The sequence below is a fragment of the Mandrillus leucophaeus genome, unplaced genomic scaffold (genome assembly GCF_000951045.1).
Source record: "Mandrillus leucophaeus isolate KB7577 unplaced genomic scaffold, Mleu.le_1.0 Scaffold143, whole genome shotgun sequence".
Taxonomy (NCBI): domain Eukaryota; kingdom Metazoa; phylum Chordata; class Mammalia; order Primates; family Cercopithecidae; genus Mandrillus; species Mandrillus leucophaeus.
In genome coordinates, this window is record NW_012101399.1 from 3,934,552 (window position 1) to 4,038,735 (window position 104,184).

The window sequence follows — 104,184 nt, forward strand, 5'->3', positions numbered from 1 at the left end:
TTTTTTTTTTAAATCTTTTTCTGAGGTTGTGTATTTTAGGTTAATTCATCCCAGTCCACTCCCACTTCAGTATGGTTATACTATTCATTCAAAATATAGTTTGTTTTTATTTGTTTCAATTTCAGGGTTTTCACCCATCCTGGTCAATTTTATCATTTTTATTTTTATTTTTTTAGTTTGTTGACAAAAAGTCACTCTATAAAATATTTGAAGAGATTTATTCTGAGCCAAATATGAGTGACCAGTGGCCTGTGACACATCCCTCAGATTCTGAGAACGTGTGCCCAAGATGGTCAGCTCACAGCTTGGTTTTACACATTTTAGGGAGACATGAGACATTAATCAAATACATTTAAGGTATACATTAGTTAGGTCGAGAAAGGTGGGACAACTGGAAGCAGAGAGAGGTGCAGTGTTCCAGGTTATAGGTAGATTTTAAAATTTTCTGATTGGCAATTGGTTGAAAGAGTTATTATCAATAGAAAGGAATGTCTGGGTTATCAAAAGTAATTGTGGAGACCAAAGTTTTATTGTGGAGATGAAGCCTCCAGGTAGCAGGTTTCAGAGAGAATAGATTATAAGTGCTTCTTATCAGACTTAAGGTCTGTATTGATATTAAATACTGGTTGGTTTTTCCTGAATTCCAAAATGGAGGAGGGCATAATGAGGCATGTCCAACCCCTGCTTCCTGGCATAGCCTGAACCAATTTTTCAGGTTAACTTTGGAGTGCCCTGGCTGAGAAGAGGGTTTCATTCAGATGGTTGGCAGGGTAGGGGGTGTTAGAATTTTATTTTTGGTTTACAAGGTTTGTTTACCTTTTTATTCTCAGAAAAGATCATAGTGGGTTTTTTAAATGAGATTTTGTTTTTAATTTTTTAAAAAACCTTTTTAATTTTTAATTTTTTAGATTTGGGGGTACATGTACAGGATTGTCACATGGATATATTGTGTAATGCTGGGGTTTGGGCTCTACTGAACCCATCCCCTAAATAGTGACCATAGTACCCAATCAGTAGATTTTTCAACCCTTGCTCCTCTCCCTCCCAACCACCTTTTGAAGTCCTCAGTTGTCTGTTGTTTCCATCTTTATGTCTGTGTTATTATCATTATTTATGAGTATCTACAACATTAATACAGCTTAAAAGTTAAAACTCTATACGAAGATATTTTCAGAGAAGTGTCACTTTCCCTCCTCCCTCTATTAATTCCTATCCAACCCTTGTAGACAATCAGTTTAAGGAGTTTCTGGTATATCTTTCCTGTGTCTTTTTTTTGCAAAAGTAATTAGCGGTGCATATTTATATAGATGGTGTCTAAAGCCATGAAATTGAGTGAGTTTAGATGGAGAAGAGAAGAGGACCAGTGGCTAAGCCTGGGTCAGTCTTATATTAAGAGTTCAGGGAGAAGGAAGGAGCCAGCAGAGGAGAAACACAAGGAGCGACAGTGAAGAAGGAGATGTCCTGGAGGCCCTGGGGAGAAGTGTAATGAGGAGGAGGGAATAACCAGCAGTGCCAAGTGCTGTTGACAGGTCAAATAAGATGACTGAGAATTAATTGGGCATTTCAGTTAGCAACATGGAAGCACCAGTGACCTTGTCAGGGCAGCCTTTTGGGAATGAAATCCTGATTGAAGTGAGAATGGAAGGAGAGGAACTAGAGACTGCAGGCACAGGCAGCTTTTTAAAGGAATTTTATTGCAACAAGAAGCAAAGAAATGGGTGGTAGCTGGAGGGAAAAGTGGAGTCCACAGAAGGTTGTTTTTTCTTTTTTAAATGTATGCTGAGAGAAATGATCTCGTAGAGAGGGAAGAAGTGCTGCTGGGATGTCCTTGAGTAGGCAAACGTGGATAGGATCCCATGCCCAAGTCGGGACTTGCCTTTATGGAGCCTGCAAATTTCCTCTGGAAGAAATTTCCTCCCCACAGGCAGGAAGCGGAGCATGTGCCTGCAGGTGCTGACAGGTAGGGGGCTTTGCAGATAGGAGCTGGTAGACATTCACTTCTGATTTCTTCCATTTTCAGTGAAGTAGGAAGGATCAACAGCTGAGAAGAGGATGGGGAGGAGTTGTTGAGTATTGAGGAAGAAGTTGTGAAATCCTTTATTGCAGAGGGTAGAAGAATGAATGAATAGTAATATGTGGTATGAATGACTGCAGCTTTCATGTCCCTCTCTGAGTTCACAGTCATGGATTTGAAGTGAGACCAGTCAGTGTGCATTTCTGCAGCACACTGGTGATGCAAATGCAGGAGTAGAATGGTGGAGAGTTGAATTTTGTAAGTGAGCATGACAAAGCAAGAGGGGTGCAAAGAAGTCAAGGGTATGTGCCAGGGAATGGTGTGTAATAATTGATCATAGGGTTTAGCTGGCTAAAAAGAGATTGAGGATATTAAGAGGGTAAGGAGCAGGAGAAGAGAAGGAAGTTCAGATCCTTGGTGGGGTTGGGGCACTAGATGGGTACACTGGAAAGATAGGAGATGGTGGTCACACAGTGAGATGCATGAAACAAGATGTATGGAGGGGCTGCAGTCTGGTACTGACAAGGTCTGGGGTATGGCCATGGAGTGATGAGCTGAGGTAGGGAGGACAAGAGCATAAGAGGAAAGGAATCCCAGGAACTGAGAGGCCAGGATATTGGAAGGATTGGTGTGTATATTGTATACACTGAAATACTTAAGAAGAATGACAGGAAATAGTATTGGAGAGAGAGCAACAGTGAGCCAGGAGCCAGGAGCCAAAGTCAAAGAGAAATGTGGGGGTTGGTAGATAGATAGTGGGTGATATTGCCTGATGACTGAGATTCAGAGCTGGTGCTCTTACTCCCCTTTCAGGTTGCCCTACTCTTAGAAAAAGAAGAAGAATAGAGAGAAGAATGGACAAAGGCAGCAGCAAAATTGTCATTTAATGACCACTGGGTTGTCACCATCGGCTTGTAGCCAGTGCTTGGTTGTATGATGTGAATAGGACCTGAGGTTGGGATCTTGTCCTTCAGTAGGCATGGTGAGAGAAGCATGAATTACAGATGCTCAGCTGATCCAGAGAAAGGAAGTGCTTTTTCTTAATCACAGTAGAAAATGGTGTAGATATAAACCCTATTTTCAAACCATGCCTACTCACATATTTTGCCACCGATCACAGGCATACTTCAGAGATAATGTGACTGTGGGTTTGGTTCCAGAACACTGCAATAAAACAAATACCCCATAAAGCAAGTCACACAAATTTTTTGGTTTCCTAGTACCTATAAAAGTTATGTTTACACTATACTGTTAGTCTGTTAAGGGTGCAATAGCATTATATCTTTAAAAAAAACCCTACATACCTTAATTTAAGAAACAGTTTATTGCTGAAACATGCTGACACAAAGACATGAAGTGAGCACATGCTGTTGAAAAAATGGTGCCAGTAGACTTGCCCGACAGAGTTGCCACAAACCTTTCATTTGTAAGAAATGCACTGTCTGCAAAGCACAGTGTAGTAAAACAATAAAATGGGTATGCCTGTACATTCTTCTCATCCTTTTTAATGTCTCTTGGCCACAATAACTTGCTAGAAGAGGGACTTAAATCAGCCACAGCTTGTGGGGAGAAGCATTCACTTTCAATAATGTCTGTGGTTCAGTGTGTGTTTGGACTAAATACAAATCTGTTGATTCTACCTCTGGAATCAGAACATAGAACGCTACCCTTAGCGCTTGAGTATTCTTTACTCAGCTGACTTTGAGTTCTCTTTACTCCATTGCTCATGTTTTTAAGAAGCTTATAAGAAGTTTTGGCCCGACGCAGTGGCTCACGCCTGTAATCCCAGCACTTTGGGAGGCTGAAGCAGGCAAATAGCTTGAGCCTAGGAGTTCGAGACCAGCCTGGGCAACATGGCGAAAACCCATCTCTATAAAAAATACAGAAATTAGCTGGGCAGGTAGCATGTGCCTCTGGTCCCAGCTACTTGGGAGGCTGAGGTGGGAGGGTCACCTGAGCCCTAGAGGTACAGGTTGCAGCGAGCAGAGATCCTGCCATTGCACTCCATTCTGGGCAACAGAGAGAGACCCTATCTCCAAAACAACAACAAAGAGAAGTTATTCTGTTTATGGATTTGTTTGTTCTTGTTTTACAGGTGAAAATTACCAGTTCCGGCCTGTTCAGAATTGTATATATCACAGAAAGACATAATTGCCAATATCCAGAAACCATTTTATCTTTTATCAAATGTGTGATTCATAACTTTTGGATACCAAAAGAATCTAATGAAATAACCATAATCATCAATCCATATGGAGAGACTGTGTGCTTTTCTGTGGAGCCTGTCAGGAAGATATTTAACTATATGATACATGTGAATCGAAACAGTAAGTCCAATTTTATTATACTTGACTTTCCGGATTCAGTTTTTCTAGAGTAACTTTTCAATAAATTGACTTTTTTTCTTTTACCAACATTACATTGATAAAAAATCTTTTTGTTATGTGTTTGTGTGTCTTTTTTACTCCAGTCATGGATTTCAAACTCTTCCTTGTGTTTGTGGCAGGAGTTTTTCTTTCCTTTTATGCAGAGACCCTGAGTCAGTAAGTATTCCTTTTTATATTTTTAACTTTGTGAATGAAAAGAGGTTTAGATCATTTTTGACCACATGCTAAGTATTTTCACATTATTGTGCATTTGTAGTGCATACTTTAGGTTTTGCAAATAGGTCTGAAGATGGTGTTGAAAAGGCCTTTGAAAACAGTAACAGTTATTTGTATAGCGTGATATGTATATGTTACAAAGTGCTTTCACATATTTTATGTATTAACATATTTTATTAGATCCTGATAATAACTATGCAAGCTCTGTACTGTTGTTCTCATTTTATAGATGAGAAAAGCAACATCCTTCATCATACTATTAGTTCTTATCAGGGCTGGAGATTTGTTCCCTGGTTTTCTGGTCCACACACCTTGCTCTATTACATTAGAGCCGCCTCCTAGATTTATGGCCCTGATACAGAAGGCTGAATATAGCAAATATCTGACTCTTAGAGAAACGTATTATCATTTTCCTTTTTGTTAATGACATATTCTCATCTGAGAAACATATTATTCTGATGTTTTGTTTCTTGGAATTCTCTCATGAGAAAGAAATCTTTTTTCAATATTTTATTCATAGCTTGTGGATTCTAGGTTAGTACCCAATACTCGTCAGCTGTTCTTAACATTGTTCATTTTGAAGCTTTTCCTTATAGTGTTACCAAGTGTGTTTAATGTCATCCATGAACTTTATAAGCCAGATGATGCATACATAGCATGCAGAACAAAGCCTGGACTCCGAGGAGCTGGGTTGTAATCCCTAATCCTCCGGTGAGCAGATACTGACTTAGGGAAGGTTTTTTAACTTCTTGGTGCCTTAATTTTCTCCTTTCTAAAACCTGGACAAGTGCCTGCTAAATACATGATAGGTATTTAGTAATTATTGTCTGATCAGATCCTGAATATGAAAAATAACTCAGACATTCTGGTTTGCGTTAGTGGCAAGCAACTTACCATGAATTTCAAGTACCCATTTTGTTTTTTAAGAGTATAGGATATAAGGAGAGCTGCCATCTGAGTTTTTTGTTCTTAGTATTATTTATGACCGACGTTGCCAGGTTAAACATGCTTTTCATACTCAAAGTGCTGTTTGGCATTTAAATGGCTTATATCTGCTTATCTTGACAGAAGCCCTACTTTCTATTACTCTTCGGGAACTGTGCTAGGTGTTCTAATGACATTAGTCTTTGTCTTGCTGTTGGTGAAACGATTCATTCCGAAGGTAGGCACACTATGTGTAAATGAGTAAAAAATGGAAATCATGATCTTACAGACATGAAAAATTAATCAAAATTAATTCACATTATGATAGGTTCTAATTTAAACTATGTTCCTTCATTATATAAACTGGCTCTAAAATGTATCTTTTTCTGATGTTCCTGATTTTATTGATTACTATATGTAGTATTAAGTTTTGGTGCTACTTTTTTTGAGACCATTTTGCTTTCTAGGTAATGTGTTTTTCTTGAGTAATAGGAAGCTATTTCTATATTGAGTGAAAATTTCTATTATCTTTATAGAGCTGGGAATCTCATGATGCTGAACCATTGGGGCCTTGAATAACAGCACTGCTACATCTGGGAATTTCTTTATTATTATTAGTTCCCCAATCCACCATCTTCCTTTATTTTTATTTGTTTATTTTTTTTTTAGACAGTCTTGCTCTGTTGCCCAGGCTGGAGTTTAGTGGCATGATCTTGGCTCACTGTAGCCTCTGCCTCCCACCTCAGCCTGCCAAGTAGCTGGGACTACAGGCACACACCACCATGCCCAGCTAATTTTTGTATTTTTTGTAGAGACAGGGTTTCACCATGTTGCCCAGGCTGGTATTGAACTGCTGAGCTCTGGCGATCTGCCTGCCTTGGCCTCCCAAAGTGCTGCAATTACAGACGTGAGCCACCGTGCCCAGCCAGACCTTCAATAAAATAACACACTGAACTTAGTTGGGGATAAATAAATAATTCAGGATGGTGGTGTTGCACTTACACTGATTAAAGTTTACAACACCAGCATTATTTTGAGATAAATTTATTCTTTATAACAGTGCTTCTCCAACTTCAGTGTACATGCAAGCCACGTGGGAATCTTGTTGAAATGCAGGTTCTGATTCAGCAGTCTGCGGTGGGGCCTAGGACTCTGTCAACCCAGCAAGCTCCATGTGATGCTGGTGTTGCTGACTTGTGGACCACACCTTAAGACCCTAGGGAGTTTCTTAAATTGACTTCAATTCAGTTTGATGTAGGAGTTTCTAATACAAAAGGTTTATTTGTTTGCTTTTATTTTTATGAGAGTGAATGAACAAAAAAATGTGTCATTTATTTTCTTCCACACACAGTATAGCACCTTTTGGGCTCTAATGGTTGGTTGTTGGTTTGCTTCAGTTTATGTTGTGTGCCAGTTGATGGAAGATCTGAAGTGGCTGTGGTATGAAAACAGGATATATATATTAGGTAGGTAAATAGAAAAGCAATACGCTCTGTGATTGGTAAAACTGAGATGTACAACTAGAGGCCTTCTTTTGATAGATGTTTCTCTCCAACATCTAAATTTTCATTTTGAACTAAGGAAAGGTGCTACTAAAAATAATATTTTGTTTATTTTATTCCCATTGTTGGTGATTTCAGTTCATTTAGATCTCATTTTAGATGATTTCCCTATGACATGTTTCTTAGTTTTCTATAGTAATGATCAAAAGAGGAAAAAAAAGTGTTTGTCCCTTTTGAATGCACATGCTTCTGAATTGTGGTTAAGCTCTAACCACATCTAACTTGTAATGTAAAAGCTTCTCTGAAAAGCGACTGTTTATTTCTTTCTCTCAAGTATTCAGTAGGAAAGGTGAGAAATCCTAAATATAAATGACTAATGAAAACTTGACTTTTCAGAAATACAGAGGCTAAGAAACCATTTATTTTCCTTGTTTTTCGTTACAAAATAAATGTTTTTTATTGTTTATTTTAACGAGAAAATAATGGACAATGAGAGAATGAATTTTCTCCGTACCTTTAGCACCAAATTTCTCACATAAGTTCACTTCCCTCAAAAGAAAAGCAATTAAGTTTTTTGTTTTACTTGAAAACTGTGTATTTTTTAGCTCATTCTTCTTTTTGTGCTTCTTTTAAATTACAGATATCATGGTATGCTCCCCTGAATACTGCACTATTCATCTCTAAAAAACAAGAGCCTTTTCCTATATAATCTGTTAATTATTATCTGAAAAATAATTACATAAAATCATCTATTACCCAGGCCATGATAAAATTTCCCATTCTTGATGGCTTATATAAACTAGGATATGGTCCAGAACCACATTTAGTATCTGTTTTGTCCTGTAAATTGCTTTTAATCCATAGCAGTTTTTTTTTTCATCATAGTGATATGCTAAAGAGACCAAGCTTGTCCTATAGAATGTCTACCTTTTATATTTATCTGATGACCCCTTTATGGTAGAATTTAACATGTTCTTCTCTTCTGCGTATTTTCTGTAAACTGGAAATTAGACCTCAAGGCTTGGTTAGATATAAATTAAACACTTAAGATAGAATACCTAAGAGGTGATGGGCACTTCACCTTGGATCATACCCAGAGACACAGCATAGCTTATAGTCTCACCATCATAATGATGAGACTGAACATTTGGATTCAGAGGATGACTCCCTCCACTGTAAAATTACCTTTTCCTTTTATGACTAGAAGGTAAAATAAAAAATAGGGTTTGTAGCCAATGGTCACATACAACTATGACTTCTTCCTGGCCAAAGTAACCATGATAACATTTTAATCCAGCGAAGGTGCTGGACTAAAATACAGACATACTTATATATCATCATCATAATGAGTGTACATCCCAAATTATTGCGAAAGTCAGCCTAGTATCTCATATGGAAGGAATAACACCCTATGTACATTTTTCAACCTTACTTTGTGGGGAAAAAAAAAACAAAAATTAAGGTTCTCTAATAGTTTTTACCTTTAAGTCAAGGCTCTGCCAGCTTTTTCACATAATGTCTCAAATTCAAATTTGTATTATTTTACCTCTTCCACTTTTCCAGGCTATGTCTTGATAGTTGGATTTTTCAGCTTTGTTGTTTGTTACAAGCATGGGCCCCTTGCAGATGACAGGAGCAGAAGTCTTCTGATGTGGACACTACGACTCCTCTCCCTGGTTCTGGTCTATGCTGGTGTGGCCGTGCCTCAGTTTGCCTATGCAGCCATAATCCTCCTCATGTCCTCCTGGAGTCTGCACTACCCACTGAGAGCCTTCAGTTATATGAGGTGGTATGTATTATTTTTCCCCCCAGCAAATTTGACATTTTGAGCTCTGGTTTTATTATTTGGGAGAGTTTTTGCACACATCATGTTAATCTCAAAATTACATTTGATCTGGAGATTTCATTCTGAGCAAGATTGGGGGTGGAGGGGGAAGAGAGCTCCAAGCGTCTGATCCTATCTTCATGGCTAGTCTTCATTAATCGTTCAGAGCTGTATCACCAATTACCAGGTAATTAGAGCTCACTCAGAATTCACTAGAGTCAGTGACAGAAGTACTTGGACTCTGGGTTACCTAAAATATCTTCTTTTATTCAACATTTTCTTTAATTAGAGCCAAAGACTACTTTAGTGGTATCAGCTGTCCTTATGAGATACGAATTAGGAAACAGAAATGAATCATAAATGATTGAAAGGTATTATTTGCATTTAGAACTTTCTTTTTTCTTAGGTTTTAAGTTAAGGCTTATGGCCTTTGAAGTATAAAAAGAAAAATGAAGTAACCTCTATTGTCACAGCTTTGTTATGTTTCTCCTCAGTCATTGAGTCTGAGCAGCTGTTTTCACATCAGGTGCACAGATGGGGATGGTTCTTGCCCTTGAGGTATACTTGCTAGACATCAGCATACATTTCTATCTCTTTTAAGTATTAAAATAGAGACTTGCCCAGGGACCAAGGGTATATAGAGAAAGCCAGGAGAGCTTTCCTGGAGGAGATATTACTATGCTGAATCTTAAAGAATGAATTAAAATAACCAGATGAATAAACACGGAGGGCTTTCCTGATAGAAAGCCCAGTTTGGTACCATCAGGAGGCACGCAGTGTTGTCAGTGCAGCAAACAAGGTGGGCATGGGCCAGATGCATGGCAGCCACGCTAAGCAATCTAGTCCAGTCCTGTACACAGTGGGGTTTAACCGTGAGACATTTTAGTTAGTCCTCTGACTGTTGCCTGTATAGCAGTTATCAAACCAGTTGCTTAGGACCCAGGCAGATACTATGGTGAGTGATGCTGAGCAGGGGTAAGGCAGCAGTAACCAGGAGGAGTGTGGGAAATTCTGCAAAGCAACCTCATTGAAAACGGGGCAGTTAACACTCAGCTTGAGCTGATTGCTCTCGTGTGGGAATATGAGTCCTGTATTGCCAGATCTGCTGGTTTTCTAGAAAAATTGGAAGTGGGAATTACGATTAGAATGTGAAATCTTAGCATTTTAAAATGTTGGCATTTAAAAATAAAAATAATTAAAAATAAAAATACATTGGACAAACAAAAATGACAGCAGAGACCATAAATACTCATTGGCCCGTGGGATGTGGCCCATCTGTCTTCTGGCACAGCAGGTGGATACAAAGGGGAGGTCCCTATGGCAGGAGAACAGTTATCAGACATCACAGTGGTCCAGGCGAGAGATGATGAGGGCCTAGGGTAGGACCATGAGACCAAGGCTAGAAGAGGGAGGGAATAAATGTTCAAGAGGTAAAATTAGCTGTGAGGAAGGACACTATGGTGACTGGTAGTTTATGGAACTGGTGACTGTGTGTGCGTGTGGCAATATCACAGGGTTAAAATTGCACCAGTGACAGGACAGGGAGCCCACACAGAAGATGTTGGTGGGGCTGAAAGGCAGCAGGGCAGGGTTGGAGGGTTGATGCTGACTGGGTCTCTCTTTGCCCTATCTGCCCGAGGCAGACAGTGAATGGGAACACCAGTCTTCTGTCAGTAAGGCTGGCCCCCCAACATCTTCCAGGTCCCTGGCCCTTTGCCAGGCTTGTGACCTGAGGAACTCAGGATAAAGTTCCTTCTTCCTTCTCTTTAACCCTCCAACTCCCTGCCAAGAGCAAAGTGTGTTCTGCACAATGGTTCTTTTGTGCACTAGCTGTGTTCTATAATAATCAAAATGTACTATAACTTCCTCAACTTAAAATTTTGCTAGTGAGTAGTTATATAAAGAACTAGGGAATGAAACAGGAACTTACAGGTTAAATAACACAACAGAGAAGTAATACCTTGATTTTGTATACTACTTTCTCATTGCAAAGAGCTGTTTACTTTTAATAGTATATGGTAACTACTCTTTTGATTATCCTTATTGAACACCTACTATAGGCCACTTACAGTGCTAAGCACCCTACACAAAATATCTCATTTAACCTGTACAGTGACCTATGAAGTAAATGAAGTAGATATTATTGCTTTTATTTTTATTTTTTTCGTATGACCAAAGTGAGGCTCTGAACTGTTAAGGAATTCCCCAAGTTCATATAGTGAATAAACCTCAAAGCCAGGACTGTGTCCAGGTCTTCTGGCTCAGCATCCAGGGATTTTCCTCCAGGGAAACCATGCACAGGTATTCAGAAAAGGAGAAGGAAATTATGTCACTGGTTCCTTGATCTAGCTCATCAACTGTGAGATCTTTAAAAGATAACAGATTTATTCAGTCCCAACCCTCAAGAAAAAAAATATATATAGAGAGAAATATATATTATATAAATATAATATTCAGATAATTCTGATGTTCATTTATATTTGGAAATCTCAGGTTAAATTTAAAATCACCCCAAAATATTTTTTAAAACTCACTATAAATAAAACAAATGTTTTAGGCCGGGCACGGTGGCTCACGCCTGTAATCCCAGCACTTTGGGAGGCCAAGGTGGGTGGATCATGAGGTCAAGAGTTTGAGACCAGCCTAACCAACATGGTGAAACCCCGTCTCTACTAAAAAATACAAAAATTAGCCGGGTGTGGTGGCATGCATCTGTAATCCCAGCTACTCAGGAGGGTGAGGCAGGAGAATTGCTCGAATCCCAGAGGCAGAGGTCGCAGTGAGCCAAGATTGCGCCATGGCACTCCAGCCTGAGTGACAGAGTGAGACTCTGTCTCAAAAAAATAAAATAAAATAAATAAATAAAAGTTTTTAAAACCTTATTATTGTTACTATTTTTATGAGATTCTTAGATTCCTAAATTTTTAGGTCCCTACATTTTATGAGATTTAGGATTTTCTTGGTTGGAAAAAGAAAGTTCTACTCATGATCTGCTTGTCATGTAATAAAGGAAGAATTACTATAAATTTTGTACAATATTTGCTCTTTCTCTCTAGGATTAGTCAGAATCACCACCACTAGGTGGAAGTGATATCCCACAAATCCTCCCAGGTTCTTGGTGTGGAGAGTAAATGGTCAATGTTCTAGAGGATCTGCATAAAAGGACATCTCAAAAGCTTGCTTCTGTTAGTGCCTAATAAAATAAACAGGCCAAGCATTAAAAAACAAACAAACAAAAAAAAAAAACAGGCTTTTAATTGCCTGTGTGATTAGAAATCACCGAGGAAGAAAAATACAATTAACATCTGTATCAGAAATTAATTCTCAAATGCCTTAGGACATTATTTATGATAGTTCAGGAAATGGGGAAATGTACTATTAGGCCCAAACTGCATGTTCTCTATACCTCAGTAATGATAACAGCAATAAAAAAAATATAGATATGATATGGAGGAAGTTAAGAAGTATTATTACTGTTACAATCTAAGAAATGTATTTTTGTAAATCTTAAGGATTGAATTAGGCAGTAATCCTGCAACCACATGCCACGTTTTAGGAAAATAAAGCAGTGGTTTACATCGAAAGAGCTGGTGGTGAAGTATCTTACAGAAGATGAGTATAGGGAGCAAGCTGATGCTGAAACGAACAGCGCTCTGGAGGAGCTGCGCCGGGCCTGCCGAAAACCCGACTTCCCCTCGTGGCTGGTGGTCTCCAGACTCCACACTCCTAGAAAGTAAGTCCTACTCTGCTGCTCAGACCATAGTTTAGTTGAGAATGATTTTAAAAATAATATGATGGTTTGGTACAGGCACTTCAGGGTGAAAATAGACTACTTCCTTGGATAACAGATGATGTGGAAGTTGTCAGAGGTCCCTTTTCTCAGTGCTGTGACTTTGCACAGTAGAACTGCTGATGTCAGAATAAATATTTATCTGATGTTTTATAGGGAAGGCTAAAAACATAACTTCCTTATGTTTATAGGGAAGGGAAGGTGGAATAGGATGAGTGACCTGCTTCTCATCCTATTGGTGGAGAACATCTTTTTTTTGTTTTGTTTTGTTTTTTTCTTTAGACAGAGTCTCGCTCTTTCGCCCAGGCTGGAGTGCAATGGTGCTATCTCAGCTCACTGCAACCTCTGCCTCCCGGGTTCATGCCATTCTCCTGCCTCAGCCTTCTGAGTAGCTGGGATTACAAGGCGCACGCCACCATGCCCGGCTAATTTTTGTATTTTCAGTAGAGATGGGGTTTCACCATGTTGGTCAGGCTGGTCTCTTAACTCCTGACCTTGTGATCCATCTGCCTTGGCCTCCCAGAGTGCTGAGATTACAGGCGTGAGCCACCACGCCCAGCTGGAAAATCATTTTTAAAGTTCACTAAGAAAGACGTCTGTCCCAACATTTTTCCTTATTGCTTTCTCTTCCTCATGACTTTATCCAAATAACAGTGCCCTCAAATTAAAGATGGAAGGGGGAAAGCATTTGACACAAAATAATGAATAATAATAAATTCAAACTAATAAAAAATTGAGACAAGAAGGAATCAGAAAACAGGAGTGGGTACATTTGGCTCACGTAATGCTTATACATCTGCCCTGCTTCTCTGCCCTTTCCATGAATAGCTGTCTTTAGAGGGATCACATAAGCCATTCCCATTTTACACCCACTGGGTAAATACCACCCTCTATTGATGCAAAGTCAAATTTAATTAAAGGGGATAAATAGCAAGGGAACATGTTATCTTTCAAATAAACCTTCCTGAGATAACATTAACTTTATTTAAAACAAAAAACTTATTAGATTTGCAGACTTTGTTCTTGGAGGAAGCCACTTGTCACCTGAAGAAATCAGTCTGCATGAAGAGCAGTATGGCCTTGGGGGTGCCTTCTTGGAAGAGCAGCTCTTTAACCCAAGTACTGCCTGACATGCGACCTTCAAGTTGACTTCATTCTGGACAAGGAAGTGGGCAAAGGGTAGGGATTCTATTAAAGTTAGGCAGAACTGTTCTAGTGAACAGTGGCAAAAACATTTGCTGTGGAGAAAAACAAGTCATTCTGGAAAGGAAAACTAACCCATTTTGAAGATAACTTAACATTCTTGGTGAGTTCTGCTATTTACTGTACTGTAGGTGGATACCAAGATTCTGTGACAGCCACTACCACCTTCCTTGAATGAAGGCTTTCATTAGGAACAGGGGAATGGCGTTCTTCAAGGGGCTAATAAGCGTGAACAGGTGCTTTGTCAACACCAGGGCCCTAAATCCGCTCTTAATCCCCTGAACCTGTGTCAGAAGACTCTGCAATACTCTTCCTATATTTCATCAGTATAAGTCCTAAAAGAGACCTGAGACATGCTGGACCAGTGTTTTCCAAAGTACAGCTCACAGGATACTACCGAGTGTTGGTCAGTAAAGGTATTCTGAGGTCAGCTAAGATTGATATAAACTAATGTACCTCTCAGAGTCATTCATAATGCTCATGTGCACTGTGAATCTCCCAAAGAGGAGAAAGTGTGTGCTGCAGTTTCTTGCTTAATTTGACCACAGAACTCTTTTTCATGAGATTAATATTCCTTGGAACACATGTTTGGAAAGTGCTAATGGCGGTGGAATTGAGCTCTGGAGAGGTTAAACAACTTGTGCAAGACCACACTGAGATGCAGCACTGGTAGAAATCCAGCCCTGGTGTATCCTTTGACTCAGGTAGATAAGATCTTCAGGTGCAAGCTTAGAAGCCATCTTCCAAAGCCATGGGCCTCACAATGTGGTGGCTTTACTTTTTATTTTTCAATAATGGCCAACTTGCTATTTAACTGTGATAAAGGGAAATGTTTCTTAAGACATTTTAAAGTTTTTTATACATAAGATTTTTATATACATACATAAGGATTAGATACTATGATTACTTTGTTTTTTTTTTTGTATTTTGAAATTGAAGGCATTTAACTTCTTACGACATTTTGAATTGACTGATCCATTTAAAAAATTGTTTAACTATATGTGTTTATAACAGTTTCTTACAAAACAATTTTTTTCTTGAGTCATGATATTAAACTCCAGAGTGCAATGAGGGGCTGTGAGCTTTGACCCTGAGGAAAGAAGGCCAAAACATAGATCTGAGAAAAGATTTGAACATGGCAAGACAATCTCAGGGTTAAGGTGTTGCTTAGTTGATTCTGAGAATCAAAATCAGGCTTTTTTTCCTGTGATGGGACCATAAAAATCTTTTTATCAGGACAAGGGTTATGGGGGAAGGATAGACAGAATTTTGGCACTGCTGCTTTCCTGAGCCAAATTTAATAGTTTTTCTAAGTCATGAAAAAAGAGCATGACTATCCATCTGGAACTTTCTAGATTGATTTTCAAATGATAGTTCCTCTTTGAAGTATTTACAGGTCTGTTTTTGCCAGACATCTTTTCATACTAGGAACTTTGTTTTTTTGTAATATCCACTAAAGTTAATCTGCCTTTATATAGACTTGGATTTTTAAAGAACCAAAGGATGTATTTCCCATTCAGATTTATGGTAACTATTTTATGAGTAAATAGAAGTTTGAACATTTTTCTTATGGTTTAATCTGTTTTTTTATAATTATATTTATTGGTGATATAAATATATCAGATGTATCAGTGCCTGTGCTCACCAAGTTCGTCTCCTAAGAGGCAGTTTGTGTGGTACAACATATACGTATGAGTAAATAACACATAAACAATCTGCTGGGGCTGCCAGGTATGTCCCAGCCAGGACAGCCACTGGGCCAGGGGGAAGAGGTACTGCCGAGGGAAGGAAGCAGCTCTTCATGGGCAGCTAGCCAGGTGTAACCATCACAATAAGAACAGCCAAAGAGAGAAGAACAACAGCAGTCCTCCAAGATATTGTTTTCCATGTTTATTTTTAGAAGAAATCATAGGTTTGTCAGTTTCTGCTTTGTGACTACTGTGAGAAGCTAAACAATTAAAAGCATTACTTGTGATATTTTTAGTGTATTTATGTTGTTTTCATTTGATTTGGGGGTATATTATAGTACTGATCACAATTCTAATCCCCATCAAGCAATGTACAGATAACTCTTGTAAGAAGTGTGTCCCTCCTTTCTTTCCTCCCTTCTCTTCTCTTTCTCCCTCACCTCCTCTCTCCTCTCCTCCTCCCTTTTTAAAGTCCTTTGAACAGTTTAAACGACCACTAAATAAAATGGCTCTGCCCTTCACAGGTGGTTGGAAGTTGACTTTGTGCTTCACACACCATAGGTGTATAATTATGGAGCCTAACAGATCCCTTTGTTATGTTATTGCTTATGTTTCATGCCTACAAAGCTTACTGTTGTTAGCAAGTTGGACTGTTTGACACCAGATGTGTGGGTGAGATACAGTGTAGGTGGCTATGCTTAAACAATTGTATCATTCAAGTGTTACTTTTAAAAAGTTTTAAAACACATTTTACATATCACAAAAAAATGCTTTGTGAATTAGTTGTATGGTTTGCCAGTAATACTTAGGGCTGAATTACAGGGGAATGTCCATCTGACATGAAGGACAATATTTCAATTTATGACTTTTTAAAAAAGATCTGGAAATTTCAGATATTTCGATTTTAAGAGGGTTTGGAATAGATGATGGATTACATAAAAATATCTAAATATGTGGAGGAATTACGATCCTGAAGTGATGCCAACTAAACAAATGCTCTCTTACATTATTCTGTTTGTGACTGTTCCCCAGAGTTAGAGATGTACAATTTTATAAATTAAATTTTCTTGTCCAACTGAAAGCAAGACAGACAACATAATGGCCGTGGAAGTTTGAAGACACCTGCGGGAAGACAGAGAGGTACTTTCAGGTGACAACAGGAGCAAGCTGCCTTCTGAGAGAGCCTGCTGGGTGGCATGACATTGAAGAGTGAACTATTTGGGTGTAACTGTTAGCCTTATTGACTCAGAACCCTGCTTTTTGTTATTACACCATAAGACTTGTCTCCTGTTAGCCAATTCATATAGTTGGTACAGGTAGTGATTCAGAACCAAAAATATAACTAGCATAAGGATAAAAACACTTGAATTGATATGACCAGCAGATTCTCTCTCAGAAGACAGTTACAAGGGGTCAAATTATAATAAGGAGGCTACTTGGTAAACTGAAACAAAACAAAGGGAGCTTGTTATATAATTCACATGGTTAATGTCATGAGGCCGAAGAGTTTAATGCAGATGCCACCCCCTACCCCAATGGGGCTAGCCTTGTTAATGGGATGAGATACCAGGTCTGTTGACAAAGACCACCCCTTCCTTTATGCAGGTCCTGCCAACTTTTTCCTCTCTGTGACTGCTGTTTTTCTAATCATTATTGACCAACATTCCACCCCCTCTGATAGGCATAGTTTTACTCAGATACGTTAAAATCTTTAGTCTTTCTCTGGCCTAGGAGTTGGATTATCTTTTAAAAGTAACTGTATTTTTTTGTTATGATCCCTGAACGTGAAATCTTAATAAGTCACCAGAGATTTGAAATGAATACTATATTTATCTACAATAAATCTTGGAAGATGCAGTTAGTGGGCAGCTTCTCTTTATTATTTAAATAATTTGAGGGATAAGTTTTTTTTTAGATTTGGTCCTTTTTCCAAAAAAGACCGATTGAAAAGAAAAGGAGAAGAATACCAACATTGATTAGAGATCCATCAGGCACTACGTGAGGTGCCTTCGATACCTCTTAATTTGCACCTCATGGTCACTCTGTGACATGTTTTGGTATTTTCATTTTACAGATGAGGAAAGACCCAGAGAAGATAGGAGAAAGTTGCTGAAGGACACATATAGCTCAAGTGGTAGAATCAGAATTCGAGCCCCCATATGTCTGCTTCCAGGGCTCATATTCTACTTCCTTTATTACCATGTTTTTAAGAAAGTTAAGGAAATGACCCCATGGATAATGCATTCAAGAGGTGACTACATCTGCTGATGTTATACACATACCAGTCATTTGTGCCCCGCAGCAATGGACACTGTAGTCTGTGGCTCTTGTCAGTGCTTCTCAGATTATCTGGGGTGATGGACCAGTTTCCCTCTAGTTCATCACAAGTAATACTTTTGTAAGATATGCTAAATTATTAGAAAAATGAAATAATCTTTAAAAGAAAAGACATACAGAATATAAGCACGATGATCATGTCATGACAATGTCAACTTGCCATACATATTTTGAAACGTCTAATTTCTATGTTGTCACATACCAGCAGTAGTTTGACAGCACCAGTCCTTGAGCACACTTTGAGTAGCACTGGTCTACATGTTACTTTTCTAAGATGCCACTGATCTTTTCAAGAAACAAAAAAAATCCTGACCTTTTTCAAATATAAGTGTACAATTTAGAAGAATGGCATTCTGCGCTGACAATTGGAGAGAGTATGGTATATAATTTGTTAAATGATTATAAAATTGTTTACTTTTGTTGACACCTCTAAGAAGAAAAAGAAAAATGAAAATTATGGAATTTATAACCTCTCTCAGCAGACTTTTGCACTTTATGGAATTGTCATCGTCATCATTTTTTTCCATCTTCCTCCACTTATGTTTTGTCTAATTTTATCTCTTAACTAACTCATATCCCCAACCACTTAATGTTTACAATGCATGTTGGAATTGAATGCCTTACTGTACAGCTTACTAGACATAGGTAAATATGTATAGTATGGCACTGTACATTGGGAGAATGGAATATGATTACAGATATAAATGGCAATAAAAGAATAGAACTAGACCCTGGTTGGGGAAATGAGACAGCACTCCTCCTGCCCCGAGTGCTTTACTACACAACAATGGCAGTATTTATGGAGCACACACTGTGTCTCAGATAACTCATTTTAAACATCAACCTGTAACATACCTACTATAATCACTTCCGTTCTACAGAGGTGGGTCCTGAGGCCCAGCGATGTTATATGTGTGTGTAAGTTCTCACTGGCAGAGCTGGAACTCAGATGCAAACAGTGTGACTCCAGAGTGCACACTCCTAACCCCAACGTTGTAAGGTCCTTGGGTTGCCATCTGAAAACTGGGACTTTCCTGGAGCCACAGTGGGGGACAAGTGGTCCTATATTAGCTGCCTGAAACAGATGGCAGCTGGTTGAGAGTTAGGTACCCAGCTGGACTGGCACTTAGCTGGACTGGCTCACTTTCCCCCCATGTTAGACATCAGCAAGTTTCCAGTTACTGCCTTATAAAAAGCCACAGTTTGTCCTGGCATAATGTAAACTACTTTCTGAGATCTGACAAACCACTCCCCCTTTCACCTAGGCACCAGCCTCTCTCCCAGCTGCTCCATGGCTTGGAATCCTTAAGCCAGATATTCTCAAGGCTTTGCTAAACAAGCCCAGGAGTGGTTTGGGGCTTCAAAAGTAGCCTTTGTCTTGTCTCCATGCTCCAAAGGGCTGAAGAACTTCCAAATGGAAAATCACCTCTTTCTTCCGTATAGTCACTGTCAAAGCATACCCTCATTTTCACAGAATTAACATAATCTTAAGCTCTAACCTCTCACACTGAAGCTGAGGAAACAGGCCCAGAGATCTCCCAAAGGTGATCTCTTCCTTTATACCCATGCTGTCCAATATGGTAGTCTTGAGCCACGTGTGGCTATTTAAAATTAGAAACCTAATTCCCCAGGAAATTAGCCACGTCAGTTGTTTAATAGCCACGTATGGCTTATGGTTACCATACTGGACAGTGTAAATCGAGAACTTCCCATCTTCCCAGTAAGTCCTACTGGACAGTGCTATTCTACGATGCCATCGCCTTGGTTACAGAGCTGTGGGTGTGTCTGCTTTCCCTTCCTGATTCCCATGGCCCTGGCCAGAGTCCCTACCAACCTTTGGGCTTCCTGTGCAGAGTTATCAGTCCAGCCAACTCACTGGCAGAGTGTAAAGGGTCTGGTGTACCTACATTTCACAAAGCATCAGGAATTTGAAGGATTTCTAGAAATCTAGGAATATCTAGAAATCCTAAATGGAAATACAACCACACATATACACATATCAGGCATGTATGGTAATGGTTCAGGCTGGGCTGCTTTATGGCTTCCTCTGCCACAACAGATCCAGGGAATGGCCTCCCTGCCTCCTGGGGTGGGGCAAGGTGCTTAGCGGACTAGGGCTTTGACATTAGGAAGATTTGAGTTTGAATCTTGGCTTTGTGACCTTGATCTCATAACTTAAACTGTTAGCTTCAGAATTCTCTTGTTTAAAATGGGGATAGTGATAGGAACACCTCCAGTTTTTGTTAAGGGCAAAATGATAATCTCAGCACACTACAAGCACCCAATATCCACGGATGTGGTTCCCTTTTCCTAGATTCCCTGCGTAACTCCAAATCGTGGAGAGCAATATTGCCTAAGTAATGGTCTCAGTACCTCAGCAGTACTGGATGGAATTGCCAATTAGAGGGAAGCTATTAGCCAACTATCCACTTCATGTGACCCATGGCAAGATTAATAAGCCAGTAAAGCAGCGTTGCTCTTCCTGTGAATTCCTTAACGCTTTTCATGAGGTTTACTGCCTGCTGGACAATGTATGTATTATAATCTATTCCTAAGACTTGAGGACTAGTTTAATAATTAGCAATTAACTGCTTTGGATCCACACAAGCTCAGAACTTGGGTAATTTACTGTTTCTACAACCACAGGAGAAAGAGTAGGAAGTAAGTCATTAAGACAGTGATTACCAGCCTGGGCTCTGTGACACCCCTGCGTGTGCTGAGGGATCTCAAGAGGGGTTACAAAATCTCAAATCAAAATTTAATTTGAATTCACTTTAATATTTTTTAAGGTAGCATATGGCACTTTGGGGACAGGAAGAAAAAGTCACAAAGTCCACAAACCCATGAAGGTGTCAGCTCACAAGGCTGGGAATGACTGCATTATAGATTCTGCTGTCACAGTAAATGTTCCATAACAAAGGCATGTTGAATTTGGTCTCATTGATTACAGAGTAAAGGACTTCTGTTTGGTCACATCTTTATCATTTAAGAAACATTTAAAAATGGTATATATTTATATTTCAACATGTCAGCTGTGCATTTCCAAAACAGCAGGCTTTTCAAAGGAATAAATCAGAACTGTAAACACAAGATACAGTATAAGTTTTTGACTTCCTACAGTCAGTTTCACAAATCCACATACTGTACATTCATAGGTGAGGTTCAGCCTGTCACCCATTTCTTTATTTCTATAATTACACAAGCATAATAAATACATCTGATTTTAAAGGTCACTTAAAATGAGTCATAATTTACAGTACAGTACGTTTCAGTTCAAGTGCAAAAAATAACTATTTGCTGAATTCTATTTCAGTTATTTTATTTTTAAGCTGTGTGGTGAAGCTAGACATCCAAGTGTAGAATTTCTTATCCCAAATGCAGTACTGGGCAGAACTATGGTGTCATGGAGAAGCCCTCACTTTACAATTGATCCTGTCTAATCAGGGTAAGGTGAGTTGCTCATTTCTAACTTGTTCTTTTCTTTCCTCTCTCGCCTGTGCTCATCCACAGCTATTATAAATTATATAATTCACCTTTAGTCAGCTAAAGCTGTGTTCCCTTTTCCACACTCCCCCCAGATTTCCTGTTAACCTCTGCTTTGATTTTGAGCGGCAAGCTTTACATGTGATCCACGCAGCCATTGTTCTGGCTGCAGCTGTAACGTTTGCAGTTGCATACGTTACATTGTCCAGTGTCCGACTGTGTCTTCATGAGAAGGAATATACTGAGATTTTCTTTCTTTAGTCATTGGAAAGTACAGTTGCTACTTATTGCCATCCTTCCCATTCATGGTTTCCTATTTACCACCTTTTCCTCACCAAAAACAAAACAAAACTGACCCAATATGTAATGTCTAAAAATTGTATCCCTTCCCCAGGCACTTAAATCTTATACTGTGATTTGTAAATAGTACTGCTTATTTAATGGAACTCTTAGGAATTCAGTGATTTTTGTGTGTGTTTCATTCCCTCAGCTAATTAGAGCCTGAATCACTATAAGATAGTAAATAGCAAGACAGGCTATTTACATTATCAATATATGTAGTAAACTCTTGTCTATCAAGCCACAGGATACTGAGTTGGTTGGTTGATTTGAAATAATCCCCCGTTTCTGTTTTTTTTCTCAAAGCCCATTTAAAACAAAAGGCATTTTTAAGCTCAGCTTAGCTTGCAGTAGTCAATAATAGCTTCTGTTGCTCAAAGAATTATTTCCATTATATACCATACACATATAAAAATATATTTGCTAAAGATATGTAAAGTTTCTGATGAAACTTTTAACTTCATTTTTTAACTTTAACTTTTAACTTTATTTTTAACAAAAGCACATGTGCTACTAACTTTTATCTGGTTACTTTTTAAATATATCTTGTAATTTTTTAAATGGTTCTCTTCAAGAAAAAAGAAAGTATAGATGAATTCTATCTCTTCCCAGTTTGTATTAAGAACTAAATAATAAGAATAAATAATCAGAAGAGGGAAATTATATCCACATTCACCTCAAAACACTTTCACTCCCTCCACTTACTTAGTGTAACTGCTGGTTTCAACTCTTACTGCACTGGCAGAGAAATTCTATCATCCTTAACCTAACCAAGCAAAGAACTGAAAGTCCTCATTGAACTCCATTTCCCTTTTGTAATTCCAAGGGGATTACGAAAGTTTACCTTTTCCCGCCAATATGTACTGTAGCTCCTGTGTGTGTGTTTCCATGTTAATGAGTTTAGATATTTAGAAGCATATGCAGTGCTGTGCTCCTCCAGGGAAGGCGTATCCTGGCTGGGGGGCCTCGCCCTGTGTCCTGGCTGAGGAGCCTGATTCCATGCAGGGTGTGAGATGAGCAGGATGCCCTCAGTGTCCTCCTGCGGCCAGCTGAGCCTGCTGCTCTTCACTCTGCTCTGTGCGCAGGTCCACACTGGGGTGAGCAGGGCTGGTCTGTGTCTGAGATGCTGCTGCGTCAGGGAATGGCAGGTTTCTACATGGGTCAGAGTGAGTCTCACATGGGACAGGCTGGGCTCTACCAGCAGGAGAATTTTCCCTGTTCTCATTGGTCCCCTGGAGGTAGAAAACAGGAGATGCCCCATGATCAGTGACAGCAAATAAATCCAACTTTTTATATATGCTTTTAAGTAAGATAGGAAACATGGGGAGATCATCCGGAAGTGCCCATTTCAGGGACCAAGTAATAGAGGAATAAGGATAGAATGTCTTACCTTTCATCTCCTTTCCTATGTGCAACTGCCAGAGCCGCATGAAAAACACAAACACTATAAGCAGACGTGTCTTGTGGAAAAAGGAACATTACTACCAAAATGTCTGTTAGTACTTGGTAAACAGTTTACATCAGCAAATATTTGCTGAGCCCCCCGACCATGTGGCAAGTCGCTGGGCAAGCACTATGGAATAACTGAAACTCAGGCCGTTTGCTAAGACCACAGAATCCAAGAGCCAGAAGACACTTTGTCTAACAGGAAGGACGTAAGGGGTTCTCATCCTCATCCTTGGAGGCAGAGGTGGGAGAGAATGTCCTGTAATTAAGAGTCCTGATGTATATTTGGTATTTCAAAATGTGCACCAAAAGTTAGATACTAAGACAGAACATCCACATAAAAAAGTGAATGTAAACAAGCACTTGTGTAACCAACTGTAAATAACCATGAGTAGCAATTTCCATAAATGCCATATTGGTTGTACAAATAAGAAAAAAATTTAAATAGATTCTCCCCCAAATTAGTACCTATCACTTTTTAGCTGAGCACCCAACAGAAATGTTCATTTCTGTGATTCTACAATATAAGAAAAAGAAACTTAGTATAATGACTTCTAGGAATAACTACAGCATACCTGCCAGTTTTTATTAATCCTAACATACCAGAAAATTTTTATTTATTTATTTATTTATTATTTTGAGAAGGAGTCTTGCTCTGTCGCCTAGGCTGAAGTGCAGTGGCGTGATCTTGGCTCACTGGAACCTCCGCCTCCCGGGTTCAAGCAATTCTCTGCCTCAGCCTTCCGGAGTAGCTGCGATTACAGGCACCCGCCACCATGCCCAGCTAATTCTTGTATTTTTAGTAGAGACAGGGTTTCACCATCTTGGCCAGGCTGGTCTCGATCTCCTGACCTTGTGATCCACCCACCTTGGCCTCCCAAAGTGCTGGGATTACAGGTGTGAGCCACCACGTCCAGCCCAGAAAAAAAATTGATTAATCCTAACATACCAGAAAAAAAAGCCATATTAAAAATTTAATGTGGCTTCTGTGAAAATGAGGATGAGTACACAAAGTAATGAAAATATTGCTACTCAAGCAGCAGATATTAAAATCATCCTTTCTCCTGTTTCATCTTCTTGCTTTAAGGTATTAAAATCCTGTATATGCTTCTCCCACCACAGTGTCTGGTTCTTGACTGAGCAGAGGAATGATATGAGTTTATTATCTTGATAAATTAACAAATAGGATCACGCGTGGACTGGCAATGCATATGGCTATCAGTAACGAACCAGATTTGGTTAACATTTCACAAAGATTTTATGTTAGCTTACAAAGTTAAGATTAATTAGTTCAACAAATTTTCTGAAAGGGTAATTACTCAAACTACCCTTATTTTTAAATCTTTCCCCTTTATTTTTTTGTGTGTCCTCTGAAGCTACTCTGAAGCTACTTGACATGACTTACCAAGTAAAAGGGAGTGATTATTATAAAATGGAGGAACTGGGTCTATTTCTTTGGCTAAATGATTTATAGAAGTTACACTCATTTTCCAAAGTCGGGATACACCTGTACAGTTATCCACACTTCTATCAACATGATTTAACTACTCAGGAAAGATCACTCCTCTGAGGACAAGAAAAATCACACTTTTAGACTTATTTTTCAGGTGAGGCCACCTGCACAACCATAATTCCACTGAGTTAGGTGTTCTATCATACCCATACAGTGGCTCAATTAATTCAATAAATATTTGTGGTCCTATAATAATAATATATAATGCCCCCCACTAGAATTTTGGAATTACAGAGATTAATAAATATGGTTCCTGAAGGGATGAACCATGTATTCTCCTTTCAACTGGCAACCGTCAATACTGAAATGTAAAACAAATTACAATGAAAGAATGGATTTATTTATTTTATTTCTTTCAAGAAGTGAAAGAATCATATCCTCTGAAGTTTTCCTGAACTCCATAAGGCAGAATATTCTCTCTATGGGACCTTGTATACACCCTCTTTAACTCAGTGTTTAGAGTACTGAAATTGTTTGCATGTTTATTTCCCCCACCAGACTTTCAATAAATCTTATTGAATGAAAAGTGAGTAATTAAAACAACTGAGCCCAGTTAAGGTATCTTGAGTGACAGGTAATACTGCTAGCCCAGCAAAGGAACTGTACCTGTAAAGGCTGTATCTCAGAAGCACGGTTGTCTCTTGTGAGTTGCATCATCTCTTTAATTTGGTAGAGTGCATAGACAAAGGTCACCCAGGGAGAAGAGCTGACTCCCCAGGCTGGTTTATTCACATCTTCCTGTTCTTCCTGGTGCTTAGTTTTCTTGGGTGGAAGTCTGGGCTCAATGCGTGGCATGACATCTTCTGTCTGTTGCTGTACCAAGTCGATGGTTGCTATAGGAACAGGACTAGAGGGAACAGGAATTCTTTCTGCCAACATTGTCTTGTCTGGAGAGAAAATAATGTTTAAACTATTTTTCAGCATTTTGTACATGTTTGAACAAAGGTAAAAATAAATAAACCAAGAATCCCATATGCCCATTCCAGAGTGCTTGGTAATATTAATAAATTGCTGGTTACCAATGACTTCATTACTTGGTGCAAGTACTGAATCAATGAACGTGATGTTTATCTTTGGGTCTCTTTATAGGGCTTAATAGACATTAACATATATACTTAAGAAATCTATTTTTCATTTAACTTAGAACATCAGTGGGGCATAGGTTATAATGAGTGTTGCCTTAGGCCCATTTACAGGATTATGATTAAAAGACAGGCATCAAAACAGGAAAAGCCACATGATAGTTATTTTTTTTTTTAATTTTATTCCCATAGGTTTTCTTGGGAACAGGTAGTAGTTGGTTACATAAGTTCTCTAATGGTGATTTGTGAGAGTTTGGTGCAGCCATCACCCGAGCAGTATACAATGAACCCAATTAGTAGTCTTGTATCCCTCACCCCCTTCCCACTCTTTCCCCTGTGTCCTCAAAGTCCATCATATCATTCTCATGCCTTTGCATCCTCACAGCTTAGCTCCCACTTATAAGTGAGAATATACGATGTTTGGTTTTCTATTCCTGAGTTACTCGACTTATAATATGGTCTCCAATCCCATCCAGGTTGCTGTGAATGCCATTAGTTCATTCCTTTTTATGGCTGAGTAGTATTCCATTGTGTATGTATGTATGTGTGTGTGTGTGTGTATATATATATGTTCGTGTATATATATGTATGTATGTGTGTGTGTATACACACACACACACTACAGTTTCTTTACCCATTCATTGATTGCTGGGCATTTGGGTTGGTTCTCCATTTTTGCAATTGTGAATTGTGCTGCTATAAACATGCATGTGCAAGTATCTTTTTCATATAATGACTTCTTTTCCTCTGGGTAAATACCCAGTAGTGGGATTGCTGGATCAAATGGTAGTTCTACTTTTAGTTCTTAAGGAATCACCATACTGTTTTCCATAGTGTTTGTACAGTTTACATTCCTGCCAGCAGTGTAGAAGTGTTTCCTTTTCACCACATCCACACCGACATCGATTATTTTTTGATCATTTGATAATGGCCATTCTTGTGGGAGTAAGGTGGTATCACATTGTGGTTTTGATTTGCATTTCTCTAATCACTACTGATGTTGACCATCTTTTCTTGTTTGTTGGCCATTTGTGTATCTTCGCTTGAGAATTGTTTATGCATGCCCTTAGTCCACTTTTTGATTTTTTTTTTTTCTTGCTAATTTGTTTGAGTTCCTTGTAGATGCTGGATATTAGTCCTTTGTTGGATGCATAGACTGAAGATTTGCTCCCACTCTGTGGGTTGTCTATTTACTCTGCTGACTGCTCCTTTTGCTGTGCAAAAGCTCTTTAGTTTAATTAAGTCCTATCTATTTATCTTTGTTTTTGTTGCATTTGCTTTTGGGTTCTTGGTCATGAAATCTCTGCCTAAGCCAATGTCTAGAAGGGTTTTTCTGATGTTATCTTCTAGAATTTTTAGTTTCAGGTCTTACATTTAAGTCCTTGATCTATCTTGAGTTGATTTTTTTATAAGGTGCGAGATGAGAATCCAGTTTCATTCTCCTACATGTTGCTTGCCAATTATCCCAGCACCATTTGTTGAATAGTGTGTCCTTTCCCCACTTTATGTTTTTGTTTGCTTTGTCAAATATCAATTGGCTGTAAGTATTTGGCTTTATTTCTGGGTTCTCTATTCTGTTTCATTGGTCCATGGGCCTATTTTTATACCAGTACCATGCTGTTTTGGTGACTATGGCCTTATAGTATAGTTTGAAATCAGGTAGTGTCTCCCAATTTGTTCTTTTTGTTTAGTCTCACTTTGGCTATGCAGGCTATTTTTTGGCTCCATATGAATTTTAGGATTTTTTTTTCTAGTTCTGGGAAGAATGATGGTATTTTGATGGGAATTGCATTGAATTTGTAGATTGCTTTTGGCAGTATGGTTATTTTCACAATATTGATTCTACCCATCCATAAACATGGGATGTATTTCCATTTGTTTATGTCATGTATGATTTCTTTCAGCAGTGTTTTGTAGTTTTCCTTGTAGAGGTCTTTCACCTCCTTGGTTAGGTATATTCCTAAATATTTTTTGCAGCTATTATAAAAGGAGTTGGGTTCTTGATTTGATTCTTATCTTGGTCACTGTTGGTATATAGCAGAGCTACTGATTTGTGTACATTAATTTTGTATCCTGAAATATTGCTGAATTCATTTATCAGTTCTAAGGCCTTTTAGGAAGACTTCAGGGTTTTCTAGGTATACAGTCTTATCATCAGCAAACAGCGACAGTTTGACTCCTCTTTACTGATTTGGATGCCCTTTATTTCCTTCTCTTGTCTGATTGCTCTGGCTAGGACTATGTACTATGTTGAAGAGAAGTGGTGGGAGTGGGCATCCTTGTCTTGTTCCAATTTTCAGAGGGAATGCTTCCAACTTTTCCCTGTTCAGTATTATGTTGGCTGTGGGTTTATCACAAATGGCTTTTATTTCATTGTGGTATGTTTCTTGTATGTTGATTTTGCTGAGGGTTTTAATCATAAAGGGATGCTGGATTTCATCAAATGCTTTTTCTGCATCTACTGAGATGATCATGTGATTTTTGTTTTTAATTCTGTTTATGTGGTGAAAGACATTTACTGACTTGCATATGTTAAACCATTCCTGCATCCCTGGTATGAAACCCACTTGATCATGGTGGATTATCTTTTTGACATGCTGATGGATTCGATTAACTAGTATTTTGTTAAGGATTTTTGCATCGATGTTCATCAGGGATATTGGTCTGTAGTTTTCTTTTTTTGTTATGTCCTTTTCTGGTTTTGGTATTAGGGTGATACTGGCTTCATGGAAGGTTTTAGGGAGGATTCCCTCTTTCTCTATCTTGTGGAATAGTGTCAATAGAATTGGTACCAATTCTTCTTTGAATGCCTGATAGAATTCAGCTGTGAATCCATCTGGTCCTGGACTTTTTGTTGGCAATTTTTTTATTACTGTTTTAGTCTCACTACTTAGTTGTCTGTTCAGGGTTTCTAATTCTTCCTGATTTAAGCTAGGAGGGTTGTATCTTTCAAGGAACTTATCTCCTCTGTGTTTTCCAGTTTATGCATGTAAAGGTGTTAATAGTAGCCTTGAAGGATCTTTTGTATTTTTGTGGTATCAGTTGTAATATTTCCTGTTTTGTTTCTAATTGAGCTTATTTGGATTTTCTCTTTTCTTTTCTTGGTTAATCTTAATGATATATCAATTCTATCTTTTCAACCAGCTTTTTCTTTCATTTATTTTTTGTATTTTTTTCTTGCAATTTCGTTTAGTTCTTGTCTCATCTTGGTTATTTCCTTTCTTCTGCTGGGTTTGGTTTGTTCTTGTTTCTCTAGTTCCTTGAAGTGTGACCTTAGATCATCTACTTGTGTTCTTTCATACTTTTTGATGTAGGCATTTAAGGCTATGACCTTTCCCCTTATCATTGTCTTTGCTATATCCCAGAGGTTTTGATAGGTTGTGTCACTATTATTGTTCAGTTCAAAAAATTTTATTTTTTATTTTTATTTTATTTTATTTTATTTTTCAGATGGAGTCTTGCTCTGTTGCCCAGGCTGGAGTGCAGTGGTGTGATCTCGGCTCACTGCAAGCTCTGCCTCCCAGGTTCATGCCATTCTCCTGCCTCAGCCTCCCGAGTAGCTGGGATTACAGGCACCCGCCACCACACCCGACTAATTTTTTGTATTTTTAGTAGAGACAGTTTCACTGTGTTAGCCAGGATGATCTCAATCTCCTGACCTCGTGATCCACCTGACTTGGCCTCCCAAAGTACTGGGATTATAGGCGTGAGCCACCGCGCCCAGCCAGTTCAAAGAATTTTAAATTTCCATCTTGATTTTGTTGTTGACCCAATGATCATTCAGGAGGTTATTTAATTTCCATGTATTTGCATGGCTTTGAAGGTTCCTTTTGGAGTTGTTTCTAGTTTTATTCCACTGTGGTCTGAGATAATACTTTATATAATTTCGATTTTCTTAAATTTATCGAGACTTGTTTTGTGGCCTATCATACATCTTGGAGAAAGTTCCATGCACTGATGAATAGAATGTATATTCTGCAGTTGTTGATTAGAATGTTCTGTAAATATCTGTTAAGTTCATTTGTTCTAGGATATAGTTTAAATCCATTGTTTCTTTGTTGACTTTGTCTTGATGACCTGTCTAGTGCTGTCAGTGGAGTACTGACATCTCCCACTATTATTGTGTTGCTGTATATCTCATTACTTAGATCTAGTAGTAATTGTTTTATAAATTTGGGAGCTCCAGTGTTAGGTGTATATATATTGAGGATTGTGAAATTTTCCTGTTGGGCAAGGCCTTTTATCATTATATAATGTCACCCTTTGTCTTTTTTTAACTGCTGTTGCTTTAATGTTTGCTTTGTCTAATATAAGAATAGCTACTCCTGCTTGCTTTTGGTGTCCATTTGCATGGAATGTCTTTTTCCACCCCTTTACCTTAAATTTATGAGTCCTTATGTGTTAGGCGAGTCTCTTGAAGGCAGCAGATACTTGGTTGGTGAATTCGTATCCATTCTGCAATTCTGTATCTTTTAAGTGGAGCATTTAAGCCATTTACATTCAACGTTAGTATTGAAATGTGAGGTACTGTTCCAATCATTGTGTTATTAGTTGACTGTATACCTTTTTTTTTTTTAATTGTATTTTGTTTTATAGGTCCTGTGAGATTTATGCTTTAAAGAGGTTCTGTTTGGATGTGTTTCCAGGATTTGTTTCAAGATTTAGAGCTCCTTTTAGCTCTTGTAGTGCTGGCTTGGTGGTGGCAAATGCTTGTAGTTCTGGTTTGGTAGTTCTTAGAGTGCTGGCTTGATAGTGGCAAATTATCTCAGCATTTGTTTGTCTGAAAAAGACTGTATCTTTCCTTTATTTATGAAGCTTAGTTTTACTGGATACAAAATTTTTGACTGGTAATTGTTTTGTTTAAAGAGGCTGAACATAGGGCCCCAATCCCTTCTAGCTTACCGGGTTTCTGCTGAGAAATCTGCTGTTAATCCAATAGGTTTTCCTTTATAGGTTATTTGTGCTTTTGCCTCACAGCTCTTAAGATTCTTTCCTTCCTCTTGACTTTAGATAAACTAATGACAATGTGCCTAGGTGATGATCTCTTTGTGCTGAATTTCCAAGGTGTTCTTTGGGATTCTTGTATTTGGATGTCTAGGTTTCTAGCAAGTTTTCCTTGATTATTCCCCCAAATGGGTTTTCCAAACTTTCAGATTTCTCTTCTTCTTCAGTAACTCCAATTATTCTTAGGTTTGTTTATTTAACATAATCCTAAACTTCTTTGAGGCTTTGTTCATTTTTTAAAATTTTTCTTTGTCTTTGTTGGATTGAGTTAATTCAAAAACCTTGTCTTTGAGCTCTGAAGTTCTTTATTCTGCTTCTTCAATTCTATTGCTGAGACTTTCCAGAACATTTTGCATTTCTCTAAGTGTGTCCTTTATTTCCTGAAGTTGTAATTGTTTTTTTATTTATGCTATCTCACTGAAGATTTCTCCCCTCATTTCTTGTATCATTTTTTTCAATTTCCTTAAATTGGACTTCACCTTTCTCTGATGCCTCCTTGATTAGCTTAATAATGGATCTTCTGAATTCTTTTTCAGGGAAATCAGGGATTTCTTCTTGGTTTGGATCTATTGCTGGTGAGCTAGTGTGATTTTGGTGAGTCAGGTTAAAGAACCTTGTTTTGTCATTATTACCAGAATTGTTTTTCTGGTTCCTTCCTGTAGGCTATGGCAGAGGGAAGAGCTGGCACTGAAGGCTGCTGTTCAGATTCTTTTATCCCACAGGGTGTTCCTTTGATGTAGTACTCTCCCCATTTTCTGAGGGATGTAGCTTCCTGATAGTCAAGCTGTAGTGATTGTCATTTCTCTTCTGGATCTAGCCACCCAACAGGGCTACCAGGCTCCGGGCTGGTACTGGGGCTGTCTGCATAGAGTCCTGTGATGTGAACCATCTTCATTCAGGTCCCTCAACTGGATACTAACCCAGTATTTGGCCTGTCTCCCAGGTCCTGCAGGAACAATCTGCTTCCTCCAGAGGGTCTGTGTATTCTCTCAGCTTTCCTGGTATATTCCTGCAGTAGTTCTGGAGCAAAAGCATGATGCAAGTCCCCACATGTTACTCTGTCCATCTGAGTGGGAGCTGCAACCTAGTCCTGCCTCCTATCCGCCATTTTCCTGATAACACTCTCTCCAGAACACAATTGTTTTAAAAACTAACCCAGTACCATATTCTCACTAATCAAAGATGAGTTAAAATTTGATTATTTTTATGTTTCTTACATTGAATGTTTAATGATTTTAATTTTTTTGTGATTAATAGCGAAGATATTCAAGTCCATAAATTTTTCTCAAAATACAACTTTAACTACATCTTATAACTTTGGGAGAGCCATGATAGCTATTTTTATTGGTCTTTTACAGGAGGCATGGACTGAGGCTGTGTAACAGAGAGAATCCACTTAGGATTATAAAAGAACAAAAGAAAGAAAAAAAAGTATTGGTCTTTCTAAGTAACTCATTGAGATTAAAATCTGTCTCTGAAGCTTCTGTAACAAGCAAGTTTTTCTCTTCACAGAAGCATTTCAGGGCCTGAGGCTAATGCTCCCAAAGGATAGGACACCGAAAGAAGATGAGCCCTGTTCTGGGGCGAAAAAGCTGAGCAAGAATATTTTCATCCTCCTGGTTGACCTTTTTCATAAAAAGTTCAGTCAGCTCATTCTCATCTACACATTAATATTTGATATAACCTCCTTTTTGTAGAACAATCTTAATAAAGGCCATCCCTGGTTCAGAGAAACATTCAGATTTCAGGTCTTGACTTTTTTTTTTTTTTTTTTTTAAACAAATGAAGGTAAGGCATAGAGAATATTACCATTCACTCCCTATCCCTAGTAGCAAAATGACTGTATAGCCTTATATGTATTTGACTTACATTTGAAATACCTTTAGAATACCAGAGAAACTGAAAACTAATACTTCCCTAGGACCTTGTACTATAAAAGAAAACAAACAAAAAACAAGAAAACCCCAAGCTACTTAAAACAATACTTTTTCTATGTAGTAGGTGGATCTCTTTAACAAAGGTCCACATGAATTCATCGATACGCCACTCAGAAAATTGAGCCAAGTAGGCCTGTTGTACATTCTGTACCACTTCTAGGCTTCTCTGGGGGCATGTGTTGATTTCCCATGGCCTGAACTGTTAGGAATATTAAGAAAGAATGGAAATAATTACCGTCTTCCTCATCTGGCACTGCCAGCCACTGGATCAGGGCAAAGAGCAGTAGGATCACCAAGCAGGCCATGCCGATTCCTCGGAAGGTTGCAGCAGCCCCTATAAAAACAAACAGCACTCTCTATAGAGTAATTCCAAGAAATGCAGATAGCGCTCATCTAAAACCATCAATTTTCTAAAGATCAAAGCAAAGGAAGCACAGCTTGGGACAAACCAGAGAAAAGGGTTTGGCTATTAGCTCCACATAATGGAAAAACACAGGGCTGGGTACATGTCAAGAGACCCAGGGCTGATACTGGATCTGCCATCGATCGATTATAAAACTGCATTTGTATAGGATTATTTCTCAGTGCCTTTCACCATGACTCATACAATTCAATGGTGCTCTCCTCTTCATATGAAAAGACCATTTACCCAATCATTAACTAACAGTGCTATTAATCTGTAGTTGGAACAGCAGTGCTCAAATAATGCTATAAATGCACACATTTCCTGGGGCCCACCTTATATATTAATAGATGACTGAGCAGTTAAGATTCCTGGAGCAGAATAATCTCATTCTTATTTCAGCTCCTATGTTTCTAATAAGAAAGATATGACAAGACAGACAGATTTTATTATCATAAATGTGTAGCATTACCAAAGCCAGCAGATTGTTAGATTCTTCTGGTTCACAATCCCCTAAGGGAGTAACAATGATGACTTTTATTTCCTTTAGGATTATTATCAGCAGGTTTAAGGTACCTTATTTTAGACTAAAAGCACTCATGCTAATTCATTTGTTTGGCTCCTTTGAGGGATCTCTGTAGCATCTCATTAAGCTGATTGTCAGAGGAGTGTGCACAGTTACAGGCTGGCTCAAATCAGCTTAACAACGTAAGCATGCTGCTTTACAATTATGACTACCATGAAATCTAGAAAGAGATTATGAATACTGGAATTTAGCTTTGGGCAATCTTCAGTAATAATTGGATTGTTTATTGAGGTATTGCTGGAAAAAAATTATGTTTTAATTATAGAAAGGAAAAAAACGGGAGAAAGCCATTCTTACCAAAATAATTGACTAACACGCCTCCAATCATGGCACCACAGCCTCTTCCCAAACCCAGGTGAAGGCCCTGCAGGATGCCCTGAGCAGATGTCCTCAGCTCAGGGGGAACAGCTGCACTGAGGTAAGAAATGCATGCTGCCCAGATGGCTGCGTGTGTCACTCCTGGAGAGGAAGAAGAGCAGGAGGGATTGGTTGGTTAGCATTTCTTAGGCTACTCTGTTTTGAAATGTGAATTATTTAACTAGGCACCTATTTTTAAGATTTGTCGTGGTAAAATATACATTAAAAATTTACCATTTTTACATTTTTAAATGTACGGTTCAGTGGCACTGAGTACACTCACAAGTACAGCTGTCACTATCATCCATCTCCAGAACTTTTTCACTACCACAAACAAAAATTCTGTGCCCGTTAAACCATAACTTACACTCGCCCCCTGTCCCGTCCCCTGACAACCACCATTCTACTTTCTGTCTCATGAATGTGACTCCCATTCATTTTGTTCATCTTTTCATCTATGGATAGACATTTGGATTGTTTCCTTCTGCTACTGTGAATAATGCTGCTATCAACCTGGTATGCAAGTATCTGAGTCCTTGATTTAAATTCTTTTGAGTGGTTGGGTGCAGTGGCTCACACCTTTAATCCCAGCACTTTGGGAGGCTGAGGTGGGCGGATCATGAGGTCAGGAGATCGAGACCATCCTGGCCAACATGGTGAAACCCCGTCTCTACCTGTAGTCCCAGCTAGTCAGGAGGCTGAGGCAGTGGAATTGCTTGAACCCAGGAGGCAGAGGTTGCAGTGAGTCAAGATCACGCCACTGCCCTCCAGCCTGGCAACAGAGCAAGATTCTGTTTCAAAAAAAATTCTTTTGAGTATGTAACTAGAAATGCAATTGTTGGGTGATATGGTCACTATATGTTTAACACTTTGAGGAACTACCTTTTTTCCACAGTAGCTGTACCATTTTTAATTCCCACCTGAAATGTATGAGAGATCCAATTTCTCCACCTCCTTGCCAGAACACACACACACATATATATACACATATATATACACATATATATTTTTTTTAAATAGCAATCATAATGAATGTGAAGCAATTTCTCATGTTGTCAATTTGCTTTCCCCTAATAGCTAGTGATTTCAAGCACCTTTTAGGTGTTTATTGGCTATCTATATCTTCTTTGAAGAAATGTTTATTCAAGTCCTTTGTCTACTTTTTAGTTGGGTTGGTTTTTGTTATTGAGTTGTAGGAGCTCTTCATATATTCTGGGCATTCATCCCATCTAGGGCACCTACTTTGACATTCGGATTATTTCTACTTTTCTCCATTATAATTAGCATCATGATTAACATTGCTTTTTATATACCTTGGATTATTTACATTGGCTATAATTCCAAACAAGTGGGGTTAATGATTCAAAGGATATAACAATTTTTATATTTTGTTTTGTTTTGTTTGAGACGGAGTATTGCTCTGTCACCAGGCTGGAGTGCAGTGGTGCAATCTCAGCTCACTGCAACCTCTGCTTCCTGGGTTCAAGTGATCCTCCTGCCTCAGCCTCCCGAGTAGCTGGGACTACAAGCGCCCACCATCATACCCAGCTAATTTTTGTATTTTCAGTAGACACAGGGTTTCACCACGTTGGCCAGTTTGGTCTCGATCTCTTGACCTCATGATCTGCCTGCCTCAGCCTCTCAAAGTGCTGGGATTAGTGAGCCACTGCACCCAGCCATGCTTTTTAGTATATAGTTCAATAAAAAAAAAAATGAGTGCAGAAACAATTTACCAGGTCCCATTCCCAGTTTTATATCTTCACCATTTACTGGAATGACAGGAAGATGGAGATAACAGGTGGAAAAATGGTCATTATTATGCAGTAACTGCATTGTCTGAATTAAAATCTTCATTAAGACACTGCTTTAAATGTAAAAACCAGATATTGTCACAACAGGTTTTATAGCTAGATGGGATTAAGAAATCATCTGGTTCCATCTAGATTATTCCCTGAGAAATCGTCTCATTTGGAGATAATATCATAAGAGACTCTTAACTCATATTTTGGAAAATTAAACTAAAAGATCAAAATTCTTTTACAATTTGATCTGACAGTAGTCTGCCTCTGACCAGAATGGAATAACAGGGACTAAATTTATTCTCCTTCCTCAAGTAACTAAAAAACTGGACAAAATATATGAGGCAGTGGTTCCCAAGGGACATCAGCAACAAGGACAGTGATCCCTGAGAGATGGGAAGCAAATGAAAAGCTTTAGTTTACTGACTGATGAGAGTCTGAAATCTGCGGGGCAAAAAAGAGAACTGCCAAGTTGAATACTATAGCCAAGAGTCTAGGGAGCCAAGGTGGCTAGAGTTCCAGGGCAGGATGCCAGAGAGGAGACAGCATCATAGGGAGAAAACTCCAGAGATCTACAGAGGGCTCCCCTAATGTATTCAGCAGAGTACTGATCAGCAAAACATGTGCAGACGCTAGCCAGAGTGAGGGAAAGAACTACCCAAAACCATTTCAGAGAACAATACCCAGAACCCACACAGGGCGGGGAACACTTCTTCCCACCAGCCAAACTGGAACAACTCACGATTCCTAGGACTGGTAGAGTAGTATGAACAAAGTCTTTTGTTAGTATTATGAAATAATTAGCCCTAGACTAAACACTGCTCTTGTCTCATCTACGTAATCTTAAAAGCAAGACCCAAAAGGATCACACTATTTCCAAGTAACTTAGCTGTGTTCCACAACAAAGCTCGAGAACATTTATAGGAAGACAGAAATAGCCAACACCCAACCAGGTACCATTCACAATGTCCGGCATACAATAAAAAAATTATCAGGGATGATACTACTTAAGTCGGTCCATAATGGAATAAACACTGTTTTTAATGGGCACATTAGATTGTATGCCTCACAGTTGACTGAGAAACATTAAAATAACTTTCTTAGGTTTTATATATGTTTCAGTCATCATTTTAACCAGGTTTTTTTTTTTTTAACTACTAAGATGGACTAGATGATTAGCAGTAGCATACACAATTAATTTCCTAAAAAGTCAAATAATGTGTTTGCTTTATCTGGCAAAACAATTGCAATACCCTAGATAATGCCAGCTTTCTCAAAATTGAATAATGCCTGGATAGTCTTAATTATGAGTATTTACACCATAGTATACAATGGGAATAATTTTAAGTATTGTCATTTCTATTATTAAAGATGATTCTAAGTCCATTTCTTTTCAGATATGCAGATTTTTTTTCATTAACCACACTAGAGGAAAAACTCAAAAATATTCCAAGAAATAAAATTAGTTTATTCAAAATTAATTAGATTCAATAGCAAAATCCAACATAGATTTGGAAATCATTTCTTAAAGATGAATTACTGAAGACCTGAAACCACATCAAATGGTAGTAGGTTAACTTCAATGCTGATGCCAAACCTATTGTTATGTGTATGTCTAAGCAATCAATTGCAGGATTTACAAGCAACCAAAACGTTAAAATATATTTAGTATAATTCTAGATTAAAAAAAAAAAAAACAATTCTAGCAGTTATTCTTTTAAGTGTGAAGGCTTGGGCACACACAAACTCTTCCAACAATAGGGTTTGTCTCTTTTTTCCCCTCTCTCAGAAATTCTAATCATTTTCTAAAACTTTGAGTGTTCTAAGATAATTAAATCATTTTCCAGTGGGATGACTTAAGTCAGGATGCTTTTAGACTATTCTTAGAATTTACTGACTAGTATTAAGTGGTAGTTGTAAAAGATTTTCTACAGTTAGACTTCGTTTCTATATTGCTTTTGAGACTGATTAGATAATTGGGAATTACATTCTTTAAATTAACTCAGGGCATTAACTGAAGGAAAAAATAGTAAAGCACAAAAACAAAATTTCTGATACTAAAAGCAGAAGAATGAAAGCCACTCTGCTTGTATGCTCTGACATTTTCCAGGGAGGATATAGGATTAAAACTGATTTCCCTAAAATAACTTACTTTAAGATATCGTGTAAGTGGAAGAACCAATTAAATTCATTTCATTTCTTAGATAGGAAACCAGCAAAACTTAGCAATCCATAAGAAGGGACTGAATTAGAACATCATCTGTGTATACAAAAGAGTTGTGGAGTTGCAGTTCTTGTTCATAAACTGGAACATGCAACTTTCTACTAATCTTAATAATCTGAAACTCTTGCCAATGTTTTTACTACAGTTGTATTCTGATTCTCTAGTTTTAAAATAACAAAAAAAAAAAGCAACCTAGAAACTTGAAAACCCTCCACAATTTCCCATATTTGTAAGACAAGATTTAGGAAGTCTTAGGAATTGTGCTACCAAAGACAACATTCCTGTAAAGTAGAGCGGATGAAAGATATTATAAACTAGGAAAATAAAAATGCTTCTACTTTCTTAGTTATTAGAGAACTGTGAAAAAGCAGTAAATGATTATTCTTTAGGTGATGAAATAAGCACATTTACTCAGTGGCATGGGTAAATGTGTTTACACTAGAGTAACAAATTTTTAAACCTTTTTAAGTATGAGATAACTGAGGTGGTAGATCAAACAGTCAAAATAAAAGCTATTTTGACTGACAACAGTAACAAGGGCACAGGAGCTGACTCTCCTTGCAATATGTGTTAACCCTTCCATGGCTACTTGTCATAAAACCAGTGAGCCTTCAGTGGCAATCCAATACCAACTCACATAACAGGTGCTTAAATATATTGATTGAGAATGAATGACTCTCAGAGACCAAGTAGTCCACACAAACTTAGTTTCTCAGTCCTTTCTTACCTTTACTGGGATCCCCCAGGATTGACTTTGAGGCACAATGAAAATCAAGAGATATATCCACACTACCTACTTACTGCCAAGACTTTTCTTTGGGATACATTACATTTGAATAACCTAGAATCATTAAAAATAATTAGGAGTAACATTCATTGTTTTCATTAATTTTTTTTTTTTTTTTTTTGAGACGGAGTTTCACTCTTGTTGCCCAGGCTGGAGTGCAATGGCATGATCTCGGCTCACTGCATCCTCTGCCTCCCGTGTTCAAGCGATTCTCCTGCCTCAGCCTCCCGAGTAGCTGGGACTACAGGTGTGTGCCGCCATGCCCAGCTAATTTTTGTACCCTTAGTAGAGACAGGGTTTCACCATGTTGGCCAGGATGGTCTTGATCTCTTGACCTCGTGAACTGCCTGCCTCAGCCTCCCAAAGTGCTGGGATTACAGGTGTGAGCCACTGTGCCCGGCTCTGTTTTCGTTAATATTATCACATCAGCTTACTCTACAAGGAATTGTGCTGTTTTACACAGATATTGAATCTATTCCTCCAATGGGTACAGTACTATTTTTTCTTCATTTTCCATAAAGGAAACCAAGACACAGAGATATTAGATGCCTTGTCCAGAGTCACACAGACAACAGAGTTGTTGAATAGGATTTGAACCCAAGGTGTCTAAGTTCAGAGCCTGGGTGTTTAAATATTATACTATATGTTCTCAGAACAATTATTAGAAGTATTCTATAGTAAATGTAACTGAATACTTTGAGAGATTTTGTTGTTAATATCAAACATGGCCCACAAGCTACCAGTTTAAAAGATGATATTCTTAATAACTCTTCATCACCCTTTCTGAAGAGCTGACATGTCATTTATTGTTTTTTAAATGTCCCAAATAACTCTTTACCTTATAACACTCAACACTGGTATCTGATTCTACAACACGCGTTTCAAAATTGTTCAGTCTTGGCCCACAAGAATGCTCTACTGAAATAAATGGCATGTATGAGCAAGAAAAAAGTCCTTTCTTCTTAAGGAGACAGCTGCTCTTTGTAAAATGTTGCTTGGCTTGGGGAAATCACATTATAGTGGCTGGGAGGAGTGAGAATTGACACAGTACTAGGGAACTAGGATTTTTTTTTTTTTCTTGCTTCTGCCACTGACTTAAGCTTACTGAACAAAACATAACTATCCCTTTAGCACTGGCACACAGAATCAGTTGCGACAAACCTTTTCCACGAATAGACCAAAGTATGCATTGCAATTGGTTCTGGGATTTAAAAAAAAGCTTCTGAAAGATCAACTTGGTGAAAATCAGTAAGAGACTATTCTTCCTCAGGAAAGGCCTCCATTGGGCAGGCAATAAAAGAAAAAGTCTATATTGGAAATCTTAGTGGTTTCACACATTAAATGTTTTTCTTTTCTTGCTCACACAAAATTCAATGAACAGGAGACAGGAGTAGTAGCAGCTCTGCTCCATAGTCACTCAGGGATCCAGGTTGCAGAGAATCTGCCATCTGCAATGCCTGCTTACCCTAGGTATCAGTATCCAGCCGACAGAGGAGGGAGTGATACACTTCTAAACCTGACCCATACAATTTCCCATGTGCTATCCTTCCCTCCTATCATTTCTGCTTTTATTCTGCTGGCCAGAATTAACCACATGGTCATACCTAACTGCAAGGGAGGCTGGGAAATAGAGTCTAGCTGCATGTCCACAAAGAAAAGGAAACAGAGATGGTGAATAGCAAGCCAGTCTCTCTGTCAGAGTTAGGGCTACTATCAGCAATGGACCTTCCACAAATGGCAGAGGATCCTACAAAGAGCAATGGACTTAGCAAATGGCAGAGGATCCTACAAAGAGCAATGGACTTAGCAGCAGCAGCAGCAGCAGCAGCATGGATCTTCTGTGTGCTGCACGAAAGAGACTTTATATAAGACATGCAACAATTTGTGTTAAAAGCCAACATTCCCACACCTATCGATGTACAGGACTGTAAGAATTCCCTTTATGCATTCAACAGTATTTACTGAGCATCTATATTATGTGCCAGATACCCTGCTAGGCTTTGAATATTTGACAATATGCAAAATAATGTCCCTAGCCACCAAGGAGCTTATAGTCTGGCAAGTGAAAGGGGGCAGGATTTATCTAAAGGGGAAGCAGACTAAGCTCCTTGAGAACAGACATATCCAGCACCCAGCAGAGGGCTGACATGTAACAGCAGCTGAACAAAAGGACACTGAACTGAAACAGGGTAGGCAGTGGTCTGCATGCTGGGATATGACAAAGAAAGCATTTATGGATAAAAGGTACCCTGGGTAAGGTTGGAGAAAACTTCCAAATCCCATATATAAGTAAAAGTGGACAGAGGAAACAAGATAGATCTCTTCTATAAGCTCTAGCTTGCAAACTTAAAAAAATACATGAGTTACTTAAAAAAAAAAAAGTCTATAACTGATGCAATAATGTTCTGGGGGCCCTTGTGAATTTTACGTGCTCGCATTATGCCTTTGGCATACCTTTAAGCAGGTTTTAGGAGGCTACCACCCAAAACTGAGGGAGTTTAATGTTAAGACTTGGCAACATTATACTACACGCCCAGTGTTTTCCCACCTGAAGCCACACATGAGAATTGCTTTTCTATCAGCCAATAAAAATTTCACTTACCTGCCCCAAAAATAACTTTATTGTGCACTGACTAGTCATGTTTCCCTTACGCTTTGGTCATTAGGCTTCAGCTTAATTCATGGTTAGGATTTAATGCATAATTGCAGTTTAACTCCTTATGATAGAATCTTCTAAATGATATTTTCTCTGATCCTGATCTATATTTATAATTTATTTTACTTTTTTGTTATTGAGTGCTTTCTAACATTTATCAGAAGCTAACTGTGGGTCAGGTACTGTGCTAAATACTTTGCATGGATTAGTGTATTTAATACTCATGTCAACCTCTCCTATAACTCAAGAGTCTGCAGCTCAGAGAGATTAAGCATTTTGCCCAAAGACACAGAGCCTATAGGTAGGGGAGCTAGAATTCAAATCCAGATAGTCTAATTCAAGCCTTAGCACTTTATGGTTTCCAGATTATTGCATATTTTGATAATCTGCCTCAGCTAACCTATAGAGTGAGATGAGGGTATAAGTACTAATTAAAATACATGGATGTTTTTACAGATGTGTTATGTATGGCAAGATGTCATCCTAGGAAAAGCTATCATACTGAAGGTTCAGCTTTAAATTTAATTTTCAAATTTTCTTCAGATATTTATAAGTTTTTGAGACAGAATTTCTTATATCATTCAAAAGATTTAAAAATTATAAACTACTAACTGTAGTACATGACACAGGGGGCTGAAAAATGAATTAAACAACAAGCATTAATAGTGTGTCTTCCTACATGTACATCTCTTTGGAGAACTGAAAAAGTATAAGCATGGTCCTTATGTTTAAGGGTTTAAACTAAGTTAGAAAATAAAACTGGTATTTCTTCCCCATGCTCTTCCAGAGCATAAAAGGAGGAAAATGTGCTTTGTTTGTTGTTGTTTTGAGACAGGGTCTCACTGTGTTGCCCAGGGTGGAATGCAGTGCTGCAATCACAGGTCACTGCAGCTTCAACCTTTTGGGCTCAGGCAATCCTTCCACCTGAGCCTCCCCAGTAGCCGGAACCACAGGTGCACACCACCATGCCCAGCTGATTTTTAAATATTTTGTAGAGACAGGGTTTCAGCCCATGCTGAAAGCATGGTTCTTATTTGGCTGAATAAGCATGCTAAATAAGACAAACAGAAAAACGCTTTATAAATGTCAGCTCAAGTCCCCCTGATGACATTAAAAAACCATCTTTCATCAAAATCTTAACCCGGCTCCCACTGATAGAGCATCCTACAGAGAGAGAGCTGACCCAGACCTCGTTTTCACTCCTCAGTGCTGGAGTCATTAATTCAAGTAACTCAAAAGGACCTCTTCAGTTATAGCAGCCCCTAGGAGAGCTTTACTCTCCTCAAATACATTTTAATAGCAAGGGTAATTCTGATTCTTGCTCAGAACTAACACTAACACTCATCTCTGAGTTTTGCAAGGATTTGCAACCAATACCCATACAGGAAGGAGAATAACAAGTTTGGGCTTTATTTTAATCAAATATTTATATTCTTGATCAAAATCATGAATGTTTAATTGTTCTTTGTACAAAATAAAAGGAGAAAATTCCTATGGGTTTTTAAAATGAGATCTTGAGAAATAAATATAAACTATTCACCACCATCATCATCCAGCAATGCTTTTAAGCACTTAGACTCACTGTCTCTTTTTTAAATACACTGCAGATTTCTTATAGGGAGGAAATATGGTTTCTGCTTCTTTATATGGTATTACCAGTTGCCTACTGAATAACATGTTTGCTGCAAATGGTAGCTGAATTGCTAAAAAGATATGGCTGCAAGAGAATGTTTACTGAACATGAGAAAGATCATGGGAAAGAAATAACCTCACAATTCCAAACAGCATCCTGCTGGATACTGTCCTTACCTTGATCCCCAAATAAAGGCCTGAATAGCCTCCTTCCTATAGGCCTGGGGAAGAGGAAATTTGTTTCTTCACAAACCCATCTGCTAATTATTACCAACATGGCCTGAGAGGACAATCAAGAAACTCCAAGACTGAAGATAACAAGGAATCCTCCACCAGCAGTTACATGCAACCCCAAAGAGGAAGGGCTGGGTAGTGGGGGCTATAGAATGAGGCACATCTTTTGTCTTCTCCCTTTCAGCTACCCACTAGATAGTACTAATTCTCATGGTGTTTTGGGGATAAAGCAAGGGTGGTAGGATAAAGAGACAGACTTTGCTTATTATTATTATTATTATTTTTTTTTTTTAAGGAAGACCCTCTTGTATGGTTCCGGCTGGGAACCAAAAAACAGAAGTGCTGATTTTTCAGAGTCAAGATGCCCAATGATGACAGACAACATCCCATTCCCCAGCCTTACCCTTCCCCAGACTAGGTCTTTGGCAATTAACTGGTAACATTTCTAGTCAAGGAATTAAGGGCTATAGATTGTGACAGTGGGCTTGTCCTATAATGAAATCATTCAGTGTTTTGTTGTAATCATGTCCTGCCTTACTGCATCCTAAATAGAGTCTCCTTTAAGCACAGGGACTTGAAAGCCATTTGGACAAGCCTTGTAAAGGCAGACGAATCCAAACTAGCAAAACAAACCTCTTCAGTCAGAAATGTATTCCTGTGATGCAGGATTTATTCCACATGAATAATCCACTGTTTTCCATGGGGTGGGCATGGGTCAAACAAAGGCAAGTGATTTTGATTTTGTTGTACAGTCAAAATACTCAGCACTCACTTCTGCCAGGGAATGAAACCATCTCCTCCAGCATTAGAAACAAAGAGCTCTGTGGAAACTGGTCACAGAGGCCTCTGTTGGACTAGAAGGCTGTATTTACAGATCCTCTTCACTGGCTTCAGATCAGTAACTAGGTTTCTACTGGCATAGGGGAGAATAAAATGAAACACAGAAGTATGTATCGTAGCCTGCCCTAGGAAGCAGAATTCTTGTTTAGATTCAGAGCATGGCCAGCTCCCTAAATCCTGGGATAATACCCCTGAGGTGCATACAAGTATTATAAAACATGTCCTGCGTTGGCAGCTTGAGATGATAAATGCTTCAAGCCCTAGCCCTGGAACACCACTTATGCTCCCTGAAGAGGCCATTCTGTCCTCTTCTGTGTCTTCGCACACAGTTCTTCCCCCATGCTGGAATGCCTACTCCCTTTAGGCCACCTGGTGGATTCCTATTTGCTCTTCAGAGTCTGGCTTATGTGATTCTTCATCCTCCCACTCCCTGCTTCACAAAGTTAATTATTGTCCTTAGGGTAAGCTCCTTATCTGTTACCTAGCACATTTTTCTATGATTCCATCTAACATGCTGTATAGTTATGTGTTTACGCATCTGGCTTCCAGAACAGATGGTGAGACCTTGGGGCCTGAGTTAATATATGTATATATTTTATTACATTCTCAGCACCCAGCATACTGCCTGGCTCTTAGTCACCATTTAATTTATCTTTAATAGATTAACAGGAAAAATGCATTTTTAAATTCACACAGCATTTGTTTTTTCCTCTTATAAAATTATTCTGTTGTTCTTTAACCATTTCATGGCTGTTCTCTGTTCCTGAGTCACTTACGGAAGCTGTCCTTTTCCACCTAATTCATTTTAAACTAAAAGGATAAAAAAGTTATATGTATGTATAATTACAATATATAGTCGTTTCTGTTCTGTAGGTATACAAATCTTTATTTATAGAGTCTGCATACTGTAGCATACCAATAAACAAAGCGATTAAGCCAGGTCAGGATAGAACAGGAACCAGAGGTGGGAAATCCTAAGAACTGTGTTGCATATATTACCTTGTTATTGAATCATTCTTACCTGCAGTGTCTGTTTAATGCATTGTTATTCTTAAATGACACAAAGCTGAGATGTGTGCCTCCCCTCAAGACCCATCCAGAGTTCTAATTATTAGAAAAAATAATTTCTTATTATAAGACCAAGTTTCCATTTTCTATATATTTGTAAACAAAATCTCCTTTCACTAGCTACACCATTGCATCAAATCTGAGAAAAGCATCTTCAAGTATATATATATATATATATATATACACACTTGAGTTTTATAATTATAATGTGACTATAAATTATATCTCCTTTCAATTAGGATAATAAGTTCTTTTTTCATTGCTATGATGGAATTTGATGAATGAGCTGGCATTTTGTACATTCTGTTTAGATGTATAATTATTAATCTTTCACCTTAAAAGATTGAAATTCTCAATCTTTCATCATGACAAGAAATTAATTACATTGATTGTACCGTATTTGTCTCCTTAGGGTAAGGGAAAATGATAATGGCAATCTATAAAGCTAATGAAATTGTATATAATCACAGACTGTTTAGTGCAATTAATGATTTAGTAGCCTGGGCTGTCACTCAACTCCAGCGATCTTGTCCTGAACCTTTATTTTAATCATGATGCCAATCAGGACTTTTCAGGATGTAGTCATTACTATATGAGCTAACATGGCAATGAGTTTTGAATAGTAATCCATTTCTTTGGCACTCTTCAGCTACATGACGAGAGCCTTCCAGAAATTTTTCAGTTGTGTCTTGATGGGAAACAGTACACTGAAGCAGAGAGAAGCATTCAGGGCAGGGCATTTGAGCAGAGATTTTTTTAAGTTCATGGAAAAACAACAATGTGGCTATAAAGCTTTAGTTATAAGTCACCAGATGTGATAAAAATAACTGAAGAGATAAAATAATTATGACAACAATCTTTTTTCAGTAAGTATAGTTAACCTACAAAACTAAAAACACCAACAACTTTAAAAGATAAATATTTTTATATTTTAAAACCACCCTTGGATGTCCATGTCTAACAGTTGTGCACAGGAGTTTATTCTAGAGTTCCTCTTCCGTTGTTTAATCACAAGGGTGTGGGTCAAGTCCAGCTTTGTTTGGCTCAACATAGAGCAGCACTCAGGTAACCGAGAAACCATCCCTCCTGATGTCATCTCTTCCTTAACAACCACTTCAAAATCACATGAAACAGTAGGCCTGCCCTTCCTTTATAGAATCAGATGCTGAAGGCCACTGGGCTTTTAGCCACAGCTCAGGGAAGGTAGAGAAATAATTTCAATCCCAGCTGTTAACTTACCTTGAAGAACTTCCATGGGGAGAACAGTCCAGGCATTCTCCAGGTAGGAAATATAAATATAGCGAGCCGTATTGCAGGCCAGACCAATGTACAGAACCCTAAAAAGAAAAAAAAAAAAAGCAAAGGAAAATAAACTGAGGCCCTAATACAAAATCTAATATGAATACAAAACGAGCAAATATTACCTACCTTTTCCTTCCCCAAACCACCCATCATCCAGCAGACTCCAAACTCAGGAGTGGGAAAACTGAAGGACAATTACATTTAAGCATGAATTTAGGAAGAAGACTGCTTCTAACATATCTGCCCTCAGCCTTTTCAAAATGTTTGTTAATATAAAAGCGAACATCACCCTTCCTGAAACTTAATTCGTAGCAGAGATGATGCTTTTTTAAGATAGTCCGGGCACACTGCCATCTGTAATGACATTACTGGCTTCCTTCCAGGTGGCTGTAGAAGAAATATGCCTGGGATTGTAGCCACTTCACTACAATGGGGGAAGGAAGGATAAAAATGAGAATATGTAAACATGAATGTGGCCTTGCTCACAGTACCCAAGACACCAAGCAGTTTCACAGGGAGACTCTCAAGGTCATTGAAAACGATCACTCATTCACTACTATCAACTATTTGGAAATCAAATAGTTTCTCCTATCAGTTCAATGGATACATGTTCATCTTTTAAAAAATCCGTGGTATCGTATGTTTACAAAACTAATAAATATACACCAACCTCTTGCATTCTCCCACCCCCACCATTACCACTACCAAAAGTATAAGTAGAAATAAAATAAGCAAAGGTCGAAAGTGCTGCACCCAAGCACAAGGTTTCAATCTCTCATTCTGAACTGGATGGGCTGGTTTGGAAGGAAAGAGTGGCTACTTCTCTGCACAAAAACACACCCTAATGGTAGGGATTTATCTTTCTTCCTTGTTTTCTATTTTCTGTTAATTTTCCTAACCTTAATGCTCTGTTCTCTGAATCCAATTTGATGAAAAGTAAAAGGTAAAAGAAATAAGCCAACATGACAATCAGTGGTATTTTCCTAATCTTGCTTTTTATGTTAAAATCATCCCTGACTGAGTGTGTTGGCTCATGCCTGTAATCTGAGCACCCAGGGAGGCTGAGGCAGGAGGATCACTTGAGTCCAAGAGTTCAAGACCAGCCTGGGCAACATAGTGAGACCCTGTCTCTACCAAGAAAAAAAAAATAGCCAGGCTTGGTGGCGCACACCTATAGTCCCAGCTACTTGGGAGGCTGAGGTAGGATCGCTTGAGCCTGGGAGGTCTAGGCTGCCCTGAGCCATAATCCCACCACTGCACTCCAGCCTGGGAAACAGAGCAAGACCCTGTCTCCAAAAAAAAAAAAAAATCATTCCTATGAACACTGTTCCCTTTTTCCCAACACTGAATCAACAAAGGGAAATGCTCTCAGACACCCCGCTATCACTAATCTCACATATGAAAAAGAAAGATGAAAAAAATACAAAAAAGAAAAGGTTGAGGGGCAAGGATGAAATAGGCAATAGATATTAGAGAGATTTAGCAGATTCTCAGTGAAGTATTACAAAAAATCTGGGTCATCTTGTTCTATGGACAGTATGTTCTTTGTACTTGTGTGTTTTGAGGAGAAAAGTACGTTTCAATCTGCTTTAATGAAAATTTTATTGAACAAACTTGCTATAGATTCATCAATTTCCCTCTGCTAGGGGGAAAAAAAGCCACAGGAAATTAAAATGCAAAATGTACTACATGAACACACAAGTTACACAAACCTGTGCCTCCTTTTACAAATTCTAAGCCAGCCCTGTGGATGGCCTCTCTTTAGCCTAACTCAGGGGTCAGCAAACATTTTTCTATAAAGGACGACACATTAAAACAGTTTAGGCTTCACAAGCTACATGGTCTCTGTTACAACTCCTCAGCTCTGCTGCTATAGCATGAAAGCAGCCACAGGCAATATGTAACTGAATGAGCATGGCCATGTTCCAATGAGAGCTGAATTATGAACAGTGAAATGCAGATTTCATAAAATAATTTTCACGTGTCACAAAATCTTATTCTTCTTGTGATTTTTTTCGACCATTTAAAAATGTAGAAACTGTTATTCTTAGTTCACAGGCCACATAAAAACAGGCAGCAGGCCAGATTTGGTCAGTGGGCCACAGCTTGCCATTGACTTGGCCTCACTCCTTAATTCTTTTTCTTTTTTTGAGACAGAGTCTCGCTCTGTTGCCGAGGCTAGGGTGCAGTGGCATGATCTCAGCTCACCGCAACCTCTGCCTCCCAGGTTCAAGCAGTTCTCCGGCTTCAGCCTCCTGATAGCTGGGATTACAGGCATGTGCCACCACGCCCGGCTAATTTTTGTATTTTTAGTAGAGACGGGGTTTCGCTATGTTGGCCAGGTTGGTCTCAAACTCCTGACCTCAGGTGGTCCGCCCACCTCGGCCTCCCAAAATGCTGGAATTACAGGCATGAGCCAGCTCCTTAATTCTTAACCTTGCCTAGACATCAGATTTACTCTAGTAACTGTTTACAATTACCGATGCCAAGGCCCACACCTATCTCAATAAAGATCTCCACAGTTGAAACCCAGGCATTTTGAAAGTTGTCCAGGTTGTTTTCTTACTGAACCAGGGTGGAGAACCAGTGGTCTAACTCATTCCAAGCTGTCCCCAGTAACACTGTCATATAATCCCATCATAAAACAATTTTGGTAATCCACTTTCCTAGTGTTCACAAATTGCCTATCCTGAAGCTATCTTTTGAGCCCACCTCTGAATCAGGGTTGCCATGACAACTGTAATTCAATCCAGGCCATAGTCCAAAACTCCTGGCTTAAAATAACCCAGTGTCAATTGATCCAGTTTAGGAGGTAGATTGTGCTTTGCCTTCAAACCTCTCCCCAGATGGAATTCAGTTACTAGAGTGACTGCTTCACAACTTCTGGGACCCTTAGGTCTCAGATTGCCACCAACAAGCTGAGTGGCTATGAACTTCCTATAGCCTTCACTTCTTTCCCACATTTCTACTTTCACAATTGATGGTCCTTTAGGAGCAAACAGGTACCCTAAAAAATAAAACACAAAATAAGAAGTATCCAGGTCAAGGTTACTTCATCTTTCTGAGCCTCAGTTTCCTCATATATCAGGTGGGGATAAAAACATGTATTCTGTAGGTTTGTTGTGAAAACGACACAATGATTCGCCCAAAATAAGCACTCAAAAACTGATTCATCATCATCATCTTAAAGTATCCAAGTAAATACTCTTTGGTTTCTGACAAAACTTTTATCCTAGTATTCCAAAAGACAGGAGCATTCACATTCCTTACTCACCAACCATTTTGGGGAAGCCAGTGGCTTCAAGAAATCAGCAAGGGTAAAACTGTGAGCAGAAAGAAAGACAGCATTTGGATCTATGAAAAGGCAAAGAAGTACACATATATTTACTGAATAGTTACTGAAAAGTACTTCGGTATCAGAATGGGGTATATAAACTGCCATAGTACGCACTGTTATGACTGAACCATGTGTTCCCCCAGTTCATGTGTTGAAGTCCTAAGTTCTAACCCTCAGTATCTCAAAATGTGACTGTATTTGGAAACAGGGCCTTAGAAGAGGTAATGATGTCATATGGATAGGTCCTAATCCAATATAACTGTTGTTTTTACAAGAAGAGATTAGGACACAAACAGGCACAAGGGAAGAAGTAAAAACTCCTAAGCCAAAGAGAGAGGCCCTCGGAAGTAACCAACCCTGCTGACAATTTTGGACTTTTTGCCTTCAGAACTGTGAAGAAATAAACTTCCAGTTTTGTTTTGTTTTGTTTTGCTTTGCTTTGCTTTGCAATGGCATGATCTTGGCTCACTACAACCTCCACCTCCCGGATTCAAGTGATTCTCTTGCCTCAGCCTCCCAAGCAGCTAGGATTACAGGTGCATGCTACCACGTCCGGCCAATTTTTGTATTTTTAGTAGACATAGGCTTTCACTATGTTGGCCAGGCTGGTCTTGAACTCCAGACCTAAAGTGATCCACCTGCCTCGGCCTCCCAAAGTACTGGGACTACAGGCGTGAGCCACCACGTCCGGCCATAAACTTCTGTTTTTTAAGCCACCCAGACTGTGGTACTTTGTTATGGTAACCCAAGCAAATGAACACATTCACTCTCATAAAGTTAGGGATTTGCTAATATAAAGGAATTTAAAGTGTATTTTACTGGATCATTTTCTAGACAATCAAATTCCTTTTTATGCTGACTATGAGCACGTGTTCAGGGTCCTAGAATTTTCCTGGGCACTGATGTCTGGAAATACAAGACACTGAAAAAAAAAAAGTCTCTCAACGAGATACAGATACCTACTGAACACCTATAATGATAAAACTCAAAAACAACATGACTGTCCTATTTCAGAATAGGAAGTCAGTAGTAATAAAAGTAGACAAGAAACAAAGGCAATTTTAGAACAGGTGGTTGGTAAAGTGAAATTATCTATAAAGAGGAACACAACTGATAAGAAGCAAATGATGCAGCAGAAAACACTACACTGTGGAAAATCCAAATCACCTGCCAGTCATTTTTATCGTGTATTCGAGCAAAATACAAGAGTAGGAGAGAAAAATGCTTACAGATTCTAATTTCTTATATAAGCACAATTCACAGTATTAGCAGTTTAAGCTGATTTGTGGTTATAATAAAACTGGTAGTTTTTTCAAGAATGTTAAGATATAGATACAATGAATGATGAGTCATTCTGTAATTCCTAACAGTGTAGTTAGTTGTGAGACCCTACTTTTCTAAATTTAACCAACTATAATATGGCTAAATCCACCCTCCCCCACTCCCACCAAGAGGCACTAAAAACCACAATGAACATAAATTTTGCTCAATAAACATTTATTAAGATGCCACTATGTACCATATACTGTGAGGGGAATAAAAATGAAGAGGAAATCTACCTTGTCTTCAAGGGACTTACAGCCTAGTGGAGGAGACAAACACATAAACAAGTAAGTTAAATATAATACACTAAGAGATATCCAAAGAGTGCAATGGGACACAGGAGAGACCCTTAGCTGACTCTGGGTTTGAGGCCACCTGAGTTAGAAGTGGTTGGCCAAAGAGGGCAGAAAGAGCATCACAGGCAGAGGAAACAAAGCGAACAAGGGTTCACCACAGAATATCAAGCATCTGTGGCCAGACAGGGTGACTGACAGACACAAGAAGGATCGTAGTCTAAGGATTTTTGAAGAAAGAACTTTTCCAGTCCAGATACAGTCTGGATATTATTCCAGAAACAACACAGGGTGTGAGCAGCAAAGAAAGACCTAAGTGGAGTTATCTTTCAATGCCCAGATCTGAGAGGCAAAAGAGCAGCACCACCAGAGAACCTATACTCATCTAATGACTGATGGCGACAAGCATTTTGCAAAACCTCTGGCAGAGAAACAAAACTTCCCAAAATAATTATAATAATACACTGGATACAAATGAAAGCCCCCAGATGAAGATTGTTTTTTATCACTTGGAAGTTGGATATTTGCAGTTAGACTTACACTTGTCTACAATTTGTGTTGCAAGCCCTCACACAAAGATGCACGCACACCAACCAATGCATACAAGGTTGCTCGAGGCCAGGGTGGGAGATGAAGACAGACCAGCAACAAACCAAGGTTCAAAAAGCAATATTTCAAACAGGTCACAGACCACTTGGGCAATTTCCTCAGCTATACCTGGCTGGAGTTTTTACTAGATTTCCTAATGAAAAGAGCTGGTTGTTGACACCAGATCCCTGGAGCACAGTCTATATATATGAACTGCCTCATATATGAACTGGATTAAGTTTTCTGTATGGTAGACAGTATATGGTGCACCTTTAGGTTGGGCTCCATCATTCTCAGATTTTTAATTTTTATTTATTTATTTATTTGAGACAGGGTCCTGCTCTGTTGCCCAGGCTGGAGCATAGTAGCATCATCACAGCTCAATGCAGCCTTGACCACCAGAGCCTAAGTGATCCCACCTCAGCCCCCCAAGTAGCTGGGACTACAAGTGTGCACCATCACGCCAAGCTAACTTGATTTTTAGTAGACATAAAGTCTCATTATGTTGCCCAGGCTGGTCATGAACTCCTGGGCTCAAGCAATCCTCCTATCTCAGTCACCCAAAGTTGCTGGGATTACAGGCATAAGCCATTCATCTGGTCCCAGATTATCCTTTTATGGCCTATATAAACTTGTCCCTAAAAAAATTTTTTTTTTTAGAATTGTTATAGATGTCTTCCTAGAGTAGGCTGAGTGGGCAGACATCAGCTGCTGATTAGGAGTGGAGAGTCCTGTGCTCAGCACAAGCACTTGATGTGCCCTCCTCCCCAGGAATGAAGCTTATTTCTACATAATCACTGATTCACACTGTTGACCTAAGTAAGATGATGTTCTCTATTGTCAGTTTAAGAGAGTAAGAAAATATATATCCAAACTCTTTAGAAAATAATTAAAATATAAGGTTTAGGCCTTGAAAGAATTAAATCTTAGTCTAGAAAATTTGTTTTCTCATAACTGTCCCCCTCCTCTCAGCTATCTTCCATGATATAATGTTACTATGGATATCCTGCCAGGATTTCTCTGTCCCTGACTAGCAGAATAGGGCTTTGCTGTAACTGTCTGGAGTCTTGTCATCCTCTCTCCCCATTTTTTTGTCCTCTCCATGGCATCTCCTGCATCCTGTGTCCCACTCCAGGACTGGCTGGTTTGAAAGAATCATAGCTGGCATTCCTTGGGATTCCCATCCCAAGAAGGTGGCCTGAGTTACATCATGGTACACTCCTCTAATGCTAGAATGGTGGCAAGAGTGGCCAGAGAGGAGAGGAGACATGGCCACAGAATCAATGACCTGAGCAACAGGCAGGAGCTGCCACAGCTCAAGTTCAGACCAAGCGCTTGCCTAGAAGTAGCAGGGCTGACAGCATCTCTCACCCTTTTTCCAAGATCCGACTTGGGGCACTGGTACCTCTGATTTTGAGAGTCCCACTGTTGAAAGGGATCATCCCTTCCAAGAAGCCTCCCAAGATGTCTCCAGGTATAATTAGTCCTCCTATCCCCCCGCCGTTCCTCTGCTACACTCTTTGTTTCCATTAGAAGACTCATCACAGTCTGTTGCACACTGAAGACTGAGTCCCTGGGAGGCAACGGCTATGTCTTCTTCCTCTTTGTACTCAAAAAGAGCCTGCCTTGCTCAGGTACTCCATGAATCTGTAACATCATTTAATATAATCTTATATAAACTGATAAAATATGAGGGCAAAAGGAAGCATTATTCTTATGAAAACAGTATTTCTCAACAAGCTACTATCATTTTGGATGGTGCAGTTCTTTATTGTGTGGGATCCACCATTCACTGTGGGATGTTTAAAATCCCTGACCCTTGGGTGCTAAATGCCAGTGTCTGAAACACTAAAATAGCTCCTACGCACATTTTTAAATGGCCCCTGTTGAGAACCATGAGGTAAATCTCTTAAAACAATGGTTATTCTGTTCCCATTTCTCCATAAAATGTCTGCATGTGTATTCAATATGGAATCAATTAATATCCATATTCACATTATATTAATACAAAAACAAACCAAGAAGGAGACAGACAGCAAATCATGAACAACGATAACTTGGAAATCTGTGGTGACAGGTCCCTTCATTGCCTAAGGAGTATATTTCTGTAGATTTTGAGTTTGTATTAGTGAGTTATGTACTTTTTAATAATCACATAATAATGAAGATTTAAACGGTGGGGAAAAAACTACTGTCAAATTAGGCATGGGAAAGGCAACCTTTAAATTTTTAAATTAAAAGACTTCTGCTCTCAGATTGTTTTGAAAGTATCTTAAGGTTCATGGTCCACACTAAAAAAAAAAAAAAAATTAAAACTGGTAGAAATCACAGATTGTAGATGCTATAATTTAAATGTCTGTATCCCCTCCAAAATTCATAGGTTGAAACTTATTCACCAATGTGATGATAGTATGAAGGAGGTGATTGAGTCATGAGAGTGGAGCCCTCATGAGTGGGTAAAAGAGGTGTGAGGGAGCTGTTTCCCCCTTTTGCCCTTCTGCCTTCTGCCATGAGAGAACACAGCTTTCAAGGCGCTATCTTGAGGCAGAGAACGAGGCCTTTACCAGTCACCGAACCTGCCAACACTTTGATCTTGCACTTCCCAGCCTCCAGAACTGTTTGTCACTTAAAGCAAGGTAAAAGACATTGCAGAATAGTAAGTATAGTATTGTAATATTTATGTCAGAAAAAGGAAGTGACACATACAGCTACATACTTACACATGAACAGAGTATCTCTAAAAGGATACAACACTAGAACCTCACATAACGGATGGTCTCTAAGGAGAGGAATTGGGGGACTGCCCAAGGGGTGGGGGAGAGATTTTACTAAATACTGAATGTTTTTCCAAGTGCATGTCTACTTTCTCAAAGAATGAACAGACATCAAGTCACTGTGTTTCATGCAGTATAAACAGACACATTAAATGATGTGTGATGTTTGACCCCCGGTTCTCAACCTGAATGGATCACTGTCTGGGTTTCTACTTTGGCTTCAAAACCATACAACATTCTAGCTTAGTTCGTATTTAAATCATTCCTTTCTTTTGAAACTCTTGGGAGATTGAGTGTGAGTAAACCATATAGTTGTCTAAACAGTTAAGAAAGGCACAGGAAATAGTGTTGCCATAATCATTTTCTTTCTGGACAAAGAAAATGGTGTTCTGTGTCAGACTTAACAAGAGTGTTTGTTTGCTTCAAGAGCTGCATGGATCATCAGAAAGTCTATGTAACACAGTAGGAACGTCTGCATCAAAATTGCTGACATAAAGAAGATTCTATTATAAAATATCTTTCCTTGTCACCTTGTCTGGCACAACACTGCCTAGCTCTCAGGCCTTCCACTCACAGGGATGACAAATGGACTCACTGGGCCACCATCCCCACCTGTCTCTGTGTCTTGACATTCTTCAGCTCTCACCCAGCTCCATCTCATGCCTGGTCCATCCCCTTTAATACATGATTGCAGCATCATGTGCCTCTCCTCACAACACTTATCTTGATTGTAACAGTGCACCTACAACCTGACCGCATTCTCCATGCAGGGTGAGGACTTTCATATTATGCTGGCTCAGTTTTATCCCCAGTGCTTGACACATACCAGGCACTTGGTAAACAGTCCCAAACTGGAGAGAAAATATGAATACTTCAAATAGAATATCAATTAACAAATACTTATTGAACATACTCTGTGCTAAGCACTAGGGATATACACTATGCAGATATACGTGTGTGCATACGTGAGTGTGTGTACGTTTAAGATATCTGATTATGGTATAGGAATAAGTGATGGGTATGTGAAAGAATGAATGGACTTAGAAAAGAGGCCTATAAATATATTTAAAAATAGATGTCTATATTCTGCAACATTTTTGACTAACATTAATAGGCTATGGTTGAAAATACATATTTTCATTTATGTGGACAAGCAATAAATAGCTCAATGGGTAGCTGATTACAATTTGTTTATTTGGAGCATCCTGAAGCACTGTGCAATGGAACTTCAGCACATGTGCTGAGCAGATAACGGGGTTCTGTTCACCACAAGCCTATCTCACCAGAAGAGTAAGAGCTAGGATACAAGCCACAAAGCTCAGAGTCAGTGGTAGTCCCACAGCATAGCTGAAGGGATCACCAAGAAGATCCTGGGAGCCACCAAGCTTTTATCAGCCAGCAGGTATGGCTGGCCACTGACCCAACCTTGTAGAACAGAGCATAAGAATCACACTGTATGTCAGAGAGTGAATTAGAAATAATATTTAGCTGTTTATGTTTTCTGCAGCTACTAATACTTCCTTCTATTGTTTCTGATAGAAAAAGAAAAGGTAAAAGTAGTTTGGGTCTGAGTCTCTACTAGCCGGAAATCATTTTGTTGTGTTCAGATTCTTCCTCTCTAAAATAAGCTAAGAGTGTAACTGTGGTCACCATCAGCAGGATCACTGTGCTGGTCACTGGGCTGTGACCACGTTTACATCTCTCCATTGTTATTTTAGTTTATCTGTTTTGTTTCTTAAGTTGTGTGTATCTCCAGGTAGAAAAGTAGAGATGTTTAAAGCAAAATAGAACCTTGATTAATGGAACCCAACGACTTGGAAGACACAATATGCTGTTTTGTTGTTACATTTTCTATTTAGTCAAATGACTGAATGTACACACACACACACCCCCGCCCACAATTTTGTTTAAAAATTTCCTAGGATATGGCTTAGGTATACATATGACACAAACACTATAATTTCCTGAGAAGAATCACTGACATTTTGCATAGCAGTTAATTTTTAAAAGGCCTCAAGAATTTTACTTGACCCTAAGTTAAATTTGAGGAAGCTGAACAAGTTCATCAAAACTCAGGTTGAAGGAATGTCATGACCAAATAAAAAGCAGATACTAATCCTGCTGTTCCTGACTGTGGCCAGACATGGCAGGAATGGGTACAGTTAAGGGCATCACATCCTAAGAGATCACTGACGAAAACAAAAGAGAAAGGAGCCAGAATAGGGAGGGAGGAAAAAGGAGAGTCTTGGATAGGATGTTCTGGGAGAAACCCCTAGGGAGCTGGAGAAGCAAAACCGCAGGTGAGACTCAAGGATGGGAAGGGCTTTTCTACTGAAGAGGGAGTGGACCCACTCTCTATGTCAGACTTGGGAGCAGTCAGTACAATAGGTGTTGTTGTTTTACCTTCTGCTAAGCAGAAGTAGCCAGTACAATAGATGTTGTTGTTTTACCTTCTGCTAAGCAGAAACTAGGGGAGATGAGTAAGCATGCCCAAAAGGAGACGGAGCTAATAGAGGGAGAGATGCATTCTGATCGCATCATATGAGACCCAATTAAAGCTACACCAGCAGTCATTGGCTGGACTTCTCAATTGGACAATACAGTCCCCATTTTACTTAAGTTACTCCGGGTAAGGTTTTTTGCCACTTCCACTGAAAGAGTCTCAAGTGACCTCCACTGCCTTTGGAGATAGCAAGTTCTGTATCTCTAGAAGTGGCCAAGCAAAGGCTAATAACCATCTGTCGAGCACGTGGGGGAAGGGAATCTAAAACTAGGGTGAAGCTAGGCCTACAGGACTGTATTAGCTTGCTAAGGCTGCTGTAACAAATACCACAGACTGGGTGGCTTCAACAACAGAAATTCATTTTCTCACAGTTCTGGGAGCCAAAAGTCCAAAATCAAGGTGTTGGCAGTGTTGGTTTCTCCAGGACCCCTCTCGTTGGCTTGCAGACAAGTCATCCTCTCCCTGTGTCATTTCCTATTTTCGCTTGTGCCTATTTGTGGCCCCAATCTCCTCTTCTCACAAGGACACTGCTCATAACGGATGAGGGCTGACCCTAATGACTGATTTTAATTTCACACCTCCTTAAAGACCCTAACTTTAAATATGGTTGCACTCTGAGGTAGTGTGGGTTATGAATCTTCAGGGGCCACAATTCAGCCCATTAAAATGCCCTTCGAGGTCACTTACAACTCCAACATCAAGCAAACTTGAGTAAAGAATGCCAGTATTTTTTTACAGAGCCACTTCCTCCCTAGATCAGCAATAGAGTGTGTGACACCACTGGCAGCTTCCCTGGGCCTGGAGAGTCAGAGTGAGGCTGTCTCCCTAGAGGAGGACTCTTCGCATTTTGTACAGCCTACTCTGACCATATTTACTCATTTACTTTATTTCATGAATCACTATTTGCTTTTCCAGTGGTTGAGGTCAAATGAAAAGCTTTCACAAACAGTGCTAATTAATCTGGTTTTAAATTGGGCAGCATGGTGGGGCATATGCTGCACGCTGGCCGAGGTGGTGGCATCCAGGGCACATGCATAGTTGAGGTGGACTTTCTCAGGAGTGGTCATAACTGCTTTGGTTATACTATGGAGTTTTGAAAAGATTAAACAGCATGTAAAAAAAAAAAAACAACTGCAAAACACTGTGCAAATATGCAAGCTACCATTAAATTAAATGCAAATATTTCAGCGAGAACAGCCACATCTTTTACCAATTTTGCCTGAGCCAGTACATGCGGAAGTGTCTGAGATTTGCGGTCCCAATTTCCACTCAGGTCAGTTGGCTTTAAGGAAATAAAATTCTCTATGTAGATCCCAGCAACTGCTATCATAAATCACATTCCCTATCACTGGCTAGATGGTCTATTTGAATGGCTTCGTGCACATTTTTGACTTGTCAGCAAAAACCACTCAAAGTCTGAGTCCTGGGGATAGGAGGCCAACAGGAAGAAGTGGGGTCTGCTAGGTAGTTTTTTCACATATTAAAACCAGCCAAAGAAAGTTAGATCATTAGAGTCAGAACTGAAAGGAGCCATAGCATCCAGTTCGCTCTTTTCACAGAGACAAGGAAGGAGAGGACCAGAGGGGGTGGACTGGGACCACAAAGTCAGTTGGCCAGTGGAAGGTCAAGGTCCCCATCCCCCTGCCAGACCATGCTCTTTCAGTAGGTAATAGCAATGTGCTATTTTCCATACTCCAAGCTCCCTACGTGAAATCAAACCTAGACAAAGGATTAAGGAAATTCCTCTAGATTGGACCATAAGAAACAGACTGGCACTGTTAGTGTAGATAGACTTCTGAATTCAGCTGTGCGCTTGGATTAAGGAAGCTGGATGAATGTTTATGTTGGCATCAGAAGACAGTTGACATTTTAAACTTTGACAAGTCATTGGGAAGACTGGGGTAAGATGAAAGTAGAAAAGCAAATGCCACTCAACAGCTGTCCAATATCCTGGATCACAGGAGAAAAGCTTACCCAGAAGCAAAATTCTGTGTTATGAGAAGAAATGCGCTGAAAGATCATTTCCACTGAGGTAGCCACAGAAACTGCAAGTATCGATGCTGAGGCAGGACGAGGGGTGCACCAGGGTTTCCACCTCTTACCTGCAGCTGGACATGAGCTGCATCAAGCAGGCAGACTTTGAAACTAAATAACCAGAAGTGGATGCTTGCCTTGAGGGGGTGGGGCACCATACACAGGATGACAAAAGGAGAGGGGTGTGAACAGGACAGAGAGAATGGCAGGGACAGGGCTGTCCAGAGTCTCTTCTTGGGCTTAGGCCGTGCTATCAGCCCTGCAGGTTCCTAGAGCAGCCAGGGAGTTCCCAGAGCGGGGCTCATCCCACCAGTGAGTTGAAAGGATCCCCGATCTTTTCCATTCCTCAATTCCTGATGGGGCTCCACAGATCCCCCTATGAAAAGTCTGAGCCAGGCCAGAGGCATCACTGGCTTTAGGGTCATCTCCCTCTCTGTCGTTCCTGAACGTTCACTAGCACTCAGACTGAAGTCAAAGTAGTTCCCACTCATAATGCTAAACACCTTCTCTGTCTGAAGTGAAATTTAAGTCATGGATTTTTCAAGTAAGGAAAAAAGTAGAGTAGGCTGGGCACGGTGGCTCACGCCTATTATCCTAGCACTTCGGGAGGCTAAGGCGGGTAGATCACCTGAGGTCAGGAGTTCGAGACTAGCCTGATCAACACGGTGAAACCCCATCTCTACTAAAAATATAAAAATTAGCTGGGCATGGTGGTGCATGCCTGTAATCCCAGCTACAAGGGAGGCTGACACAGGAGAACTGCTTGAACCCAGGAGGCGGAGGTTGCAGTGAGCCAAGATTGTGCCACTGCACTCCAGCCTGGGTGACAGAGTGAGACTCAGTCTCAAAAAAAAAAAAAAAATGCAGAGTAAATACAATTACAATAAACCCCTTCCTACCTCAAACCTGTCAACTTGAACTTTTATGGCTAGAAATTTTGCTCTATTCCGTTTTTAAATGAGGAACTGTAACTGATACAGTTTTTTCCAACCACTCCTGTCCTTTGTGACATTAAGGAAGAAAGGGCATCAGTTCCAGCAATCTCTGAGACCTCTGCACGATGCCCCGCACCGTGCCCACCCTCCATACTAACAATTCTATAATGTTCTCCAATTTTTAAAGCATTTTTTCCACCTTGTATCTCATGTATTTCATGTATCTCTGTATCTCATGTATCTTCTGAAATAGGAAGGATAAGGGTTGTTATTAATCCTCTTTTACAGCTGATGAAACCAAGGCCCTGAAAGGTTCACCAAGTTGCCAGGGTCGTGCAGATCAACAAACTGCAGAAGCAAGACTCAACCAGGTCTTCTGCTGTCAAATCCTATGCCCTTCCCATGGCCAGCAGAGCCTCCCTCAGCCGGATCAGAAACCTTTCAGGGAAATTTAGAAGGTGCTTTCTTTCATACACACAAAGAGTAGTGATCATTTAACCTTAAAATCTTGTTTCACGAAGATGTTGTAATATTATACCTGTGTTTGAAATATATTAGATTTCTAATAAAATTTAATTAGTAGAGCTATGAATAACTTAATAGTAATAATAGTACTGAAAGTCATAGTAATTAATAGTAATTTAATAAATAGTAATAAAATAGCAATGATACAAGTCTCTATTTTGATGATACCAATATTAGTGTCTAATATATACAAAAGAGCATGGGGTTATAAACTAGACAACCTGGGCTTAAGTCTCCAACTCCACCACTCAGAAGGGACTTCGGGCAAACAGCAAATCTGTTCCTTTCCAGGCTTGCATGGTGGATCTGCTTAACCAACACACATGCTACCAGGAACGCATATACATACAGAAAAATACAAGTTTGCCATTGCTGGACTCACTCCTACCATCATCCCACTATGTTAGGCCATAGGTCCCTATTCTAGCATCTTCTGACTCTTAGAATCTTTGGGGATCCCATCCCTCTATACCTGCCTCAGGCTCTCCTTGCTCTATTTAGACACATGTATTAATTTGCTCAGGCTGCCATGACAATATGCCATAAACTGGTGGGTTAAGCAATAGACATTTATTTCTTATAGTTCTGGAGCTGGGAGTCTGAGAATAGGATACCAGTATGTCTTGGTTCTGGTGAGGGGTCTCTTCCTGGCTTGTAGATGACCACCTTCTCACAGTGTCCTCATATGGTAGAGGGAGGGAGGCAGAGGGGAAGAGGGAAGGGTAAAGGAGAAAAAGAGTCGTACACAAGCAAACTCTCTAGTATGTATTCTTATAAGGGCACTAACCCCATTATGAGGGCCCTACTCTCATGACCTGTAAACTTAATTACCTCCCAAAGACCCCATCTCTAAACAGCATCACATTGGGGGTCAGGACTTGAATATACAAAGGAGGTGCGGGACACCATTCATTCCACAGAAACATGCTTCTCATCTCTATCTTTAATATCTGCACTCTCTAACACAATTGGAAACCTCCCCAGGGACTCCATGAACCGTGGCTACAGGCTCTCAGGTACTCTATCCCAGGACCACAAGGAGTTAATTTGATCTTTCCATCAATGGAGGGTATCAGGCTCTCATTAAGCCATTGTAAAATGGATGTAATAAAACAACTGTTTTCTAAGATTATTGTAACAATAAAAATGTTAGTTAAAACTATATATTGAGAGGTCTACAATAATTTTACTGGTGATCTGGAAATTAAAACAAGGACTGATTTAGTCTAATTAGGAAATTGAACATAAACATTTTCCCTATAAAAGATACAAGAATCTTCTTTGTGAAATATATTCCAGGTACCGTAGCATTTCTGAGGTAAGGCAATATAAAACAATGCCACTCTCTGACATGTATGATATAATTTATTTGTTTGCTGGTCAAGTCTTGGTTTGTTTTCTTTCTCAGTTTACATTGCACTTACCAGATAAGCCCAAGGCACAGACAGTGACACCTAAGTTATTAGGCTATTTGGGGCAACATATTCCCTTCCATTCTGTGCTTCTCCAGTCCCAAGGAAATGCCCAAAGGGAAAATGGAGGGTCTAGGATAAAAGCCCTTGAGTTTTCAGTGAGTAACATTAAAAGAAGATCAATGATATCTTCATCCAACACTTCAGGTTCTGACGTTGGGATGTAATTTTCATGCCCACGTTAGAAGCACTGAATTTGTCTTTTCCCAACAGTCCTGCTATATGGCACTGCTTCTAGAAGTAACACTGATAATGACATGTTCCTTCTTTGAAGAAGAGTTCCCAAAATGGATTGACCAGGTGAAAATACGAAAGGGAAATAGAGAGGAGGAAGAAGGTAGTTACAGAAAACATCAAATCATGGGATGGAGCTGTTCTCTACATGCCAATGTTTCCTGAAAGACATCTCCAGCTTCATCCTTTCTCTAAGATCTGGGCTTACCAATGCAACTTTCCAATGAACATCTTCCCCATCTCATAGGAATTCCACAAGTTCAAACTCCAGGATCCTCTTCCCCTACCGAGAGACCACACCTCCCTTCCCGGGTTCTTCTCCTTGGTAAATGGCACCAGTACTCATCTGGTACCTAATCCATAATATAACTCCTCTCCCTCATTCCAGCTACGCAAGGTCCTGCTCAGAAGAACTCTTGCTTTTATCCATTTTATCTCCACTCCCAATGCCATAGGCACCTAACCTAACATTTCTGTAGCATCTGACATTTTCTCTTCTGTTTTACTGTCTTCCACCTCCAACAGAATATGAGCTCCATGAGAGAGGGATATGTCTGTCGTATTCAACACTGCATCCCTAGAACAGTCACTAATCATTTAATAAGCTCTTCTTTAAAGAAATATTGAATGAACACAATATTTAATTGTAAATTAATTCTTCCTAAATGATACATGGTCATCATTAGAAACATTAGTTTTTGACACTTATATTCAGTACAAGTTAGTTTAATCACATTACTCTCATCCTAACACTGCTAAGAGCTAACCCTGAAGGAATAAGAGTTTCACTGGGGGTAAAAGGAATAATTTGGGGAAGTGGGGGCACTTTAAAGGGATGGAGATCTCACCAGGAAGAGACACAGGAGGGTGGTTGAAACCATTAAAAAAATGGTACCAGACATTGGTCATTCAAAGCAGAAATAAGGAAGACTAAGAGGTGAGACTGGGTTGCATAAAGGAACAAAATAGTTGCTAATCTAACCCTGTGCCTATGAAGCTATAAGGTAGCAGCTAAGAACATGACTTTGGGATTTAAATCCTATGTTCATTATTCACTGGCTGTGTCATCATGGGAAACTTAATCCCTCTACAATTCTCATCTCTAAAACGGACATAACAATGCCTAACTCACAAGACTGTTAAAAAGATTAAATAAAGGCTTACAGGAAGAGCATTTAGCACCATGCTTTTGTAAGTATTTTATATGTAATAAGCAATTAAATGGTAGTATAACTATTATTTTTTATAATATTATCCCATAACTATAATTTTTAAGATTAGAGTTTTCTGTTGTTGCTGTTGTTGTTGCTGTTGTTGTTTTTGAGATGGAGTCTTATCTATCGCCCAGGCTGGAGTGCAGTGGTGTGATCTCAGCTCACTGCAACCTCTGCTTCCCAGTTTCAAGCAACTGGAGATTTTTTAACTTATTTTTGTTTTTTACTTACCTTCTAGATTATTTAGCTATTGTGATATTTTGAAGTTGCTAATAAAAAAACAAAAAACTTTCATCTGGATTGGTAGAAATCACTAAATCAACAAAGAGAGTACACGAATCATCAGCTGATGACTCAAGAAAACAGCACAGCTCATAATTTGTCTAAAACTCAGAGAATGAAGAAAAATGGACCTTTGTAAAGTAGGGTGAGATAAATAATAAGAAATCCCCTGCCCAAGCAGTTGTCTTCAAAAAACATAAAAGCAGAAATCAGTTATATCACCTCCTGCTAAAACTCAGCTTCCCTTAGAAAAACATACCAATTCTTAGTGTGATGCTCAAGCCTCCCAGGATCCTTGCCCAGCACACTGGCGCCCTTTTATTACCCTCTCCCTGACCATTCACATATGTGGTTTCCTCTGCCCCCAAGATCTTCACTGGGGGCTTCCATTCAGGACTCTGCTCAAATGCCACCTCCTCAGGGAAAGTCTCCCAGCCTAACCGAGCTGAAACAATTGCTTCTCCTCAGTCACTCTGGGACCCTTCACTCTGTTTTACACCCATCATTATCAGAAGTGAAATCATCTACTTACTGTTCATTGTCTACCGCAGCAGAATGTTAGTCCCACGAGGACTGACCTTTGTCTTTATTATAGATTCCATATATCCCCCGATTCTAGCACAGTGCCTGTCACCCAGTGTGTGCTTAATAAATACTTGTTGGAGGAGTGAATTAGTAACAATACTACCTACTGTTCATAGTTGAGGACCTACTATGTGCTTGCTAGCATTATCTCATTTAATCTTAGTGACAATGCTATGAAGTTAGGTATAATTATTATCCCGTTTTACAAATGTGGAACCTGAGGCTTAACAAAGCTAAAATTACTGACTTATCCAAGGTTAGACATGGACTAAGTGTGGAATTTGAATCTAGGTCAAACGCACACATGTACATATACACACACATACACTTTTTATAGGCAAATTGGCAAAAAGAAGGAAAAAAGAAAACAGGATAACTACTACACTACTCAACGATCCTACCAGGGCTTAGGACGATGACTGCAGTCAAGCCTAGACCAACTTGCTCTCTTCTCATTCTCCTTAATGGAATGAAATGCCTAGTCAATGGTTATAACCAAGGACCATTTGCCAACACTGCATCACTGAATCACTGAGAATTCCTCACTGTACTCAGCAACCACAATGGACAGGAGATGGTCCAAAGGTATAGTACACCTGGACAAATGTAACTGAAAGTTTATTCTTCTTTTCGATAATGTCAGAGCTTCAATCTATATGTTAACTTTTTAAAGGAAAGAAAAAATCAGTGGCTGGGCACAATGGCTCATTGCCTATAAACCCAGCACTTTGGGAGACTGAGGCAGATCACTTGAGTTTAGGAGTTTAAGACCAGCCTGGCCAACACAGCAAAACCTTGTCTCTACAAAAAATATAAAACTTAGCTGGGCATGGTGGCACATGCCTGTAGTCCAAGCTACTCGGGAGGCTAGGGTGGGGGAATCATCTGAGCCCAAGGAGTCAAAGCTGCAGTGAACTGAGATTACATCACTGCACTCCAGTCTGGGAGACAGACTGAGATCCCTGTCTCAAAAAAAAAAAAAAAAAAAAAAAAAAAAAAAAAAAGGAGAAAGAGAAAAAGAAAAAGCTAGCAAGTTACTATTTGTCTATAGACTACTATTTAAAGATGTTTTCAGCAGAAAAAAGGTAAGGAAGAATTGCTCAGTATTTCAGAAATAAGAATGGAATTGCTACTTCTTCAAGTTGGAAAGGCTTTGGAGAGGTATGCTATGAACTAAGCTTCTGAGAAAATGTATTTTCTTATCCACTCTTCCAAAGTATCCTTCAAAATTATATAATTGCAGTCTACCAAATATTTCCATGTGTATGTAGAAACATAAGTAGCCAAATTAGTTAAGACATTTGACTTGCGCAATAAAAAGGCAGTAAACTGACACTCTATTCTCAAGATAATTAAACAGCTGGTACAAACACTCATAGAGGCACTTACTGCCAGTAATAAACTTTATGACCTTTGGGACATCACTTGGCTTTTTGGTATCTTGATTTCTTTTTCTATAAAGAAATGTTATAATGACTATTCAAATCAGAGTTATTGGGCACAGTTTGATATTCTTTTTTTTTTTTTTTTTTTTGAGACGAAGTCTTGCTCTGTTACCCAGGCGGGTGTACAGTGCCTCCATCTTGCCTCACTGCAAACTCCATCTCCCGGGTTCAAGTGATTCTCCTGCCTCAGCCTCCCGAGTAGCTGGGACTCCAAGCACCCACCACCCTGCCCAGCTAATTTTTGTATTTTTAGTAGAGACGGGGTTTCACCATGTTGACCAGGCTGGTCTTGAACTCCTGACCTCAGGTGATCCACCTGCCTCAGCCTGCCAAAGTGCTGGGATTACAGGCGTGAGCCACTGCTCCTGGCTAATTCTTAACAACATACTATGCATTTGCACCTGATCTCATTTTAAAGAGAAGAAAATAAGACTTGAAGCCATGGTTGTTATACAAAGTAGACCTGTAATCATTTATGCCATTTAGGGCAAAATATAGACAGACAATATGCATATTAGGGACAGAAAATCTCAATGTTCACCTGACATATTTGGATAAATGTTTCTTTAAAACATATACAGCTATAACTATGCACACACATGCAGATGCATATACACATACACACATTTGGCTCTTCTACAGGAGGATGATTATATTGATCCACTGTAAGGAGACATGGACTTCAAACTATTTTCCAGTAGAAAATACCCCAAAAAAAGTAGAGACTGTCTAGCACCAAGAATGGAAAATTATGAATATTTTGCCATATTTCCTTAAAGAAAAAAATATTACAGATAATGTAGAGGTCCCCTTTCTTCCCCATCCAAGTCCCTTTCTCTTTTTGTCCTGTCCAGAAAGCTAGGGCTACTGTGAATTTAGAGGGTATTAGTCCTCTCCAAATTTACATGTATGTGTATATATATATATATCTCCATGAAAATATGCTAAACTTTTCAAATGTATTGTTAACATTTGTATAACTGTACCAAACTGTGTATTATTTTGAAACCTGCTTTTTTTCCCCAGTCAACATCGTAGTTTTGAGAGCTTTCCATGTTGGCATATTGATCTAGTCTATTTCTGTTAACCCTTGCATTAACATTTCACCTTATGACTATACCATATTGAATGTATCCATTCCTCATTTGATGGCTAGACTTTTTTTCACTGTAAGAAAGCCACAGTAAGCTAGTAAGCATCCTTGTACACATCTTTCTGCATGTATATGAGTTTCTCTAGGGAGGTATTTACCTAAAAAATGTAATTTTTAGGCCACAGGGAATATCTAGCTTGAGGCTGAGCACAGACCGCTAAATTGGTCTCCACAGTGGTTGTCTAGGTAATGGAATTTGCAGGAACCATCTTTACTCTTGTCTGCCACACACCTTGACCATCACCTCAGCCTGTTAGATGGTGGCAGTCTAAGGGCGGTCTGCAATCACAAAAACGTCTGCTACATATGATGTTTGTCCTGCTCTCTTTAACTCAGCAAGTGCCTCAATCAACCCAGCCACTGAAGGTGGAAGAGAAAGAAAACCATGTGATGCCAGTAACTAAAAGCCCTGGATCCATTTATACTACCTTGCAACAATGGCCTTTTCTTCTTAACTATGAATAGCTCAATTATAAGTAATGCTGTTATTAATAAGTCAGCCTGGTAGCTATATTACATGGTAAGATATTTCTTCGCAAAGATGTTCAAGGGACGATAAAAAAAAAATGATTCCCTTTCAATTTCTGATCATAAAGTCTTCTATTTTTGAGACTTCATAGCTTACAATGTAATTATGAGAACCTATATTTGAAATAACTCTAAGGGGCTTTTCCAACTCATATCAATGTCTTTGGAGGTAAAATGTGAAAGGAATAGGAAAATAGAAATCTACCCACATATAAATAATAGCTGCAATTATAATTTTCATATGCCAGCTATTATAAAGATAGTAGCTTATAATGCCTAAAACATGGCACTAAGAAGTATATAAGCAATTTAATTTTTAATGTGGCTTCTTTATATCACTAGGTAGGTTATTTTATCATATGTGCTATGACACAGACTATATGTATAAGATAGGGCCTATGCGTCCTCCATATATTAGTAGAGGACTTAGCAGTACAGGAATAATCCGTAAATGCTCATATTTTAACAAATCCAAAGCTCTCTAGTTGGCACAAAATGAAAAATGAAATCCAATGGTGATGAACTCGCACAGACCTATCCTCACAGTCTCGCCCAATCACTCATGTCTAACAGAACATTGCCAACTGTCCTTTTGGCTAAAAGCAAAACAAAACAAAACAAAATTGAAATCACTAACTTTGTGTTCTCTGACTAGAAAAGCTCTAATTAGATCCATTCTCTAATACCGTGTTAAAATAATTCCATCTCAGACACCCTGAGTGTGCTAATATTTTTATATTTTGTGCGTCAAGACATCCTTTCAAGTTATTTTTTTACTGTGCCTATGAATCAGAGAAAGACTGCATATGTTTAGCTTCCTCTGAAACATTTAGGACTGTGCTAAACATGAACTCTCTGGATAAATGTTTGTGGTGATGGCTTGTGACCTGTCCCAGCAGCTGGCCCAGGCCTACCATCTTTTCAGAACAGTACACTGGGAGAGATCCTCAGAATCCCTAAGTCCCTCACTCCTGAAATTGGGTCTGTTCTAAAATAGAATCAGTACAGTCTTAGATGGCTCTGAAGGTGGTTGACATTTAAGCTCAGCTTTAAAGCCAGGGTATAAATGCCAAGGAGACCAGAACCGAGTATTCATCTCTTGTATTCCCACCAGCATGTAGTTTTGGGTTGAGCAGACCCAGAATGAATATCCACAAATGTCTAGCTACTGTAGATTCCCTATCTCTTGGATAGGGAATGTCTAGTTCATAGTCCATGTTTCATTAGCTTCTTCATAAATGGAATATGCCTTCCTAGTTCCTCCCTCTCCCTGATCCCCAAATTTTAAAAACTTCATGACATTGCCAGATAATTTTTTTCCAACTCAGATCCCAGTGCGTTATTAGGCAGATTTTAATGCCAATACATAGCTCTCCCACTTTAAACTACTTTTCAGTTGGGTTTATTTTTCAAAAAGCTAGGGAGCTATAGCAGTTGGAACTATAGGATTTAGCAGAGTAAAGTGCTTACGCCTTTCCGTCAGACAGAACACTGGCAGGCAGTCAAGAGATCTGGGGGAACTTCCCAAACTGTGCAAGCCTTGGATACACCCTGCATCCATCCACCTGGCTTTTATGTTGCTAAAATAGTATACTCTTATAATCTCAAACTCTTTCAGAGTTTGTAATAATTCTGTGATTATTAAAACTCAGATGAGTTCAACAAGGCTTAATCTCATTTTGGTCTTAGGAAACTAAACCTCATCACAAGACAGGGGAGGATCCTGAAGATCATTTGATGGTGGCAAAATCATTCACTTTTGGAGAGTGCTGTTGTTTGGGTAGGATTTTTTAAACTTAATTCACAAAGACATTTTTAAAATATTAAAATTCATGCCATTTGATTGATCAAGGAGGCGGCAGGATAATGTATTTTTTTCCCTTGTACCAGAGTTTAATACAGTCTATATCTCCTTTGGCAAATCACCTATCCTGATAAAAAACAAAACTGTTTTTAAATCTCAGTTCTGTAATCCTTAGAGCGTAAAGATAAAGGGAAAAAAATGACCTTGTCTTTGTCCATTAGTCAATTACAGGAAGCATTACTCTTTCCATATTACCACATTATGAATCTGATTTCAAAGTAAGTATTCTAATGAAAAGAGAAGTATTTAACTTTTTAAAAAAAATTCAACTGACTCTGCAAATGAAATTTTTAAACCAAGGTATCAGGAGAGGAATAAGACCTTATGTTCTAAAACCCCCATCATATGAAATAAATTATTCTCTCTTTTATGCATCCGAATGGTAGTAGTTATATGCCATCCTTGGGAGAATTGAAGAAATGGTCACTCAAGTCATTCTGTATGTTTTGTGTCTCTGAGGAGCGCTCGCTGAGAAAGGCTGGCAGAGTCAGAAAAAAAAAATTCATACTCTTTAAACGGTATAGTGTTTTGTTTTGTTTTTGTGATTTGGGGCTTTTTAAAAAAAGAGGTACTCTGGAAAAGGAGACAGAACATATTTAAGACCTACTTTTAGCATGTGAAGGAGCTAGATTCTACGTTTTCTTAAATACTCTGATGAGTTAAATGGAACACTCAAATGCCACCGAATACCCCCACCACTGAGAGTTAACAATGACAGCATCTCCGACTGCTTTCTGCATCTTTGCTACCTGCCTGACTCCATTCTAAGTGCTTTGCATCAGTTCTCCTGTAATTCTCTCTAACATGAGATAAGTATCTCCAGATTTACATATGAATAAAACTGAGACTCAGCTCACACAGCAGGCCCAAGATCATCCAGTTAAATAAGGAGCACAAGCAGGATGGAAGCCAGGCCAGTTCAACTCAAAGGGCCTCACTTAACACCAAGGCCTACTCTGAAGGGTGCAAGACTTCAGGCTTGTATCCTCAGGCGAGCTGTAAAATAAGGGGCCTGGACTATACTATCTCTAAATCTGTTACCCAGTATGCTAGAATTAATTTACCAAGATGCATAGTGCAAAAACAAGGAAAAATACTAACATCACTTCTTTTTACTGTGATTTTGTATAAAATAATTAGAATTTAAAATAGGACACAAAACATTATCTTTATGAAACACTTGCTTTTGAATGAATGGAGGATGGTTTTAGCATCCTAATACTCACTTTCAAAATTGTAACCATAAAGTTACACATGATGATGTAAATTCTAACCCCTGTTATGTGTTGAGCTGATTATCCAATATCAGGAGTTACAGTGTGGCCTTATGTTTGTTTTCCTTTGTGCTTTACCATGGTTTTTATATACTAAATGAAAAACACAAACAAAAAACACAAAACTGAGTTGAGGAGAATGATGACTTCAACAGAACCATAAAATCTCCCCTACACTAAAAAGAAAAGAACACACAGCCACTTTACATCTGCAATCTACCTTCCTCAGACCTTGTGAGTAAACTCCCATTCCACTGCTACAGAGCACTCATTTATTTCACATTTTAAAATCTGACACTGATATTACAGTAGAACTGATGTTGTGTCTAAACTGTATTCTACAATGCCTGTAAGTCGGCTGGCAGGCTTCCACATGGAATCTTCCTACCTCTGTGAAAAACTGGGCCATGACCAAGAATATTCATACACTGGGCTCAAAGCCACAGTCAATTACATGTACTGCTCTGGCAGAGAAAACACAGGCCAAACAGGTCTCATTTCACCAGTGCTAAGAAAAGTTATTACCTTTTATTTCATTAACTAGCCAGATGACATCAAATCAACAGTTTTTTTTTTACACATACCCTACACAATTGAAAGGATAAAAGTACTTCATTTTCTAGTACTGATTAACTTAATTAGACTAGTCATTTTTTCTCCTTTTCTTTTTTGAAACAGGGTCTTGCTCTGTCACCCAGGCTGGAGTGCAGTGGTGTGATCACAGCTCACTGCAGCCTTGACTTCCTTTTGGGCTCAAAAGATCCTCCCACCTCCGCCTCCCAAGTAGCTGGGACTAAAGGCGTGTGCCACCATGCCCAGCTAATGTTATTTTTTGTAGAGACAAGGTCTCACCATGTTGCCCAGGCTGATCTTGAACTCCTGGGCTCAAGACATCCTCCTGCCTCAGCCTCCCAAAGTGCTGGGATTATAGGCGTGAGCCACACCCAGACTAGACTAATCTTTAAGAAAACAACCTTTGTTTATAAGAACAAAACATTCTATTATGTAAAGGCTGTATCAGGAGTGCACTTCCAATTTGATATAACTCCATTTCATTTGAAAATCTATGGTCATCACAAATTTGGGGAGAAAAATTTCAATTTGACTAAGATATGTTTAAGGGGGAATGTTAATTATTTTGAAAATCACAAACATCTTGACTTTGCAGGTTTAATCATCTGTATACTTCTGATACTGTACTGTCAACTTGTATTTTTATCAGATTCAGTGGGTCTTGTAGTTATAAACTGCATAATATATCAGATTGACAGAAAAAAAGTAAAATAAGCTGAACTCCTAATATATGCTGATCACTGCTGAAGCAATTGCCATGTTTTATCTCATCTAGTCTTCATAAAAAACCCTAAGAAGCAGGTACTAATAATATCCTTATTTACAGATAATAAAACAGAGATGCAAAAAGTTCTGTAACTTGTCCAAGGCCATATGGTTCCAAGTTGCAGAGCCAGGCAATCTGACTCAGCCTCTGCCAGTAACCACCGTGCAATCCTTAAAGTCCTGTTCCTTTTATTTTTTCTCTCCCTTGCTTATGTCTTAGGCCCACCTAGGAACACCCACAGAGGGTGCCTAGCTCAGGTGATGGTATTGGGGGGTGCTCAGAAAGTCCGTTGCTGCTGAAGCAATATATGGAAACAGGTTACAGTTTGACACAATTCCATATAACACAAAATATTCTCAAGCATAAGAATACTTACTTTAACCAATAAAGCACACACCAACATTTCAATAAATCAGAAACTTGAAATACTATCTTGGAGACAATTATAATTCATTTTCCTCAGCCCATTTCTATTCTTAGACCACAAGATTTCCTTGTTGATCTTATCCACATTCATGATTTTCACTGCTGCAAATCTGCATCCCCTGTCCTTACCTCTCCCGTAAGCTTCGGGCTTATGATACATCCCCATCTAGATGTTTCAACTTCAAACCAATCACACCCCCCCGCCATTCTACATCTCCTTTCTGAATTTCCTATTAGATTTTTGGAATTACCATACCAAGATGGAAATGTGGGGGTCTCTACCTCACTTCCACATCCGAATCTGTCAATTTTACCTCCCAGATCTATCCCTTCCCTCAATTTCTTTTGCTACGGCTGCAGTTCAGGCCTGTACCATCTCTTACTTGGACTATTTTAAGAACCTTTTCAGTGGGCTCCTGGCTTCAAAGTTACCCTCCATAGCAAGGTTCAAAGCAAGGAGGGACATATGAAAATCTGCGGTCCTCCCTGCTTTGAACCTTGCTATGGCTCCCTACTGCCTCCAGATGAAACTCAGGTTACTGATCCCAGCATCCATCTGGCCTCAATCTCTCCTGTTTTTTCCAATACCTTTCCCTTTAGTATTCAGCCCCTGCATCTTACTAATCTGGGGTTCTTCGGGCCTAAATAACTGTTCAACTAAATTGAACAAATGTCTAGGATTTTGATTTTTAAGTAACACAGAGTAATACTTGGTCCTCTAGAGCATGTAGAATTCATAATTCCAAAATTACTATGAGAATTAAGTCGTCTTTTAAAACATTTTTATTGTGGTAAAAACCATTTTTAAAGAAGAATTAATCCTCCCTTAAGGAATCAGAATGGGGGAAATGTTATTTAAGGTCCACCATCTTTTTGCTTTTTAATCAATAATTGAGTTATTCTATTTCTATTCTGTTTCTTCACAGTACCAATTGCTATCAGGGATCTTTGTAAGTAGTGAAGAGTGGTGTATGAGTCAGCATCTCATCAGAGGCAGGCAGCAATCTGACTTAATTCAGGGACTTGGTTAGGTAGGTGACAGAAGAGCTGGGAAACCAGAGCACTGTGATAAGAACCACAGGCAGCCTCTCCATGGCCTCGGGCAGAAGAATAAAGAGAGGAGAGAATGTTGTTGGAGCTCAGGGTCACCCACAGTGGGTGGAGCATGGGTGAGATGCAGCAGCTCACAGAGGTCTCCAGAGCAGAGGAGACAAGGCTGAGAGTCTGGGAAGCAGGACAGAGTACCCAAGTGGAGAAAGCTACAGAGAGAGAGAGCTGTAGAGATCTGTAGCTTCCCCTCGAGTCTTCAGCTGAGTACTGACCAGCACATGCACATGAGTAAACTACCAGATGCCAGAGAGAGGACTAGAGGGAACCATCTCCGAATCTTACACAAACATGCTGCATGAGCTGGAAAGAGAGAAATAAAACACCCTGCTTTTTCCCCTGCCTCCTTTCCTGTAATCCTCCCCTTACCTATGCCTCTCATTAGCCTGGTGGTTCTCAACCTTGGCTGCACACACTAGAATCAAGTAGGAAGCTGTAAAAACGTTGAATGCCTGGGTACACCTCTAGAAGACTGATGTAATTGGTCTGGGCGCAGCCCGGGCATTAGGAGCTTTAAAAGCTCTCTTGGCGAGTTGAGAACCAATACATTAGCCAAACCCAGGTAGAAGACATGAGAACAGACCCTGGGAAACACAGCCGACAGAAATCAGCACCCGTTCATATGGGGCAAGGAGAGGACCTGAGAGCCTGTGGGTCTAAGATCAGCAAAGATGGCACAATGAGGCGGGTAGAAATAAGGAAGATGATGAGGAAAAAAAAAAAAAAAGTAGGCATGATCTTCCTTAAACCCTTCAGTGGCCAGCTCACACTGAACACCCAGCTGCAGAGTTTCTTCCCTCTTATAATACTTACTGTTATTCCTCCAATGACAAGACTATCATGTGCTACCTCCCATGTGTCCTTGGCTGTGCTGAAGCCCAGCATCTTGCTATCTGTTCTGGTTCATCCTGCAGCGTCCCATCGAGAAAGCCTGGTGTTCCTCCTCTTACTAGCTGCATCAGGTATTTTCTTCTTTCCCAAACTGACTGGCTAGTTCATTTGTATATTTAGCTAACACTGAGCAGTAATTGATGGCTAATAATAGGTAATGTAACCCCCCTCTGGATAATATTTGCATGGCAAAACTGACCTTGAGTATAAAAATTCCAGGGCAAAGTCACAGATTGATTGAATAGATTTTTTTGTGTCCCTTAAAATGTAAATACATTTAAATCAAATAACATAGGGGATGGCCTAACACTGGAAAGTAATGATTTACAAATTTACAAATGTTTTACTGCAATGTATTTTGATTATAATCCTACTCATGGCTGCTAAAATGTTAAGCAATGTGAAGATACCTTAAGATACACTTATATCTTGTTAATCATTTATAGCCTAAAAATATACTTGCTGTAAATTCCAAAGTCTTATGATTTCGAATCAAAAGAAATTTATTTATTTTTAAAGGTGGAAATATTTAGCATTATTATCCTATTTGCCCGAGAAAGTCACTTTCCAGAGAAGGACAAAATCCAAGGTCAAAATCAGAAATCCGATACTCTGTGTGTGTTTTTAGACTGACAGGTCAGTCCCTGAAAAACTGGTTGTATACTATGAAACTGTTAAAATACTGAGTTCAAAACTGGACATGCTATTTTTAAAAAACTATTTTTTGGTATGAATCTTTCTTATTATTACTCTAGATGAAGAATTTGTGAATATCCACAAATATATGGTAGTGCCAACTCCTAAAAGCAAACTTCCAATAGGACAACCACAAAGTACTGAAATAATATACATGCATGCAAAAAGGCCATGGGGAGATCTACTTCTGTGATCCTACAAGCAACACATCAAGGCTCATAATTCAGAGATCATTTCTCTTCACCAACTACTTAATGAATGGTATTCTTCCAGCGGAAAGTGTAAATCCCCAAATCACAACCAATACCACCTGACTGAGCTCCCAAAATTCTCACAAAAGGAACAGACCCATTCTACCCGAGTATGTGGACATAGTCTCATTTTAGCTATTAGACTCTTCTAAAAGCACTTAAAATAATTAATACATTTTAATGGACAGAATTAAAATTCAAAAGAGGTAAATGACCACATACTGATGGAATTTCTGCAGACTCTTGGGAGCAATATGACAATAGTCATCTTCTTCCATCACATTATTAAACAAGAAAAGGAAGATGCTTTTTGTCCGTAAAACCAGAAAATTAAGGTTAAGTGAACTGTAGGTTTTGAAATAATGAGTAACTAATACTACCCAAGAAACACACAAGTCTAAGCTTACCAAAAGGAGTAGTAAACCCCCTAGGATTTTATCATGAAAATGTTGCATATGTCTCAGACAAAAGGCAAAGGTAGATGAGAACCATCTTTTCTTAGCATGTGGAAAGAACCTAACAATTCCTTTGAAAATAGAACCTGAACACACACTCTGTACTGAGTCAGTATTGAACTCATGCTATTGACTTATTAAATAATGACGTCTAAGAACTCCACTCGTTGGTAAGACCTAACTGGGTACCTTTCTGGGAATGAATAACAGTGATTTTAAAGACATTATTAAATGCAGTGAGATTTGCTTATATGCCCAAGTTGAAGGGAGGCATCTGATTCATCTCGGTCAATTCAAACAGCTCAGATAATCTAAACATAGTGTGGACAAAATTAAAGGACATTCTGAGTCCTTAATATTATGTGGGCTCTCTTTCTCGGAATGGTCTTACAAAATGTGCCTCGGGGGTTCTGTGGGTCCAGGAAATATCCACACAGTGCCTGACTTTGTTTAGTGACAAGAAAGGGATCCAAGATCTAAGAAAGGGAAGGAACAGAACACCACCTCCCGAAGCAAAACTAAACCAACAACAACAAAAAATACTCACAATTGCTTAAAGAAATGATTGATTCTAGGTTGAAACTTTAAATTATAAAGTATTTTCTTCAGTTAATAGAAGGGAAATAAAGGATTGCCAAATCTTGTCATTGTCTATTTCTCCTCTTTAATTTCTTACAGAAATAGCAGATTTAAATACACACAAACACATCTGGTTGCTTTCTTTTAGTTATAGCAACTTCACATTTTAGGAACAGACATGTCGTACTTTTCTATAAGGCAAGAATGCTTAAGTGGAGCTGGCTCCACGTTTAGAGCCAACAGCGCAGAAAGATCTCTAAAGAGCAAGATATACATTAATGGTGAGAAGAAACAGTACACAACAAGAAACACTAGGCACTTATAGGGTGTTTTCTTTTTTTAGATGGAGTCTCACTCTGTTGCCCAGGCTGGCGTGCAGTGGTGCGATCTCAACTCACTGCAACCTCTGCCTCCTGGGTTCAACTGATTCTTGTGCCTCAGCCTCCCAAGCAGCTGGGACTACGGGTGTGTGCCACCATGCCCTGCTAACTTTTGTATTTTTAGTAGAGATGGGGTTTCACCATGTTGGCCAGGCTGGTCTCAAACTCCTGACTTCAAGTGATCCACCCGCCTCGGCCTTCCAAAGTGCTGGGATTAACAGGTGTGAGCCACTGTGCCCAGCCTACAGATTTTTTTTTTATAACTAAAAGAATTACATGGGAAATTTTAGGTGGAAGAAAGATTTTCAAATATCCTATCTTCATGGTAGACAAAAATGCAGGGAGTCATGTAATAATCCAAAAAAATACTTAAGAACCTCATCCATGTAGTATTATGGAATTAGGGATTATGGTGCGTTACATCACAGTCTTATTAGATATAATGGACATCTTTAGATGCCATATATTCAGGCTCTATCTATGTCAGCAAGCGGCTGAGAATAAAGGCTTTAAAAAAGTCCACTTTATCTATTTAAGCTCTGCTTCATAAATGCCTAGGATGGGTGGACCCTCTGTGGAATAATACGTTCACTAAGCTGGTGTTCCTATACCTGAAAACATGTACTGTGAGAGTCTCTTAGCACATAGCTAGGTAGCCTACAGGTCTTTTCTGTGGGGTGGGAGAGCAGAGGAAGCCATTCTTTATTTATTTGTGAAAATCCAACCAGGTTCATGACTTCCTTTCCTTTGTTTCTATTTTAAGGAGGAAGAGAAACAGAAATCCCCATTTCCACTCCAACCCTATCCTCAACACAAATTACAATACCTTAAAATGTAGTAAAAGGAACTATAAACTATAAAAAGATAAAGTTCAATTGCTGAGGGGCAGCAATTGTAAGCATATTCTTACCTGATGTGGCCGATCAATTCAATAAGCTTGTGACTAAAAAAATATGCTGTCAGCTCAGACACATGACTCAGGACTGAACAGACCCCAAAGAGGGTTGTAGTTCCATTCAGGTCTTCCAAATGCCAGTAGAGAAAGGTGAACACGAAGCCGTATCCAAAACCCATGAACCAAGCCACAAACAGCACTGAGCCATACTGCACGCTGCACAGCAGCTTGATTAAGTCCCAAAAGTTGAACGCCTGCGAGTGGCTTGTGGTGGTTGGTGTCTCCTCAGAGGACTCTGTGGAGTTGTTTCTTTCCACCTGCGGAATCTCCACCTCTTTCCCTTTAGAATCATTGTTTTTGAAATGGTTGTACCGGAACCGGAACTGAGTAGCAACGATCAAGGCCATGGTCATGAGAACGCCGAAGACGATGAAGACGATCTGGTAATTCCTGTACTCAGGGGGCTTACACCCCTTTCCATCGATGAGCACTTCGATGTGGGTGTAGTCAATCCCGATGCCCACGGACAGCATCGCCAGGCCCCAGCCCAGGGAGCCCCACATGCGCTGCAACCCATAGCGATCTCTGTGTTTTCCCAGATACTGGAGTGTCACTGTGTCTACGATTGTGACAGAAGAGGCACTGAAAAATTCTCCTATTATGACAACTACCAAGATCACCAAGAATATAGCTTCAACTTCTTGCTGATCATAAACAAGCATGACTTGGTCAGAAGGTAAAGATTTGGTGGTGGTAACAATAACAGTGGTTGTCTCCTTGGTTACACTTCCTGGGGGGACAACAGGGGTTGCTGTGCTTGAGTTCAAAGTCAAGTCCATCATACGGTTAGTAATCTCATCTGTCTGGGGCTGCAGAGTGGGTTCACTGTTCATGTTTAGAGCTGTTGGCAAAGTAACAGTGTCCGAGACATTGAGCCCTGTTTCCAAAAGCAGGTTTCTTTTCTCACGCATTTTTGGTGATACGGTGAGGAAAGAGGTAAAGGAAGAATTTGTTGGCAGGATAGTTAACTGGTGACTTGCATTGGTGGGATGAGCTGTTGGGGGAATCTTTGGTACACATCTCAAGGTAGCAGGTTTGACAAATCCAATGCCCAAGTTGAATAAAACCCAACACAAAAGAGAAAAGAGGAGGACAATTTTGCCTTTTTTAAAGCGATCTGCAACTACACCCCAAAAGGGGGCACTGCAGAATTCAATGAAGTAGCGAATACCTACTAGTAGTCCACTCTGGCTTGGAGACATTCCCAGCTGTTTGTAATACACAGGCAAAAGGGGATAGAGAGAGCCATAGGCAGAGTAAAAGAAAAAATAAAAGACCTTGGAAATTAGAAGATCATTGTTTATCTTAACACAATGTTTCTCTATCCAGTCTATTTCCTCCTCAGGAATAGCAGATGTTTCTGTGGAGGAAGGTGTTTCATTCGAAGGTGGTTCTGGTTCCCTGGAAATACCATTAAAGGGATCTGCAAGCACATACTTTCTCTTCTGTTCCTCTTCATCATCCGTTAAAATAGCAACTTTATCATCTGCCATGGTTTACCACCACCATCAGCAAGTTTACAACCTTTGGAATTTGTACTGTTGATCTGTAAAGTAAAATTTAAAAGATGGCTTAGTAATGAAAATCATAACATGTAGACCGGGCGCGGTGGCTCACGCCTGTAATCCCAGCACTTTGGGAGGCCGAGGAGGGCAGATCATGAGGTCAGGAGATTGAGACCATCCTGGCTAACACGGTGAAACCCCATCTCTACTAAAAATACAAAAAATTAGCCAGGCATGGTGGTAGGCGCCTGTAGTCCCAGCTACTCAGGAGGCTGAGGCAGGAGAATGGCATGAACCCGGGAGGCGGAGCTTGCAGTGAGCAGAGATGGTGCCACTGCACTCCAGCCTGGGTGACAGATCGAGATTCTGTCTCAAAAAAAAAGAAAAGAAAAGAAAATCATAACATGTAAACATAGAACTTCATCTTGCAGGAAATTAAGCAGTTACAAACTAAAATAGTAATTGCAAGAGAGCATTCTCATCATTTATCACTTGCAGCCACACAATACTTACTGGTAAGGAAAATAGCATTTAAAAAAAATTGAATACTCTTTGTGGCCACTGACTGACTAATTACATCTTCCAATGGCAGGTTTACAGCTCAGATTCATTCCCAGTCTTTTCACTGATTCCAAGGGAAAATGTACAAATAATAGGGATTATGTCTAAACCAAATACAGACAGTTGAAAATAAACACTGTTTATAGTTTCTTGATTTTACTGTTCAAACAAATCCACTGCATTACGAAGTCTAGGATTCTTTAGAAAATAAAGGTAGCAAAAACATTCTGTTTCTAAGGAAAAATAGGTTGCACTTAACTACAACCACAAATGTAATGAGAAAGAGGAAGCCAATGGCACTGTTGCAACTATAGTGCTCACTGGAGCCATGACAAAGACATCCTGGTAATGAAGTAGTCTTCACATTGCATATATTATGTACAGTTCTCCAGATGTGCTTTATAGGTAGCAATTTTAAAAAATGGCAAGAAAAAAGAGCAGATAATACTTATTGAGCACTCTGTACCAGATAACATTAAAAGATCTTTAAATGTATACATTCATATTGATCATAATAGCCCTATTATCTTGTCCATTTTACAGATGAGAAGAATGAGGCATGGCAGGTTTAACTATTAAGAGGCAGTGCCAGGATCTGAACCCTGATATTATGGCTTCAGGACGCATGCTGTCTATGATGGTAGTCCCCAACCATTTTGGCACCAGGGACTGGTTTCATGGAAGACAATTTTTCCTCAGATGGGGAGAGGGGGTTGGTTTTGGGATGAACTGCTCCACCTCAGATCATCAGGGTGATTCTTAGGTTCTGATAAGGAGCATACAAACTACATCCCTCACATGCACAGTTGACAATAGCGTTCACGCTCCTGTGCAAATCTAATGCCTCTACTGATATGACAGGAGGCAGAGCTCATGTGACAACGAGTGCTGGCCCGCTCTTGCTGTGCAGCCCAATTCCTAACAGGCCACGGAGTGCTAGAGGTCCATAGCCCGGGGGTTGGGGAACCCTGCTCTAAGACACACTAAACTGAAAAAATAACACATTTTAGATAAGACGCCAGTAAACCTTTTTGAGAAACAGTGCTTTGGCCAGGCACAGTGGCTTACATCTGTAATCCCAGCACTTTGGGAGGCTGAAGGGGCGGATCATGAGTTCAGGAGATTGAGACCATCCTGGCCAACATGGTGAAACTCCGTTTCTACAAAAAGTACAAAAATTAGCTGGGCCTGGTGGCGCACCTGTAGTCCCAACTACTTGGGAGGCTGAGGCAGGAGAATCGCTTGAACCCAGGAGGCAGAGGATGCAGTGAGGAGAGATTGGGCCACTACAGCCTGGCGACAGGCGAGACTCAGTCTCAAAAAAAAAAAAAAAAAAAAAAAAAACTTTTTCATGTAAGAGATTAGCAATATATATTTATATAAATTTATAGGAACTGTGCCACCATCCCATCAGATTTTCCCTTTCTTCTATTAAAGATTGAATGATTAAAGAGTCAAAAGATCTTGTGTGCATCAAGAATTATGTTGGAACATATTCTGATGGTAGGAGGTATATACATTAAATATGTGTTAATTCCTTTCACCTTCTTTTCTTTCTTTTTTCTTTTTTTGAGAAACAGGGTCTTACTCTGTCACCCAGGCTAGAGTGCAGTGGTGTAATTATGGCACTGCAGACTCAACCTCCTGGTCTCAAGCAATCCTCCCACCTTAGCCTCCTTAGTAGCTAGGACTACAGACGCATGCCACCATGCCCAGCTAATTTTTTGTAGAGATGGGGTTTTTGCCATGTTGCCCAGGCTGTTCTCCAACTTCTGGGCTCAAGTGATCCTCCTGCCTCAGCCTCCCAAAGTGCTGGGATTACAGGAGTAAGCCACTGCACCCACCTCCTTTTACTTTCTTTACTAGAGAAAAGTATCAATTTCACTTGCCACCCCTTGGAATAGATCTTGCTCTTTCTTTTCCCAAAATGAATAACATTCTGAAAAATCTTCTACAATTATGCTTGCAAGCATTTTTTAATCTCTACAAAGCTCCTAGGTAGACAATGGAAACACAACTTAAGGAGACCTATGTAAGGAGTCAATTTATCTGTTATCCCCAAAAGCCAGATGTCAATGTAGCTGTAAGCTTTGAAAATGTTCATGTGGGTTTTTTAGGTTAAAAAAATTTTTAACTGAAGGCCGGGCGCAGTAGCTCACGCCTGTAATCCCAGCACTTTGGGAGGCCAAGATGGGGCAGATCACAAGTTCAGGAGATCGAGACCATCCAGGCTAACACGGTGAAACCCCATCTCCACTGAAAATACAAAAAATTAGCCAGGCGTGGTGGTGGGCACCTGTAGTCCCAGCTACTCTGGAGGCTGAGGCAGGACAATGGCGTGAACCCAGGAGGCGGAGCTTGCAGTGAGCCGAGATCGTGCCACTGCACTCCAGCCTGGGCGACTCAAAAAAAAAAAAAAAAAATTTAACTGAAGTGAAATTCACATAACACAAAATTAACCATTTTTAAAGTAAACAATTCAGTGGCATTTACTATATTCACAATGTATATGGCCACCACCTCTGTCTAGTTTCCAAATCAGGTTTTTCTTAATAGTGAAAGGAAAACATTTTTTTCCTCCTAGAAAACATGAAGGAAAAGCAAAATCCAATCTTTTGCTGCTTAGCTATAAATGACCTTCTTTAATGTTCTATACCTATTTTTCCTTCATCATTAGTGCCTTCATCTATCCAACTCAGTGGCTCCAATTCCATTTTATCATCTGAAAAGAACAAATAATTTGCCCTCAAATCTATTTTCTAAATTAATTCATGAGCTCAAAATTGAAAGAAACATTTCTTGTGTTTCAAATGTATAAAATATATGATACTTCTGGGTAAAGAGAGCAGATTAAACACATGTAGTTTGAATCCTTCCCTGAACCCACTAAAATGACAATAAACACACACACACAAACATACACACACACTGTAAAAGTCATAATTCAAGCTAGAAAAATTAAAGGGCACATAATAGCAATAAAATTAAATTCTGGAAAGCACAAAGTAAACAACTGGTAAAAGACTTGGTAGATCTGAGAAGACTAAAACCTTGGTTGATTATAGGGAAAGCCAAGAACTAATGAAATTTACTACTCAGAATCCCTCAAAGGCTCATAAGTTAGCTATATTTATCTGCAAGTAAGAGAAAGAGTGTATGTGTGAATAAGTGAGTGAGTGAGTGAGTGAGAGAGACAGAGAGTGGGGGGGCGGTGGCGGGGATTGGGGAGGTGCTCAAATAGAGCAGACTGAAAGTCTAAACCCCAAACAAATGCAGGTTATTTTCCTCTGGAAAGTAAAACACAGAGGTTTTGGCCAGTTGCAGTGGCTTACTCCTGTAATTCGAGCACTTTGGGAGGTTGAGGTGGGTGGATCATTTGAGGTCAGGAGTTCGAGACCAGCCTGGCCAACTTGGCAAAATCCTGTCTCTACTAAAAATACAAAAATTAGCCAGGCCTGGTGGCAGGCGTCTGTAATTCCAGCTACTTGAGAGGCTGACGCAAGAGAATCACTTGAACCCAGGAGCTGGAGGTTGCAGTGAGCCGAGGATCGTGCGACTGCATTCTCCAGCCTGGGTAACAGAGCGAGACTCTGTCTCAAAAAACAAATACAAACAAACAAGAAACACAGAGGTTTTCTGGCCATACAGCACCAAGCAGAGTTGTAAGCGGTGCCATGCTGAAAGCAGGGCATCAAGTGAACATACACATCCTGGATTCTGAGCCTTGGCCCCTTTCCCCATCCTACTTTCCTCAGGAGGTTCCCAGAGGCTGGCAAAACTTCCATCCTCTAGGCAGGAAAGTTGAAGGCTCTTCTCTAGAGAATCTCGTTAGCCTAAGAAGAATGACCTCTAGATGCTTACACTGAAGCCTCTCCAACTAAACAACACAACCCAATGACCCTACATAGGAGCTCAGAGTTATCAAGACCTTCCACTAAATATGAGTAATTACCAAGGATTATAAGACATTTGAGGAAAGTCTTTTACATGAAAAACAGAACCAAAACAAGAAACACTATCAGTCCAGAGAAATCAGAAGCCAAGTAAAAAGGAAAATACTTTTTAATATATTCTTAGTATCTTCAGAAATAAGAGAAAATCATGCAACTATGAAACAATACCAGAATAATATATATTTTTAAAGAAGTAGTAGTATGGGCAGATAAAAGGAATGCTTGAATAAAAAGCTCTGGAATTTATAAGTATTATAGCATAAATGCAAAATTAAGAGATGATATGAAAGACAAATTTGAGGCAATTTCTTAGGAAAATGAAGAACAAGAGCAACAATAAACAGATATATGTATCTCACATCATATGCAAAAATCAATTCCAGATAGATTGTAGATTTAAAAGATTAAATAACATAGCTTTTAGAAGAAAACATAGAAAAATATCTTAAAGACTTATAGATACGAAAATATTTACTAAATAAGACACAGAGTATACTAAACATTAAGGAAGAAAAAATAATTGAACTACATTAAAATTAAGAATTTCCAGCTGGGCGCAGTAGCTCATGCCTGTAATCTCAGCACTTTAGGAGGATCACCTGAGATCAGGAGTTCAAAACCTGCCTGGCCAATGTGATGAAACCCCACCTTTACTAAAAAATACAAAAATTAGCCGGGCAAGGTGTCGGGTACCTGTAATCCCAGCTTCTTGGGAGGCTGAGGCAGGAGAATCACTTAAACCCCAGAGGTGGAGGTTGCAGTGAGCTGAGATTGCGCCACTGTACTCTGTTGTCCAGCCTGGGCCAGCCTGGGCCAGCCTGGGCAACAGAGCGACACTCCATCTCAAAAAAACAAAAAGAAAAAAAAAGAATTTCTGTTCATAAGCACCATTAAAGATTGAAATGGCAAGTCAAAGAGTGGGAGAAGATATTTTGGTGATATATATATATAACAAAATAATGTATCCAGATACACAAAAATTTATTATTTAAAATCAATAGAAAAAAAATCAGTAGGAAAATATCAGGCAACCCAATAGGAAAAATAAGGGAAAAGCTTGAACAGGCACCTCACAAAAGGAGCCTATACAAATGGCCAATAAATATGTAAAAAGATGTTCAACTTGATAAATCACCAGTGAAAGCATTAAAACCAGAATACAATAATGTAATATACTCTAAAAATGGCTAAAATAAAAAAGATTGAGCCCGGGCATGGTGGCTAACACCTGAAATCCCAGCACTTTGAGAGGCCAAGGGAGGCAGATCACTTGAGGCCAGGAGTTCGAGACCAGCCTGGCCAACGTGGCAAAACCCCATCTCTATTAAAAATACAAAAAAATTAGCTGGGCATGGTGGCAGATGCCTGTAATCCCAGCTACTCAGGGGGCTGAGGCAGGAGAATCACTTGAACCCAGGAAGCAGAGGTTGCAGTGAGCTGAGATAGCGCCACTGCCCTCCAGCATGGGCTAAAGAGCGTAACTCTGTCTCAATAAATAAACAAATAAATAAATAAATAAGCATCTCTAAATGTCTGAGTGCCAACATGACACTCAAAGGAAATGAACATTGTAGCATTTTGGATTTTTGGATTTAGAAGGCTGAACGTAAGTATAAAACAAATATTCTAAAATTAGAAAAAATCCTAAATCCAAAATACTCCTGGTCCCAAGTATTTTAAATAAAGGATGCTCAACCTGTAATATCAAAAGTTGATGAGGATGTGGAGCATTAGAACTCTCACAGATTGCTGGTGGGACTGTAAATTGATACACTACTTTAAAAACTGGACATAGCTACTAATCTTGAGTGTAACACCCTATGATAACCAAAAGACATGTATGTTCACTGAAAGACATCTATAAACATATTCACTGCAGAATAATTTTAATGGCTCAAAACTGGGAGCAGTTACATAAGCAGATACATAAATTGTAGATTTTCCATCCAAAGATGCTGTACAACAAAAGATCACTGAGCACATGATTCTGCTTATGGAAAAACAATAAGCAGGCAAAACTAAGTTATGGTATTAAAAGTGGTAGACATGGCAGGGCACAGTGGCTCACACCTGTAATCCCAGTACTTTGGAAGGCTGAGGTGGGTGGATCACCTGAGGTCAGGAGTTCGAAACCAGTCTGATCAACATGGTGAAACCCCATCTCTACTAAAAATACAAAAATTAGCTGGGCATGGTAGCGAGCACCTGTAATCCCAGCTACTCAGGAGGCTGAGACAGGAGAATCGCTTGAACCCAGGAGGTGGAGGTGGAGGTTGCAGTGAGCCAAGATTGTACCATTGCACATGGGTGACAAAAGTGAAACTCTGTCTCAAAAAAAAAAAAGTCGTAGACTTCTCTTCCAAGAAGATGGAGTAGACACAATTTTCTCTATCGCTTCTGCTAAGTACAACTAAAACCTATAGACAATAATATTTAAAGTAAACATAGAAGACTCTGAAAGATAGACAAAAAAAGGCAGACCAGCTACGGACCTTGGTACCCAAGGAAAAACACAGGTATGAGTGGAGCTGAAGAACCAAGAAATACTGATGGGTGCAGATGGGTGCAAACAAAAAGCCCCAACAAGTGTCTGCTCTCTCTATCTAATGAACCAGGAAAGGGGCAGTCTAGAATGTCAGAAAACTTTAGATAATAACTTCTACTGCAGCCAAATACCACAGAAAAAATGACCATAACCCTATTCCCACTCCTGCCCACACCATCAAAGGCTGAGCGGGGAGCCTAGAATTCTGCCCTCACCAGGCTATAATGGGAAACCCCCAATCCCTCAACTGAGGTGGGATCAGAGAAGATAAAGGAGCAAGGACTTTCATCCCTGCTAGGCAGTAACGAGGCCACAGTATCAGTGGAGATTACATGGGGAGCCTGGACTGCCAACTCACCTGTTGATAACAAGGCACCTTTACCTTTCCCCACTGGGGTAATGTCAGGAGTTAGAGAATTGGGACTTTTACTACTGACCAGCAATAAGGAGGTCCACCCCTCACTCTCAATGGGTGTCACTGAAGGCCATGTGAGGAGGCCTACTGGAGAGCTGAAATGTCCATCTCCACTTCACAGCAACAAAAAGTCTTTCACCTTCAGGTATCCAGAGAGGCTGAGTGAGGAACTTGGACTTCTACCTCCAGCTGGCAGTAATAAGGCAGCATCCTCCCCTCTCTTGCCAGAGCAGTTTCAGAAAAAGTCAGCTAAAGCAGAAGGTCTAAATAAGATCCACAGTCTCATAAAATAATACCCAAAATGTCTTGCTTTCAATCAAAAATCATACATCACACCAAGAACCAGGAAGATCTCAAATTGAATGGAGAAAGACAATCAATGGATGCCAACACTGAGATGACAGGAACGACATCCATTTTAAAAACAACCATCATTTGGAAATAATAGACACTGGGGACTCCAAAAATGGGGAGAATGGAAAGGGGATGAGGGCTGAAAAAATGCCTGTTGTGTAAAATGTTCAATATTTGGGCGATGGGTACACTAGAAGCCCAATCCCTGCCACTACACAATATACCCATGTAACAAACATGCATTGTGCCTCCTGAATTTGAAATATTTTTTAAAAGCCATCCTAAAAATGCTTAAATATGCAATTATAAACATGCTTGAAACAAAATCAAAAAATAGAAAGTCTCAGCAAAGAAATGTAAGAAAAAAATGGAAAACTTAGAACTGGAAAATACAATAACCAAATAAATCTTAATGGATGCACTTAATAGCAGAATGGAGGGGACAGAGGGATTAATGAGTGAATTGGGATACAGAACAATAAGCATTACACAATCTGAACAGAGAGAAAATAAACTGAAAGAGGCTTAAGGACCTATGAGACTGTAACTAAAGATCTAATGTTCATGTCATCATAGTTCTGGAAGGTGAGGAGAAAAAAAGGGGGTGAAAAAGTTGTCAAAGAAGTAAAGGCTGAAAACTTCTCAAACTGGCAAAAGACATAAACCTACAGATTCCAGAAACTGAGCAATCCCAACAGGATAAACCTAAAACAAAATACCCACACCAAAACATATCATAGTCAAACTTCTGAAAACTAAAGGCAAGGAAAAAAATTTTGAAAGCAGAGAGACACAATGTACTGATGGGAGAAAAACAATTGAAATGATAGCAGATTTCTGAGAAACCACAGATACCAGAAGTGGCACAATTTTTTTTTAAGTGCTAAAAGAAAAGAATTGTTAATGCAAAATACTATGTCCAGAAAAAAGACTGTCCAAAAAAACAGAAAACTACTAATATCCCTGGTAAATCTAAATACAAGAACCCTTAAGAAAATAATTAGAAAAGAGAATTTAGCAACATATAAAAAGAATTATACACCATGACCAAGTGTGGTTGATTCCAGAAATACAAGGCTGATGCAATATTTGAAAGTCAGTCAATTTAATCTACCATGTTAATAAGCTAAAGAAGAAAAATTACTTGAGCTTACCAATCAATACAGAAAAACATTTGATAAAATTAAATATTCATTCCGATAATAACTTCAACTGCAGCCAAATACCACAGAAAAAGTCTCAGAAAATAGGTTCTGAGATAAAAATCTCAGAAAAATAGGAACAGAGGGGAATGTTCTCAGTTTGACAAAGATCACCTACGGAAATCCATGGGTAACACTGCACTCCATGGTGAAAGACTGAATGCTTTTTCTCTAAGATAGGGAACAAGGCAAGACTGTCTGTTCTCATCATTCTTATGCAATACAATGCTGGAAGTTCTCACCAGTGCAATAGGAAATAAAAGAAAACAAAAGACGTACAGATCAAAAACGAAGAAACTGTCCCTATTTGCAGTTAACATGACTAGGTAGAAAATCCCAAGAAACCTATAAATAAACTTCTAGAACTAATAAGTGAGTTCAGCAAGTTCACAGGATACAAGATAAACATACAATAATTAATTGTATTTCTATATGCTAGCAATGAACACAAGGACACCAAAATTATAACACCATTTACAACTGTTTAAAAAAGAAACACTTGGGTATATATTTTAAAAATGTGTAAAAGGCCTTATGCTGAAAACCATAAAATGCTGATGAAAGAAATCAAAGAGCTAAATAAATGGATCCATATTTATGAATTTCAGTTCTCCTCAAATTGATATACAGGTTTAACACAACTCCTATCAAAATCTCAGCAACATATTTTTGTAGATATAGACAAGATTTTAAAATTTATACAGAAAAGGAAAGAAATGAATAGCTAAAGCAGTTTTGAAAAAGATTATATAGCTATGCATTAATTAAGACCGTGTGGTATTAGCAGAAGGACAGACACACAGATCAGTGTAACAGAATAGAGAACCCAGAACAAATCCACACAAATATGCCAACTATTTTTAAACAAAGATGCAAAAACAATTCAATGGTGGAAAGGTAACCTTTCAACAAATGGTGCTGAGGTATTAGACATCCATGGGCAAAAAACTGAACCTCGGCCAGGCATGGTGGCTCACGCCTGTAATCCTAGCACTTCTGTGGCCAAGGCAGGCGGATCACCTGAGGTCAGGAGTTCAAGACCAGCCTGACCAACATGGAGAAACCCTGTCTCTACTAAAAATACAAAATTAGTTGGGCATGGTAGCAGGCGCCTGTAATCCCAGCTACTTAGGAGGCTGAGGCAGGAGAATCACTTGAACCTGGGAGGCAGAGGTTGCAGTGAGCCGAGATAGAGCCACTGCACTCCAGCCTGGGCAATAAGAGTGAAACTCCGTCTGAAAAAAAATAAATAAATAATGAACCTCAACCTAAGTCTTACACCTTATACAAATATTAACTCAAAATGGATCATTAACTTAACTATACAATTTGAAACTATAAAACATTTAGAAAAAAAAATGAATAAGAAAATCTTTAGCCTCTAGTGCTAGGCAGAGTTTCTAGACTTAACACCAGTAACATGATCCATAAAAGGAAAAACTAATGTTAGACTTCATTAAAATTTAAAACTTTTGCTCTACAAAAGCCCCTGCAAAGAGGATGAAAACACAAGCTACAGACTGTGAGAAAATACTTGGAAACCACAAATCCAGTGAAGGATTAGTTTCTAGAATATATAAAGAATTCTCCAAACTCAACAAACAATCCAATTAGAAAATGGACAAAAGACATAAAGAGACATTTCACTGAAGAGGATAGACAGGATATATAGATGCCTAGATACAAATGAAAAGATGTTCAACATCATTAATGATTAGGGAAATGTAAATTAAAACCATGATGCTATATCACCACACGTCTATAAGAACTGTTAAAATAAAAATAGGAATAACACTGAATTCTGATAAGGAGGCACAACTACCAAATTACTCATACACTGTGGGTGGGGATGTAAAATCGTACACCCCTCTAGAAAGCAGTTTAGCAGTTTCTTATAAAACTAAATACATGATTACAATACAACCCAGTAATTATACTTCTGGGAATTTATTCCAGATAAATGAAAACTTATTTTCACACAGAATCCCGTGCATAAATGTTTACAGCAGCTTTCTTCATAATAGCCAAAAAGTGGAGACAACCCAAAAGCCCTTCAAAGGACGGAAGGACTAAACAAATTATACTACAGCTTGACTATGGGATATTACGCAGCAATAAAAAGGAGCAAATGACTGATACATGCAATAATCTGGATAAATTTCCAGATAATTATAAAGAATGAAAAAATCCTATCTCAAAACATTACATACTGTATGATTCTATTCATATAACATTCTTGAAATGACAAAATCATTGAAATAGAGACAGACAGGTGATTGCCAGGAATTCACTAGAGAGTAGGGACAGCAGGGAAGTAGAGGTGGCTATACAAGGGCAACATGAGGGACCTTGGTGGTGACAGAGAGAAATATTCTGTATCTTGACTGCCTCAATGTCAATTGTGCTATTGTGCTATAGTTTTGCAAGATGTTATCACTGGGGAAAAGTCAGGGGGTACAGGATACATAGGACATGGCTCTGTTAATTTCTAACGACTATATGTGAATCCACAATGATCTCAAAATAAAGTTTAATTAAAAGAAGTTAGGATAGGGGTTACCCTTAAGGGATACAGTGACTAGAAGGAATTTTGGGGTGCTGATAACATATTTTACCTAGGGCTTTATTTCATGACGTGTTCACTTTGTAAAAACTCAATGAACTATAGTATTCTACAACAAAAGAACTTAATATGAAGAAAAAAAGATGAAAATAGGAGAAAAAAATTAGACAGATACAGCATCTCCCAGGAAGTAGAACATCTAGAAAATAATAACTCCAAGAAGGAAAAACAGAAAAAAATTAAGGGAAGAAAACTTTAAAATTTCAAGAAAATGCCTCAAAACTGAAAGATAAGAGTTGTCTAAGTGAAATGACCCACCTAGTACCTAACACAATGGATAAAAGTAGATACAAGACAAAGCACATCATCAACATTTCAGAATACCAGGATAAACGAATTACCTTACAAACTTTCAAAGAATAAAATATTTCACATAATAAGGATCAGGAATGAGAATGGCTTCAGATATCTCAACAACATCACAATCTATATGTAGCCAAATTATTACTTGAGTTTATGGGTGAAATAAAGACATTTTACGCATTCAATTTCTCACAAAATTGATCTCTTATGTACCCTTTCTCAGGTTGTGTTCCACCAGAACAAAAGGATAAATCAAGCAAAAGACAGACATGGGATATACGAAATAAGAGATCTAACATGGGAGAGAAGCAATGGGAATACAGGAATGACAGAACTGGAGATCCCAGGATGACAGCTCTGTACCAGACACAAGGGCAACCAGTCTAGTGGGAACAGGACTGAAGGTTTCAGGAGAGACCGTCAGGAAAATGACACTGGTAGAATACCAATACACCTGAAAGTCCTAAGAGGAAATTTAGATGGCTGGTGAAACATTCAGGGATGAATAACTGATAAATACAGAGAAAGTTAAATAGAACACTACAAGAAAACAGAGTTGCACAGAAAAAGAAAAAAAATGCAGTTTACTGCATGTCTCTGTTATGATTACACAATCATACAAATGCAAACATGAATACTGAACTAACCAAAATTGCCTTATAGCTACGTTGGAAAGTCAAAGTAATGAGAAAGCTGGACTTTCTCATTAGAGAGTCAGGAGCAAAAGAGAGAGTTAACTCGGTTTCTTGCATAGTGGGAAGACACTAGACGTTATCTAGTGTCTTTAAATAAAATTAAAGTCAAGAAATACAGATGCAAGAATTTTATTTAAAGACATACAGGTGATAATCCTACTACTTTGGGAGGCCAAGGCAAGAGGATCAATTGAGGTCAGGAATTCAAAACCAGTCTGGGCAACATAGCGAGATCCCATCTCTAAAAAAAAAATTTTTTTTTTAAGTTAGTTGGGTATGGTGGTGCATGCTTGCAGTCCTAGCTACCTGGGAGGCTGAGGTGCCCAGGACACAGTGAGCTATGATCATACCACTGCACTCAGCCTGGGGCGAGACATGTCTCAAATATAGACAGGTGAATATCAAAATAATTGCAGAAAAAGTAGTTGCCTCTGGGAGGAGAAATAAAAAGAGCACAGAAGTCTGTTTTTTGTTTTGGTTTGTAATAAACTTTGTAAACATGTTCATTTTTTTAACTTCATACATCTATAACTCTCACTTTAAAAATGAAAACTAAGAAAGTAATATGCAGTCATGTGAGTTTTGTCTTTACAAATGACATTAAAGCCAACTACTAACACCCTTCTATCACTAACTAAATATTTTTCAGAGTTGTACAGAATGTCTGACTGTTTCAATTCTAATTAGGGGCCTTAGAGTGGACTTTAATTAATTATTCTACATAAATCATCTGCTGAATCTTCACCAGGTAGATCAGAGAAGGACACAAAGTCCTCTTTAACAGGCATAATTTCCTGAATTGTCCAAGTGATGATGAAGAACTGATGCCCATGTGCTGATTCAAAAATGGAAATATCTTACATTAAAATATTGATGTAAACCTTGATGAGTGACTTTCTCCCAAAATATTCTTTCCTCTCCACCTTATGCAAATGATTTTTTAGTATCATAAGGTTACACAAGGCTTCTCTGGTTACATAAGTCCAGATGTTAAGTAGTTCTCACAGTATCAACAAATTCAAAGTCGTTATGGAAATGTTTCTGTAATGCCATTCAGTATCTCATATATAAATGTCATACTCAGTAACTTTTATATGAATTTCAAATCTCAAAAGACAAACAAAAACTGTTTAAATCCAGGACATTATTTTTTTTTACTCAATATGTTCAGGTCATACTTAGATTTTGGTGAAAAGGAACCAAATCATGGAGAAATCACATTATAAACACAGTTATGAAATAAAGCATAATAAATAAAGTGTAACCACAGGATCAGGGACAAAAAGAAACCAAAAACAAGTATATCCCAATGTAGAGCATCTTTGGTTGAAGTGGATTATATTTAATTTGTCATAAGGAATGACAGAACAAATACAAAGAGCAGTAAAAATATTTATATGCTGGACGAGACAATCTGTTTATAAAGTGAAAGGAGATTTTGTTTATTGAGAGGTTGATATGGACTGAATGTCTGCAGCCCCTCCAAAATTAATAAGTTGAAGCCCTAAACCCCAGTATGATGGTATTTGGAGGTAGCCCCATTTGGAGGTAATTAGGTTGAGAAGAGGTCATGAGATAGGACCTTTCTGATGGGATTAATGCCCTTATAAGAGGAGGCAACTCTCTCTCTACCCACATAGCAAGAAGGCAGCTATCTGGTAGCCAGGAAGAGGGCCCTCAACAGGAACAGGGCCTACTCGCACCTTGATGTTGGACTTCTCAGTCTCCAGAACTGTGAGAAATAAACTGTGGTTCAAGCAACCCTGTCTATATATGGTATTTTGTTATAGCAGCCTGAGCAAACTAAGACAGTGAGCAATGAACATGAATCAATTCAGTTAATATTTTGTTTTTAATGTCTGAGTCTTAACATTAAAAAAAAACAACTTGAAAACACAGAGTTAAGAAGACATTTCTAATTATATACACAATTAACTTACGATCTTCTCTGGGAAATATTCTCTATTGCAGGTTTGCAGTTAATCCTAATCGGATAAGGAAGGCTTTGTTTACTTTTTAGGAAAGCAGAAGTCTTCTCACTTAGAACAGTCTAATGATAGTAATCAATACCACTATTGTGAAAATATAACACAGACTTCTAAAACCTGGAAAGCTATCGTACCAGTACTTACACTGAGTCATTCAAACAGCAGGTACTTCTGAATTATTGATGAGAGGCAATGAAATCATTCTTTTTAAAACTGATAGCTTTCTTCATTATGTATTTAAATCAAAACTGCTCATATATCGAGTTATCCACAAATATATGAGAGTATGAAAACGGATTCAACTTTTGAAGAAAGAAACCCTGAGATCAAATACATTATTTGGAATAATTGCCAAATGTTAGGTTTACAAACAAGATGACAATGTGTGCTATAACACAGCAGTGATATAATTATCAGTGATGGAGAGCAAACAATCCCTGGATACCACAAAAGGGACACTCTTCCTTGTGCCGTGGCCATCATAACTCAGTGTTGCCTAGTGACGAGGACTGAAGCTGCAAAGCAGGGAAATTGACTTCTCAAACCCTTGCAGCTAGCTCTGTCTTGTCAACTGTTATTGGCCAACATTCTCAATGCCTTTGGGAAACGTGAGTCCCAGAGCTGGACTCTTAACTACTGCTGCAATTATGACCAGTATAGACATAGGGAAACCACTGCAAAAGAGCGTTAGAATCTAGATATTCACACACCACACTTGAACATTCAGTTCAACCCCCGGCTTCTTCTGGGATAGAGCTTCTTCCAGAGATACAGTGTACAAGGTCAATTCCCATAGATCTTTATTTTTCCATCAGGATTGCCTTAGCATCTGCTAGACATTTAGCCAATGTCATGAAAAATATATATAAGGTTAGTTTTATAACAGTCACATAGGCTACAAGGGCACTGGTCTGTGCAAAGATGAATGACTATTTTGGAATCTTCCTTTTCCTTTCAGAGCATTTTGACATGGTTCCTTTATGGCAAAGCCAAATGATGAAAGAAACAAAACTAGTCTGAGTCCTGTCAGCCCAGTTTCCAGCTTCAGCCCTCCAGGCACTCAGCACTGCCCACAAGCTCCCCAGAGCTGCTACTAGCAGCATTCCATTGGGATTGAAACTCCTCCCAGCAACTAAAGCCTGGCACCCTTGTCATTCTTTTTTTTTCCTTTTTGTTTTTAGACAGGGTCTCCTTCTGTCCCCCAGGCTGGAGTGCAGTGGCACAATCACAGCTCACTGCAGCCTCAACCTCCTGGACTCAAGTGATCCTCCCACCTTAGCCTCCCAAGTAGCTGGGACTATTGGCATACACCACCACACTCGGCTATTCTTTTTAGTTGTTTGTGGAGACAGGGTCTCACTATATTGCCCAGGCTGGTCTTGAACTCCTGGGCTCAAGTGATCCATTTGCCTCAGCCTCCCAAAGTGCTGGAATTACAGCTGTGGGCCACTGCGCCCAACCACTCTTGTCATTCTGGTGGACCTTCTCAGGCTCCTAGTAAAACCTGAGTGCTAGATCACAGGAAAGCTGATCCACAACCTTGGTTGCCCCATCTTAACAACATATTTGCACTTTAACAGGGATTCAGTGGGCTATACTATCATACTATTACCAACTACAACAACACTTAAGTAACACTTGCGATGACCCTGGCATGCATTACCTCATTTCATCCTCATAACAGTTCTCTGGGGTGGAAATGATTACTTTCCCAGTTTTACAGATGAGGAACCTATGGCAGAGAGAAGGCAAATAACCAGCCCAAAGTCACATAGGGAATGAGTAACAGTGCTGCTCTTAGCAGGTCTGACTCTCAGTGGACTGTATAACTATGAGACAGGGATGCCAAAAATTAGGTCTTAGGCCTCAAAGACTTGGTTTGTCATTGACAAGATAAACCTAAAATACCTCTCTCTCTCTCTCTCACTCACACACACACACACCCCCCCACACACCCACCACTAAAGGGTTAAATGAAAAGTCAGAATAATGGAAGAAAAGCCACATAGTCCTATATAATTTATTAACTAAAAGATATTAGGGACATTAGGCATGCTTCCGGAGTTCCAAGTAGGGTGTCCATACTTCAGACAGGGGTTGTCAGGAAAATGAGGGCTTAAACTGAACCCTGAAAGATGGGCAGGATTCACTTAGGCAAAGATGAGTGGGAAAACTATTCCAGGGTAGAGGAAAGAAAAGGCAGCAGAGGATCCATAAAAGATTTATTCCAGGACTAAAGGGCATATGAGGCCACCCAGACAGCAACAGACGGCACAGGGCCTTGAATACCAGGCTGCGGGACGACAGAACACAAAATACAGTGGAATTATACTGAAAAAAAGACATGAATTTGAACAACCAAAAAAACCCTACAGCTATAGATCGAGCACCCTTTAGTAGGTAGGGCACATGCTGGAGGCCACAGAGTCCCTGTCATGACACCCAGAGGCGAGAAGAAGACGGGGGGGCACACACAATTACAACACCCTGTGCTAAATGTTCAAACAGGAGCAAGCACAGGTGAGGTACACAGAGGGTCTCTGGGGTGGAGCCTCAAGCCAATCTTAAAGGATGAATAGATGGCAGGGTTTTGCTACTGCAACCTTGCTAAGGATTTCCCAACATCTGAACTTTCATTTTGGTGTACTGATCTTATCGTTTATGATCCAGTACTGAAGTCCTGTGATGGCATCATTTCAGAACAAACAGTACTTTATGAATTCACTATATCTAATGGACCTTTCATAACATCTGGAAATATAATACACTGGAAACATTTTCCTGACTCCTTCCTCTACTTCTAGAGATTGTTCTCACATCTACTGTAGGATTTATAGGTAATTTTATTGCTATCTTTTTACAGATATCTCATCTGCCCAACAAGACTGTATAACCCTCAAGGGAGGAATCTAGTACATAACGTATTGCCCTTTACCCCTGTAAGCCCTCAATACTGTTTATTTTTGACAAGCACCTGATGACAATATATATATAAATGTTTATTAAAGTTTAACATGATCAAAAATTAATTTTAGGAAGTAGAGTCAAAAGAAGTCCCAGTTTCGTCCCCCGGCTTTGATAAATCAGTGCCTCTTTAAGCCTCCTTTTCCATACAAACTTAAGTCAATTAACTCCCAGAAGGGTTCTAGAGCTTAAATGAAATAAAGTATGAGAAAGCAATTCTGTTAATGTAAAAGCAACATATGAACATTTGGTGTTAGTGGTAGTTGTAGTTTTATTCCAGCTATTTCATTAAAACTCTGGGTCTTACTTTGCAATTATGCCAAAAGCACTTTTCCCAGAATTATTTGGCACCACCCTTGAACTGGGCCAGCATTTTATCCATCTATGCTCATGAATTTATGCTCATGTCTGTTTTCATGTCTACAGCCTGATGGGGGGCTGTGAGGCACTGGTTCACTGGAGAACGCACTATTGTATTATGGACTGGAATGATAATTCATTATCTCCAGGAAAGAAATAACTATTCATTTAAAATAAAATCTTCTGTGGAAACATTTTACTTATATTTGTAACATCATAAATCTGAAAGAAAGGACCTGAAATCCTCTCTAACATTTACTTTCAACCTGCTAACAGGGTGAAAAAGGAACAAATTATTTTGATCTCATAAGGGTTGGAGGAAATAGCTTATAACCATAAAAGTGGCTTTAGTAATAAAGACCAACTAGATTTTCACTTTCACTTTGTGGAAGAAAATAATTAAATGCCAATTAAAAATGTATAATTTAGGTTCTTCAGACCTTATTAGTCATCATGAAGCAGATTCCTATTTATTAGTTTTAGACTCCTGATTAAATATTGTGCCAATATAGCATAATTTATAATATAAATTTGAAGCAGGCCCCAGAACTTCATTTCCTTCTACCTTTCAAATAAGCTTCCTGTCTTAGAACAAGCCCAGCAGGAGGAACAAGTAACAGTTCACATTACAGAGTGAAAAAAAAATTTTTTTTAGAAAAGATATTTATATCTTGTTTCTCCAACAAAAGAATTCCATAGATGTTCAAGATACAAAGTGAAATTAATTGAATTTGCTGCTGGTACTCTGCATTTATTTGTTAAGAAGGAATACAATGTAGGGATTTAAGGGGGTCACAGAAGCTTTGTGACAGTAATGTACATTCATCTATTTCTAAACAAGTATCAGTAGCCAGGTGGGGCAACAAAATTGTTTGTTCAGGGTAACCAAATTAATGAAAAGGCAAGGTTTCCAATATTCACTGTATTTCAATTACTGAAACTTAAAACCCTTTCCCCATTGAAATAATATTACAAATAGCAAGAGTACCCAAGTTAACTGAACTAACAGTGCTAAGAAGCTGAGGGTCACAGAGTACATACTTTCTTTTGTTTTTTGTTTTTTTGGAGACAGAGTCTCACTCTATCGCCCAGGCTGGAGTGCAATGGCACAATCTTGGCACACTGCAACCTCCCAGAGTGCATACTTTTTAAGGGGAAATTCTTCCTACTTTTCAGTCTGGGATGCCAGCAACACATCTCACCAAGGCACCCCCACCCCGAGCTTCAGGACCTACTCACTCCCCTAGAGCGGTGAGCCACAGCAGCATGCCTGGGATCCCCAGCCACTGGCTTCCTCCAGGGCAATGGTTCCAACATGTGAGAACCATGGAGTTATTGCCAGGGTTCTCTGATAGCCCTAACTATATGTCACACTTAAATACATACATTGAACTGATTTTCAAATGTACATTGGTGCTACCATCATACATTTATTTCTCTAATAAACATTAACGCAATTCTTATTAGCTTTCTATCATTATACATCTTCTCAGATAGGACACCCTAAAAGCACAGCTATGACATGTGGGAGCCTGCGAATGCTGTAACATTAAAATGGTGTCTTCAGATTCCTTATAAGTGATAGGACAGGTAAAACGTTAGCAGAAGAGAGGAAAGAGGAAGTCCCGAACTTGATCAGCACCATCACAGGCCATAGCAAGTTAACACTTACCATTTGAAAGCTGTCTCCATATAAAATTATCTACTATTTTAATACACAAGATTTGTTTCTTTGTCAGGAAACTAATTTGGGAAATCTCAGATTTCTTATCTTTTCATAGCATAAAACAAAGGATTTTTAAAAGCTCGGTGATTGAAAGCAGTTATTTAAGGTTTCACAGAAAGATTTCCTCAATAAATTATAGTTTGTCATACTTTAGAAACAATTTAGACCGAATGTACACTTTTTTAAAAGAAAAAATTACAATTCAATTTGAAAGGTTTGTTTTGTTTTTATACCTACTTATGTGAATCCCTCTTTTATACACAAATACACAATCTTTTCAGAAAAGAACTTAGGTAAATACAATTAGTATAGGATTATAAGTCCAAAATCTAAAAATCCTAGGAACACAGAAAAATAAGACTGGAAAAATAAGAATTATAATGAGAAACAAAAGCACAACTCTGGGTATTAGTAATATAACATTAGGTTGTAGTTCTAGTATATGCATTATATTAATACCATATTTATAATGGGTCCTTGATAAATGCTTATTCAAGATTGCTGCTATCACTTGGCTATTTCAACACTATTAGACACTCAGGAAGTCAAGAAGGTTAAAGAAAGCACAATCTATACACAAGGCAGTTTAAACAGAAATGTGTGGGTGCTTCTTTCTCAGAACTTTTAAGAGTTTACAACTGAGACCAGAATATAGATCTCAAGGTTTATAACACACTTTCCTGTAGCCCTGGACTATCCTCAGTTATTTTTACTTACATCCCCTAAATGTGCTACAGTCTAAAAGAATAATTTATATCCTTAGTACATTCCCATATATGTAATTTAAAATTGTTTTATTTTGCTATTAGGGTTCTGATAACTTGAGAATTACCATAAGCTATCAATTCTAATGATATAATTACTTTCAGAAAAAGGTTTATTACTTAGCCCATAAAAGAAAAAAGTGGCTGAGCACAGTGGCTCACATCTGTAATCCCAGCACTTTGGGAGACAGTGGTGGCAGGACCGCTTGAAGCCAGGAGTTCAAGACCAGCATGGGCTGTTAAGCAAGATCCCATGTCAGAAAACTTTTTTATAATGAGTCAGGCATGGTGGTTCACACCTGTGGTTCTAGCTACTCAGGAGGCCAAGGCAGGAGAATCACTTGAGCCCAGGAGTTCAAGGCTGCAGTGAACGAGGATCACTCCATTGCACTCCGGCCTGGGTAACTGAGAGACACCCTGTCTGTAAAAAAATAAAAATAAAAAAGAGAGATACTTGAACATACATACCATACCAATAATTTTTTAAATGGAAATATTCAATGCTGGTGAGTATGAGAATTGACAGGCTCTGTCATTTACTGAGAGTAAAAATATAAACTTTCTGAAAAGCAAAGACTTAAATGTAAAGATTTTTATTGCAACAGTTTTCACAATAATCACAACTGAAACAAAGTAAGTGATTGATAATAAGGACAGTTAAATAAGTTATAGTGAAAATAGGTAAACAAGCTATAGAGAAAAAAAAATCTTATATCCATATGATGGGAAAATAGAACTTAACTACTTGGGAAAATGCATCATGTTAAATGAAAGAGCAGGACACAAACCTCTAGATATAGTACAGTTTATATTTGTAAATCTATGTGGTTCAAATAAAATGTATTTTAGAAAAAGACTCGATGAAAATGATACCAAAATGTTATCAGGGATTATCTCTGAGTAGTAAAATTTGGACCTATTTAATATTTTTCTTTTACTTGGCTGGATTTTTTAAAAATTATTACTTATCACTTTAAAAATATACACTTAAAAAGGAATTATTTTAAATATAAAACATTTGAGTGACAACTGGGATGTCCTTGTTCCAGGAGTTCCTGAAAAACTATAGAGTTATTAAATTGAGGTCTGAATCATTCATCTAATGCCTTGTGCTTCTCAGTATACACAATTGAAAGGGACTGTCACAAGGACTTCGAGACACTCTTAAAAGACATACACACCTTTAACAGGGAGCCTCATTACACAGAAAATACAATTGAAACATGTGTCATGTTTACTCATTCAAAAGAACGATAATAAAGTCTTTTATTTAAACTCCCTTATAAATGTGAATTGGGGCATATTTGTTCATTAGTTAAACACAATTGCACAGGCATGATTTTGAAATAGAATTAAGAAAGGCACTCTATGATAGCTAAAGAAGCTTGCCTTTGCTGAATTGGAGCATGTTCATCAAGAACACAGCACTTCTTTATTTTATATTCCAGGATACATGTGCAGGACATGCAGGTTTGTTACATAGGCAAACGTGTGCCATGGTGGTTTGCAGCACCTAAGTATTAAGCCCCACATGATTTGTTATTTATCCTGATGCTCTCTCTCCCCCCACCACCCCACCCGCCAGATAGGCCCCAGGAACACAGTACTCCTTAAAAGTCATAGGCAGCATGCATGTCACTTTGTATGATTCTGCTTTATGTGTTTTGTGTGGTGGCTTCTTCCTTTGCTCTACATGACAGAAACGTGTGTACCTTGAGGCCAAGTATGTTCTACTTTAACTTTGTCCCTAAAAGTGCCCTGAACAGTTAAGAATTCCCAGCATGACTCATAGAGACTCACTCCTGCCACTGCTCCAGTGCTCAGTTTGTCCTGGAATCCTGGGCCCTACCTGCCATGTCTCTCCTCTTCACCCCACAGTATAGCAGGGCTCATGGTACATTGGTTTATTGGAGCTCAGAGAGAGCAGACCCCGTGCAGAGTGGAGTGCACCTGCCTGTGGAGGAAGGTCTCTCTACATAACCAACACAGACTGCTAACTACCAGTCCAGGCTCGTCACTCACTTTCCTTTGGCACGGTTAACCCACACATCGGGCTTGTTCAGGCAGCACCAGTGCCTCCTTTTTATCCTCCTCACAGCCACCCACCAGAGCTCCCTCTGCCCACTGCTGATTCATAGTGTCCCTGTCTTTCCCCCATCCCACTCTTGGTCTCAGATCAAAATGCTTCCAAACATTTCCTCAGAGTCATTCAGAGTTGGACTTTCCTGTTTTGTACTTGCCAAATGTTTCCTGAATTGGTCTCTCATTCTAAAACATGCTCCACAACGAATGTCAAAGAAAGCCATCTCTGCCCCCTTAATTCAATTTTTTCCACATCTCTTGAACATGGTTTAAAAACCTGCTAAATTTCTTCCCATTTTTGCCCCATTCTCTCGCATTCTATCCCACCCCTCCCATTCTAAAATGCAGCAGGACCACCAGGTCACAAGGTAATACAGAACTCTCACTCACATCTCTTAACACAGTCATCAACACGTGGCTCAGCTAGATTTACATCATAATGGATCAAGGCAGACAGAGGCTACTTTGAACACATACAACATTGGGATGTAGTTTTTGTTGGTGGTGAGGTAGAGGTGGGGGTTCGGGAGGGTGTGCTCTTTTTAAAGCCGTAATGTAGCAACCAGTATCTATAGCAGGCACATATTAATATATAGACTTAAGGTTTAGGTGTTCCATGTTTGTAATTATTTATTATTTGTTTGGCTTTTCTGTTTTGGCCTCTGCACCAACAAATCAAACATCACTTGTCTGAACAAATGACTGGTAGTTTCCAAAAGTTGCCCAGCCAACTTGAGACAATGCCATTTTGCAAAAACAGTAAATAAATATCATCCAAATGTGGGCAATCAAAAACAGCTACAAAGCAAATGTTACTGAATCCAGCAGTGGGGTTAATACTGGATAATGTATCATTCAGAATTCAGGAAAACAAATCAGGCTGACACAAGCCCCTCTCACCCCCAAAATGCCAGTAGAGTAAATGGGAACAGATAGCTAATGTTGGATAATTAAACATGGAGGAATTATAAACTCAAAGGGAATGTTCTTGGTGGAGGCATTAAGGTGTTTTCATTGCCCCACACAGAATTCACATCAGATGTGTCTGTTTGCTTTTCCCAGGAATCAAAAATGCTGTGCCCAGAGAAATGCCATGTTAGTTGAGTTTGAGAAACAAATTTTACCCAAACTGGCTTTGTACTAGGGTAGGACTCTGCACTTGATTTCTGCCTTTAAAGATAACTTATTAAACAAAGTTTCCTAAATTAAAAGATTGAGATTTCCTTCTGCCTAAAACATAATTAGAACCTAAAATGAAATGTTGGATAATACCTAAAATTGTGAGAATATCTCTTCTGTAAAATACTTTTACAATTCTCTCTTTCTTAAGATTACCTACTACCACAATGATAATTAACCAAGTTTAAGCATGTGTTTTCTTGATTCTGAAAAGTCTGAATGTATTACGGCTCTGGATTTCTAAGTCTGGGCAGGGAAATCTATTAATTTTTAAGGATTCTAAGCAGTGGTTTTAGTTAATTTTACACAGAATTTGATAGAACTGTGGGATGGCATTTAACAAGTACATATGCATCAGATTAGATTAACTTGATAACCTGCTGCTCCTAAATTGTTACTAAAAATAATTACACCTAAACTCATCCAGAATACCACAATTTCATGAGATGACACAGCAGGTAAATTGGTTTCTCCAACTCCTACCTTCTACCAGATTGTTCTGTACAGAACAATCATGCGTCCAAAGACAGCCACCACTAGCAAGACCAGGAAGAAAGAAATTCTTATCACCCCTAATCAAGCAGATAAATTGTGTATGCTCCAAAGCATTCTTATTGAGGGGGAAAACTGAGGAGTTGTAGAATATGCTACAGTTACTGTTAGAAAAAGGAAAAGCCAGTCACCTGAGACTCTATACCCTTTGCCCCCCAATTCTCAGTATGCCACCTTTCACTTTCATCTCCTGAGTCTCATTTCACTTTCCTAACATTAGAGTTTAGGCACATTCAATTTTATCTTACTTTGGATTGTTATAAAGTCAATTAATTCTAGTCTTCTTCCTTTTTAGTTTATATAATAAGATAACACATGCTTGTTCCAAAAACAAAATTTTAAGCCCAAACATAACTTTATAAGGTAAAAAGCAAAAACATCCTCTTTTCTCCA

General features: G+C 39.0%; 2 protein-coding genes across 2 annotated transcripts in view; one reads left to right on the forward strand and one right to left on the reverse strand.

Annotated features, from left to right (window-relative positions):
• Positions 1-16,070, forward strand: part of TMEM194B (transmembrane protein 194B) — a 27,407-nt gene extending 11,337 nt beyond the window's left edge. Inside the window, exons 3-9 of the mRNA XM_011974226.1 lie at positions 4,110-4,341; positions 4,485-4,557; positions 5,686-5,779; positions 6,893-7,007; positions 8,607-8,832; positions 12,425-12,601; positions 13,665-16,070. Of these exons, the coding sequence (XP_011829616.1) occupies positions 4,110-4,341; positions 4,485-4,557; positions 5,686-5,779; positions 6,893-7,007; positions 8,607-8,832; positions 12,425-12,601; positions 13,665-13,788 (1,041 nt within the window). The 3' untranslated portion in view covers positions 13,789-16,070. The remainder of the gene's footprint in view (positions 1-4,109; positions 4,342-4,484; positions 4,558-5,685; positions 5,780-6,892; positions 7,008-8,606; positions 8,833-12,424; positions 12,602-13,664) is intronic.
• Positions 16,071-20,643: 4,573 nt separating this feature from the next.
• On the reverse strand, positions 20,644-100,402 carry MFSD6 (major facilitator superfamily domain containing 6). The gene is made up of 7 exons (XM_011974225.1): positions 100,278-100,402; positions 77,976-79,566; positions 46,516-46,613; positions 33,977-34,138; positions 32,926-33,024; positions 25,274-25,554; positions 20,644-22,940 (listed from the first exon to the last, which is right to left on the reverse strand). The coding sequence occupies exons 2-7, from the start codon at positions 79,511-79,513 to the stop codon at positions 22,737-22,739; spliced, it is 2,382 nt and encodes a 793-aa protein (XP_011829615.1). The 5' UTR covers positions 79,514-79,566; positions 100,278-100,402; the 3' UTR covers positions 20,644-22,736.
• Between the last annotated feature and the right edge of the window lie 3,782 nt (positions 100,403-104,184).

Excerpts from the sequence above, each read along its gene's own strand:
- MFSD6 (XM_011974225.1), bottom strand. The coding sequence starts at position 79,513 with ATGGCAGATGATAAAGTTGCTATTTTAACGGATGATGAAGAGGAACAG. Across the intron at positions 34,139-46,515 it reads CCCCATGGAAGTTCTTCAAG|GAGTGACACACGCAGCCATC; the intron begins GTAAGTTAACAG and ends CTTCCTCTCCAG. Across the intron at positions 33,025-33,976 it reads CGTGTTAGTCAATTATTTTG|GGGCTGCTGCAACCTTCCGA; the intron begins GTAAGAATGGCT and ends TTGTTTTTATAG.